Raw genomic sequence first — 138,773 nt, forward strand, 5'->3', positions numbered from 1 at the left:
GACATTGTATAAAATTTAGCATTAAAAACAAAGGAACATTGCTTTAGACAAGTTTGAGTAAGGAAAACTAAATCCTCAATTTCCTTAGAAGTAAAATGAAATTCAGACAGTCTACTCTGAAGGCATAACAATGAACCCTCGACCGGAACGTTCGTAAATAATGAGTTCACATCAAAAGAAGCCATAAAAGAATTATTTGGAACGCAAGTCTGAATTTTTTTGACAAAATCGATAGAGTTTTTTACAGTGAATACATTATGACTCATAAGAGGAGAAAACACAGAGACTAAATATTTTGCAAGTTTATAAGAAGCCGTACCAATATTGGAAACAATCGGCCTGAAAGGAATGCCAGCTTTATGTACCTTAGGTAAAGCATAAAATCTAGCGCAATTAGCAATAGAAGGAATAACAGAGCGTTTAACATTTAATGGAATAGACTGAACAGACTTGACAGCAGAAGAAATAGCCTTTAACTCCTTTTCACTCGGATCCTTAGAGATCTCTAAGTATGGACCAGAAGAAATCAAATCATTAGTTTTGTCAACATAAGATGATTTGTCAAGAACAACAATTTGACCACCCTTGTCAGCTTTGGTAACTACAATATCTGAATTAGAAATTAAATTCTTTACAGTACGACTAACAGTATTAGTAAAGACGGGATTGGAAATTCTAGAATTAAAGTCCACATTAGAAGCAATAAGATGCCTAACGCAATCTTTTTGATTGGATGATAAGGCACTAAATTTAAAAGCTTTCTCAATAGGAGCAATAAGCTTAGAAAAAGAAGGTTTGCTGGCCAGAGCAAAGTTATCATTGCATTTCAGAGCATTAATTTGAGAACTGCTTAAAGGAACACTTGAAATATTAACGACAACATTTTTATTTACCACTGGTAAATTTTCCGAAGGAACAACTTTCGAATTTCTACAAAGTTTAGCTAATTTCTTTTTCAAAACAACTTGATGATTCTCCGAAGAACGAAGGGTTCTAGACCAAGAAGTTCTATCAACATAATCAAAATCAGAAATAGAATTTGAAATAGAGAGATGCAAATCATAGAGCTCACGTTCAATAAACGAGAGGCGTTTCCTAGTTTCTTGGATCGAAGCTCTAAGTAGAGCCAATTTCGACCGAAAAATAACTTTATCAATTTTTACAGACCGTGGTAAGTTACATTTCAAAGAAATAAAATTCGGAATAACTTTCCTGCGCCTACATTCTTGAAGATATTTTAAGTGGTTCAAAAAGCGAAACTTCTTAATACGAAGATTGCAAAACCTATTAATTTGAGACATTCCAAAAACAAAATATCAAAGCACATAAGAACAAATTATTATCAAAAATACAAATCAAATTAAAACAGTAACAAGGCAAAATAAGAAAAATGAAGCAAAATTCAAAAACTACCAGATATAACAAATACAACCAAAAATTCAAGGCAAGAAGAAAGAAAAAAGAAAGTAGAATGCAAACGTACGGCCCGTTTAAGCCAACTAAATAACGAATAAATACCTTTGTGCTGAAAATTCAAAAAATCAGTAATCCAACGTCAGAAAGCACAAATATTTGCAAAATATTGCAGACACGTGTTTCGGTGTTACAAGGAACACCTTTTTCAATGCAAAGAAAAGTGAGCTTCTGGATGAAAAGTCATCCGAGAAAAGCAACACGGTGGAACAGGAGATAGTATAAATATCAAAAACTAGAAATTAAACAAAAACAAAAAAGATAAAATGACACCTGGAGGCAAAATTTATTATATAATTCCATCAGGAAAAAAACCGTTAAGTAATAAATTTTCCAAAAAAACCCATAAACAATGCAAAAAGTCCAAAAATGAAACCACTCTGAATAAATTAGCAATAAATTTGCCAGCGGGAAAAACTATGTGTGAAAGCAATGTATCAAATGGAGAAATGCATTTAAGAACAAAGTGAAGGATAAACATATTGGAATTAACTTACCACGGTCTGTAAAAATTGATAAAGTTATTTTTCAGTCGAAATTGGCTCTACTTAGAGCTTCGATCCAAGAAACTAGGAAACGCCTCTCGTTTATTGAACGTGAGCTCTATGATTTGCATCTCTCTATTTCAAATTCTATTTCTGATTTTGATTATGTTGATAGAACTTCTTGGTCTAGAACCCTTCGTTCTTCGGAGAATCATCAAGTTGTTTTGAAAAAGAAATTAGCTAAACTTTGTAGAAATTCGAAAGTTGTTCCTTCGGAAAATTTACCAGTGGTAAATAAAAATGTTGTCGTTAATATTTCAAGTGTTCCTTTAAGCAGTTCTCAAATTAATGCTCTGAAATGCAATGATAACTTTGCTCTGGCCAGCAAACCTTCTTTTTCTAAGCTTATTGCTCCTATTGAGAAAGCTTTTAAATTTAGTGCCTTATCATCCAATCAAAAAGATTGCGTTAGGCATCTTATTGCTTCTAATGTGGACTTTAATTCTAGAATTTCCAATCCCGTCTTTACTAATACTGTTAGTCGTACTGTAAAGAATTTAATTTCTAATTCAGATATTGTTGTTACCAAAGCTGACAAGGGTGGTCAAATTGTTGTTCTTGACAAATCATCTTATGTTGACAAAACTAATGATTTGATTTCTTCTGGTCCATACTTAGAGATCTCTAAGGATCCGAGTGAAAAGGAGTTAAAGGCTATTTCTTCTGCTGTCAAGTCTGTTCAGTCTATTCCATTAAATGTTAAACGCTCTGTTATTCCTTCTATTGCTAATTGCGCTAGATTTTATGCTTTACCTAAGGTACATAAAGCTGGCATTCCTTTCAGGCCGATTGTTTCCAATATTGGTACGGCTTCTTATAAACTTGCAAAATATTTAGTCTCTGTGTTTTCTCCTCTTATGAGTCATAATGTATTCACTGTAAAAAACTCTATCGATTTTGTCAAAAAAAATTCAGACTTGCGTTCCAAATAATTCTTTTATGGCTTCTTTTGATGTGAACTCATTATTTACGAACGTTCCGGTCGAGGGTTCATTGTTATGCCTTCAGAGTAGACTGTCTGAATTTCATTTTACTTCTAAGGAAATTGAGGATTTAGTTTTCCTTACTCAAACTTGTCTAAAGCAATGTTCCTTTGTTTTTAATGCTAAATTTTATACAATGTCGGATGGTTTGGCAATGGGAAACCCACTTAGCCCCATCCTTAGTGATATTTACATGCATTACTTTGAGCTCAAGTTGTTTCAGAAACTACAGTTTCAATTCTATGTTCGCTATGTTGATGACTGTTTTGTTCTTATGAATCACGATCATCTAAGCATTGATGATGCTTTATCTATTTTAAATTCCATTGATCCTCATATTCAATTCTCTTGTGAAAAAGAACAGAATAATTGCCTTCCATTTCTGGATGTTCTCGTTTCTCGAACTGAGTCCGGTTTTGAAACTACAGTTTATCGCAAACCTTTTGCTGTTTCATTACCCCCACATAGATTATCGTCTCACCCTCCTAATCAAAAATATTCAGCTTTCAACACATTTGTTTATCGTGCAATGAATATTTGCTCTTCACCTGAGCTTCTTAATGCGGAACTCAACTATTTAAGAGCTGTGGCTGTTGATAGAGACTATCCGCCCACCTTAGTTGATTCCATTTATAAAAAACTTTGCAAAAAATCTCAAAATATTGCTCTTAATAGAACTTTTAACACTAAGAATTTAGTTGTTCTGCCTTTCTTCCCTGGTATTAGTTTTCAGGTTGCTAAGATTCTGAAGCGATTCCAATTCCAAGTGGTATTTTCTCCTATTAATAAACTTTCTTTCTCTTCTCTTAAAGATCCTATTCATCCTCTTAATTGCTGTGGGATCTATAAAATTGTTTGCAATTGCGGACTCGGATACATCGGACAGACCCGCCGTTCTTTGAAATTTCGGTTAAAAGAACATCAAAACTATGTGAGGAAACAACAGCTGAATAAATCCAGTATTGCCCAGCTCTGTTGGGAATCAAATCATTCTTTTGACTTTAACTCTTATCAAATTATCCAAAAATGCCCCAATTCGTTGGATCTTGATTTCTGGGAATCTTTCCACATCCTGAGGAACCGTTCTAGTTTAGTCAATGATCTTACTGCAATTCCCTATTTTTCTTCTGTGTGGACTCCTTTGTTAAAATTGGTTTAGTTTTTTTTTTTATTATTTTTTATGTAAACGTCGTACATTTCTTACTTTTATTTTTTTTCATTTTTTGCTTTCTTATTTCGTTTTTTGATCAACTAATTCCAATATGTTTAGCCTTCACTTTGTTCTTAAATGCATTTCTCCATTTGATACATTGCTTTCACACATAGTTTTTCCCGCTGGCAAATTTATTGCTAATTTATTCAGAGTGGTTTCATTTTTGGACTTTTTGCATTGTTTATGGGTTTTTTTGGAAAATTTATTACTTAACGGTTTTTTTCCTGATGGAATTATATAATAAATTTTGCCTCCAGGTGTCATTTTATCTTTTTTGTTTTTGTTTAATTTCTAGTTTTTGATATTTATACTATCTCCTGTTCCACCGTGTTGCTTTTCTCGGATGACTTTTCATCCAGAAGCTCACATTTCTTTGCATTGAAAAAGGTGTTCCTTGTAACACCGAAACACGTGTCTGCAATATTTTGCAAATTTTTGTGCTTTCTGACGTTGGATTACTGATTTTTTGAACTTATTTAATGCTTTTCAAGGTAGATATCAGTGGGACAGTATGCCTAAAATTTAGCCTGAACTTAAATTTATGATTTTGGGGTTTACAGTAATTGATGAAAAGCACGTTCTTGTTTGTTTGAGTTTGCACGCAATTTCAAGTGCTTAAAGAGAATTTATGTCATGCAAGTGTAAAAAACAACTGCTCTCAATTAACTTGTGGGTTCTTCAAAAATGAACTTATCTGCACATCAGTGTGTAAATACAGCAAAGGAAAATGCTATATATCTGTGTAAATTACTTGTATATTCAAACGTTTTAAAATTATCTCCTGTATAATCACTGTACATATCACTTACTCAGATTTGTTGTAGATTTAGTCGTAGTTTTTGCAACAGTGAGTTATATTTCAATAAATAACAATTTTATTAATAATAACAATATTTTTATCTTTATTAACATAGCACTAAACTTCTTATTGCAGTAATTAATAATTTATTCCTCTTACATCGTTTAAAACATAGAACAAACGCTTCAAATCGTCTGAGGAAAAACTTAAAATTTGTTTTAAAGCGCTTAATAATAAATTTTGGTGTTCTATGAACAAAATATCCGTGCCCCCCCCCCCCCCCCCACCCCGCCTTTATTTCGCTAGTGCAAACTTATAAAACTGCAGAATGTGAGTCAAACTTCCAAAACATTGCGAAAAAAGTGTTCTTTTTTGTTTTGCCAAAAATGAAAATTGATTTCGTTTTAACTAATCAAGGTACTGTATACATTCTTGGGTAACAATTAAAATGTTTGTGTCAAATTTTGAAAAAATACTAGTTTTGTTTATGATTTTTTATTTCTAGCTTTATTCTTAGTTTTGTAATCAGTTTTTATCGGTAAATTTTAAAACATATGTTCGGATTTTCTAATGTTTCGGATTTATGGGATTCGGATTATTGGGTTCTACGATAAATGAATTGATTTTCTTTAACATAGTGCTTTAAAATACATAAAAAAACATTTCTCAAACAACTCCTCTAGAAATGTTCAAGAATTTAGTTAGTTAAAGTTTTGTTTAAAAAATCAAAGTTTTTGAAATAATTATTATAATTAGGAGGTTAAGAGATATTTTCATAGTTTTTTGCGCTTTAGTAAGCGTAATAGAGCTCACAAAAGAAGAAAGAGTGGGTGTTTTTCAAAAAATAAAAAATAAAAGTAGTTTTGGATTTTTGACCAAAAATGGCCGCCAGGGGGAGGGTTGGGGGATTTTTAAATGCCTCCCCTTCTAAAAATGTTTATAAGGACATTGTTTACATTCATGCCAAGTTTCATGATTTTTATCACAAAATGCAGTTTCCGGCTCTATTTTTTACCATACTGGAAAACTTCGAAACGACGGAAGTTTGAAAAGTGTTGATTTGGATTGACCAAATTCAAAACAGGGCATTTTCTTTATTTAATGAAACTAGAGGGGCTGCACTCCTTGCTCGCCAACCCCCGATAATTACTGGCAAATGGAAATGCTTGCTGATATGTCCACCAGTATCGGAATTGAATTAGTCCGCATAGAGTAAAATAATCATTTAGTGAGGAAGGACCGGTGACGAAACTAACATTGGGCACGTCATGTCTCTCGGCAAACCTGATTTTATGGTCCTTTAGTTTAAAAAAAAAAATAGATAAATAAATGTGATAGCCTTATAGGGACTGCCGACGCATTCACATATAAGGCAGTGAGAAGAAAAGAGGTGTAAAGTGGACACTTTCAAGTTTTGAGTAAAACGCGTTTAAAGATAACGTCCTAGGTCGACTTTTATTGAGTTTATTTTCCTAAATACTGCTGTACAGCAGCACCTACCAGGGCTACTAGTACTATCTCTTGACCCAAGACAGACACAGAGCAGATGTTCACCTACCATTTGTACTGGTTATCTCCAAATTTTTAATTTTGCCACTTACATCCCTTTGCTTCTCACTGCCTCATATGTGATTTTTTTAATAAAATTATTGTCATGAAAATCATTGCTAATGATAGAAAAATACATAGATTGCCGAAATATGTTTGAAATAGAAAAAAAGGTTAAATATAAAGAGATATTCAAAAAATTGTGATAATATGAATATTCCCCCAGCATAGGGTGTCCTCCCCCCCCCAAAAAAAATGAAAGTCGATTTTGTAAGTCGCACACCCTTAAATTTTTCCTTTTATGTGGAAACAATTGTAAAAAAAAGTTTCATATAATTTGAACGAAGGCAACCCGTGCCGACTTGCATCTGAAAGTGTGAGCCAGCACTTGTGTACTATCCTGAATTAAAAAAAAAAAAAAAAAAAAAAAAAAAAAAAAATTATAAACTCGAAATTTCAAGTTGATAAAACGTTGTACCAAAAGCCTCACATGTACCACAAAAACATTTATTCAAAAAAATATATATATATATATATTTAAGTATCCTGCACTAGGTCTAAAATTTATAATTTTCTTCAAAAAATTGATTTGTTTTAAATAATTTTTTAAAATAATGTAAGGTAAATTTTGAGAAATTATCAAGCTGAAAAATATAAGCAATAAGGTTGGTAATTAGAGTTAAATAGAAGCTTTTGTTCTCATGCGAAATTTAAGTCTCCCGCACAATGCTCAAAAGTATGGATTTTTTTAAGTTTAAGTAAAATTTTCATTTTAAACACATTATTTTTTACTTCCTTTTACAAAAAAGGAAGTATTGTATTCGCGAAAAAAAATTTTACTGAAAATTCGGCCTTAATTTCCATTTAGCTCACCCCCGAATTAATGTTGAGTTTATTTTTCAACCCGACCACACGCGGATAAGTGCCTAGGAATGTATAGGCACCCGAAATATCCACTTTGACATTCCCCGAGTTAATTACAACGATTCTCGTGACGTCCATATGTACGTATGTATGTGCGTCGCATAACTCAAGAAAGGTAAGTCCTAGAAAATCGAAATTTGGTACGTATACTCTTAGTGGGGTTTAATTCTGCATCTCCCCTTTTGGTTGCGTTCGGGTGTTTCTAAAAGGGTCTTTTGCCTCTTTTGGGGGGGGGAAATCATTGTTTATTTCGATGTAAACTCAAGTGGTGTTACAATTTGGCGATATATCGCCAGTCTCTTGATCGCCAAGTTTTGTCGCTAACTTGGCGACAAATTTGGCGATTTTTTTAAAAAAAATCTGTTTTAATTTGGCCACTGTTGGTGATATTTAGAGAGTAAACTATTGGATCATACGTCTGTATGTAAGTATGTATCTGCGTATGTATGTCGCATAACTCAAGAACGTAAGTCCTAGAAAGTTGAAATTTGGTACGTAGACTCCTAGTGGGGTCTAGTTGTGCACCTCCTTTTTTGGTTGCATTCGATTGTTCCAAAAGGGGTCTTTTACACCTTTTTTGGGGGAAAATCAATGTTAATGTCAATGCAAACTCAAGTGGTGTTGTAATTTATGCAAACACTTGGCAATATATCGCCAAGTTTTGTCGCCAACTTGCCAACAACTCTGGCGATTTTTTTTTTTCTTTTTCTTTAAATCTGGTTTCCATTTGGCCATTGTTGGTGATATTTAAAGAGTTAACAATTGAATCACATTAAAATTGCCAATAATGGGGAAATCTTTATATATTAATAGGCAAGCTATTTTCTTTCGGTACCGATTCCTCCTCTGTTTGTGAACCGATTTCCTTCATTCTTTTTTTGTTCAGTAGCTATTGCCGAGTTTTAGTGTCATCAATAAAATTTTTTGAAATCGAACGCTAATTAACGGAGATATTAATAAAAAACGCATTTTCGTCCTAAATGGCTCTTTCTACGCGAACGGATGGTCCAATTTTTTCGAATTTGATATGGTTGGAAAGATCTTTAAAAAATACTCCTAACGAAAAAATTGTCAGGGCGCCCAAGGTCCAATAACCTAAATCCACTAGAAAAAAGTTATAAGCGTTTTTTAGCTAGCGAAACTCAAAAATTTTAATTTTATATCTTTTCCATAGTTGAAATTCATTGTTGAAGCGTGAAACATTAAGTTTTATTTCATTTTTAAACCTTTTTTTCTACACGAAAAATGCATTTTAGTGCTTTGAGCTTGGTATGGTTGGAAAACTCGTGAAAACTACTTCTAAAAACGTTTACCCCCCCCCCCCCCCCCCCCCCGTTTACGGCAAAAAAAAAAAAAAAAAAAAACGAAAATCCTCTAAGATGACTAGAAAATGAACTAGAAGCAATTCGGAACTCCAGCGCTCGAATACGCTACCTTGCGGTGATTTATAAAACTGCGTCTGCACCTAAAACATTGCCACGTTGCGCATCACGTGTGTCTGTTGACGTAAACACAGGCAGTTTGTTCTGAGTATTTATTAACGCAATCGATGTGTCTTAGTTTGCTTTCAGCTACAGAAATTAATTCGTCCCTTAGTAGTATTCTCGAGCTTCTCAAAATAATGTTAGTTTTTCTTATTTCTTTCAAAAAAGTATTAAATGGTGGAAGCGTAAACAAGAAAACTCTGGATTAACAAAATTGGATAACGTTATACCAGGTAAAATTTTTTTATTGTTTTGTATGAATTTGTAAGAATATGGGGTTTTTTTAATCTTAAATTAATTTAACTAATCATATTTTACAGCAGCATTTAGTTGGAATGGACAGTATGCAAAATATTTTCTTGAATATATTATCGTAGAACAAAATGAATAACCGAGAAAGAATTTACTTTATTCCTTTTATTCTCAGCTGAAAGGTTTCGCCAAATTTGTTTAGGGTTATAGTAGTTTTAGTATTGTGCAAGCAAAGTAGCCTTGGCGAGTTTTCGCGTTTTTAGTTAAACCATTTTTAATTTTTATCATGAGTGGAATAAAATGATAGTAAGATTACAGAATTCGATAAGTAAAAAGAAATAATGGTCAATCAACTGAAAAGAAAACTACCACCATATATAAACTGTGAGTACACATTTTATTTATTTTGTTCTGAGTGAATTTGAATAAATATCAGTTTTTCAATTCGATGAAAAAAAAACGAACTTAACAACATTGACTGGACACTTTTCTTTAACCTAATTCCACATAAATGATTTAAATAAAATTTGTTACTACAGTATCCTACTGAAATAGACAGTATGCAAATAAATTTTCTTGAAAATATTTATCGCAGAACAGATTGAAAAATCCAGAAAGAACGTTAAGAATTTGAACAATAAAAAATAAAAGTTCGCCAAAAATCTGTTTATAGTGTTATGGTTTTAAAATTATGTGAAAGAATAATGTATCTTGACAAGATTTCGCATATCAGGTAAATTATTTCCATGACGAATGAATTAAATGCATGATTTCTTTGGATATCCAATCATATAGTCATAGAAATAAATTATATCTAGTGTTAAACGTTACTCTTGACAGTCTGCCACGTATGTGCACTATGTGACAAAAATGTCAACAAATGCTGGAAATGTCACGAAACTGAACTTAATATGTACTAATGTATAGAAAAAACGGTACAAAATGAAAATGCCGTTCGAAGCGAACCAAAAATTTATGAATTCCGAATTCAACATCGTGAAAATGGCTGCTTCAGAACAACTTACTGTGTGTTCTACATTAATTGTTTACTTTCGTAATACTTTTTGGTTTCTAATCTCTTTCTATATGGGTCAGAATATCCACAAGACTTTGAAAAATCTTTTCAAACGAATAAAACGAAAAAATCATACATACGAACAAAAATCACAACACTTTTAGCATTTTCTTCGCTACCACATGCGTTTGTTTTAGTTTTCAATTCCGCCATTAAACAGTGACTGCAGTGCCCCCTATAGTTCGTTGGAGTTGCGAATTAAAAGTTAGTGAAAATTCATTTTTATTTGCTTTTCACGCGACATAGTTAGCGTGAAGAAATTGCTAGATAATATTGGGGTGTTGCCATTCCTTACTTAAGCATAAAGAAATGAAATACTTGCTTTTTTTTTATTTTTGAGGCTTTTTGGGTAACTATGGGCATTAAAAATATTTTCATTTTGATTATGTTTTCGCGATTTTAATATTTAAATAAATCATTTTACGGAGTGAGTGAGGACTTTCAGTTTCGATAAAATTACCTTCTTCTCACAATAATACCTGCATTTGCTATCGCCAGCAACAAATCTCAAGGTGAAACTTTTGATAAAATTGACGTATTATTACGACGTCCAATGCTTTCGCATGGACAATTATGTTGCCGCGAGTAGAATTCGTTCAATTGACTGTTGAAAATTTTTATATTTCTAACGGCAACGGTCATTACTACTTTTACAAAGAATATTGTTTATACAGAAGTTTTACGTATTAAAGGAGTTTTACGGTATCATTTCATTCAGGAAGACTTCCATAATTGTAAAATTGGCGAACTTTACCCATTGGTGTAAAATTTTTGGCACCAAAATGCCAACGCGAGAAATGGAGAAAATGTGACATCAAGCCTTTTATTTTTGGTAAGAAAGTTTATTAAAAACAGTATGACATGTGGCAAAGGGAACAGGAAGCATGGGGAAGTGTGAAACTTTGTGACAAAGGGGAGAGGCGTCAAAAAATTTGAAAAGTGCATTAGTTATTTTCTAAACCGTAAACATTTCACATAAACGATATTTTTTTTTATAAAATTGCACTATTATTGTGGTGGCCAGTGTTTTTAAATAGACAATTCTTAATGTAGCAAGTAACATTCGTTCATTTGTCTGTTTGAAATTTTATATTTCTAATGGAAGAGGTCAAGGCAACTTACTCAATAATATTAAACTTTTTAGGAAAAATATTGTTCATGAAGAAGTTTTACGTATAATCTGAGTTTTGCAGCATCATTTCATTCGGGAAGATTTTGATAATTGGAAAATTGGCGCTCTTCATTTATTGGCGTCAAATTTTTGGCACCAATTGCAGCGCGAGAAATGTTTTTTCTTTGCATACGTATACAAAGAGTAGGGAAATATATATTTGCATACGGTTACCACAAAACAGGGGCTGTCCACGAATGAAGTCCCGCTTTAAGGTGGGGTTCACGAAATAGTAACAGTTTGTGACAAGGGGCAGTTTGTGACAAGGGAGAGGGCTCTTCATCTATTGGCGTCAAATTTTTGACACCAATTGCAGTGCGAGAAATATTTTTTCTTTGCATACGTAAACAAAGAGTAGGGAAATATATATTTTCATACGGTTACCACAAAATAGGGGCTGTCCACGAATGAAGTCCCGCTTTAAGGTGGGGTTCACGAAATAGTAAAAGTTTGTGACTAGGGAGAGGAAAGAAATGATAAGAGGGACACATACAATGAGGAGAATGTGACAACAAGCCTTTTTTTTAATAGGAACGTTTATGAAAAACAGCGTGACATGTGACAAAAGGAAGAAGAGGGGTATGGTGAACTGCGAAACTTTGACAAAGAGGGGACAGGGTCGTTGAAAAGTGTGACATCAGTTATGTACCGCCCTCAACCATAACCAAATCTCAAAGATGACCTTTTTTTTCGAATTGTACTATTATTGCGACGTCCAGGTTTTCGAATGGACAGTTATATGTTGCCATGAGTAGAGTTCGTTCATTTGATACTTAGAAATTTGTATTTCTAATGACGAAAAAGCTACTTACTCAGTAATAGTAGACGTTTTATAAGTAATATTGTTCACACAGAAGTTTTTCGTATAAACTGAGTTTTGATGCTTCATTTCATACGGGAGTATTTCAAAAATAGTATTATTGACGATTTTTATCCATTGGCGTCAAATTTTTTGTTTCCAATGCCAGCACAAAAAAATGTTTTCCTTTGCATACGTAAACAAAGAATAAGGAAGTATCTATTTGCATAGGATTAGCACAAAGCAACATGGTATCCAAAATAAAATCAATCAAATCAAGAATTTGATGACCACACCAATTTCTCTATGGGGCTGTTTTCTTCAGACAAACGTACTACTTTTAGTCACTGAAATTGATAGAATAAACAAAAGAAATAACGTGGAGCCAGAAAAACATTTGTTTTCTCGACAGTTATTTTTTTATTAATGTTTCAAACGTTCGATTTTGGAATTAAAGCGTGATCTTTATGACGTTACAAGTGATGTACTTTGGCGCGCTACTCCATTGCCCTGCTAAATGTTTACGCTTTGCTGTCAACCGCCTTTCCACGCTATGATAATTTGCGCTGTGTGCTAATGGCATCAGTGAGTGGCATTTCATCGCTTTTGATGCCATATGCAGAAGGGTAAAAACTGAATTTCAATCTGCTCACCGATTTAAATAATTGTTAAAAAATATAACATTTTTAAAAATTACTCAAAAAGTGGTTAAAACCCATGTTTCTAAGCTTGCTCTTTCAGAAAAAACACTTTAAAAATTTCGGAAACGACCCCATTACCAAAATATCCCTTTTCGTCCATACATTTTGAGATTAACAGACAAAAAGCAAAATTGGAATAAATTATTACCTTTTGTTATTGTTTGTACGAATAAAAATTGTAAGTTTCCAGATATGCAGTAAACAAGAGTAAAAGTAGAAATAAAAATGTTGGGAATAGTTAAATTCATACAAGATTTCTCAAATATTCATTTATGAATATGGTCGAATTTCGACCACTGGGCGAACACTAGTAACTTTAAATTGGTGTAGTCATTTAATGCACACATCAGCTCGTTTAATTATTCATCTGCAAAAGTTTATTTGAAAGTGTGTTCGCTAATAATTTTTGAACTTGATATTTTGTTTTAAACTATATGTAATTTTTTAAAAGATAAAAGGAAAAAGTCAATTTTCTGAAGAAAATTATGCATTTTAGGCTTTTTGCTGGACACCTATGTTTTTGCGATCCATCCGGAGCATTTTATTAAGGCGAAGTTCCGAGTTTCTAAAAAAAAATAGTAATAATCAATTCTGTCTAATACTAAATAAGTGCTGGTGTACACTTTCAGACGAAAATCGGCACGAATTGCCTCTTTGTTCAAATCATTTGAAACATTTTTTACAATTGTTTTGCCATAAAAGGGAAAATATAAGAAGGTGAGCGACTTTAAAAATCGACTTTCATTTTTTTTGGGGCTCACTTTAATACTGCTACCAGAAGTTCTAAATGTTTTGAGTGTAAAAATCATAAAAGTAAATTAAAACTTTATCAAGAGATGCAGGAGGCATATTGTAAATAAAATGCGGTGGAAAACAGACCTATATTGCAGCAAAGAACCACATCCGTGCAAAATATCAAAAGTTCTTCTTCTGGGGCCGAAGACTTTGTACTTCTAGCAAATAAAAATATTAGGCTGGTCACTGAAAATTTTACTATTGAAAATCTAAACAGACAATGGGTTTTTTTGGAAAACGAAAACTGGGCGAAGGTTTTACCACAATATGTTTATCAATAATTAAAATTAAAAATGAAGGTAGCGACGTAGCCAAAAGGAGAAAAGGCTGCTGCCTGGGCTGTAGAGTCGGAATCCGAAGAGTGGAAGTCGGACTGATTTTGTGGTAAAGGAGTCGGAGTCGATCGAAAGCATGCCGACTCTGACTCCGGGTTTCTTTTTTTTTTTCTTTAATTTTCAACGATTCTCCTTGCATTTTTTTTTAATGACTACCAATTAATTTAATTACATGTATAAAAGCCTACTAATAAGAAAATAACTCATTGTGACAACCAGCTGGTTTGACTGTTTATCGAACTTTCTGTAACAGTTACCTACGCCGTCTACCAGTTTGCCTATTTTCGAACTTTATTTAACTGATAGCAACTGTGAGCAAACAGTTTTGTTGCCTAACATTTTCTAATCACTTTCAAATTAAAATAATAATATATTTTTTACCACGATCTCAGTTATAAAATAGTAAAAGGAATGTATTTATCGCTTGATCAAGTCGGGAAACTTCTGAGGGTGATTGGTAAATTCAAATAAGTGTTGGTACGAAAGCGCAAATCTAAAAGATCCGAAAAAAAAAAATATTTTTTTTTTTTTCATCTAAAGACTCCATATCAGAAAGATTGGTTATCACTGAAAAGTACAAAATAAAATTAGTACATGATTTATTTGTTACAACACTCAGTAATTGCAGTTAATCCTAAAATTTTCATAATAAAATTAATTTTGAAGCTGCCAGTAAAATTAAATTTAAAAATTGAGCCAAGAAATGTAGGTATAGTAAAAGCTATTCGTACAAAGCTGTATACCGTCGCATTTATTGTAAAATTTATTCCAGACGTACATATACCCGACCTCTCTCCACAATATAGTGCAATATTTTTGTTGAAATTTTTAAGATGAAATTCAAGATTTATTATTGAGGATGTTTTTTAGAATTAAAGTATTTCAATTTTAATATACTCTGAAGTTAATTAAAAATTAACTTCAGATGGGTGACACCTCAAGGGAGGTGTCACCTCGAGAGAGGTGTCACCCATCAGATGGGTACCCCCCCCCCGGGAGGGGGGTCGCCCCTCTCAAGAAAAGTTTTTTGATTTAGCAAAAAAAGTTTTTTTTTCCTCTCAAAACTCTTTCTCTCACTCTTCTCTGTGCTTTCAAAAATCGAAAGCACATGATTTGATCTACATCTATTTGTTGAACATTAAAGGGGAGCAAATTAATCCTTTTCATTTTTTAATAGGATTTTTAATGATTCTCACTTTAGAAATCGCAACTATTGGATCATTTGATATTCAAATTGAATTTCTAACTTTGTACGCGTCTTAGGCTTACAATATAATACAACGCGAAAACGTCATAAAAAGGAATTAATATTTCAATCTCTGTGCAGGGGTTTTTCCACTTTTCCATGTGGGGGCATGATTTGAAAAAAATAATATAAATAAATAAAAAAGCGGGAGTCTGAGTTGGAGTCAGACGTTTCAAAACCCTGGAGTCGGAGTTGGCCATTTTTCTTCTGACTCCGCAGCCCTGCTTTTCGCGCCCCCAAAGCTAGCTTGGAAATGAGTTTTTGTATCTTAGGTTTTAAAAGAATTCCGGGGAAATATTCTCGCACCCCATCCTTTGCTCTAACGTCATTAAAGATGGCCTACACATGAGGATTGCAATTTTGAAAAAAACTTCCAGGAAAGTGCTATGAAAAACATATTTAAAAAATATCATAACATAAATGAAATGTGTATACAAGAGGAATAAATGATTAAAGCTGGGTGTATGGTGAAGAAGTTGCCTTGCCAGTAAGCCACAGCCACCTTATTTTCATTTTAGCCATCTGCACACTACCAAAACATTATGGTGCACTGGGTTTTAAGCCTGGTCGTGTTTTTTACTTAGTTATTCATTTTAATTAATTAATTAATTTTTTTTTGAGCTAATGGGGGTACTGCGGTACCCCTGGTGACCCCCGTGCGCACACCACTGATTACAGATTATCACTACAACAGTTATCCTTTATTTTACCTTTCCTTTGCAGTGAGGGCTTTTTCACATTTCTTGTAATCTAAAATAAGCAGTTTTTCAGTCTCAATATTTTTTAAATAAAATGTTTTAAAAAAGAACATCCACAAAATTCGGTAACATGTTGAAAAATATCAGGAAATGAAAAACACAAAAGCATTGCACTACAACACACATGAATCGTATCTGAAGTACATTTATTTTGTTCAACTCATATACAACTGCTTCAGGACAGAAAAAAAAGTGCATCTAAAACATGAGTAAAATGGGTCAAAAATTCCATATAAAGATTATCAATGCATTAAGAACACAATCATTGTAAACAGCAAGTATAAATGCAAAGACAGCCTTGTACATTATATAAAAACAAAAGCATTTCAAAATATGCTGATTATTTATTTTTTTTACTGGGCGGTGGTACAGTTAATAGACGGATTATCACTGGATCGCGCAGAGAGCTTTGCTATTATGAACAGGCACTTCTTATAATCCCTTTATCCATTCCATATTATGAGAAGTTTAATTCTTCTTCAGTTGAGTTTGGTATTACAAAATTCTCACAGCCGAAACCTAGTTAATATATTAGTTCTTAATTATATCAGCCCAAGTGCAGTCGTTTAGGGTAACTTTGAACCACATGGGTTAATTCTGCATCACTTCTTACTCGTAGCTTTATTGCTTGTGTATCGTCGCCTCAGAGCAAGAGTAGAATATCTTACTATTATTTCTGGGACTAGATGTCTTATGGTTGCTCTGAGGCAATGATATGCTACCTTGCGGTGATTTCAGAAATGAGTCAACTCGGTAAAACATTGCAATTCAACGCAGAAAGGACAAATGCCTCGTCAAACAGTCGTAAGTGGGTGGATCTTTGTTTTATCTCTTTCAGCAGACATTGGACAGAGACTGTAGCTCCCATAGACAGTTTGTTTGGGAGGGGGGGTTGCAGGGACAACTGCCCCTCACTTCACTTTCAAAAGTAAAGGAGCCTTGCCCCCCTCACTTTTCAGAGTTAAAAATAAGATTGATTAAAAAATGATTTTTTATAGGGGGGGGGGATTGATTTATTTCACAAAAGTAAAAACTAAAAATTCCGAATAAATGCACATTGCTCATCTTATTTCATAAAAATGTCACTTTTAGATGAAAGGGGAAAGTCTAGGGTGTTGTCCCAATTTTTGAAGCTATATTCCTCATTTTTGGAAATCAGTAATATTAAAAGCCAGCAATATAGCTGAATTTTACAAAAACAAAATCAGCTTCAAAGGTCATGCCCTTTATCTCCTACATGTCTTTTGAACCCCCCCCCCCCCTTCCACATTTTTGGTGCACCACCCGTCTATAGTTGGTAGTGCCTCCTATAGTTCAAATTGCGAATTTCGAATTTGTAACTATCTTCGACTTCAAAAGAAACAGCAAAAATCCCAGTGTTGCATCCTGCTAGGAAGATAATAGTATGTTTTTATTCTCCAAAAAAGGGTGCCAACACTGAACACAGCTGATAGCATAATGCCATAATGCTGAAGTCACTGTTTGGAAGCTAATCTTGAATGCCGGTTTGAAGTAGTTAAAATTGCTCATCCTACATTGTGATATCACATGAAATATCATAGGTTACAGAAATGTTGAGACGCTGTGAAACACAGTGGGAAGTTTTCAAACATTTAGAAATTTTTGTTTTCTTATTCAAAGTTGGATCCATCAAAATAATTGTTTTATCACTTTTCTCTCGCAATTTAAAGTTAGTGACTAAATTATTTTGAGCCTTGTTATTAATTTCTATAAAATAGTTTTTTTTTAATTATTATTGCTTAATTTTTGATAAACTTTAGAAGTTTTTTTTTTCCAGCTTTATGCCAATACATGCAAAAACACTATTAAAATATGAGTGGAGGAGTTAAAAGTAGAGAAATAGTGGATCAAAGTTACCTTGGTTGACTGTAAAATTTAAAGGAAAAAAAGCAAATAAAATAATTATCCAATAAAATAATTTACTAACTATGCCCTAAAATATAAACTAATTTATCAATATACTTATGCAAACCAAAACGAAACTAAAACAACAAAAAATGAATTAAAAAAAATCTTCTAGTTTCAGCAAATCTTCAGTACTAGAATCTATCAAAAACAGCGGGTTAAATGTACTAGAAGCTTAATTATTTGATGTCTTGAGGTATTTTTTTCAGGAAGTTTGGATTTTTCACTCTAATTTAAATAATTTCCTTTGATAAGTTAAGCAGAAATGAAATAAAGTACATTATATTTTTAAACAAAAAAAAAAGTTATTGTTACTGAATTTTCAATAATATGTATTATTCACATCAATAAAAATTTCACAAGCTCATATTCCTTAGGCAAATAAGTAAATTTTAAACGTACAAAACCACCATCGCAGCAATCATAAATTTCTTATGGATCATCAAATTTAAACACAAATTTTCAATACATAATAATAAGAGACTTGTCATGATTAAATATGCAGCTATGTTCAAGGGGGGGGGAGGGGAAGGTTACTTCAGAGGGGAAAAATTGTTTTTTCTTTATAGTAAGAAATATTTTTTTTCCATCAAGATAATTTTTTTGCACAGCTTCCTTTTTAGTTCATACTTTCACTAACTCACAAAATGGTTAGTAGCAAAAAATATGTGTGCAAAACTTTAAAATACGATATTCAAAATGTTCTACAGTTTAAAAATGCTGGTAAAAGAAATAAAATGTAACTATTGATCCTTTTGAACCTGAATTAAAAACTTTGTCTGCTCATTAATGCTAGAAATGTGCAAAATTATGTTCTTTTTAAGAAAATTCATGGGAACAAATCATTATTAGATGATTTACATATTCCCTATTGAAATATCATGATTTGAGATTTACAAATTTAATAAATGTCAGAAAATATCTTTTCATACAAGTTTATAAACACTTTAAATGATCAAAAATTGGTATCAAAAAGTTGCATTTCTGCCACAGTAAAACCAAAATGCCTTCTTAAAAAGTTTGAAAAAAAAAAAAAAAATCTATTTCTATTAATCATTTCACTGTCATTAAAATTTACTATGCTGAAACTGATATTTACGTGATATTTACAAAAGTTGCCAGTGTAGGAAAATAGATACATATTTCCAGTGTATTACACAAACAAAAAGTACTGTTAGGAAAATTAACATAGAAAAAATATTTTTTAAAGTGATGGCAACAGTTTAAAATTACATGCCAGGATATATAAATATTACCATTAATCATTCCACTCATTATCATACACAGCTACAGTAGGGTGGTTCAAAAATACGAGCAAAAAAAAGTTTCTCCCAGATAACAGGACACCCCTCAATATTTTTACACTTGTGGATAGTAATATATTTGAAGACTTTTAGTTTCCTCTTTCAATTGAAAGAGGGTTCTTAACCCTCTTCCCCAAACTTCATAAGTATAGGGAGGGGGGTTAAAAAAATACTAGCACTGAAAAAACAATACTACATATTATAATATACACTAGTAATATGCACATACATTGCAATAAAATAATGATTTAGAAAAAAACCGCTGGGGAAATTAAATGTTTCTAAATTTTTGGCATTTTCTATGCTACGGCTAATGTTAAATGAAGGGGTCATTGAGTACCCTCTTAAAATTTGAGTATGAAGCTAAAACTTTTACAGCATAATACTATTAGGGAGCAGGGTTGCCAGACGTCCCGGATTTCAAGGGACAGTCTCGTGTTTTGAAAAATTGTCCCGCGTAACTTCCATACGGGAAGGCTAAAGTCCCATATTCTAGCTAATAACAATATTTAACAAAAACGAAACATTATTTTAAGGGAAAAAATAAAGTAAAACAAAAAATGAAATATAAAGAGCAATAAGAAAATCACGTGGCAGCAAACACAAAAATTGTTTTAATTTGGTTTTTGTTTTGATAGCAGACTATGAGGAGCTGAATGATTGCTTCCTCTTTGCTCATTGACTAATGTTGGAAATATATCGTCAATCTCAATGAAAACAATTTTTATACTTTGATCGGGGACATTTTGTAAGATTTAATGCTTTATTACGAATACGATTGAATATTTCAGATTTATTATGAAGAGACGTTCTACATTAGAAAGCACCCATTAAAAATACACCATATCTAGTAATTGCCCTCAACCTCAAAAATATCACCCCCCCTCCCCCTTCACTCCTAGAAGCCTGTCCCGTATTTACTTTTCTTAAATCTGGCAGCCCTGTTAATAAGTCTAAAAAAAATAGGGGACGTCCTGGACTCTAGCTGAAAAAAAAAGATTTTTCGAACCACCTTCAGCTACAGTGCTCTATAGGCAAATAAGATTCGTTCCATGGCTTAAATGCTTTAATTTTTCATCACACACAAACTTTCACACCTAAGTTGCTTTGCAGATATAAGATTATATCTTTAGATACTGTCATACATGTGCAAAAGTTAAGTACTAATACTACACATATCTATCTATTGTGGCTACATTACAGCTGAACACACATGCAGACCTTTGGACATTCATTTTTAGAGTTATTTTTATACAAAAAACATTCCAGCACAGAAACATTGATGATATGCCAGCAGGAATAATTATGGAACACAGTTGATCTCTTGATTACATGAATAGAACTATCCCTTCAACACCTCTCTCTTTCTTTTCCAATTTGACAAAGTTATAAAATTTAATTTGCAAAAAACAACACACAATTGAACTAAATATTTTAATGATAAAATAATCTTTGGTTAATTTGGTATGACTTAATCAGTAAATATTTACACAGACATTTACAAAATTAAAAAAAAAGCGTTAAATTTTTATTTTTCAAAACAATTTTAATATTTTAACACAAATATGATGAAAAGCAGTAAAAAATATTTACAATACTTAAGAGAATATGTACACTAAAAATAAAAACTCCTTAAAATGTAAATTGATTTTTTTTTAAATAAAAAAGTTTTTTTTTTTTACAAATTATGACAGCAAAATTAATTTAGTTGATTGTTTTATCTAAACCAATAATGTAGCGATTGATAACTAATATAACTCACACATAAAATCACATATTGTAGTGCTTAAAGCTGAATTATTACTACTTTTTGTTTGATACAAAAACAATGTTTCATTTTAAAACCATTTTAAAATTATCACTTTTTATATTTTGTGAATAGAGGCAAAAGACATACAAATGCACAGAGTTAAATTTTTTATCAAAAAACTTTTCTGTTAGAGAATAAAAAAGTATAAAATATGTAATACAACAAATGTATTTAAAAATATTTTTTAATAATTTTTATGAAACATTTTATCTTCTCCAGATTATGTTTTATAAAAGTTATGCCTAAAAAATCTCTTAAATTCCTGTTTAAAAAAATTAAAATCATAGTACTAAAATAAAAAGCTCTGCGGGGCCGGATTTGGAAGTGTGGAGGCCCCGGGCAAACGAAGGAATGGAGGCCCCTAATCAGGGTTCGAAAAGATCATCATATTTTCGAAAATATCTGATACTTTGATATACAGTAGAAGACCATTATAACGCCGACCTATATAACACAATTCTCTATAAACCCTACCACTTTCCAGAAGTAAACAATAGGTTTTGAAGTTTAAAACATACCTCTGTTTTGTTACGCAAACATAAAAATTGTTATTTTGAAACAGTTTTTCATCTTTCCATCTTAATCCAAAGCTTTTAAATGGAAATTAGTACCCCCCTTACAGTAAACAGAAAAAACCAGATGGCTCTTGCAAATGCAGCTGTTATGCAAACCAAGAAGCTAGCAGAAGTGCAGGATAATGCACTTTCTTTTGATTGTGAAACATATTTATTTGTGAATAACTAATTGTAATGTTGGTGCTTTAATACTCATTGCAGATAAAACTCATTCTCAAGTGCTAATACATAGATATATTTTGAATATTATTTTTAAAAGTTTGTGAAATGACCTATATAATGCCAGAACCAGTATAACGCAAAAGCTCTGGTCCCAAGGTGTGCGTTATAATGGTCTTGTACTGTATATCCGAATATATTGATATAAATGTATATATCCGATATTTTCAACCCGTGAAAGCTAGGATATTTTATAAAAATTTTATTGTGGAGGCCCCGGGGCAGTAGCCCCGCCTGCCCTCCCCTAAATCCGGCCCTGAAGCTCTGTGTACTCACTTCACAAAAAGCCTTTGAATGGGCTTTTTCATCAGCAAGTGAACAACATGGTAAACTATATATATATACTTACTCCTTTATTCGATTAAACTTTCCCAGTTCTCAGTCATATTTTGCGTGTGCATATATTCTTACATATTTACCCAAGTCTAAGATCTTAATTATCATATATTTGAACGTAAGAAACCATAAATATCATTATATAAAGTACCAACTTTTTTTTAAAAATTACGCACGTAAAAAATAATGATTTGTACCTGTTGCAGGTTTTATCATACAGTTGCACCCCTAATACCTCCAACTCGTTACTTTTTAAGCACAAAAAATTCTTTTAGAAAGATTTTTTTGTGCTTAATGGAATGAAAATTAAAACTCAAAAGTTTAAAATTCCGGGACTAAGTAGCAAATGTAAATGCAAAAGTGTCTCTCCCAAGCAAACGAATAGAGCAATATATTTAAGGAAGAAAGAAATGAGTTTTTACAAAATGGTCTTTACAGGGAAAATGAATTTAAAACCCATAGAAACAGCAAATACTACAGAATTTATACAAATCTTTATACACCACACTCAAAAGCGAGAACTCATGCTTAAGAAGCAATGAAAAGACAAGGGGGTGGTTTTCAATGACACACACAGCCAATAGTGGAAAACTGAACTATTAAAGTCACAAATAAGATGAAAATGGGGTTATCACAAACTTCCAAGAGAAATGATACTTAAAACAAGTGTAAGGAATTATTTACAGTTACACATTAGTTTTTGCACAATAACTGATGTTTAGCTTTTCTAAGCACTATCACAAGCGTTATGTAGCAAACTAATAAGCTAGTTCAGTTTACCAACTACGTCATTATAATTATGATTTCGGTTTTCGAATAAATAATGAAAATGATACAGGAAAAAATGAAAGCCAATATAAACTATTGAAAAAAAAAAAAAAAAAAAACTCAATAAATATACACATTGATTAGCACATTAGTTCCTATAACACAAAAGAAGAGACAAAAGAGCTTGCATTTTTTTCTGAGCAGTATTTTATTGTACAAAAATTTTGCATCGAATTGCAATGACTCAGATGAGTTGTTCTGAAATTTGCTTAATTCGAGTCGAAAATATAAAACTCTTCATTTAGAAATACGTATACACTTTGAAAAAAAGCATTGTGTGTCAAATTAAAATAGATTAACAGGACCACTGACTTGAGCAATGGAAATTATTTTAATAATTAAAAAATGGCAAAAATTTAAGTGCTTTAAATGATAATAACATGAAAAAAAACATCATAACGAAACTTTTAACTATTTTAATACATAGAGACATTGATTGTTCTCTTAAAAGTATCACACCTTTAAGTTTTAGCTACATACTATACAAAACATTTATTAAAAAACCAAACAGGAACTGATTCCAATTATGTATTTTGATAAAAGTTAAAGAAATAAATACCTAATAAAATGAAAAAAAAAAAAAAAACATTTCTGAAATCAAAATTGAGAATTGATTACCTTCCTCATCAAAAATCTAAATAATTAGAAGTTGTCATTTTACAGATTGCAGAAAAATGCATACTAATAAAGCAAAAATAAATAGGTCTAAATGTGCAATCAATTGCTGAAATATAAGCTCTTTTATTAAAAATTATTCAATAAGCAATCAAACTTCAGAAGTATTATTTTTAAATTAAAATTATTTATCAAAACACTAGGTATTACTTAAAAGATTCAGGATAAAGCTTTCTATTTAAACCACTTACTTTGTTAATATTCAATCTTTTAGGGATATTTAAATGCATTACACTTAAAATGTATTTACACTTAAAGATCCTATGCATTTTCACATATACAAATTCATTTATATCAATCAAATCATAATCATAAAGACACAAGGCTATTTAAAATGACGTTTTATGTATTGCAAAATAATATTAGTTCAGAAAAAAAGCAAGCCTTTTATCAATGAACGTAAAAGATATCATGATACATAAAGGAATTAAATAAGACATGGCTAAATTATAATGTTTACTTTCACCAACTAAGGAAAATGAAAATTTTCTTAACGTCAAAATACTTTACAAATAAAATTAAAATATTCACACACTGTAACAAATATCTTAAAAATATATCCGTTTACAATAAACTTGTAAAAACATAAAACCACAGACTACATGTGGCAGATGAAAACCACGTATAACCGTCACGCTAATCTTGGAGAAGATCTGTCATTGGAAGTCACTCTCCGCAGTCTCGTGCCACGTTTTATCTGGTCCATTAATGACTCACGGCATATTTGCGGCTGCAAGCGATGATATCCAGAATTCCAAGTATGATAGTTCTTATCATTTTTTAGATTCCAAGGAATTCTTTGTTGTTCATCTTGTGTCTCGATTTGACTTTGTCTTTGGTGTTCAGCTAATTTGGCATTAAGAGCAGCGACAAATGATCTTTTTAAAAGCTTTTCGTTATCAGGAAGATCGTTGCCATTTTTCTGTTCATGAGACCTGTCCCAATCTTTTGCACAGTGTAGCAAGTCTCCTTGTGATAGACATTCTTTTAGACGTGGTTTTTGGTGGAATTGCCGATGAACGCTTTGTGATGTCATAGGTTTAGCACAAAAAGAATGACTTGACCTTTCGTTTTTTAACACCTGTCCATACAAGACATTTTCAGCTATGTACCTCTCTTCAAATTTAGGACTTTGCTCACGATTTGCTTCATGTTTGGAAGTATTTCTTGGTGGGACTGCAGGAGCCTCAATTTGATTTTGCTTTTTATTGTTAGGTTTTTGTGGTTGCTGTTGAAGAGCAAAATTTAAGTCGTGTATCAAACGTGCTCTGCTATCCGATACGTCAGTCACAATATTTTCTGAGCTGGACGAAGACTCTCTGTTCACAGCACCATAAATACTTGAACTAGGAGATTTATTCATTTCAACATGCCTGAGAGAATGCCCAAATTTTTCCTGAGGGGAAGGTAAAGCTGATTTACTTTTGAATTCCCGTAAATTTGGAGAATATCTTATTTCTCCTGCACCACTACTAAGAGACTGCGGAGAATTGCTATTTTTACTCAGATTATTTCCCTCACTTAGCTTTGAATGACTCGTTGAAGTAATTGAAGATGATCTTCGTACTGGAGTTGGCGGCTTGGGTCCATTAGATGAGCCAACACGTTGCAACGTGTTTGCTTTACGAGGCAAAAGAAAACCACTTGAAATACCTGTTTTAAAAAGTAAAATCATTTCAAAAATTGTAGCAAAAATAAAAACATTTGTAGAATAGTCCATAAATGTAGTACTTTATCAAAAAATGAAAGAAAAACTGGTTGAGAGTTTTTTTTTAAATAAGATTTTATAACAGCTTATACTTTTTTATTTTTGAAATTTAAAAATTTTGTGGTTTGTGCTGCGCAGTTTGGTTATTTTATTTTAAAAATAGCCATTTTCATTTCTTAAAATCCTCACTATCACATGCAGGGTTGACAAGTTTCTGCCGAGGTGGTTAAAACTACCGGTAGAAACCAATTAAAACCGGCATAGCAAAAACCCCTTTCTGCCACATTTGTGGGAGAAACTGGCAAAAACTCAGAAAATAACGTAAAAGTAATCATTGATACACAATCAAAACTTAGCATGGAAAAATAACGAAATGTTAACTAAAGCACAATTAAATTGCAATACCATTCAAAATCAAATATTACATTGTTTGCACTCTGCAGCTGTCTCTAAAAAAAGGTGGATTAAAAATATAAATGGTATCTTAATTTAATATGCATAGAGGAGAGATTTTAGAATACTCTCACAACAGAAGAACTAGACGGCAATGCCATCAAGGAACAAGCAAGATTCAAGAAACTTTCATAGATTGTACATTTTTAAACTGGTCCACCATGTTATAACTGGGGTAGTTTTAAATACTTGACTGGAAAAAAAGGTTTTGGGAAATAGGGTCAGTTTGTTTTGCAAAACTGATATTGGGTACAAAACCTAGGTTAATGTTGGCAAGTAAAACTCTCGCATTTTCTTCACAAGCACATGATAATTTCAATCCAAAGCTAGATGAAGCCTATAAACTAACAAATGAATCATTAACTGCCTGTTTAAATCTGTAAGTCACTTCTTTTTCCTAAACACCCTTTCTCGTCCTTTGTTATATTAATATAAATGTAGCGAGCATTTGCAATTAAAGTCAAATTACATTTTTTAGCTTATTTAAACAAATATTATTTAGTAATTTGTTCAATTATTAAATACACTTTTTAGTTTTTGCCAGTTTCTGCCGGTTTTTACTGGTTATAACCAGTTTCTGCCACTGGCAGGACAAAAACCAGTTTCTGCCTGCAGAAAGCCAACCCTGATTCACATGCTAAGCTACTTAAAAAAAATTTATTGCAATACAGCTAGAAGAAAAAATATAACTTGTTTAAAATTTTTACAAATCAAATGAAAGTAAGAAACAAATAATAATAAAGAAGTATTTTTTTTTAATTAAATTTGTCTCATGGTTGTATTTAGTTTAAAACTTAATGGAGAAATAGAAATACTATCATTCAGTAGCACAGTCAGAATTAAAGTGATGGGGGTCTTAAGATACCACATTAAGACAGGCAATGTTGATCCCCTCTTCCTCTCTTTTCACTGCATACCTGCTATTATTCAATCAATGGCATTTCTATCTCAATTTATGAGACATTTTAAGACTTCACATGAAAGATTACACATTTGATGGACGCTCTCTCTAGTCACTAACACACACAAGGGGGGGGGAATTATGATTATTTAAATTTATTTATTTAAATTTGATTTATTTTTAGTTTGAACTATTTATTTTATCTTATTTTATTCCAATTTCATTTTATTTATTTAATTATTTTGTGTGTAGGTCTGTGTGTATGTTATGAGAGTAGCACGAAACTTTAATAATAATAATAATAATTTAAAATAAAAAATAATTAAAAAAATAAATAATTAAAAAATATTTAAAAAAATTAATAAAATAAAAAAGAGCTTAAAATAAAAAATAAAAAAGGGCAAAATGTATGAGAAATTTTGGGGGGAAATTTGTGGCATGGGACTTGGGGGGATGGGCACTCCTGAACACACACACATACTGCCACAGAGCTAGTTACAAAGATTAATGCAGTGGTTTGCAATCTGTAGGACACACCTCCCTAAGGAGGCACATAACTTTTGTAAGAGGACATGGAGCTGTTACAAAGATTTTGAACAAAGAAAAAAAAAGGTCCAAAAGGACGATGGAAATAAAAATTTGCAAAACATCATCACTATAGCACTTGGGTTTGAGCAGCCACATTGACAACATCGATTTGACACAATGATCTGAGGATATTCATGCACAAAAACTTTGCTTAAAATCGATAGATTTACCCATTGTATCAATTTCGCAACAATATTTCACAAATGTTGTATTTTGAACATCTATTTTTCTGTAATTTTGTAGGTATGATTTGTTAAACTAAACTATCCATACTCTTGCTACAAGGCAACTAAATATGTTTCCAGTGCATGAAAACTACTTTATATAAAACATGGAGGTTATTTTAACCCATGAAGTGAATTGTAACCCCAGGTTAACATTTACGAAATCAAATTATTTCCAAAATGGGGGGAGGGAGATGGCAGAACATTTTTTGTGTGAAAAAAAGTGTGTGGGAGTTAATAGTTTATAACCAACTGGATTAAAGTAAAATTAAGAAAACAATTTGAAGCACACAGCAGCTAATAAGAGTAATTCAGGGAAATAGATTAATAGTAAGAATATTTTAACCTAAGCAATTTCTCTCTCCCCACACATACTCTTAATTTTATTGTCTGGAATTTACAGCATTCAGATTCACGAATAAAAGTAAAAGAATATTTAAATGCAGCATAACTTTGATTTAACAATTTCTCAATTTAATGATACATTTTACTGGTCCGGTTTTGACTGTATTGAATGTCTATGCTCCTCTATTTAACTACATCCTTGATTTAACGATAACTTTCTCTAGTCAACTATATATAACTTTGACAATTATTAAATCAAGATTATACTGTACATTACATTTATATTTAGTAATGCATATTACATTTATATTTAGTAATGCTTATTACATTTATATTTAGTTTGAAAAGTAACTAACAAAGGAATGAAAATGACATAGAATCTATCAAACAAATAAGTAAGAAAAGCTAGAATAAATATTGGCTGTCATTTAAGAGTTCAAATTCGAAAACAACACAGAAAAAGTATAAAATATAATTATCAACTTTTATAGTTACGAAAGAAAACAACAGGACATTAATTATGCTTTAACAGCTTTTTTTACCTGCTATTGACATTGGTCTCCGTTGATTACCAGTATGATTCATGAGAAATTCTTCATTTGTTAAAGACATCTGCCATTCTAAAATTTGTTCTCCAGAAAAACTTCCTTAAAAAACAATTCAAATGCACATGCAGGTATCATGCAGAACAGAAGAAAACAAAAATAAGGTAAAACTAAACAGTCAAATCATAAAAAATAAAAGGATGTGCAATAAAAAAGAAAAAATGTGAGGCGCAAAATAATAACCACCAAAATAATACAATAGAGTATTAAAATACAAAGTATTAAAATTAAGAAAATATCTTAACAAAATAATAAAAAATTAATTTTGAAACTATATTTAGATACATGAGCTTTCTTTTCTCTCTCATTTTTCTTTGAAAAATTCATGACTACAAGATTTTAAACAGGAGAGAAATGTTTAAAAATAATAATAATATTTTTAATGAAGGTTATAAAAATATCGCAGAAGAATCAATTTTAATTAAAGCTACAGATGAGCTGATGTTGACAACTGACAAACACATTGGTTGAACAAAAACAGTCTAGCTGACAAATTCAAATTTACATATACATACAAGCTGACTTAAAGGGTTATTTTGAACTTGTTGGGTTACGATAAAATCTGTTATTCACAAGGTGTATAAGATGAATTATAAACAATTTTGTACTTAATATCAATATCCCCCACCCCCATTTTTTAATGTTGCTTCTATAAAACCGATGAAATTTTTTTATAAATGGCCTTTTTTATCTAAAAACCCACAGCCCAAACTGTTTCAAGTAATTGTGGCTGTATTGCCTTTATGCATAAAAATCATCGTTACTTAAAAAAAGTTTCCAACTTGATTGCATAAAACTCAGAGTATTGAAGAGTTTTAATATACGCAGAAGAAACACTTAAAATTGCAAAAAAAAGCAACGATAAAATTAAAAATTAAAAAACCCCCAACTGAGTCGCAACTGTAGAATCAAGAGGGGAAATTGAAAACCCTTTTAAAAGCCTTAGATTACTAAAAATCAATGTCAAGTATTTTATTTGTTATTAAATAGAAACTGGCAACAGATAAAAAATTTTGAATCATTGCGTTTTATTTCCTTATTGGCCAACAATGAATTCTTTTATCAATGGCGAGAATAAAGGCTTAGCCGTTATTAAAATCTGCTTTAAATAAACATTATAATTCGAATTCTATGAAACATGGAAGTTCCAAACACATTCTATCCGACACGGGAAAAAATTCTCTTTCTTTTGATATTAAATTTTAAAATTTTTAACTATGTTTTCACTGCAAAAATCGCAAAAAACCTTTTAGAGTTTTTTAATTAATATCTTCATTTATCAATGTCATCCAAAGAAACAACCTAGCTAAGAACACTCTCAATGAACTTTCCTTTCAAACAAATGTTTTTTTTTTTCTTTCAAAATCGGTCCTTCTGTTTATGCGTTAGAGTGCCACAGACAGATACAAAGACACGTCAAACTTATAACCCCTTTTCTTTGTGTGTCGAGGGTTAAAAATATTTATAATTATACAAAAAAAATTTTAAACTACAAGATTCATGACATAACAAAGCTGACGAATGAAATGAAACATGCTATACTAATTACGAATGTGAATGCTCCATTTTTGATATGAAAGAAAGTTAAGAAGCTGTGTAAATAATTGCTACATACCAAATTAAAAAAAATTATGACATGAAAAGCATAGGAATATAATTCAAAAGCAAAATCTTCAAACCTCTTGATCTTGGTAACGTTTCACTAGTTCCTACTGCTGGTCGACAGTGCTTTGGAATTGCAGGAGCAACTTCAGTTTCGGATATTGATCCATCTATTCTAGACCATCTCGTTTGCAAACGAAGTCCTTCATTTAGTACTGCAGCAAATTCCTTTCGGTTTTTAACCTTAATTTAAAAAAAAGCATAATCATCAAAAGAATGAAGCTGATGATAACTAATTTAAACTCATTTTTTGTAATTAAAGAATATTCATAGAACATTTTACCATTTAGGGTAATGGCACCAGTAACAGATATGCTTAAGCCATCGCTCTCAGGTTAACTCAACTTTCTCAGCTTTTTGATGTATATAGACTTTTTAAACTATTTTACTCTCATGCAACTACATCTCATCTAGCGTTTGACTGTTTCTGGATCCTCTGAATTAGCTAATCCTATTTTTAATTGCTCAATTTCGAAAAAAAGTCCGACCCCCAATAACAGACACTGATAAATCTGATGATATCCAGTAATAGGATGAGGAAAGGATGAGCGATGGGCAAAATTTTTTATTTCTCTTCAAAATGAGCAAAAGTTCTTTGTTTTTATCACTAAAGCCTCATTAAATTCAATTGAACATGAAACACCAGCTGATCTCATGGTGGTTGTTCATAACCTTCCACCACTGTCTTGTAAATACTAACTGGCTCATGAAATTCACTCTCATGACACTAAATGGTTGCACCGTGTTTGTGGGCCACAGCCTGGGCTGCGCCGTACCTAAATGCCTAAATGCAAGGTGTGTGGCGCACAATGGCAGCAGAGTCACAAAGGCGCCAAGCTCTACTGATCAAAAATGTTCAAAGTGGGGGGGGGGGGGGGGGGAATCTCTGACCAAAAAAACAAAAATTCATAAACTGTAATGGTGGCGGTGAAATTATACTGCTCATTGCCTGTCTAAAAGGAAAAATTACTGCCTTCTTTAGGGAGAACACCCAGACACCTCGTGCACTAACAAGAATGAAGATAGTCGAAAATTCTGTTCTTGGAGCTTCAATTTCAAAAAATATCTGGTCCCCTCCTAATGTTATCCAAAGATTATCTGCAATTGCATTTTTAAAGTTTCAATTTAGAAAAACTTTTGGGGAGAGGGCTTCTGAATCCTCGTTCATTGCTAAAGAATGCCGAAAATAGCATTTTAAAACTACAATTTCAAAAAAAGGGGGGGGGGGGAGATCAGATGAAGGCTATTTTTGCAACAAGGTCAGTTTCAAAGATATGAAAATGTTTTAGTTTCTTTAGAGCTTTCTTGATGGAAAAAATGAAGAAAACATGCAGACAAGAAAAATTATCAATTCATTGATTAAAAAAAAAGGTCAGGTATTTGAAGATTGCCTCATTGACCTCTTTCAGGGCGAGAGGTGAACTGTACATAAAAAATTCAGATATACAGAAGGATTCACAAGAATCTGTTACTAAACTACTTAGGCCCATCATTAGACAATTGCACCCCCACCCCTGGCTTCTAGAAATCACTGTACTTACATGTGGGCATGACTTTAGCTCTTTTTACAATTCATTATGCATTGAGTATATATATCCTTTTGCCCCTTCCTTTCAAAAACTTTGAAATGACTTTTAGTACTCGCTACCTAATATGAAAACATTAAGACTTTGAAAACATGAAGTGATTGATAAGAATAAATAACCAGCATAATCTGATAAACTTCAAGATGAACAACTGTATAATTGTATTTTTCTTGAAGATAACTAACAAAAAACACAATACATAAACATAGTCCCAATAAATTATACATTTCAGAAGAAAAAAATATTCCTTAATCTTCTTATGTAATTCTCAGCTCATAGGGCTTGCGAATGTCTCCCGGAAGTTGAATGGCTAAAACAGATCAAACAGTTACATAGATTCAAATTTTGCATATTTCATGGCTTGGGTATTGTTATTAACTGAGAAATCTTTTTCATTTTAATATAACTATTAATATTTTGTAACGGATTGCTTCCTTTAAATAAACATCAAATTTCAGCAATATTGATTTTGGCAATGTTTGACAAGCTCCTACGCACTTTGCTTTGTGGTTTATAAAAAGAGTACAAATTCTTTTCCACTGAATTTATCCCTTCACCTTTTCACAACAATATTTGCATAATATTACCATCAATGTGAGACATTAAGAGTTCAGATTTTTTTTTTTAAATACAGTCGAGCCTCCATATATCGAACTTCCACATATCAAAATTTTCTATATATCGAAATCCCAGTAAATTTCAATGTTCATTACATAGAGAAATTGTTTCTATATATCGAAAAAATCTCTATATATCGAATTTTTTTTGAGACATTCGTAGATTTTTTTTTCCACTTTAGACTGTTTGTCTCATGAAAAATGAAGGTTAGGGGAAAAAATTATGTTTACTAAAGGTTGCTAAGAAACTCATAAGCAATCTGGATTTGAGGGGTGTGTAGATAGGTCGTTGTTCCGTTCTGAAGTTCTTAGATTCCCTCAGGTTTATTTCAAACCTTAGTGGTAACCAGTAACACTGTAAAATCAGTTTCACGTTATCCTTTTTGTCTGTTGATTATCATTCCTAGTCTTTTTAGCTTCAGTAAAAATCATTCAAGTTAAGTAGATTGATTTTTTACTTTTCTCTCGATTACACTGTCAAAGCGAAAATCCCCTCATGTTGCGAATCAAGTTGAACTGCGGAAGAATCAAGATGTATGAAGGCACAAAAATGTAATTTCTGTTAATTTTTCAGTTATTAACTTTCGTTTAATCCGATGCTCGTATAAATTAGAAATTGGGTTTCATGCACGAAAATTAGCTTCAATTTTTATGTTTTAGGTGATTTGTACGATAAAATAAGATCGTTTCTATATATCGAAATTTCTATATATCGAATTTTTTTCCGGCAATTTGCTACTTCGATATATGGAGGTCCGACTGTAGGTTATTTTTATTTTCCTCCTTTTATTGTAGGGATTCTTTTTTATTCATACATATCTGCATTCTTCCAGGAAGTTTTCAAAACTTCCTTCCTGAAAAGATGTGAATCAAGCATCAAAACCTGCAATGAGCTCCTGTTTTCTGCATTTGAAAAGAGCTTTTTCACAAGACTTGAAAATCATGATCTTTGTGGCAGATCACTTCAATTCAAAAACCGTCTTTTAATATTTGCAATTAATTAGCCATGGAGACACAAACGTTCTATCACAGATTGCCATTCACACCTTCCAACCTGCTATCATCAAGTTACTTTCAGTATCACGTCACATACGATTCAATTTCATAAAAACTGAGTCCTCCATCTTTTCTTTTACATAACCCACAGAATAGCTTGCTCTGCGGCGAAAACAATCCATTCTCAAATTTAAATTATTGATTGAAAAATTAATAGCATCAATATAAATACGGTGATCCCAAAACCTGATACTTTTGACATAAAAATGAATTGAGGAGACTGGGATATTCTGACACCAATAATACCTAATGACCAATAAGATCAATTGTGGTCACACCAGTGGAAGTTACTATACTTTTCAATCTAGTAATACCATCTCTATAATAATTAATTAAAGCTTAATTTCATAACCAAAAAGAGATAAGAAGGAAAAACCACTTCACTGAAAAACCAACAAATATGTGATTGTACAAACCTCTTTATTTTCTGCCCTGCTGGAGCTCAGTTCTTCGTTAGAAGAACACATTGCAGTCAACTCTGAAGTGTTGGCATAGATTGGATGCGGCACAACTAGAAATAAATGAGAGTATAAATAAGATACAGTAGAGTCTCGAAAATACGAGTCTCAAAAATCCGAGGTTCTGCTTAATCCGAGGTGCTTTGTTATTATTTTTAAGGTATAGTTTTAAGAGACAAATACGTTTTTATCTGAAAATTGAAATATTTTGCAATGTAGAACTTTCCTAACAATATACAATAAGGTAATAAAAAGAAATTGAAAGGTTTATGTCAATAACATTTGCCAAGTGACAGGAAATATTTTTTGACTGTTAGAGATGGATTAAGTAAGCCTTGGAGAAAGAAGAAAATTGGTTGATACAAAAAATAACTTGAAATTAAAACATCGTTTTGCTTCAAAGGAGGAACAAACAATTTTTTTTTTTTTTTGAACATCCAATTGCGATTTAAAAGGAAAGTGCAAAACTTGACGCTGTACGAAGCGTATATACGAAATTTTATCCTCCTATGACTAACGTTGTTGTATTTAAAGGGGGAACATAAGTACGCTCACGCATAGAAACAAATGTCACTACAAAACTCATCAAAACTTATTCGAGGACGATCAAAGGGCAGGTTTTTGTTGCCTGCAAATTTACACATAAGAACATGCAGACATCAAAACTCCTTCAGGGTTAATTAAAACATAAATTTATGTTGATATTTGAGTGATAAATATTTAGAGGAGACAACAATATTTCTTTTTCATAGTACAAGGAAGTAAACAGCGCATGTCCTTAGGTAGTCCAAATAATTTTTCCGATAATCCGAGTTTTCAGTAATCCAAGCTAGGGCGAGCTCCAATTACCTCGGATTTTTGAGACTCTACTGTATAACATTGGCAACCACACTCGGACTTGAGCAGTTCAATTACAGGGAACTGAGATTGAGGGAATTATTACGAAAGATAAACATTGTATAATAAGTGGAAATGTAAATTATTTAGGGCAAGTTAGGAACAAACATGAATATATTTAAAACTAAAAGCAATTGTGTTTGTTTTTGAAACCAGAACCAGAAGATAAGGGTTAAATAGATTAACAACTAAAATCTCAATTGCCATTTTAAAAAATAAAACAAACTGCAGTATAACTTGGATTTAACGATACCCGATTTAACGTTTTCCGCAATTTAATGATACACTCCACTGATCCAGATTTGACTGCATTGAATGTCTATGCTCCTCGATTTAACGATATCCCTGATTTAATGGTAACCCTTGACAATTATTAAATCAGAGTTATACTGTATTTTCAATAGTCTTGAACACAAAAAGGACAAATATAAAATAAGTACAGCTTTTCAGTATATATACTAAAAAAAAAAAAAATCTATATACAGTTGATTCACAATTCAACGACTTTCAAGGGACTGAAAAAGTAGTCTTAGGTAGAATGCGTTCTTAAATAGAATGCTTTCAAAACTACAGTAGAGCATACAGGACTGTCAAAAGACATCTTTAAATAGAGAAAGTCGCTAAATAGAGAGTCATTAAACAAAGAACCAACGGAATTTCAATTGAGCTAAAACACATCTTTTAAATTTTTGATTAAGAGGAACACAATTTTGAATTATACTTATCATCTTTTGTAAAAATGGATAATTTTACTTGCAAAAATTTCCTATTTAATCACAAAACCTGAAATTTTGACGTTTTTGCAGCAGGTCATAGCAAAAACTTTAATTTTGCCTATTGTGGCTCTGATTTTTAACTCCTATAAAATGGCATAACCAAGATTGAATGTGTGAAGCATGAATAGAATATTTCATAAGACTTTCTCCTTAAAGTTGGAAATATTTTATAGCTTCTCAGGGAAATGACCCAACATAATCAAAATCCTCCTTTAAGACATAGGTGACAGCCATAGATGGATCTTTCATGATATTTTGTGAAACAAAAAGCAAAGAAGAGGGGAAATAAGAAAATTAAGCAGCAACAAAAAAAAAGTGAAATAGCATCATTCCGTGGAAGTTTCTCATGCTTGAAAAATTTTAACAGTACCAAAACACAAATATTTTTACCTTGATCATATGGAGTTCTGTTAAAATCAGGCAGGCTTTTATTTGGCTCATTAAATAATTTGTCATGTTTTGCTTTGATGGAAGCTGATTTTTCAGGAATGGATGGCTTCGATCTGGAATTGTCATCAATCCTGAAATGAGATTTTAAAATATTTTAAATGCAACATGGAAACTGAATCGGTGATTTTTCTTACAAATTTGTTTTCAAATTTATAATTAATCCATTTGGAGCTACATGTATATATTTTCTTTCGCTGACAATACAAGAGCGTTAATGCTTAAATGAAACTAAATACTAAAAAATTAAAAATTCTTAAAACTCAAATTAATGCATCAAAACATAAATTTGTTCTGTAAGCACCATTTTAGTAATAAGTTTTTTATATAGGCTACTTACTTTTTTCCCCACTAATTTAAAAAAAAATAATAATAAGGATCAAGAATTGTTCCTTTGTACGTAATTAAACACCTTTGAATTTAATTTAAAAAACTCAAAATCTTTGTCAAAGTTTTATACTAAGTAAATGTTAAATAATATTGAATATTGAACCTATATGCAGTAAAATATATTTAGTAAAGGCAAGATTATTAGGACTGACTTGGTTTAGAGCAGTGGTTCTCAAACCTTTTCAACTCGCAGCACCCTTTGAAGATTTAGAATTTTCTCTCGGCACCCTTGTCCATCTCTATTATGTAAACAACTAATAAGTCACTGGTAATCAACAACACTTTGATGCACAAAATTAGCAGAATTGCAGTTTTGAGGTTTTAGGTAACCTAGGGACATATGTATTCAATAATCTGCAAAAATTTGTAGTTGATTACCAGTTACATTTTCGCACAAAGGTATTTATTTATTTCTTAATTAATAAGTTGTTATTTTTAGGGGTTTTTCCCTACACTTGTGCACAGTTGGTGCACATATGTGCAGCATATGCAGCACAGGATCATTTCCTCCTCCCAAATACTCTGGTATAATAATATAAGGACAAAGTGTTAAGGTGAACCAAGGTCCTATCGTACTACAATTTTCTTTTCTAGGTTATCAAATTTCAGGGGGGGGGGAATAAAAACACACAACGGTATTTTTCTTTCTGAATTCATCAACTACCAAATTTAGGTTAACAGTATGCAACTTTTTTCTTCTAGTTAAACTTTAGGAACCATGTAGAAACAAAATTTACCGTAAAATAAGACCAGTTGGTTTTGGCATCACTCTTCTGCAACAAGTTTTGCTACACTGTTGCCTAGTAGTTAAAAATGGCTTGTTGATAACGCTTTATCATCAGATAGACTTTTTGATGATGATGAAGGAGCATCTAGTGAATTTTTGTTACACTATATCAAAAAAATGGAGGATTTCCTTACAGGGTATTTATTTGGCGCACTCGCCTTACATATTATGTATTGATACTATGGATACTTCGCGGCACCCCTCACCACTTCCTGCAAAACCCCATGGTGCCGCAGCACCTAGTTTGAGAACACCTGGTTTATAGTGAATGAATTTATTCATTATTTTATTTTTCACAACAATTTACAATTTTAGGAAGTGCAATTTGATTTTTTCTCTCAATAGCTCTGAAAATGGATCTAAAATTCAAAATTTAAGTCTTACTTTCCTATTACAGTAAATGAAGTGAATAAAACATAGACATGCAACATGCAAAATAGTTAAAGATATACGTAGCTTGTGCTCCTTTGAACAATTTGAACAATGAGTTTCCTATTAATAATAATTTATTTGATTACGAATAATTTAAGGTTCTTGGTAAGCTTTAAAATATATTTGAAAATTACTAATTTCAACTTTTTTTTTTCTATTTTCATTATGGTTAAGCAATGGTAAGCAACTATTTCCGACAAGTTGATCTAATTGGTTTATCGAGTATAAGTTTTGAACAAACAGCACAAATAAATGAGTAAAATAAAATAAAATTAATAATAGTACACACATTGTGCATAAATTGATAACCCCTTCACTTTAAAAGTGGGTTAAACTTCATATTACTTCTTGAAAATATATTTTTAGAAAAAGTTCATTTATGTTTTATACAGAAAATGCCCTGCAAAGAAACATTTAGAATAGGTTGTTACCTTTCGGGTAGAGAAGGGCGGCTGTATACTGGTGTACCAGGTTGACTTCTCCAATTACGATCTTTAAATTTATTTCCAAGTGATTTAAAAGTTCCTACGGAGCAGTAATTATCTCTAAAATCAGTACCTTGATCCAGTGGCAGAAAAGTGTGTACAGTCAGAGCAGGCCTACTGTGATTAGATTTTTCATATGCTGTAAACAAGATTAAAAAAATAAGATCAATAGCACTACAAAAACGTAAAAATCAGAAAGTCAGTAGCGTGCATAGACTTTGTTGCCCCCCCCCCCAAAGAATATTTTTGTAACATTTTAACATAGTGTGTTTTTTTCAAAGCCTGCGCCCTCATACCTCTTGCACCCCTCCCCCCCCCCAAACCAGGAAGGTTGCCAGAGTGCTATGTACGACACTGCAAAAAGTGTAGACACCTTTTTGAAAAAGCAGCAAATCATAAAGTTTCAAAATAGGGGGAGGAGTATTCTCAAATTCTTTCACTAGAGTGATTCAGTTTGTACATGAAATTGGAATTTGTTTTCAAGGAGCATTCAAGGACTTTTTAAGGATAAAATGAGCTTTTCAAGGTTTGGCGAGGATTATTTGAAAGCATGTTTTTTTTTTTTTTTTTTTTTTTTTTTTTACAATGATAAAAACATGAGTGATGATTTAGATACAAGTTCACTATTAAGTTTCAGCATTATTAGATAAACTGTTTTATACTTCACTAAAATAGCTTCAAAATCTACCTTTAATAGTGGGTAGCAAAAGGATGAGACTGACTACCACTGCCTTAAAATAATAAAAGCAGCTTAAAATAATAAAATAAAGACTGATGTTGTACAATTAGTAAATAAAAAAAAAACCAGAATTATTTTCCAAATTTAATTTAAAATTTTGCTGTGATTGCTTTATCAAGAAACATATCATGAAATACATGAAATACAGCGCAAGCTCAGTCAATTTCAGCAGAGGACTGCAGTTTCGTGCTTATTAGCACTCATCAGCATGGCATAGGAGTGACTGAGCTGGAGGTGGGAAACCTCTTAAGGAAGCCAAGAGTGCCAAACAAACTAGTAGCTAACACAGAATTAGCACTGAACAGACGAGTGACCAAAGCAATGGTTCGGTTCAACTCAAAGATTGAAGGCAAGGCAGGTATATTCAGTAAGTTACCACCCTATAGCCAGGGCTAAGGCAGAAATACATGAAACTTCTGCCTTAGCCCTGGCTATAGGGCGGTAACTTACTGAATATATCATGAAATATTTCCCTAATGCTTGTTTGCTTGATATAAACCCAAATTTTTGAGTTCTTGATGTTAAAAGTTTGTCACGTAATACATCATTTTCAATTTTTGACTCAAGAGTGTCAGTACTTGAAGCTGCAGATTTGGCAAATGATCATGCTGATTGCCTTGGTCAGTTATTTTATAGTTTAAATCAAATAAATAAACTGTTAAAATAAAAAACAAAATCAGCAGATTTAAGGCAGTATATGTTGGAAAAGCTCCCAACTTTTTATATAACTGAAAAATTTGTAAAAAAATTGAAATCTCAAACACTTCATGCAAATTTTTGGGCTAAGCACGAGCTCAATGTTGATAATGTTTCTAAAAATAAGTTTTTTCATTAAAGGAGTTATTACAGGGGTGCCCACCTAGAGCGGAGAAGGCAGCAAGGGGGGATGCAACCCACCTTCTTTTTATAGTTAATTTATTTCATTTTCCAATTTAGAAACCAAAACTAGAAATTATAAAAAAAGTAAACGATGTCAAAATTTTCAGAACATAATTGTTTGTTGTACTTTGTATAATTGCTTAAAAACATTATTTAGCATAAGCAATAACTTTTAGTTAAGGTATTCATTGTTTAGATATTAGTAAATAAATTATTTTGCTTAAACAAGACATACTTGTTTTAGAACAAGTGTTTGGGACACTTCAAAATACTTCATTTTAAATAATGTCAGTCTAGTTCATGTCTAAAAATTTTCTTCTAGGAAAGTTGTGTACAAAATTCATCAGAATCTTAAGAAAAACGCAAGTTGTTAGACTTACATCAATTTCCACTTATCTGCTTCAATGTTCTCAAAACAAGCCCTTACAAAATTTATTACTTTCTTCTTTCTTCTTCTTTTTTTTTAAATCTTTTGCTGCCTCAAAAAGTCTCATGTCCCACAAAGTAACACATCCCCCCCTCTCCCCAAGGCTTTAAATTGTTTTTTTTTTTTTTTTTGTCGCCCCCTCCTTCCCACTTGTAAGCCCCAATCGCCGGGGCTGTCTTTGAGATGGAGATGTTTATCCTTTATGCAGAAATCTTTTATAGTTTTTAAAAGAATAAATAGCTATTAAAGGTAAATAATAAACTCACCAGATGATATTGTATGAGGTCTTTGGTATCTATTCAATAAATTAACAGGTTCCTTTTCGGGCATTGCAGGTTCCTGCAAACTTGGCCAAGTTGCAGTCACTGATGGAACAGGAGATGAAGGTGTGCTGTGAGTTGATCCAGATTCTTGAAATGTGGAAAGCTGTGAACCAGTTATATTTCTTTATTAGTTCAGTTTATGTAATACAGTAAAGCTATTTCAGACCGTATCAAAAAAGTGAATTGTTTAACATTAGTTTATTGTTCAACATTTCAAAAAGCGATTTGAGGTATTATATTTTTACTTAACATAAATAAGGAGAAACTGAGGGAAACAAATTATTTTTCACTGAAAAATTTATTTGATTTGCTGCTATTATGAATGAAGCCCAGTGGCTCGGTGGATGGGCTTCGTACTTCCATGCCACTGGTCCAGGTTCTATCATCACTACCTACAAGAAGGCCTCATCAGTGATTACCTTAAATGAGCGATGACGTACTAGAAAACGGCCGAGTCAAATCCTAATTTGGCTCTTTAGCACTGTAAGCATTCGCAAATGCGAGCGCCTATTTCGAATTTAGTTTTGAATTCTTTGCCAATTTTTTTTTAGTAATGCTACTGTACAGCAGAGTTCAGTCTGGATTTTCTAAAACTCTTTTTTATATTTAAACTAGTTATGCAAATATAAAAGCATTTTACTAATATTTCACGGTAATGAAGAATAAAAAAGAAATGAAAATCTTTGGTCTTTAATAATCTATAATAGATATAATTTATAACACAAAAACAGGTAAGAAATTTTATTTTATTTTTCAAGTCATCCATGGCTCGTTCTTTCTCACAAATTGCATTTTTGCAATGAAAGAAATATTTACAGAACTTTAAGGTTTTAGATAATGTTTTACATTTTGCATAAAAGAAATTCTGATCATTAAATTTTTTGTCATCATTTCAATAATTTTAATAGAATGCAGCTACTAACTTCATGAAAATTTGTAAGAATAAAGCTGAAAACTTGTTTAAATTGATTGTGAAAGTTGAAACTTATGTATCCAAGGAGAGTAAACAAGAAGAAAATATTGCATTCACAACTGACATTTTTTTAATATTGCTTTCTGTTTCGCAAAATGTTCATTTGATTACTTTGTGTTGTAGATAGGGAAGTATGATTTACATAATTCCTATGTATCTTTTCATATTTATGCAGAATGCATTTCATATTCAATTATAAATTCTTTTTTAGAATATTTTATTTTGATAGTCATTGCGTTAGTAAGTACGTGAACACTCCTACGATAGTGGATGGGAAAATTTAAAGTATGTCGTTCTTGTTTAAATATGAGTCTATGACAGTTAAAATTTAAATTTTTCATTTATGTTTACTTTGTTATGATATTGATAATTAAGACATTATTTTTCGAATCTAAAAAGACTATTTAAAAATCATACGGATATGATACAATGTATTGAAAATTTTGGTTACTAACTGTAATTTTGCTATTCCCTACATTCTTTCTTATATATTTGCTCAATTTAAAGGAAGAAAGAGCTTTAACATAGAAAATAAACTTTTGATTTCACCTTTGATCAATGTTAATATGTTTGGTGAACTACTGTTCTCAAAATAATAGTTTCAGTATGTTAAGATACATAAAGTAAAGAGATTTTCATTGGGAAATTTCCTCTGAGTCAGCCTCTTTAGGTCACGTGACGAAACCAGTGAAAGGGCTTTCTATGTAGGAGGTAATGGTTCTATCCCTGGGTCGGGCATGGTCGACTCAGCCGTTCATCCTTTCAGTGGGTCGATAAAATAAGTACAAAGCATGCTTGGGAATGGAACCCTGGGGGTTCCATGTTAGGTTGACCACCTATTTGGAATATCTGCTAGCACCCAAAGCCCTTGGTCAGGAAAACTGAGACGGCACAGTAGGCCTTGCCCCCCCATGCGCTGTCGTGCCACTAGGTTTGGTTTTTTGCTATTAGGAATAAAATCAATTTAAAAGTTTCACATTGAGTGAAAAAAAACTTTTATTTTTCCTTTTATTTTCACCAGGGCTCTCAGTAGAGATGACAGGTGCCCATTCGAAAATATCCCATCTCCCTCTCCCTAAAAAATAAAATTAGCTATTAGAGAGATTTCCTTCAGAGCAAAAACAAAGTTTTCCTTTCGTATTTGAAAAGATTTTCTTTGAAACTAAGTCCTTTTTTGATTTTATGAAGACTTTTGTTGACTTTAAAGTTCATATTTGCGTGTTTAAGCTACACAATTGGCTTTAATTGCAACATGACAATCATTTCTTTCCTCTTCACAACCAAAGAGTTATTTTACATAAGTTTTCTTGGTAGATTCCACATAGCTACTCTTAAGATTTGTATTAATTTAAATAACACAAGGAAAATGAATGCTTTCAACAGTTGCAGAAATGACAAGTTTCTTCAGTGCACAAAACATTATGGACAGATTTGACTGTTAGTAGCACTAATCTTGTTTAGATAAAAAGTTTCAAACTTTTTGATCATTAATTATGTTTTATTTTTAACTAATTCAATTCATAGGCTCTTCAACTTGTAACTTCTGTTCTGAACTTCAAGTTAACATTTTTTTTCCTGAATACCCAGTAGGAATTTTTGGAAAAAAAAAATCTAAATGCTAGATCAATTGTGTTTCCATTCATTTAAATGAAGAAAAAAAGCCACATAACATAAGAATAATGTAGTCAGTTAAAAATAATAATAATAATAATATAGGGGTTATAGGTTCAAATCTTTTAAAGCTTTCTGCACAAGAGAGGAGTTACTAACCTGAGAAAAATTCTCTATAGGTGCTGTTGAGCTGTTATTAAATAGTGTATCTTGTGATGTAAAACCAGAATCATGTGATGCAACACTATTTAAATGTTTCCTCCCCAAGGTCTAATGAAGGGTAAATAAATTTTTGTAATCATGCACAAAACAGAAGCAAAATCATAAAAACAAAAAGAGAAAAACAAAACATATGTGCCGTACAAAGAATAGGAACTGAAAATCAAAATAAAAAGTCAAAATCAAAGTCATCTCAGAATTCAATAAATAAATGAAAATACAATTAAAATATTTTTTAATTAAGCTTTTGAAAGAACACAATAGAAGCTCACAGTAAGAAACATAAAAATAATTTTTGGTATTATCAATGAGTAAACATACATAAAAAGATGAATTCAACAGCTCTAAATCTTAGTTCTCCATTAATGAAATATACAAAGTAAATTGTGTTACCCAATTTAAAGTCTGGTTTGCAATGAATAATTCAGTGGATGCATACATCTTGTTTCAACAACAATAAAAAATTATTTATAAGTAAGTGTAAAATACTAATAATCAAATAAGAAAACATTTAGAAAACAAATTTTTGTTTGTTGCATGATACAGTAAAACCTGTAAAGTTGACCACCCTTGTAAGTTGCCCACCTGCCTGTCTAAATTGACCACTATTTTCAGGCACAGAATTAGATCTATATCATATAGTTCAACCTCTATAAGTTGATCACCAATTTAAGTTGATCACTAAAGTAGTGCACTACAAGTGGTCAACTTACACAGGTTTCACTGTAGTTGGAATTCATTAGTTGAAGACCCATAAAGCTTACTAAAATTCTCCCTGCTTCCAATTTTGTCCATAGATTTATTTACCTGGAAATGTGAGAAATGTCTAGATGAGTGAGATTTTAAACTTCCACTGGACGAACTGTTAATGCTACTGATGCTGCATACACTTGACTTTCGAGAACCAAGGGAATGTGGGGAGCCAGGAGGACTCTACAAAATGAAATTGTTGAAGGTGAGAAAGAAGTCACTGAGCAGTTATTGAACAAAATAGAATCACATTAACAAGTGATGTAATCAAAACACATTGATAAAAACTTCTTACATGAAAAAAAAAAGAATGAGTAACAGGAACAAAATTTAAAAATTGCCTTTAAAAACGCAGTGCATCCTCATATAGCCGATGATCCAGTATCTATCCTCATATATTTAATAGCGAATGATCTAGTAACGCTCCTGACGTCATCAACAATAAACTCGCGTCACGGAATGATAATTTGATAATATGTTTCGGTAATGTTTGACATGCAGGGAAAGGCTTTATTGTGGCAAGGCTGAACCTGGATCCAGTAACTTAACCGTTTTACTGGTAAGACAGTAATTTTAGAGGAATGAAGAATCAAAAAAACGGACAACGGTCAACGATGAACGTTATCTACTGAAGTTCAGGGTTAATCCACTGGATTTGGGGATAAAATTTCAACTATCAAAATATCACCAAACCGGCAATTGCTTTGTTCAAAATGTGGAAGCAATTTTCCCCCATCATACCTCGATGGGCGATTTTCCAGTTTATTGATAAAGGAAGCTCTTAGTACAATAAAACAATTTTTGTGCAGGCATATACGCAATAGACAATGTACAACAAAGGATCATTAACATTTTACTTTCAAGTCCATAGAAATCTCAATCAGGCAACGTAATTATCTCAAAATTTGAATGCTTTTCCTTTGTTTTAAGGATTACTGCAGTGTTAATCATGGCACTAGATAGGATTGCACTTTCAATATAAAAAAGAAAGTAACATATTTTAGCATTCAAAACTCAAATGTACGTACTTCACAGGGGTCCCCACCCCCTAAGGGTAAGGGAGCACCCTCTTCAATGTTGTGGAGACCCCCTAAAAGCAAGAGCCTCCTCCCCCCAAAATGAGAATAATACTCCTCAACTCCTGCCCCTCTCCTAAAAATTTCAATGGCGCAGTTTGCGCCATGACCCCCCCCTCTTTGGTGGGCACCCATGGTACTTTGTTTGAATCTACTATTTTAAAAAACATCTAAAGAATCATACTAATTTTTTGATACAAAATTCAGAACTCTTAAAGCTTAACTGAAATGGAAAAAAAAAATAGTATGTTTGGCTATGAGAAAATTCGAAGATCACAACATGAACACAGTGCCTAAAATCTGAGTTTTTGAGAGGAGGGAGCTTCTCTCTGAGCTTTATGCAATAAGAGAATCAATTTTTTTTTTTTTTTTTGAAGCAAAAAAAAAAAAAAAAAAAACATAGAAAAAAAACTTTTTTTTCCTGGCTAATGATTAAAACTGTTTTGTCACTCATTTCTATTTTTACCTATGAAAAGTAACATAACCAGTTTTTATTTTAAACTAAAACGTTTTCAATAAAAAACACACACAAAAAAACAAAGACAACACAATTTATGGGTTTCAAAAAGATTTTTTTTGCAATGAATTCAGTAATAACTCACTCTTGCTGTTCGTATTTATTGATTTTTACAATTTGTCACTTACTAAGTTCGCATATTATACTACATCAATTATTCAGAACAGTAAAATAAATCATTTGAACTATGTATTTCACAATCTAGTATCAATTATTTGAGGTTTCAAAACATTAAAGCACACTTCAAACATGATTTTTGATAAAATTCACAAGATTTAAATAGTCTTTTATCATAACATGACTTAAAAAATAATCCAATGAAGGTGAGTCGATCCTAATGTTGCCTAGCTACAAGTACCTCTGAAATAAATAATATGCAAAGTATTTAATTAAAACCTTCTCAACAAATTAATTGAAATAGATCAAGTTTTAGAAACAAAATAAAGGACTTCTGTAACACTTTCAAAAGCATTTTTCGGTTTATGAAGTTTTAAAATCAGTTTCATAAAAGTTACGAACTCTTAAATTACATCTGAACTCAAAATCTATTTTTAAGTTATGCCACAATTATTCTAATTACAATCCTCTCTCATTAGCTACAATTTGCAAGAAATTTTAAAAATCAATACATTTTCTTAATTTTTAAATTAACAAAACTTTTAGCAGGACAAAACAATAACACAAAAACTAAAGCTAGTTTAAAACATACCACATGAAATGACCATGTATTTTCAGCCTTTTTTACATCAGTTATCACTTGCTCACTAGTTGAAGGTAATACATGCGGGTCACCGGTAATTTTTGATAAAGTATCAATGATTTCTTGTATATGGTTAATTTCATGTAACATTGCAAGCTCAGATTCCTAAAATAAAGAATAAAATTTAAGTCAGGCCAGAAAATGAAATATTTAAATCATATTAAATATAATTCCAGAACTAAGAAAATAAAATATACAAAAGCATTTTCACAAGTTTACACTTTGAGTTCAATGTGTTTCCTGGAAACAAAACAGACAAAAGTAAAAATTAAAAAAATAAATAAATAGTTTAAGAAAGCGAAACTTCGGAAATGGAAACGCAAAACATTGTCCGTTAAAGAAATAGTTATGAAACTTCGCAAAAAACCAAACAAGATTTAATGGTGTGGTTTTTTATTTTAAACTTGCAAACATTTTAACTTACCAGAAATAATTGTATGAGTAACTCACTTTTCTAATTTATAAACATTTTGTTTTGTTTGTTTGTTTATTTTTACCATTTAGCATTAACTAATGTAACTTAATTATTTAACCTTAGTTTTACTTCAAATACTGCATAACAAGCAGATTAGCCCAGATATTGGAAGGAATTATTACTAACCACAACCATGCAAAAAGTACAGCAAAACCTTGTTTATCTGGGACCAAAGGCAATCTGGGTAAACGAAAATCTGGATAATCTGCGTAGTGTCAGTAATAAGTAAAACACATTAGTCAAAAAGCAGACTTATCTTTTATTACACCAAAAAAAAAAAAAAAATCGTAACAAAATTGCATAGGACTGCTACTTGCAAAAACTTTAGCATGTATCTGTATAGTTCAGCTGAAGTGGTGTCGGACTGACACTCCAAACACGCCATGTTGTTGATTACATGACTATAGTTTATTGCACAAACTATGCAGGAGATTTACATTTAATCAAAATAAAGAGCCAATACTTTGCGTATTAATAGTCTATCCAAACTTAGATTTATTATTTAAGTGAGTGTAAAGTTTTTTAACTCAACAAATTCTATTCAGATAAACCGGAGATTTGAATAGATGTGGGCCTGACAAATGAGTTTCTACTATAGTAAAATCATAGAAATCAGTTAAATGACATTTATCCACCCAAGAGAGCAAAAGTCTAACACAAGGTCCAACAATTTATACTAGATCCATTTGAAAAAACTTCAATGTGTGACAATTTGGTAGATATAGAATGACTAATGGCCTAAATATTCACTGCCAAAGTAGCCGAGAAACTACTTGGCTCTTTTAATTGCAGTTTACTTGGACTTACATTAAGGTGTAGTTCAAGGACAGATACAAGGGAGGGGCAATGGAGGCGATCGCCCCCCCCCCCTCTTTGAGGGATTCAACACCAATAATTTTTGAACATTGAAATTTTTAAAAACGAAATTTTACATGATCTTCGATGATTTTTCTGAAGGGGTGGAGAATCCCCCTCCCCTCCCCTGTAAATGTTTCAAAATTTAAAATATATATATATATATATATATATATATATATATATATATATATATATATATATATATATATATATATATATATATATATATATATATAAACACTTGCAGTCCATCTTTGATGATGCTGAAGGAAAAAATGAGCTTGGAATTTAAATTTTTTGAAATTTAAATTCCAAAAAAAAAGCATTTTTACACGATTTTTGATGATTCTAGCAGAATCGAGGATCGAGGTTCCCATCCTCGTGAATGCTCTTCCCACAATTTTTCGATATTGAAGAAATTGAAGTTCAAATAACAAAATTTCAGACGACCTTCGAAGGTATAAAAATATAGGGGGGGGGGAGGAAGAATTTGGGGCTCAACTCCGGAAATATTTCGGAGCTAAAGACCGAAATATTCGCAATCAACATATGTTAAATTCGCAACTCCAGCGCTCGAATACGCTACCTTGCGGATATTTACAAAACTGCCGAAAAAACTAAAACATTGCATTCCACGTGTTCATTTTGGGCAAAACAAACAATTTGTTATGTTTATTTTTATTTTATTTGCATAATTCATCATTTGGAATCGTCATCCGCAACAGCGTAACATCAAAAATATCTGATATAAACTGTGAGTACACATTTTATTTATCTTGTTCTGAGTGAATTTGAATAAATATCAGTTTTTCAATTCGATGAAAAAAAGCGGACTTAACAACATTGACTGGACACTAGGGCTATGCTGAAAAATTCCTCTTTTCCTTAATCTAATTCCACATAAATGATTTAAATAACCTTTCTTACTACAGCATCCAACTGAAATGGACAGTATACAAATAAATTTTCTTGAAAATATTTATCGCAGAACAGATTGAAAAATCCAGAAAGAACATTTAGAATTTGAACAATAAAAAATAAAAGTTTGGAATTTTTATCGCTAAAATATTGCGCCAACTTAACTTTATTGTTCTCCAAAAGCTGTCATAATCAGTGGAAGAGTTTCGCCAAAAATCTGTTTATAGGGTTATGATTTTAAAATTGTGTGAAAGAATAATGCATCTTGCCAAGATTTCGCATATCAGTTAAATCATTTCCATGACGAATGAATTAAATGCATGATGATTTCTTTTGATATCCAATGATATAGTCATAGAAATAAATTATCTAGTGTTAAATGTTACTCTTGACAGTCTGTCACGTATGTGCACTAAGTGACAAAAATGTCAACAAATGCCGAAAATGTCACGAAACTGGACATAATATGTATAGAAAAAAAGGTACAAAATGAAAATGCTGTTCGAAGTGAACCAAAAATTTATGAATTCCGAATTCAAAATCGTGAAAATGGCTGCTACCGAACAACTTACTGTGTGTTCTGCATTAATTTTTTACTTTCGTAATACTTTTTGATTTCTAATCTCTTTCTACATGGGTCAGAATAACCAAAAGACTTTGAAAAATCTTTTCAAATGAATAAAAAACGAAAAATCATACATGCGAACAAAAGTTTGTCATTTCCTAGGTTTAGAAGCAATTTATACGTTACAGTGTGCATTTGTTTTAGTTTTTTCATCCGCCATTAGACAGTGAATGCAGCGCCCCCTATAGTTTGTTGGAGTTGCGAATAGGATAAGTAGTAAAGGGTAAGTTATAAAAGTCAAATCGCCCCTCCCTTGAAAAGTTTCTAGATCCGTCCTTGGTGTCCCATATGGTCAAGTGAAGTTTACTCTCTGGCATCTGGCATGAGCTATGGAATAAACCTACCAACTGTCTTGTGCATACATTGTAATCTTTTGGCTTTATGCTAAAACTGGAAGATATTGAAGGGAAAAAAAGTGGGGTTTCTTGTAAAAAGAAGACATAAATCGAGAGTGTAATCTTCAATAAAAGACAACTAATTTTACTCAAGTAAGAACTTTCACAAGATAGGGGAGACCGGGGATAGTTGGTGAACTTTTTAAACTTAATTTTTTTAAAGGTTGTAAGTAAAGTAGAAAATTTTCTTTTATTGCTTGGATAATCTGTATGGTATCAGCAACAAAGTCATATTTTTGTTTTTACAATACTATGCTTTGTCTATTTTTTACATAATTTTTTTATGAACCTTCGCACAGTTCGCACACTTGCCCCGTCACAGGGTAAGTTGGCGAATTGAGAAAAACTCATAATAGACACAGAAAATTTCACATAAAGCCTGAATGATGCTTTACATAAGGAAGTAAAACTTACCAATGAATGAAATAAAGCGAAATTAGTATTGTAATTGCTTTAAAATTAGTTATGTTAAACCATATAAAAAGTTTAACTGATTTTAGAAGTAAATGCTGAAAAATGCAAACAATTCTATTTTATTTGCCTTCGTTCTTCATTTTTATGTTTTTTTTGGGGTTTACATTCCTTTTTTCTTGGATTCAGAGATTTCTTGTATGTTTTGGGGACATTTTGTGATGAGATTTTCATTTTTCTGCTAATATTCTTTCTTTCTGAAGAGCCTTTTTGACTGGAGTGTTAAAGAGTATTGCTGTAGACCTCTTTCGTTTCCATCCTTTTTTTGATCTGACCCTCTTTAGCTTTAGAATAAGGTCGTTTAAGAACTGGAGTACTGCTCAAAGAGGTATGTGGGTTTAGCAGAGGCATAGCGCTATCTTCAATAAGAAACTTTAAATCTGAATCATTGAATGAAGTAAAAACCGAATCTGCTGTAGGACAGATACATTTTATTATTTTCTTCCAACATGGTTGCTTGCTGGGACAAACAGATTCACTCATAGATCCAGGAGATTGGGAGTCTGGCCGATCAGTGATATAACTTGGCATAAAGTCACAGTCCTGAAAAATGTTTGAATTGCAAGGAAACAGACCAGTTCATTCGAAATCATTTATAATATTTATGGATTTTGCTTCTTGTGGAAAAGCAACTGTTACCACTGTTGGTATGTCGTAAATTGTCATTGGCTTTTCATGATTATTCACCATCCAAGAATCACAGGCGGATTTAACAATTTTCAATGGGCCATGTAGACGCTTATCAAGCGGCAGCAACTTATGGTTACAATGTGGTGGGAAAGAGAGTAGTGTTATTGTTATTTTTAGTAGTGTAGCAGTTTCCTTACAAACATCAAGCCCACCAAATTGACGTGGCAGTCTTAAATGTCTAGTAAGAGAATCAGAGATTTTTCTTTGAACTTCTAGTATTTTTAGCAAAATCCTTTAAGAAATCTGGAAACATTTCAGCTGTCATCTACCCACTAGGGAATGCACCATACATGTAGCATTACACCTGGTGCAGTTTTCCCCGCTGTTGTTTTTCTCTTGTATTTTCTCATTTTCAAAAAGAAGAGCACGTAAGTTGGCAATTGCATAAGCATATCTATAAAAAATGATAAGCTCAAGAATAGTGTAACTAATGCAATTATTTCATTAAATTGACTATTTACAGAATTTAAATTTCAATTCTTTAATGTTTTGACTTTAAAAACTTAACTTGGGGCAAGTATGCAAATTCGCACACTTACCCCGAAAAAAGTTCATCTACTAGCCCCAACTCGCCGTATTGAAATCAAGCTACACTGATTTAAAAATGGTTTCATAAAATAATCTGAATAAAACATCATTTGTTGCGTAGAAGCATAGGCTATTCATTATTTATTAGTTTTGATAAATTACTCTACTATTATATGCATTATAAGAAAATAACTAAGAATAAAAAAAATTACTTAACGCTGTGAAAAAACAACTTTCTCTTGTGCAACACGTTTGGTTCGGCAGATTTCATTGAAAATACACTGACAGTAGCGATGCATCTATGTTGTTACGTGACAGCTCACTCAGAGCTGTCAAACCAAAAACGAGAAAATTATTTAACATTCGCACACTTACCCCTTCGCATGCTAGCCCCAGTCTCCCTTACTTGACCTTCATTGAACAGGAAAATAATAAACAGACAGAAATGTGCATGTTTAGCTCAATGGCTGTTTTTTTATTGGAACATGGAAATCTGTGCACTAATATGAATTCAAAAAATGATTTATTTATGGAAAATTAAATTTATTTTAATTTTTATTCTAGAAAAGTTAAGATGTCTAATCCAGAAAGAGTTCATTGACAACACAGTAATAAATGCGCATAACAGCAAAAAGTAATTAAAAAACTTACTAAAACAGGCTGTAGATATCCAACAAAGAGACAAAAATGACTTCGCTCTTCAATTAAAGCTTTTCTGACCGACTGTTTTTCAATTTCTTCTAGTAAGAGATACTTGTCTGTAACATCTTGAAGTGCATAATCTAAAGTACGCCGAATGTCAATCACACCAACTGAAACATTGAAATAAAAAAAGAGATTGAAAACAAAATTTTAGCACTGTTTTATTTTTGCTGTTTTAGTTAAGTTTTATTTTTGCAGTGTATTTACATAGATTAAATACAAAATGTTGGCAGTCCTTTTTTTGCACTGTAGTCAGATAGATTTAATAGAAATTTTTGTAAATTCTTATTTTTGCACTATGAATTAAACTTTTAATTCATTGCATTTCTGAAGGAAGGGATCATTCAGAAAAAAAAAAAGGTTTGTTGCTCTTTTTATACTGCATTTTACTTTGTTTCAAAGTTCCTAAAAACTTTAGAGAATCTCCCTTAGAATTTCTTTGCTTCGTCAAATTATCACCCTGCTTCATAAATACCCCTCTTTTTTATGTTATGTTCTTAATTTTGCTCAGTTTGAATTTTGTACTGAACTGACAAAGTTTTTTTTAATCACACATAACAATTTTGTGTACTCTATCTTACAAATTGTATACTTATATACCAAGGGGCGTGCATAGGGGGAGAGAAGGGACACCTGTTGTCCTGGGCCCACTCCTGAAGGGGGACAAATATTTTTAAAACTAGGGGTAAAATATAGAGATAAACAATATGGAGGGGGGCCCTGAAAAGTCATTTGTGGTGGGCCCCTAAGTTTCTGTGCAGAACCCTGTATACAGGGTGTTCCGTTTTAACCTGTAAGACCTTCATTTTTGAAATCGTTAGTCCTAGATGTATATTTCCAATTGCAAAAATGTTCAAAATCAGGTGCAGAGATGAGATATTGAAAGTTTGAAGCAAAAATAAAAATCAGCCAAAAAATTAAAAAATTAACTTTTTTTACAGGTCCCAGGTCTCCTAACTAGTACTTAGAGAAATAATCTCCATTGAAAACTTATTACTAACACAAAAAACTTGACATTTGGGAGACAAAAACTCAAGGAGATAGTCTATTTCAAAGCTTAAGGGACCATACAGAAGATTGGAATTTATTGCTCTTTCAGAAGAATGACAGGCCGTCTAAGTAAGAAAAACAAGGTCTTCATATTTTTCATTGATATTCAAAAATAAATGCTAAAGTTATGCTGTGATACGAAAAAACACACTACAAAACCTAAAACAATTTGAAAAACCACTCTATGCACACATATCATTTTATAAATACTTGTTAACTGCTATATTTTCCCCCAAAAGGTGTTACTAACGGTGAGTGAAAAGTGGTCTAAGTCCCAAATCGCTGCGTTTTATATCTTGGTGAAAATTGGTCGTACTAATTTCATTATTTTTCAATGGAGATCTTTCTCTAAACATAAGTTAGGGGAACTGGGGCCCGTATAAAAATATTTTTTTTTTTTTGTTTTTCACTTTAAACTTTCAATATCTTAACTCTGCATCTGATTTTGAACATTTTTGCAATTGAAAGTATACATCTAGGACTAACGGTTGCAAAAATAAAGGTCTTTCAGGTTAAAACGGAACACCCTGTATACAGGTATGTGTGTATAGCTGTAGGTACATACGCTATACAGGGTTAGTTCGATCGAATCTTCCATAAGAAAGGGGGTGATAGAAGAGCCCAAGTGGAGCATAGAACCACCCATTATCGTATCCATTCCTTAACCGTAACCGAGTTATGGTATATTTCAGGAAAATGAGTAAAAAAAAAAAACAAAATACTGAGGGAACTACCGATTTCTGAAATTCTTGTAGGTGCTACACACAAAATAAGTACATATTTGGAAAGCACAGACTAAATCCTACAAAATGACACTTTCCCCATCAAGATAGCCGCAATTTACAGCGAGCTAAAAGCTTTGAAACATTGGACACACTCAGATTTGAAATGTTGCCAATGTTTTCAATCGGCATTTTCAAATACAACCGTATGAGCTACAATAGGGCAAATCTACCAAAAACTAACCCATTTCACTAGCTTTCAGATGATACAACAAATCATATTGGGCTTCCAGTTCAGCAGAAATTCAGGCTTTTGTTTGAAACAGTGTAAAAATCTGCTTTCGTTGAAAAAGGAAAACCAGCAAAACTCGTACGACCAATCCATCGGAGCTACTGTTCAGTCAAAAAATTCCAAACGGTACTTGAAAATGAGCAGGGTTACCACAGTGTTGAAAAATGATTTCCGCTCTCTCCGAAGCAGAAATAGCATCAAGTAAGCTAAGCAAATGATGTTCCATGAACTCTAAATAAGTGCTTCCTGAATTAAAAAACCTAAAAACGCACACAGACCCATCAAATGATGGCCGATTACATCCAGCCAAACATTTAAGCTAAATCGAGTTTGGAACTGCAGGTTAAAAATGGATTTTTTTTTTTCAGCAGACTGATGCCAGTTATGTAAATTTAACATGTCCACTCGAGTGAATAACGACTCATATATTCACAGTATCTTTCTCAAGAAATGTCTCGGGCTAGTAGCCATCTGCAAAATGTTACCTAGAACAGAAATCATTTTCTAACACAATGGAGCCTTGTACATTCTTCAAATGCCGTTCAGGATTTTCTGACTGAACAATATCCCCAATAGGTTGGTTGTACGGGCCCCATGACTTGGCCACCTAGACCACCAGACCTTACTCTAGTGGACTTCTTTGTTTTGGAAATCCTAAAACAAGAAGTTTACAAAACATAAGTTGCCAGTTTGTTGAAATTGAGCAACCGGGCTTGATGAAGCAGCAATGAAACTAAAAATTGTACTTTCACTATCAGCAACGGTTGTTTCTGTGCGTAGAAGGGCAAGAGCGTGTGTCAGATGTGGCAGCGACCAATTTCAGCAGCTATTGTAAATTTTGAAGATTGATCAACTGTACTCATTGATGTTAGTATAACTTTTTTATTGTTGATTTTTCCTCTGTGAAAAGCACGGGAAAGTAATGCACCTTTTATTTCTACTTATTGTTACCTCTTGTGTTTTTTCACTTAATAAAATGTTAAAGTTATTATTTTGATATAAAAAAATATCATTTTCTTAAACAAAGAAAGAAACATGCTAAAGTGAAACAAAAAATTTAAAGCAGAAAAGTGTGATTCTTCGCTGGTTTTCCTTTTTCTACAAATGCAGATTTTTACAGTTTCAAACAAAAGCCCGAATTTCTGTTGAACTGGGAGCCCAATATGATTTGTTGTTGTATCACCTGAAAGCTAGTGAAATGGGTCAGTTTTTGGTAGATTTGCCTGATTGTAGCTCATGCGGTTGTTTTTGAAAATGTCGATTGAAAACCCTGGCACAATTTCAAATCTGAATGTGTCCAATGTTTCAAAACTTTGTTGCTCGCTGTAAAATGTGAATATTTTGATGGGAAAAGTGTCATTTTGTAGGATTTAGTCTGCTTTCTCCAAATATGTACTTGTTTTGTGTGTAGGCTCTACAGGAATTTCACGTTAGTCGTTTTCTCAGAATTTTGTTTTTTTACTCATTTTCCTTATATCTACCATAACTCGGTTACGGTTAAGGATTGGACACGTTAATGGGTGGTTCTATGCTCCACTTGGGCTCTTCTATCACTCCCTTTTGTATGCAGATTCAATCAAATTCACCCTGTATAATGCTTTAATAGTGATTATATACAAAAAAAAAACTATAACCAGGAAGCATATTTTTTAAGTATGCAAATATAAAAGATGTCCATATTTTTCTTTCACAATAGTGTACCAAATAATATAGGGCAATTATGTCCTATTTTTTACAAAAATAGATGTCTTTTACCCTGCATGCATGACACAAAAAACAATGTCAGTTACAATTTTTCTCACTGTATTCATTACTACAAACACATTCAAGCAGATTCATACCTTTTCTGACTTTCTTTTGAAGCCTCAAAGTATCTGAAGATTTCTTCTTCAATTCTTGTTTGGCTCTCTTGTACTCTAAACAAAGATTTAAAGGTAATTCAATAGTTTTGCAGGACTGGCTTATGATAAAAAGCAATACTGTTCATAAACTAACCTTTTGAATGATCTTTATCTAAATTACTTGCAGTTTTCTTCCATTCTTCAAGCTTTTCTTGCAAAGGACTAACTAAAGCCTCTTGCAGTACACTGCATTTGAAAAATGAATATGTTAGGATCAAAAAGTGTAGGTAATGTAAAATAGTTGAAGTTAATTCTTACTACCAAAGCGCATGAATATTTTACACAAAATTGAAGGAGAAATCAATGTAAAGTAATGAGGAAGAATAAAAAACTTTCATGATGTTTAAAATCAGACAATCATATTTTCCTTTTCAAATTAATCACGAAGTTATACAACCGAGGTCTAATTTGCTTTATGCTAGGATTAATTCTGCAAAAATCTTTAGTAAGATTTGCTCAAGAATGCATGCCAAAAGGGGAAAAAATGAATTTGGGATGAAAATTAAGCACATATACATACAAACATAAATGAACTATTAAAAAAATGAAAATTATTTCTCACACGTTTTGTGATTGCAAGCAAGAAAAACCCCTTTTCAACCCCATCGCAAGAGAGGTGTACTAAGATTTTGACCCTAAAGGCAAAAAGAGAGGCGTTAAAAGTTTAACTTTTGTATTTATAAATCAATGTCTGTCTGGTACACAGCAGCTCCTAAACGGATGCTTGATTTTATTTATTTATTTATTTGAAAGGTGATTTCATCTAAAGCAGCTAGGGGCCTGAATTTGATCAAAACAGTTATTACATATCTATAATTCAAGAAAAATCGGGTCTTCTTTTTTCTTTTGAATTTTTAAAGTTTTCTTGCCTGCAGAAAACATGATATATTACTTTTATAACATCGTCCTTTATAATGCAATTCTCTATAAACCGCACAATTTTTCAGAAGTAAACAATAGGTTTTGAAGTTTAAAAACATCTCTCTGCTTTGACTTGCAAACATAAAAATTGTTAGACAATTTAAATTTGAAAGTCTTTCGTCTTTCCATCAAAATTCAAAGCATTTAAATGAAAATTTTAACTCACAGTAAAAAGAAAATTCCAGATGGCTCTTGAAAATGCAGCTGTTATGCAAAGCATGAAGCTAGCAGAAGTGTGAGATACACTCTTGGTACGAAGAATTCACTTTCAAAAAAGAATTACTTTCTTTTGATTGTGAAACATTTATTTGTGACTGATTAATTCAATAATTAGTGCTTTATTACTCATTGTAGATAAAACCCATTCGGAAGTGCAAATAGATAGATATATTCTGAACATTAGTTTCAAAATTTGCGAAATGACCTATAACGCCAAAACCTGTATAACGCAAAAGCTCCGAGTTATAACGGTCTTCTACTGTATTGACAAACTACCCCTAAATTTTATCAAAAAAGGCAATACTTCAAATATAAAATTCTTACCTAAAAATAACTTATCTAAAAATGAAGCACACCAAAAGTTCAGGAAAAAAATTGCTACTAGGGGGAAAAAAAACAGAAAATTCATTTTTTTTTTCCTCTATAAAAAAGAAATCTGCACTAACCTATACTTCCTGTATTAGTTCATTAAAAAAGAAGATTCCAAAACAATACTACATGTGAGAGAGTTGTGAAAAATTGCAGTTGCTAACAATACAATTTTCAAAGAATTTTCCCTACAAGTAATCGGAACGCTTTTAATAACGAACAAACTGAAGACCATTAAATTAGCAATAATATTTCAAACGTTCTGAAGTAATTAAAAAAAAAACATAAACGCACTCACATAAACAATTAAAATAAATTAAGTACAGTATTAAAGTGAACAAAAAAGAAAAAATTACTTTGAAAAAATTTTCAATTTGGCTTCCACACTTCTTTGTCTCAAACACAATCGTGTTAATGCGGATCCAATTTCTTTAGTAGCACCTAGAAAATAAAGAAACAAACATCAAACATTACTCAATAAAACTTAGAACAAATGCAATACATCAGTGACGTACGCGAAAGGGGGATTTGGGGCTTCCCTCCCCACACACACACCCTTTTAGGGTGCGAGTTTATACGAAAAATTTGTACATTATCCAAAGTTAAACTATAATTTTTCTTATTTTTTTATTGCATTAATTAAATATATATATATATTGCCAGGGGGGGGGGGCTCGAAGAACATTTGCCGCGGTCGAAAGCAGCGCCAGGGTGCGGCAAAAAGATTAAAATGTTGATTTATTTTCAATTTCATTGATGTTAAAAATAAAGTTACAAAGACATCATTAACCAAAGATCGACTAAAAAAGGGGTAAGATCTAATTTTCGAAAATTTTACTTGAGCCGATCCTCAAACCTGCCCGCCTACTAACATCACCAAAGATGTTAAGCTAATGGTTTCAGAACTACTTACGAAGTCCACGAACCTCACCTCCATCTAACATCACCAAAAAAAAAAACGTCTAAAATAGCGTTTTTTAAACTATAATTTCGAAAAATAGTCGGATGCGTTTCCCTGAACCCCATACCTTTTCATTCGTTTCGAGGATAGCCAATACTATCGCGTTTTTAAGATTTCAATTTCAAAAATTTCCAGGGGAAAACTATCGAACTCTCTCTGTTCCTAATATTGCTAAAAGTTGATTAAAATACGTTTTTAAAGCTATAATTTTGCAACTTTGGCAGGAAATATCCCTTGTGACTTCATTTTTGAAAAAATTCAGACGGAAGGTCCCCGAACCTCTCTTGTTCTTATCATCGTCAAAGATCATCTAAAAGTGCGTTATTAAAAGCTACATTATTGCGAAATTGCCAGGAATGCTTCCTTAAATCTACTTTTTTCCACAACTATAAGCAAAGATGGTCGACAATTACGCTTTTTAGCAGGGTCTGATTACTGCACAGGCCAACTAGGCCTGGGCCTGGGGCCCCATCTTCCTAAGGGGCCACAAATTACTCAAAATATGCATAACATTACAACTGTGCAAAAAATACATGTATTTTTAAAATAATAATAAAAAATAATGACGTTTTAGTTGGAAATAACTTAGTATTTCCAAGTAATTATTTTTATTAATTCCTTCAGTAACGAATTTACCTTGTCACAATAATGAGGTGACCCGAAGTGGATTCATGAATACACATGATAAATGGTTTATGTAGTTCTGTGATAGACAAAGAGGCTCCCAAAAATGCATTCCGACTGGGCTATAGAGTTTTCAGGGGGCCTCGAAATTAATGTGGGCCTAGGGCTCACTTTCAGTTAGTCGGGCCTTGCTTTTTAGACGTAAATTTCGAAAGATTTTCGAGGGTGGGCCTTCTTTCACTAACATCGCGAAAAAACGTCTAAAATTGCACCCCCCCCCCCTATTATAATTCAGAAAAATGTCCGAGGGAATACTCCCTGACCCCCTATTTCTACTCAAACTTGCACTTACAAGTAGGATCATATAACTGATGAAAAGGTGCAATTAAACTTGTTGCCTTTGTTTCAAAATATATATTAGTAATACTTTTAATTTCGTTTGTTCACAGAAGGTTCATTTAAACTTGGATGACTTTAACATTGAGATCAAATGTAAAGCGCAGCAGAAATTGCATTTGCTCTACCAAAAAAAAAAAAAAAAAAAAAAAAAATCGCCCGAAGTTGGTATTGCATTGGCCACAGTTACAGGCTGTGTGTACCTTGGGAGGCGGGGGAGGGGGGTAAACAAGTTTATTTGTTCGGGGAAAGTTCACCCCCCCCCTTGAGAAATTCCTGCGCAGGTCACTGCAATATATATCATGTAAACAATACTGAACAAGAAAAAAAAAACATAAAGGAGATGGGAGATGGTGACTCATTTACAGAGTTATAAATTTTTCCCAACAAAACTAAAATTCAGCCGAAAGAAAGGACAGATGCTTAAAATCTACTGCGACGGGGGGCAGAGTCCACGTCAGTTGATCCATCGACAACCTAAATGACGAGCTGTACAAATCAGGGACGGATACAGACTGCCAATTTAGGGGGGGGGGGCATGCTTAAGAATGACCCCACCCCCTGGACGAACTAACGGTTTTGGGTACAAAAAATTTCTGAAACTGCTTGAGCGACAATAAAAAGTACCAAATCGTTCAGGAGTACGGCACTTAGTAGAGCATAAAGGTCTCGAATCAATTTCAAAAGCAATGAAAAGAGGCAATTAAAATATCTAGTTTTAAAACTATTTAATGAATTAAAAAGACAACGGAAATCTTTTACACTTCATTCATAAAGTGTTTGAACACAATGGTAACGGATAATATTGTCGACGGTTTAGAGGGGGGAGGGGGGTACGACCCCCATTCTTGTATCCGCCTCTGGTACTAATTCTTCTTCTTTTTCAAAACACACATTTCAAGTAAAGATATTTATTTAAAAAAAACTCGTCCTTTAATAAAGAATAAGAACTCATTTAAACCAGTTTCATTTGGTGTGTGAACTCAAAATAAAAAAAAAGAATAGAACATGGAGGACAAACGCGTCATTAATCATAGATGCCAGGTCGCATCAATTCAGGCAGTAGAAGTAAGAAGACGATGCTGCGTTTTTGAAAACAAAACAATGAATTACAACAAACTCAGTTTAAAATAGAAATGGTGTGAAATTATTTCCATTGTAGCAGTTTCCTGATTGAGTGGAAGTTTGTACTCGGGGATATGCCTTTTAAGGATAGTTAATGCATACGTAAAAGCCAATAATAATTTTAAAAAAAATAATCGAAGGTCAGTTGAACTCAAGGGCAATTCCATGATAAGGTCAACCAGATGATCAAATTTTCAAAATTAAAATTTGTAAACAAATGAGGTGTTATTTTAAAGGTAAAGAGTTGTATATTTTGAAATGCCTGTCTAAAATTTGATCACTTCAGTTATAAATAAGTTACAGCAGGTTAAACCAAGGTCAACATCTTGAGTATTTTCAAACCATATTTGAAGACTCTCGAAGAAATTCTGTTTTTTTCCAAAAAATACATGCTAATATTATGAATTGAGATGAATAACCATTTAAAGATACAGAGTGTTGCTGGTGATGTTGCAAAAATGTGTCAAAATATAATTCCTTTTGATTTGTAAAAGAATTCCTCTGAAGTAGATGTTGAAGTGTTATACGTCCGACACCAAAATAGGCAGTTAATTATGCTGAGCCAATAATTTTAAAGCTACATACATATATTTTTGGGTACAAAGTAAGAATTTCAATCTCTTTGATGTAACCTATTTTCATTTTGTAAGAAGTGAATATTTTTTACTAAAATCTAGGTGTCGGACGTAAAAAAATTTTTACGTCCGACACTGTTACATTCCTTTAAATAACATATGTTTTCAACTGTGTTTCTCCTTTTTATGCCTTTAATTTCAAAGTTAAAGTGAAACATGCATAAAAAACAACTTAGTGAATTTATTGTATATACATTTAGGGTTGATAGGGGTAAGTAGGACCCCTTTTGAGAAAAGATGTGTTGGATGAACGTAATACAGTTGATTAAGATCAATTTTGGCAAATTTGCCAAAACTATAAGTGTAAAAAGAAATTAGAAACACTAAATGACTGCGTCTATGTAAGGCTAAGGAAGAACCATTATCAACATTCAACCCATATAAATCTTGATGGTTTTCTTTCATATTAGTTTCACAAATAACTAAGCACCAGCTTTTGTAGCTGAACTATCAATTCCTACTAAGTTATCATAATTGTCTTGTATTTCACTAATACAAATATTTTATCAAAGTTGCTTTTGATTTTCAAATCCTCACTGTTAGGGGGGGGGGAATTACTTACCCCATAGTGTGGGGACGTCTTATAGCAAAATTTTACGGGGTAAGTGGGGGCTCCTCCTCTAAAACAGTTTTTAATAATATTTTACTCAAAAATTCTGATTGCAGTATGCACTTTAAGTTAAACTGTACATGAATGTTTAATGATCATAAAAAAATAAATGCTAACCGGGAAACACTTCTTTGAAAAATGCTGCTTAAACTCGTTAAAAATATTGTTCAGATTTTTTTTTTTAAACTAAGTTCTCTGACCTAGAAAAAAATTCCACTTAACCCAAATATAAGCAAAACTGATCATTATGATGAACCATGACATGATCAATATAAAAAAGTATAAAAACCATATGGATATTTCAGTTTTTGGGGGGTGACCCACTTCCCCCATTCAACCCTACTTTTGAATTTACTGGGTAAATTTTGTTTCAGTATATGTAACCTACAGTTTACATATTTTTAACTGTAATCATTGTTATGTATCTACATTTAAGAGCAATAGTTTACATCCAATGTGAACAATTTACGTCCGACACCGAAAATTTACGTCCGACACCAAGCTAAAAATATTTTTTTAAATAATTTTATTCCTTATAATATCATTTGAAAACTGTGATATATGCTTCAATCATACATTGTGCCCACGGGACGTGTCTGGTAGTTTGGTAGGTTGACTGTGTCTGGCGGGATGTTTGGCCCATACGATTGGTTTGGCTGCTTACAAAATATTTTGGAATAGTTCCCTGAGTATCATAATATAAAAATTGACTCTTAGAAAATAAGTAAGGTTGCGCCACTGGCAGCCATTAGTGCCCACGGGACGTATCTGGTACAGTGAAACCTCCCTTAACGGACACTCCCGAATAACGGACACCTCTAATTAACGGACATTTTTGCAAGTCCCAGTCCCTCAATATAGGCCATTCCATGTAATTCACTCTGAATAACGGACACTCCGAATAACGGACAGTTATTTCACAAAAAATTTCCCTTGCGATCCTAGCACTTTCGATTTTTTTTCTTTTCACAGAACATCTTAGTAACTGCTTGCCTAAAAAGCTTTTCATCCTCCACAACTGATATTCAACCCCCCCCCCCCCCCCGTCATTTCCTTATCACTGTTTCTTGGAATTAAAAGGGTGGTAATGGTCAGAGGCAGCGATTGGGGCTTCAAAGTTGGGGGTAGAAAAAAAAAGAACTAAAAGACATGGTACTTTTTGCGGGCAGCAAAAAATGAAAAAGAAAAAAAAAGTTATAATTTTGTTACGGCAAGTTTTGAGAGTATTGAAACAGATAAGTGAAAATTGATGTCAGTATAACAATTAACGTACGTTTTTCTTAAGATTTTAATGAATTTTATACACAATAACTATTCAAAAGTTAAGATAAAAAAGAGGAAACTGGGCGCTTTTTCTAACTGGGGCTCTCGGGTGATGCAATTGAGCAGACCGGCGCCGGTAGTAGTCGGCTGTGTCTTATAGGTTAATATTTTTACGCATATTTTACCTATTGGCGCCGTGGTTTCGTTGGGTTGTTTAATTTTTAGATATGAAAATGATTTGCCCATTTTCAAGGTAATATTGCCAATTGTCAATCATGCAATAGTAATACTCGAGATAAAATAAATAAATTAACCATAAAAAGTGTGTGTGGTGGGGGGTTGCTCCGCCGAATCGCCGCCGTTGGTAATGGGATATTCATACACTGAGATGAATTGAGAGGCAAGCGAACTTGCTTTTCATGCAGCAATCGTAGCTTTGCAGTTGCAAACTTTCCTAAAGGCGTGTTGATTTCGTTGATTTTTTTTTTTTTTTTTTTGTGTGACAATATTATTTGAGTTTTAAAATGGCAACTAAAAGAAAGAGACTGACATTGAATGAAAAAATTAAAGTAATAAGTGTGTGCTGTCAGTATACCTTTATTAAGAAAAAACAGATTAATTACACTTGATGTAAAATGTAGTAAACCTTTCGCAATTATTTTGATTGTGTTCTACAAAGGAAACAACAGCCCATTTTGAAAAAGGTAAATTAAGTAGTTCCTCCTAATAGCGGACACCTCCCAATAACGGACAAAACTTCTAGTCCCTTGACTGTCCGCTATTCGGAGGTTTCACTGTAGTTTGGTAAGTTGTTTTAACTGTGTCTGGCGGGATGTTTGGCCCATACGATTGGTCTTGTAGCTTACAAAATGCTTTGGAATAGTTCCCTGAGTATCATAATATAAAAATTGAGACTTAGAAAATAAGTTAGTTTAGCACTGTTTTTGCATACATTCAGTACCCAGTACCTGCAAATTGGCCCGCGGACCAAATTAATAAACAGGCGTATGTTGAAAGTACATGCTAACTCTATTCTGTTCTACACATTTTGTTACTTAGAAAATAAGTTAGGTCTGGCGGCCCAGAGCTCTTGGACTATGAGGTTTGTGAAATCACAAAGAAAATTTTCATAAAAGTTATCTTTTTATTATTTTTTGAGCCAGAAGTTAATGTAATATTACAAACTTGTATTTAGGAAAAACATAGTATTTTCTTTCGTCCAGGATTTTTATTTAAAGCAGGAGCATTTTTATTGCATGTGTGTATATTTGTAACATTTGTCTATCTTGTGGAACACTTAATTTTTCATAACAAAATAGTTAACAGGATTTTAAGTATAAATAAGGTTATAAGGTCTAGCTATTACACCCGTCACAAAAAAAGATGCTTAAGTTACCACAGAAAATGTATTCTTCCAAGGAAAAACATGAAACTTTCCAAAATTCTAATGTTTGTGGGTCTGAACAGGAGTATAATGTTGAAATTTGATCAAATTTTTACTCTCTGGAAAATTTTGGTGTGACGGGTGTGACAACCGTTTGTGATGGGTTTGACAAAATCATTGGGAGAGGTGTGACAGCATTTAAAATAGCTTTTAAAAACTTTCTAAATGACAAAAAAAGATCAAACCATTATTTCTTGACAAATTAGCATTGTAATTAAATAAAATATATAAAAATCTTAGAACATGACAGATTTGAATTATTCGTATTTCAGTAATATTTTTGGTTATCGAGCGAGTTACTTTTACTTATTTCTTGAAACATTTCAAAGGTGTAAAATAGCTTAAAAGGAAGTAAATAATCAGCTGCCCATTTTCGTAACTACTCTGTTTTGTGAAAATGCCTCAGTCAAATTATTTTTATGAGATAAAAAGTAATATTGGAGACTGGGAATTATACAACAAATAAACTTTGCCTAAAATTATGGCACAACCAATTATCACATTTACAAAGTGTGCATGGCTAAAAAATAATACAATTTGCGCCCTTATGGAAGTAAGTTACTGCATCATGAGAATCATGCTGCATGGGACATTTTAAAATGCAAGCATAACTGATCTGAAAACGGAATTTTCTTAACTATGAAAATGGAAAAAATGTTCTGATTGCTGCAGAGCTCAATCAAAAATGATGTATAACAATCACACTAGTGTTTTTTTTTTTTTTTTTTTGATTGCTGCAGAGCTCAATCAAAAATGATGTATAACAATCACACTAGTGTTTTTTTTCCCTAGGACAGGGGATTTCAACTGACATGAGATTAGAAAATTTTCATTATTTTGTATAGAACACAACAGTACTCGTACTTGTGGGAGGCTATACAGTCAACATTGTCAAATTGAGCTAAGTCAAATCAAACTGCTTTTCATTTATTCAATTGTGCAGTGAAGATGGGAAGGATTGAACTGTAAATTGAAGCAAATACTGTGGTCAGAGTGAATATGGTCTGCAAGTTAGAATTTAATGAAGAAACTAAGTTTCGAGAAGGGACAACTTTTGGGAAAGCAGCTCTGAAAATGTTTAAGCTGAACTGACTGCAAAGTTTACATTGCAAAATATACAAGGGGGGACCCCGAAAAAAAAAAAAAACCCCGGATTTTTGCTCTGAAATATTTATTTATCAATTTATTGAAAAAATTTCTTTAGTCTCCTTCAAAGTATTCACCATTAGAAGCAATACGATTGTCAATTATTTTTTTCAACTGTTCGGAGCTCCTCTGGAGCTCTTCAACTAGTGCCATCTGCGAAGCAGTTTTGACAGCATCACCCCATAATCAAAACGCTTCACTTTCAGAATTTTTTTCATCCTCGGGAACAGAAAAAGATCACAGGGGGCTAGGTATGGCGAATACGGGGTACAGGAACAACTAGCCACACCTGAGAGGCCAAGTAGCGGTTAATAGTGAAGGCTGAGTGTGCTGGAGCGTTATCATGGTGAAGGAACCAGTCACCTGATCACACGCACGAGTTCCAACTCACTCCTGTTTCTCCTGAAATTTCGTCAATCGTAAAATGACGGTTCTAGTTTCTTTTTTTTTTTTCTTTTTTTTTTTTTTTTGGCGGGTTTTTTCAACGTTTGCATCATTTCGAGATGTTGAAGGGCGCCCAGAACGAGCATGATCTTCAGCACTCATATCACCACGTTTAAATCGCCCAAACCACTCAAAAATTTGTGTACGGCTCATAGTATCGTTCTTGAAAGCTTATTGAAGCATTGGGTAAGCTATTCCGTAGCCGACTTTTCAAGCAGGAAGCAAAATTTCAAGCGAACTCTTTGTTCTTTTAAATCTGCCATAATGAGTTCGCAGGTGGAATGCGACAGCACTTGAGAACACCAACACTATGACCAGAAGTTATCAACTACACTGATGCCACTTGCACAGCTGTTTTATGAAAATCTTTACTTGAGCCATATAGCTGCAGAACACTCGACTATATCTGGGATCGGCAGCGGGCCATTACTCCGGTTTCTTTTGGGTCCCTCCTCGTAGTTATCACTGCAACTCAAATGGTATATCTTTCTCCCCGTCAGACTATACTAACACCTGAGATAGCTTTTTTTTTTTCTTTTCACTAAACATCCAAGGCAATGTAGTACAAAGGACTACATTATTATTACATTGCATTATATTACTGTTTTACATATTAACTTTAAAAAAGAAAACATAAGTAAAGATCTGCAGGTAATTGGATGATCCTCTTTTTTCTCATTAAAAGGGATATTTAAAAAAAGAAATTGTTTGTAATTACCAAAATAAGCTACACTCGACTTAATTTCGTTAGCAGCCATTAAAGAACAGCAAAATTTCCTTTATTATGAAACGCAAATTTATATTCACTATTGCCAAGTTTGTTATCTATACTGATCACTATTCTTTTAGAAATTGCTCATCCAAGTAGCGGATTTGCACAGTGTCACACCCGTCACAACACGAAAAAAAAATCCTGTTTAGTAGTAAAATTTAAATTCATCTAAATATCATGTATTCAGTTTCATTTGAATGTCTTTTGATAGAAAAAAATGCTATAGTCATGAAACATTAAAATATTTACAGAAATTTCTAGAAATATGAGTGCAGGTGAAAACTTATGTATCGCAAACATCACACCCGTCACAAGATTTAAAAAATTTCTTTAAAATAATTGAAAGGTCCTGCAGTTTTGTTTCAACTCAATTATTCAAGCAAATACATAGTTAAACATGATCAAAATACTTTGTTAGTATTTGTTAACTAATTTAGTGCTCAAAATATTGGTTTAACCAGCAAAAATAGTGTCTGAATGTCACGCCCGCCACAATGGAATTGCCCAAAACATGAAATCGAAGAATCAAAAAAGTAATCACAAATTAATCAGAGTGATTTTGGTGAGGATGGCATGTAATGCCAGTTCCTTTCACAACATCAGTGGGACAAATGCCACTGTTTGTTCCTCTCAAGTTTGGTTTTTTTTTTTTTTTTTTTTGGTATTAGACTGTGACAAACCACATTTCAGGTCACATTTAATGCCCGGCTCCGAATTTTGATTTTATGTATGCTGAAGCTGAAAATGGCAAATTCACGAAAATAAATGAATGAAAACTACACTAAAAACTTCAAAAAAAAAATGGCGATAATGTCGAAAACATTTGAATGTCATTGAAAATTTGAGTAAATAATAGTTTTACTGTTTTACTTTATTATTTTATACATTCACGTCTGCCTAGAAATCCTGGGGTGCGCTTCTAGGTGGAGAACCGCTGTTTTGGATCAATATTTTGAAAAATAGTTGAATATTTGACTAGAAGAGAATTTGTACACTTATTTCTAGATCGTACTTGAATGTCGTGATGTTTTGCTACTATTGCCCAGATATATGTTAAACAATATCATAATTTTTTAATTTTTTTTAAAAGATTCTTTCACTCTTCTTGGTGGTAAAAAGAATGTATTAGGGACCCCGATAAAGTGTCTGCCTCAGGTCCCATGTAGTCATACCATGGGAAAAAAGTGGGGGACACTTACAAATGCGAGCATTGAGTTATTGCAATTAAAAAGAGAAAAGTGGGGAGAGACGCTTGAATAAAGAGGCGTCGGGACGCCATTTGGCCTCTCTCCATTCCCTATCTCGTCCTATTCAGTGGAATAGTCCTGTGGGGGGGGGGGGGGGGATTCTTACATATGGTGAACTTTGAATTATTGTAATTAAGAATACACTGAAATCAAAACGAGGACGGGGTTACAATAAAAATGATGCAGGATGCCAACCTCCAGCGCCCCCTCCCCCTTCCCCTCGACTAAGCCACTGACTTCAATATCACTACTTAGCAACCGTGGACTGATTACTCATAAATGAATAAACAATAAGAATTTCCATGTCACAAGTTCAACAAAACACAGATGAGGATAAGTTTACATTTTTAAAAGAATATTTTAAGAGTTCCAACACCAAACGTTAGAAGTTTATGATGCATAAAACAAAAGCAGAAGAAGGTTTTGCGGGAAGACGTAAGGGCATTAGGTGTAAATGTTCAGAAGCAAAACTGCCCCCAGGTTGTCATCCACCCACAAAAAGTGGTGAAGCCAAGAACCGTAGAAACACAACACGCGAGTTCATCCAAGCACAAATACATGCCCGAATGATAAATGGAAAATGAAACAGAAAGGGAAAGGGAAAAAAATACATCAAAACAAGGTACAAGCATACGCCCATCAGTGTGGGAGGGAAACATCTCCCATCCTAGTAAAGAAAATAATAAAAAACGTTAAAAAAAAAGTTCGATTTTCTTTTTTCCACATAGCAGGTCATCTACCTAATTTGCTCCAGTAGAACAGATAAATCGGATAAATGGCCAGCAGACACTCGTGTAAGCAATGGATGGTTGGGTAACGGGAAATGCATGGGCTAGCCGGAAAACCGAGCTATTTTTAAAGCAGAGGGAGGATTTTTACCGTTTCTTAAGTAAAATCTAGAAGAAAAAAAAAAGGAAAGTAGAACGCGTAACAAAAAGGAGAAAACATATGGGGGAAGTCTTTTAATGGTAAGAAACCTCCTATTCAGGACCTCTTATTGGGGGACAAGAATTTGAAACGACCCTTTTCAACGTGAAACACAATCTAGACTTAAGAAAAAAAGAAGTTTCTTCCTTTTCTTTTTTTTTCCCCCCAGAAAGCTCGTGTTGAGACGTCGATACAGAAACTCGAAATTATTACCTTTGACAAAAGTACCTATTTTTACTTTTCATTACGAATATAAGACCCTGTTAAATTTTTGTCACTCTCCCTCGAAAACATTTTACGCTTGCCAGCTGTGTGATTTGCAACGTTATTTTATTACGATATCATTTCTTTTAATTACTGATTGCTTTGTAATGAGAGTATTAGTGGCGTGTGCCGCTTTCTGTATAAATTTAAAAATGAAATAAACTGAGCCGACTCCCCCCCCCCCCCCTATTTTTCTCCCTTTAGTATTATTTCAATACGTAATTGACTGAGATCCAGGCTTCACAAGATTTCAAAATATTCTCATTGCAGTACCTAAATTGTCACCATTTTCAAGTTCTGGTCGAAGACATTGATTGGGAATTTTGGGAACGGTAATTATTTGACAGAATTTTAAAAACAGCCGTGGAATGAGGAGTAGCCGACACAAGTTGTTTTAGGGATGGTGCTCCAGCGTCATCCTAAATGTATGTAGGGTGTTAAGTAGCCTCACCACAAAGTAGAAAAATAAGAAAGAAAATCAACTTTTCCTTAAAATCTCACACAGATTTCAAATTGGGAATTAATGCGTATTTGAGGCAGACAGAAGCACCAAGATATAAATGAACTATTTTTGAGTAAAACGCGTGCTGAGTACAAACCAGAGGTAGCCCTCCCCCCCCCCCCCGTTGAAAAGTTCTTCTAACTCTCGCTGAATAGCACCCATACATAGGTTTGCCAAACGTCCCGGTTTGAACGGGACAGTATTGGTTTTTAAACAAAATCCCAGTATCCCGGCCGGTTTACTTCATATCTCGGTAAAAGATGAATTTGACTACAAATGACAAAAAAAGTCTTAATAATTGACTGGGAAGGATTATCCAGGACAGGGGTGCCCCCCCCCCCTCCCAACAACACTCCTAAATATCTCGAAGACTCCCCCCGCCCAAAATGAGAAAATCGCCCCTCAAAGCAACCCTCCTAAAAAATATATTAGCGCAGACCCCCTCCCCCAGGTGGGCACTCCTTTCTAGGATAATTACTTTGCCATTTGTAACATTGACTTGAAAAATTAATATCGGATTAGCTTGTGAGGAGTTTTACAAGAAGATTAAAGAAGAGTTTCTAAAAAAAAAGTCCTTGCCAATGAAAGTATGCAAATGTTTTTCAATTTTTTTATTCCTCATTCAAAGTGTTTTTTCTTACTAAATAACTTGTTAATAATGCAAGGACTAAAATTTTTAAATTTATCTGCTTATGTCATTATTTATTACCTATATATAAGGTTCATAATTAGTAACCATTTGCTCACAGAATTGAGAATGAACTGCCCTGTAAAATATTCTAAAAGCCAGCCAGGGGTGTGTGCCCGAATTCTTGCGACGCTGGGGAGGGGGGGGGGGGGGTTCCGATTTCCCGGTTGAACATTTCAGAAATCTGTCAAGTCTACTAATACATCGTTTTAAGTATAGTTGGCTCTCTGTTTAACGACGCTCTATTCAACGACATTCTCTATTTAAAGAAGACTTTTCATGGTCCCAGATAGTACACTATAGTTTTAAAAGCATTCTATTTAAGGACGATTTCTACTTAAGGACGATTTTTTGTGGTCCCTTGAAAGTTGTTAAACAGATAGCCAACTGTACTATCTCTTGTCCTCACAGATCAGAGTTTTTCCTACCATTTGTACTAGTTATCCCCACCTGTTTAATTCTAGCACTGACACCCCCTTTGTTTCTGGGTGCTTCTTTTTTTTTAACTACTAAGACAAAATTAGCGAATAGTATTTATCGGGTTTCATTTATTTCTTATTTTATTTTTTGACTCAATTAGCTGCTATTCATAGAGATAACTATACTTGGGGCAAACCTAACCTGGCAGCTTTGTTAAGGCTAGGCAGATCCTAATCACGACATGAAGAAACTGCCAGGTTAAGTTTGCCCCAGCTACAGACTATTATATTTAGGTAAGCTTCTGCTACATTTTCAAAATTAAAAAATAGTTTTACTTTTTAAAGTGATTTTACTTTTGCACCCGGGAAAAGTACCTGATGTAAAACTAGTTAATAACCCTTTCGTTCACAAGTATTTCTCGCTCATTAAATAAAGTACCTGGACGGCCGAGCCTCGTTCGGCTTTAAAAGAATTATTTTTTGTCAAATTGTGTTTTTTTAAGGTTCAATACTTTTCCAAATATACTTGAGAAGCTTCACGTTAACGAAATACATATTATGTACTCGACCTTCTTATAACACTAAAGTACCAAACAAAGAACATTCTGCATGTAATTAAATCAACATTTTGCTCTAAACTATCTGTTACGTTTGCTTCCACTATACAATTTTCTTGTCAGTAATTAAAATATTTTGACCTTAGTTTTGCTATGGTGAAATCGGTTTTTAACCGAACACTTCCTTTCATACTATGATGCGTTTCACGATTTTATCCCAATCGAGATTTTCGTTTTGAATAAGTACTTTTAGTTTTTACGCCAGAAAATGCTACATACAGCATGATATCCATCAAAACTGATGATTCACAAACCATTCCAACAAATGACAACTGTCTTAACAAAACATAAACGATCTCAAGACATACACTTCTTCGAAATAAAATTTAGATGCGTGATTTAAAAAACATGTTAAACTATTTGAAGTGTAAAAAGAAAATGAATAAATAAATAAAATAAAATAAAATAGGATGGTCAAGCAATAGTTTCACTTAAAAAAGAAAAAAAGCCTTACATCGACTTACATAATGTTTTTGAATTTGTTTTCAGCCAAGTGTGTTTGAAATTAGCCAAAGTGGCCAATATCAGCCAAGCCTGGCAACCCTAAGCAAGTATAAAATTTTAAAGCGAGAAGAGACAAATTTTCATTGTTATGGTTGCAAATCGTCTGCCTGATGCGTCAACTCACAGTTTACTTCAAGGCTTAACTCAATTTGACTTTATATTAAAAAACTGTTTTTTGTAAAAAAATCGCGTTTTTACAGAAAAAAACACTGATGTAGATGAACTTAGAACGCAAAACTACAATTAAATCCAAAATTTCATCCAAATCGTTAGAGCCATTTCCGAGATAAGAAATATATATATACCCACAAGAATTGCTCGTTTAAAGATATAAGATACCTAAAGCAGGGGTGCCCACATATGGGGGGGTGGGGAGCTCATGGCGCAGAGTGCGTCATCAAAATTTTTAGGGGGGTATTTTGAGGGGTATTTTTCATTTGGAGGGGCTCTTGCTTTTTTTTTTTGCAGTGGGGGGGGGGGGGCTTCAGGGGTGCGTCCTTGCTCTCAGGAGGGTACCCTTGACCTAAAGCACACTGTCATGCCGACTAAATTTTGTCAACCAGACCCAGATAAAATAGACGTTTTGCAAAAAAAATTTCCAAATTTTCTGGAGAATTTTTATCTATTTTTTCAACATTTTTTTCTTTTTTTTTTTTTTTTTTCAAAATTTTCGGTGAGAAATATTCGTCGGTTGCCCCCAAATAATGATACAGTGAAACCTGTGTAAGTTGACCACTTGCGGTGCAGTACTTTGGTGGTCAACTTAGACAGGTGGTCAACTTATAAAGGGGGTAATGTTTTTTTTTTTTTTTTTTTTTTTTTTTGTCATTTCTTGCACCATGTATTATTGACACTTACTCTTTCTGTTCAACTCACTTTCATTGTTTAGCATTACTTTGAAAGAATAATTTAAAATGTTATTCAAATATTTTTAGAAATTATTTTCCCAGAATGACGTATAATGTGTCATGCAAATTTAAAATTTCAGTAAATTGATCCAAAAAAAAAGTCTTATTGTTTATGGAAAGTTACTCATTTGATATTAGTAGTTCCTAAAAATTCATAGCTAATCAAAAATTACAAAATTTTTGCTTTATTTTTCTCTATATACATTTATAATCACATGATGATCTACTTTTCAACAAAATAACTCCTTATTGAAGTTTGGTGCACTCATTAGACTAGTTTTGGAAATTCCATATGTGTCCCAGCTAATTTTCTCTGGATTTCTCCCTTTTCAATTCATTTTAATACTTCATACTTTTTATCAATCTCAAGTTCAACTAACTTTCTTTTTGAAGCCATTTTATGTAAAACTTATAACACAAAGAGAAACAAGCTGGACTCTCCTAGTTTATAAAGGCAGCTGAAAATGAAAATCCTATCTCTTAATCCCTTGCACCAGAAATAAGTAACTTAACTCTTTAGCACAATTCCAGTGTTGCCACAAAATAGTGCAAAAGACTTTGTACTTTTCTACTGACACTTGTTTTCATTTAACAGAGAGTACAAAAGGCTATCTCAAATAGAACAACAAATGAAAAACAAGTTTGGAGAATAAAAGGGTTCTTAGTAGTTTTCCCATGTGGTTAAACTCAAAAGAATGTTTAGTTATGCTGCTGTTTCATTTAGGTGGTAAAATGCTGGTTTGGCATCAAAAATATTCTTGGAAAGCTATAAAAAATAAATAAAAAAATAATTCGCTAAATAAAATTCAAAAAAATAAACTAAGTGATCAACTTACAAAGGGTTTTTTACAATACTCCAAACCAAATTTGGTGTTCATTAGTGGTCAAGATAGACAGGTGGTCAAGATAGAGAGGTGGTCAAGTTACAGAGGTTTTCCTTCATTACATAAGATAGGACTAATTCCGTTCCTGACAAAAGCGGTCAACATAGACAGGTGGTCAACTTACCAAGGTGGTCAACTTTACAGGTTTTACTGTACTAAAAAAAACTAGTTAATATAATATTGAAAACAACACGTTGGCTACTCATTGGTACACAACTCGCTTTCAACTTCTTATTTTTGCTGGTTTGCGTCTCAGGAGGAACGCGGCGTTATTATGCGAAAACAATTTCAGAAATTCTTTGAGTTCGCAGACAGTTTTAAATTTAGCTAGATCTACGGCCCCTTTTTTTATGCAACCCCTCCTCCTCTATTAGGGCCCATTCATTAATTACGTAAGGTTGACTTTGGCAATTTCTGACCCCCCCCCCCTCTCCCCCCATGTAAAGGAACGTTCTTCAAAATTAAAATAACGAATCTTACATCACTGGAACCGTTATTAAATTCACTATTATTTTAAAAACCTTTTTGTGTAAAGAAATATTTACTAAAAAGTTGAAATCTAGACTAAATATTTTTTCGACATTTTTTTTTTTTGTATATAATTAAATTGTATTGGATAATTAAATTGTTTTGTATATGATTATTGTATTCGTATTTTTCAATACGATATTAATTGAAAAATAAACATGCCGTACAAAGTATGATTCTTTTATTCTATTTTACACTATTCATTCTTTGCAATACAAATAAAAAACGGCTCCTCCTAATACGTTTTTTACCTTCCAAACGCAAATGAAATATGACCCCTGCCAAAACTCTTGACCGCGCTGCTTCTGATATAAATATCGACTCGGAAAATATTACGTAAAAATGGGTTTTACTCCCCCCTCCCACCCAGAAACGGTACGCACAGTTTTTTCCAACTCCCCCTCCCCCTCGAGACCAGTGTGTGGATGTTTATATTAATTTTCAAAAAGCTTTTGATAAGGTACCGCATGTTGCTCTTCTCAACAAATTAACTGATAGTATAGGAATAGGAGGAAAAATTTTACTCTGGGTTGGAAATTGGCTGACTGGAAGGAAACAAAGAGTAGTTGTGAAGGGAAATCATTCTAAATGGAGTGATGCTTTAAGCGGGGGGGGGGGGGGATAATTCAGGGTTTAGTTTTAGGGCCTCTCTTGTGTATTATTTTTATGAATGACATCAATGAGAATATTTCTGGAAGCATGAATTGTTTTGCTGATGATGTAAAAGTTATGGGGATTGTAGAAATGAAGAACAGGTAAAACAGCTTCAAGAGGATTTAGATTATGTTACTAAGTGGGCGGATAGCAAGGGGTATGACAGTTAAGGTAGGGAAATGTCAAGTGCTACACTTAGGTGATGGAAATAAGCGTACGAGATATCGTTTACAAGGTTCAATCATTAGTCAGACAGAAAATGTTATTGATCTGGGTATCTTAATAAATAAAGACTTCAAGTTTGGTCAACAGTGCAGCATTGCAAGTAACAAAGCCAACAGAATGCTTGGGTTTATCAATAGATCTATTTCAAACAAATCTAAGAAGGTTCTTCTGCCTTTATATAGGAGTTTAGTAAGACCCCATTTGGAGTATGATGTGCAGTTTTGGTCGCCTTATTTGAGGAAAGATATTTGTATATTCGAGAGGGTTCAAAGAAGGGTAACTAGACTAGTGAGGGGACTTTCAGATTTAGATTATAATACCAGACTTAATAGGCTTTAATATGTATAGCCTGGAGCAAAGGCAGATCAGACGGGACATGATTCAGTTGTTTAAATTTATAAAAATGAATGATGTTAATGGATTAAATTTTTGCACTGAAAGCAGGACGAGGGGTCATTGTTTTAAGCTATTAAAATCTCAGGCTAATCTGGAAATAAGGAAAAACTACTACTTTAGTAGGGTTGTGGGCACTTGGAACAGCTTACCGGAAGAGGTGGTAATGAGCAAGGGGGTGGATAGCTTCAAGAGCCATTGATCTTTTTTGAGGACTAATAAATTGACTAGGACTAGCCTATCTAGGCCAAGATCCTGTTTCTGGTCATCACATTTGTATTTGTAATTAATGAATGGCCTCTTATAATTCATGTGACACTCTTCGCAACATTGAAATAAAAAACTGTTCACCAGTGGCCCGTAAATTAAAACGCAGTAGCGAAACATCAACACTTTTCAATTTTAAGCGTCAAAACGTTCTTTTGTTTCACCTTTACAATTCACTTTCATTCCATAGACTTCGCAGCACGAAAACAATGAAGTTTGTTAATCCCCAAAAAAACGTATGTTTTTCAGAAACAATACTTTCTGCATAGTTTATTACTTAGCGAACACTAATCCTCTGCAGTCAATGCAAAATTCTGCGCGAAGGAACGGGAAAAGGAAAAAAGAAAAATAAATATTATTGCAATTCTCCCAAATAAATTTCTTTTTCGTGACAATATATTCAAGTTAATACGAGCTCAGAACGTATTCATGCATCAACAAAGCCGAATTTTCAATTTTCAATATCCACCACCCTGACTGCGTTTTTTTTTTTTTTTTTTTTTTTTTTTTTTCCTCGCTCGCGTTATTCAGGACCGGTTCAAATAACAATTTCCTTCATTGCAGACTATGGTGGTCAAGGCCTTTTTTTTTAGCATGTGATTTTATGGTCAAAGGAATAATGTAAAAGTGAGACAGGCTATAGGGATGAACCATAAAATATAATGAGCAGGAAATGAAAACCTAGCATGATAGAAAACGTGGAAAAGAAAGAGTGGGGAGCGAAAAAATAAGAAACGACATACAAAAATAGGGCTGCAATTGAGTTCTTTTCCTTTTTTTTTCCTTTGCAAACCCCAAGATTGAGGTCCGAGATCATATAAAAAAGAATTCTTATTCTTTTTTTTTTTTTTTTTTTTTTGCAAAATTGGTATCGTGTTTCGTTGGTAATCATTAATCAAAAAGTGATAAAGTGAAAAATTACGATAACAAATACTAAAATTTATCTCAATAATTATTTCTTCGAACCGATTTCTTGGAAAACGGTGTACAAAATCGCAAACCGCGGAAAAAATATTTTGTCTTGATTTGATACAATTATACAGACGCTACAAGATAAGCAGGGAAAGTAAAACAATATAAAAAGAGAAACAAGATCCCCATTTAGAGCGAAGAAGTTTTTATATATTTATTTATTTATTTGTTTATTTATTGTACCAACGCAACCTTTCTAGAGATTTTAAGCAAAAGCATTTTTGATGGTTTAGCCAAAAACTAGATTTTTATGAAAATATAATGTTTCATTGGCAAAATACTTAATAAATGTTACTTTTCATGGATAAACACAACATTCAAGAATTTTGAACAAAATCCTAAGCGTTTAAGAAGTCTCAATTGAATTCCCTTCCCTTTCTCGTTTAGGAATATAGATACCCTAAAATTGCGCTTTTGAAACTTCAATTCTAAAAATTCCGGGGAAAAGTTTCGACATGAACTAACATATGGGTGCCCCCCCCCCTAGAGCAAAGGCGCAGAACCCCTAAATATCGCAGACCCCTCAAAAAAAGCCCCCAAAAAGAAAAATACCCATCAAAACACCCCCCCCCCATTTAAATGCCACAGTCTGCGCCATGACCGACCCCCCTCAGGTGGGCTCCCATGACGAACATCATCGAAGATCGTGCAAAATTTCATTCTTTGGACCTTTAGTTTTAAAAAATTACTGCAGGCAAGTGCCTGAACCCTATCTGTTCCCTTAATGTCATCAAAGATGGACGATGGATTACACTTGCGTTTTTAGGATTTCAGTCTATAAAAACTGCCGGTTTAAGGTTCATCAACGGAGGGGCGATTGCTCCCTTGCCCCTCCCTTGTATCCATCCTCGAGACAAACAAACGATTTTTTACATTTTTCAATCAAATGTTGAAGTTGGGCTTAAAAAAACAGCAGATATATTTGAAATGTAAATTGACAGTAATTTGCTTCATTTCAGGTTGACGAGCTCATTCTAACCAAACTGTAGTCAAAATGCAGTTCTGATGAAGCATTTCTGGGAAAATCTTTATCCCCTTTGCATAAATACAATACGTTTTGTTTAATTTCTGCCTCAATATCTGGCCCGAATCTGCGTACCCGCAGACCTAACAGGGCGGAAGGAGGGGCGGGGCACTTCCTTCAGGGACCCAACGGCCCAAGAAATTGAAAAAAAAAAAAAAAAAAAAAACTAGCACTAATACTTATTAACGTTGCAAATATACACTGCTGGACTCTGGTGGAGGGGCCTTACAGATTTTGTTGCCAGGGGGTGGGGGGGGGCAAATTTAAAATCCGGAGCCTGATTAATATATTCAGTGTTGAGAGGTCATCGTTCTCAATTGTTTTTACAATTGTTCAACAATTTTTACGGAATTGACAAATGAAACCCGAAAACTAAAATTATTGCTCCCCATAATAGTTGTCCTTGAAATCGAGTTACCGTATTGCTTGTTTTTCCTTTTCTCAAGAAACAGCATTAAAAATTTCAACATCAGAGATACAGTTTGCCTTCATCCCGAACCCCCGTACATGACGGGCCTGGGGAAAAGGTGTGGGTAACAAGAAGTGTGACATCAAACATTTTGATTGAAATAAAAGCTTTTTTTACAGCAATATGTTAGCAAAATGCAGTGTCACGTGTGATAAAGGGAGGGGGTTCACATTATGTTGAAAAAAGTGTGACATCCCATCGACAGCCTTAGACATCTGAAGGTTCGATAAGCATCTTAAATTTTATCATAAAAAGCTTTTCTCATTAAAACTGACTCCACAGCCCTAAAGTATTTAAATAACACACAAATGCACTCATAGTATGTTCAGAAAGGCATGAGAGATAAACGCTTTCTTATATAAGGCAGTGAGAAGCAAAGGGATGTTAAGTGACAAAATTAAAAATTTGGAGATAGCCAGCACAAATGGTAGGTAGGTGAACCCAATGTGTTATTGATCCATACCATAAATTGTTAAAATAACATCTGAAAAGTTGTTTAAATTGATTTACCCATTCATGAATAACGAGTATTAGTCTTTTTAATTTGCATGCGTTCATTTTTCCCGACCAAGGGACAAGTTTTGTTCAAACAGTTCTGATATTCTATTATTTTGAATTTGGGATGTACTAGTAGATGCTGCTGTACAGCATGATTGGGGTACCCCTTGATATCTAAAACAGATGAACCGTGCAAACGGTAGTAGCGGGGACTTCGAGGGTGCCATGCCATGCATATTTAGAAAAAAAAAATCAAACGAAAACTAACCTAATATCTGAACTTTAAACACCATCTACTCAGAATTTTAAATAGTCTACTTACATCCCTTTGCTTCTCACTGCCTAATATTAAAAAAAAAAAAACTGTGTGGTCACGTTTTCAATAGGTTGGGAGCAAAGGAAATAAAATTAACATTTCTTCCTTCCGTAGAAATCGACAGCAGTCAAATTTCACACACAAGAACTTACAGATAAATGTATTTATAAACCTGACCTTGCAAATAATCTAATTCATCATTGTGTGTTGATGTGTCGCTATCGTAACAGCGGAAGTGCTGGATATCTTCTCAGAAAGAAATTTTCTTAACGGTTCAGAAAGGCTCACACATGTAATCATCCGGAAAAGAAAAGGCTGCATATTATTTGCTGTACGTCTGGGGGATGAGGAACGACGCAGTAAAAGCGAAACGAAAACAATCGATTTCAGTTCTCAGTTTCGGTTGCACAACAAGATGCGCGAAGTTTAACTTATTTTTAAATTCGAAAAGTGATAACAACAGAATCAATAGCATCAAATAAATAAACAAATCAACGGTTCTGTCTCCTCTCAAGTGTCAAAGCTGAAATAAAATTTCTGTTCACCCAGTAGTACCCAACCAAGGCTCGTGGGCCACATTCGGCCCTTAGGAATGAGTAAATGAGGGAGCAAGTCCAATCATTGGCTCAGCAAAAGCTAAAGCAAATACCCCAAGTGACGTGACTCAAAAAACGACGAATTGTTGACACGTTTTCTGTGAAACTAGCGAAAGAAACCTGATTTCTTCCAATGCTTTGCCTCAAAACCTATCACGTGACTTCGGGTCTTTGCTTCACAAATAAAAGACTTCACTCCCAAAAAAATATTCAAAAATTGGTTTCTGAAAAACAGATGCATTTCTTAAATAAGCATCAAGTATAGATAAAAACAATCATTGGTTAGTAATTTTCTTTCATTTTCCATATTTCTCTACGTTATTTAGAAAAATAATGAAATATTTTGAAATTTTATTTCCGTTCTGACCCGGTAGGGCAGAAAAATGTTGGGCACCACTTTGGTAACCGAATAGGAGTGACAATTGGAATCTAGAACAAAACCTGGTGTGATCACGTTGATATTCAAATCTGTTTATTATTGTATTGAGTCTAAAAACAAATATATATATATATATATATATATATATATATATATATATATATATATATATATATATATATATATATATATATATATATATATATATATATATATATATATATATTAGTATTTTTAGCTTTTTAACATGATTACAAAAAAGTTGCAGGCAACACTATGTTCCTTCCCCCGGCGAAAAACTTATCCTCAGTTGAATAAAATAAAAATATTTTATGGCAACGGTAATACTGAAAATTTAATAGAAGGAAACCTATCAATTGAACGTTTCATGAAATCAAAACAAGCTCAATCCATTTTTATAAATTTCACATGCAAGATTTAAAAAAAAAAAGAAAAAATTCGTTTTCACGCTCTACCCGCTTAATTTCTTCAAAAAAAAAAATTTTTTTTTTTTGGGGGGGGGAGGGAGACTCATTCAACTGAGTAAACCACGCGTAGTTGTACGTACTTCGGAACTTGGAGTGTAAGGTATTAGCGATTAACTAAAATTTTGAATTTACAGGTATATTTTAAAGAGTATTTAAAAACTACCTTAACTTCTATCAAACTTTTCATTGTACGTAAGAGTTGTGTTGAAAGCATAATAGCTGTCAGTTAATGGTAAAATCTCACGACAATTTTTCATTGAGGTTTTAGATTTCATTGCGTTCCGTGTTTTGGGGTAAACTTTACTTAAATGACAAAAAAAAAGAAAGGAAAAAAAAAAAAAAGAAAACTGAGAAATGTGATAATGAAAGCACTTTCAGGATTCGAGTTGGATAATTTGCAGATGTAAATTTTCTTTCGTGCTCCGCGTCCTGCTGTCCGAGGCAGGTGATGAAATCACGTTCGCAAGATAATTACGAATTGGTCGATTCGATTGTTGTTACTCATTCTTCTTTCCCATTGGCCACTTTTCTATCGTTGTTCTTACTTTTGCATGTTTCCCCTCACATGTTCAGCATACGGTTTCCAATCCCGTGGGATTTCGGAACTGCAAGAAACGAATCCCGCGGGATTGCCTTTTGACTTTAAAAGTTAAATTTTAATGTTGAATCGAAAAGTTGTGTTTTGTAACTCGAATTAGTAGTTTTCTCGAATTCCGTAAAATTGTAGAGCATTACAAATTGTCCCAATTAGCGACTGAGGACTAAGTAATCAACAGGGAACATATCTATTTTCCAAAAATGTTCAGGAGGTGAAAGAAAAGAATTCGTGTAAGCGCAAAATAGTTTTATAACCTATTCTGGGTAAAGAATTCAACACAAGCACAGAGTAAGAAATGTTTGTGTAAAAAAAAAAAAAAAACAAGGAGAGATCGCCATCTTAATTTTGAATATGTGCCCTTTTGAACGAAAACCTGAATGTTGAGAATTCCAATTTCACGAAAACCCTAATGTTAACATTCTCATATTCTTTAACTAAAACTAGTAGATAACCCAAATACATGTCTGCATTTTTCGTTGCTATTTTGCTTTTCAAATTTTGCCCTTTTTTTTTGGCAAGTGACAATGTGTTAAACTTACTAGTTCATCAATATATCTTTCGTCAATAACCAAAAACATATGAGCATTTCTTACATGTTTTGGGAGAAATGAAGGCACCATTGCACCAATCATTGTAAAGCCAGATTGGATTGACACACTGCTAGTTGAACATCAAAACGAAACGAGCTGATGTGTGCATCACATGACTTCCTTTTTACTCCAATTTAATGTCATTTCCCCATTACTGGCAATTTTAATGTCATTCATTAGTTTACTCTCTAAATATCACCAACAGTGGCCAAATTAAAATCAGATTTAAAAACAAAAACTCGCTAAATTTGTCGCCAAGTTGGCGACAAAAGGTAATATATCACCAGTCTTTTGGTCGCCAAGTGTCCGCCAAATTATAACATCACTTGAGTATACATCGAAATTAACAATGATTTCCCCCAAAAAGGGGCAAAGTACCCTTTTAGAAACATCCGAATGCAACCAAAAGGGGAGGTGCACAACTAAACCCCACTAGGAGTCTACGTAACAAATTTCAACTTTCTAGGACATACCGTTCTTGAGTTATGCGACATACATCTGCACATACATACATACATACATACGTACATACGGACGTTACGAGAAAAGTCGTTGTAATTACCTCGGGGAATGTCAAAATGGATGTTTCGGGTGTTTATACGTTCTTAGGCACTTATCCGCGTGTGGTCGGGTTGAAAAAAAAACTCAGCATTAATTTGGGGGTGAGCAAAATGGAAATTAAGGCCGAATTTTGAGTGAAATTTTTTTTTTCTCGAATACAATACTTCCTTTTTTGTAAAAGGAAGTAAAAAGGAAGTATTGTATTCGCGAAAACATTTTCATTCAAAAATCGACCTCAATATCCATTTTGCTCAACACCTAATGAATGTTAAGTTTTTTTTTTTTTTTTTTTTTTTTTCGACTCGACCTGGAAAAGTGCCTAAGAACGTATAGACACGTGAAATATCCATTTCGATGATACCAAAACAGAACAATAAGCAATCGTGATTGCTCAAAAAAAAAAAAAAAAAAAAGGCAAATAAAGCCAATGAGCTCACACTTGTTTTAATAATTTAACCTTGAGTTTACGGTGGTCATTATGATACATATCGTTCAGGGCACTTGAGGAGGTCTGCATCCGCAATCGAATCACCGAAGTCATTCAAAACAGCTTTTAAAGAGCAAGCACTTTTACGAAGACTTTTAACTGAGGAAAAAGCACTTATTTACTTGCCGCAGGATTGAAAAAATATTTCCTAAAATATCAAATTTTAAGGACGCTAGAAAGTGAAATAGTATCACTTTCAGAAACAGTTCCAGTTAATTTCAAAAGCTCCTACAGTGTTGTTAGCAAAATGTCTCAATTGGGGCACTTTAAAAGTTCTTGACGTTACTTATTTATTTATTTATTTTTATTACTATCTTCTGTCTTCAACATATTCATAAATTTTCTTCGAAATACATGTTAAAAAATAAATAAATAAATAAATATGGAAAGGACATAAACGTTCGGTCAGTGAGCACAATGGAACAACGAATTAATATGTTCTACAAAAATATGTCAACAATTTTATCTTCAACAGAAAACTAGAACGTTGAGGTTATCACGAAACTTTCTTCGATATCTTTGTTATGAATACTTGGCTCTTACGCGTAATCGCAACCGCTATATTTTGATAATCGCAAAAGCATAATCCTGAGAGGAGACAAATCTTTTTTTTTTTTTTTGAAAAAAACTTCCAAACACTTTTTTTTTGTAAGGGAGAAGGAGGGAGCTAGAGAGCAGAGGAAGGGACGGGGGTGAAAGTCATGAAAATATTGCTAAGCAAAGAGCGTGTAAACTATTTGAATGCATGTTTGTTTTGAACTTCAAAAAGAAAAAAAAAATCAAATTGCCATACTTTCAAGCATACAAAAATGAAGATAAAAAATGATAATGGCTAAAAATTCATTTTATTCAGAAAAAAAGGCCCGTCAAATGCGTTAAGTGGCTAAAAGTTTACTAGCCACTCTCGATAACCGCCTCGACCTCGCCGTCTAAGGCGGCTCGTGCAACTCGCCTGCGGCGGGTTGGTGTATGTCTTGTTCGGCGGTTTACTTTAAGAGCTTCAACCATTCTTACCGCCGGTGGCAATATAAAAATTAATGGGTAATGCATTAATTTTCGGCACAGCTGGGGGCTTTGTCCCTCGTTAAAGCCCCGGTGGTACAATAATAAATGGACAGCACATTAAATTTCGCCGCGGCATGTCTCTAACGGACCCAATTTCGCTAGAACCACTCCAAGGCCTATACGTCAACTGTTTCTTTTTTTTTCTTTACTTCCTTTTACAAAAAAGGAAGTATTGCATTCGCGAAAAAAATTTCACTCAAAAATTGGCCTTAATTTCCATTTTGCTCACCCCCAAATGAACGTTGTTTTTTTTTTTTTTTTCGACTTGACCACAGGTACATATGTACCTAAGAACGTAGACGCCCGGAATATCCATTTTGAAGTTTCCCGAGTTAATTACAACGAATTTTCTCGTGACGTCTGTATGTACGTATGTATGTCGCATAACTCAAGAACGGTATGTCCTAGAAAATTGAAATTTGGTACATAGACTCCTAGTGGGGGTCTAGTTGTGAACCTCCCCTTTTGGTTGCATTCGGGTGTTTCTAAAGGGGTCTTTTGCACCTTTTTTGCGGGAAATTAATGTTAATTTCGATGCAAACTCAAGTGGTGCTATAATTTAGCGGACACTTGGCGATATATCGCCAGTCCTTTGGTCGCCAAGTTTTGTCGATAAATTTGGCGATTTTTTTAAATCTGTGTTCAATTTGGCTATTGTTGGTGATATTTAGAGAGAACTATTAAATCACATAAAATTGCAATAATGGGGAAATAACATTAAATTGGTGTAAAAGGAAGTCATGTGTTGCCCACATCAGCTCGTTTTCAATATAAAAAGTCACCTGTAACTTGCTGAAGTAATTTTAAATGACTTACACCACTGTCATTCAGCATTTATGATGTTTAAATTAAAAGAAAGTCAAATACACTGACGACTGTTTTGAATGAGTATTGTTTCAACCAGGGGCATGCGCAGGGGAGACAGAAGGGACACCTGCTGGCTTGGGCCCGAAATTTTTTAAATGAGGGGTGAAATTTGTGCAGAGACGCAGGGAAAACAATAAGGAGGGGAGGCCGCAAAAGTCATTAGTGACGGGCGCCAAAATTTCTGTGCACGCCTCTGGCTCCTACTAGCAGAAAAGTCTTATTGCAGGACCAACCAGCGGCGTGGAAACTAACTTTCACGCCACTGTCATTCTCACATTAGTAACAGCTCCTTCGGTCAGAGGGAAATTTTTCGCGTGCTCCAAGTGATGGTTTTTTTTTTTTTTTTGTGTAATTGATACACTTTATGGAAGAAAAACTATAATGAACCAAAATCCTTGCTTAACACAATTCGTAAAATTTTTGACTTACACTGCTGTCATTCTGAACCCGTCCGTGTGAAATTTGTACAGAAGTAGACTGATGAGTTCCTTTAAAGGACGTAGGTGTCACTCGGCTCACCTGACCCAGATGCACTAGAGAGGCAATAGACAAATCAAAAGCGATCGTGAATTCGATGCCTTCCATTCAACTCGTTTCCCCCAGTTCCCAGAAAAACAGGCGGAAAAGAGAATGGCATTCGCAACAAAAAAAAAAAAAAAAAAAAGACCACGATTTGGTCGAATGAGAACAATTTCGATAGCTAGGAAGCAGAGAAAATAATGGTCGGGGCTATCTTTTCAACAGGCAGTATTCAAAAACGGAAAATTTGTCCTCTGATTGCCACTCAATTTTTAAGAACAAAAGAGAATTGAAAGATGGGGAAATTTAAGCTAAACGTAAAATCCCAAAACGACATACGTTTAACCGAACAAAAATATTCCCCCCCTCCCCCCACACTATTAGAAGAAAGACAATGGTTCAACATAGTGAGTGGCGGGTGGTGCCGGCGAGCAACAGCCCGGTGGGGCGCTGTATTTGGGCCGAATTGAATTTTAAATTTTAATATATAAAAATCTTCTGTGCGGACGTTTGTCACCATAAGGCTTTTAAACGGCTGGACCGATTTTGATCAAATTTTTTGTGTGTAAATAAGTTGTGGCAAGTATGGTTTCGAAGCGCGATGGATCGAATCGGAAACGTTTTTGTTAATTAATTAATTAATTTAAACATTGGATGGTTATATCTCCCAAACGATTAATATTTATTTTAACCTATTGTTGAGAGAGAACTCAAATAAATATTTAACCCGTTGCCAAAGGACAATAAGAAAGCCAGCTCTGCTTTTTGTAATGAAATTTCCTCTGTGATATGTCAATTGAGCATAGATAAAACGTAGAGAGAGAGAGAGTGAAGCCTTCATTTCTTGAAAGCACGATTTTAGGACCCGTGATATATTTTAAAGTAAAGTACTGGAAGGTTCACGCAAAACGTGTATTCTGTTGTCGTAGTTGAACCATGTGACCGGATCGGTGATTTAGGTTTTCCTAACCAAATTATCAGCAAGTACCGTACCTAGCAAAATTTGTTTCTCGGCTGAAATTCATCTCAGTTTTGACACCAATGTCAAGAATACTTTAAGGATTACCTAACTAATCAGTACATTATTAAAGAAAAAGACGAAACAAATTTTATTTTCGTCTAGATAAATTACAACAGGGTAGTTCTGTATACAAAAGATCAGTGCAGTGAGAGATCTTTATCTTTGGTGGAAAGAGCAATTAGACAAGTTTTCGTTCAAAAGATCGGACCGCTAATCGGTCGGAGTTGGCTTCGCTCACTGATAGGCTGGATTACAGTAACGTGGTGGCTTGGCGACTTTGGCTAAGAACAATAGAGATGTGTGATCATTTTTTTACATTTTAAAGCTACTGTTAATGTAATGTTTTTTTTTTTTTTTTTTTTTTTTTTTTTTTTTGTTTATTTGACGAAATATTTCAAAATGCAAAGAATTGTTTTTCATTTTAAAAGAGTTTTTAGTCATTTTAGTTGAAGAATGTGTTTATTTTACTTCGGGAAGGGGGAAGAAGGATGAGTGATTTTCGCTTATTCAGAGAACTGTTTTTACCTTTATCATTTTTTTTAAAACGATATCCTTTCTATTGTTTTATTCTTTTTCATATGGGGGATGATGCAGCGGGATTGCCCGTTTGTTTTAGATGGGTAGTTAGTTTTTTACACTGAGGACGCTTTTAATCCTTTCAGTATGGCTGAAGGAACAAGTCATCAAGTACAGGAGAAAAAAGTTACTAAAACAACTGCTCAGTGGCATTAGATAAATCAAGTTGTAATAAATATACGCATTTTGACACCAAGCAGCTTAAATCATTTTCTTTTTACTTATCTTTTTCAAGAAAACGGTTCAAACACTTAGTAGTTCATTGCAATTTTTTAACTTTTCAATTTACAAAGTTTGAACAGAACAACGTCTGTCGGGTCCTCTAGTTGTATAATAAAAATTGCTTTAAAAAAAAATTCTTTAGGCAATTTAAAAAATGCCTCGGAAATATCTGTTTCTTTTTATAACAAAACAAAAAAGCAAAAAAAAAAGGGGGGGGAAAAAACTTTTTTTTCAGCTTTCAAACTATCTTTTTTTTTTCAGCTTCCAAGGTTCAAACCCTGAGGATCTAGGATCTCCTAAAAAAACGCCTCCAATACGGCGGATCAGCTTTGTAGAACGAATTGCCATGTTTAGGCTAAGGTTGTAGAAAATTTAATCACACTGGTAGCTAGAAATTTGTGGGATCTTAAAGAACATTTGGCTGTAAATAAGTTCCAGTTTGCCAAGACTGTAAATGCGTGATGCACAAAATCTAATTAGCTCGACCTCAAAAAAAAAAAAAAAAAAAAAAAAAATCCAAGCAGACGAACTGTAAGTTCCCACAATTTCAGGTTTCTAGTATGACAAAATTTTCTGCAACCTTAGCCTAAACATCGCAATTCGTGTCACAAAGCTGATTCGCCATATTAGAGCACTTTTTTTTTCGGAGTTTCTAGATCCTCAAGATTTGGATTTTGGAAGCAGAAAATTTGCATAAGTTAGTTTCAAAATTATCTCTTCAGCAGTACAAAATTTCCTCTAATTCGGATATGGCCGAGCGGGGACGATTTCAAAAATCTAGTTACATGACATATAATGACTCATTTATAAAAAAGTTGCGTTCGGCACTCAAGTCAAAAACTAGGTTTATTTATTAAACCAATATGATAAACAACTGAGAATAAAATCAGAACTACTGGATCTGACGCTATGGTGTTGTTGCTGGACTATAGCTGAATCTGTTTTGTACGTTTCCAAAAAATGTCTGTGTCTGTATGTTGTGTGTGACCGAATTTTTGTGACTATGTGTATTTAGAATTCCAATTTCTAAAAACTTCCAGGAAAATACTTGGAACTGTAACCCCCGAAAAATGCCCCTTTCCCGTCATTAAAGTTCAAATAAAATTTTGCTTTTAGGGCTTCAATTTCAATAAAACCTTCAGGGCACAACCCCGAACCCCTTTTCACAAAAATATCATCAAAGATCAATTAAAATTGAGTCTCTGAGATTTCGATTTCGAAATATTGCATCGGGAGGTCCCCAAAACTTCTCCTTTAGCCAACATCACCAAATATCGTCTAAAACTGCGTTTTCAAAGCTCCATTTTTGAAAAACTTTAGCCAGTGTATCCCCCCCCCCTCTTCTCCAAAATCATTAAAAATTGTCTTAAATTTCGTTTTCAGAGCATCAATTTCAAAAGAAATCCAGGATGTGCTTCCGAAAACTACTTCCGCTATGATCATCAAAGGTCGTCTAGTTACGATTTTGGAGCTTCAATTTAAAAAAAACTGTGCCTAAACTTTACCAAAAAACCTAAAATCGTGGTTTAAGACTTTACTTATTGGCAAAAGTAAGGGGGAGGGCTAGGGGGACTAAATCCCATTAAAATTTTCAAGCCCAGCCTAGGAGTTTTTGGAAATTTATGAGCATTAAAGAAAACACGTACTTTGAAATAAATTCTTTTTTTTTACGGACACTCTCTATGTTAGTAAAATTGTTCTTCGTAAATTTCTCTCCTCGCTTTCTTCTAGCCTTACAAAAAAAGAAAAAAAAGCTTACAGTTAAGTTTTTAAGATTTAATTTCAAAAAAAAAAAAAAATCCCTGAGGAAAAACGAATCTACTCTTTAAAATACCAAAACTGGACTCAGGGGCTCATCAACTTGATTGTGTTCGATTCACTCATTCTATCTACTAGTAGAATAGTGAGAAACTCCCTACAGGGTAGACAAAGCAAATTTCTAGTTGCGCTATTGGTAGATAGAATCGATCATATTTGATTCGATCGAATTTTGTTAGAGTTGAATGTGTCTTTCAAATTGTGTTTTTAGGGCAATATTGATTGAGAAAATTTTACGAAGGAGAGCCCCCGAATTCCCTCATCTTAAGCCCTCGAAAGAGTCGAAAAACATTTTAGCCCCCCGAAAAAATCACCGGGACAGAACCCTCGAACCCCCTCCCTGAAGTTCATCAAAGATGACATGAACATGCGCTTTTAAGACTCCAAATTGGAAAAAATTTCAGAAATAGCTCAATATCAACAAATATCGCGTTTTTAAGACTCCAATTTCTAAAAATTTTCGCAGAAGACCCTCTGAATCTTTTCTATTCTCTAGTTGCGCCACTGCCCTATCCGCTCCTAAAGAACACCTAAAACGCTTCTAAGTCGTCAGTTTCAAAAACAATGGGGAGAAAAACCTCGACCCTCCCTCTCATAAGTCACTCAAAGAAAGACAAAATAAGCGATTTTATACTATTCCAACAATAAAATTTTCGGGGTAGAACCCTTGAACACTTTACCGAGGCGATGTTGACAAGTGCCGCCCCCTCGTGTATGTATGTTTTTTTTTTTTTAAATCATCGATCATACTCTTACGTACTGCTGCAATTTGAGCGGCAAAAAAAAAAAAAAAAAAAAAAAAAAAAAAAACACGCAAAGGAACAAATTTGCGTTTTTCATTTTTTTGTCTCTTTATATTTTGCCATCTGAAATTTGCCGCCCCTAAAAACTGCCGCCCTAGGCGATGACACAGGTCACCTACCCCAGGGGCCGGGCCTCCCCTTACCCTTCCTCCTAAAATTGGCCTAAAATTGCGTTTTCAGATCTAGTAGTAACTCCCTCCTAAACCAGAATCTGAAACCACTATCTCTTTTTTTCTGTATTTATGCAGTGGCTTTCAAAAGTGTTCGTACATATTGAAATTTTGTACTAAAATCAAAATAACGCGAAAATGAATTCGAATATGAAGTCCAATTTTTTTCACATCATTCCTATGCCATTCTAAATAAAACCCAGTAGTTTTTTTTTTTTTCTTTTTTTACTAAATATTGCCTGAATTAATTTTTGAATTTGTTTCAAAAAACGAAGAGAGAGAAAAATAATACGCCACAAAAGTCATCGTACACTGAAATATTTTCGAATACATTCATGATTAAAATTATCACATGTCTTTTTTCATTATTTTTGCATTGTGTTGACACTTAAAAAGTCATCTGGTTTTAATTTTTTGTTTATTCATTCCCTAATTTTCTGCTGAATATTTTTAAATGGCTGGTATTCGTTTAAAACGACAAACACTCTCGAAATTGGATTTTTTTCCACAGTAGCAGTAAATTGTTTTTAAATATTTCTAAATTAATTAATTTATACCATTCTACAGTAAAGTGCTTGATAAAATGCTTAAAAGAAAATTTAAAAAAAAAAAAAAAAAAAAAAAAAAAAAAAAAAAAAAAAAACAGAAAGCTTACGCGTTCGATCGCAAAATTAATGATAAATAAGCTTGCTTTAACCGTTTTGGAATATCGTCTTACTTACAGATGAAAATAAATTCAACATTTAACATTTTTGGTTAAAATGTTGTATAGTTGTAAATACAAGAAAAAATGAGGAATTTAATCTCAAAAACTTATTTGGATCAGTTGATTAGGACGGTGAAAGTGTTCTTGTGTAAGGGTGCATATCAGCATCAAGACTTGGTAGTTTGGAAATTTTTGATGAAACAATAAATCATGCTGTTTATTTAAATATTTTTGAAAACAATTTTAAATCTCAGCGAAAAATTTGGTTATCGGAAACAACTTTGTTTTTTATCAAGATAACAAAAGAAGCACACGGTTTTCAACGTTTGCGTCTAGAGCCTCGAAAATTTAGAAACTATTCCCTCAATCTCTAGATTTGAACCTTATGTAACATATTTAGAGATATCTGGAGGTTAAATTATGAAAATACGGCTTTGAAACGAAAAGAGAGCTAGAAACAGTAAAACGCGTCAAATGTCAAATGCTCCTTTTCATTTTGTGGGGCACGCTATGGTGATCTCGCCACATATATATTAACGAAAGTAACTGAACGACATTCACTAGCGAGAGAGAACAAAAACTAACTTTATTTTCAAAACATGGACGCCAGCACTAGCAATTCGAATATCATAACAGTTGAAACTCAATATGAAAATGACAAGTAATATATATAAACTAGCATTCCCGTACCCGGCATTGCTCGGGTAATTGAATTAGCAAGGGTTAACAGTGTTTGGGGCACCTAGTTTCGAAAATCCCCTGTAATAATTACTTATTACCTATATTTTTTTCTAATTTTGGGAGGATCCCGGGGCCCCTGAACTCCTTATGTATATGCCCTTGTACTTAACCGATCTTTAACTGTTATTAACGATTCTTTTTAAAGTATTGATTATCTTTGCAAACACAGGCCATCCATATTTTATTATTATACCTATGTTTAAGCAAGAACTTCTTTGTATAACACATTTTTAGGTTGGTTTTTTTTCTGGTGGTAAAATTATTAAGCTGCTTGATGAACAGACTTTGGAGCAAGCTACATAAAATTGGCCGTGGGAAAAAAAAGTCTTCCTTAAATTGATTCCTGCTACTTTTAATGTCTGTCCTTGTGACTTATTAACGGTTATTGCAAAGCAAACTTTTACAGGAAGCTGCACTCTTCTAAATTCAAAAGAATAGTCCGCCTATGATGATGTTCTTAAAAACTTCGTTTCTAGTTTTGAAAAAATGAAAGCAAAAGACAGAAACATTATTATTTGACTTGAGAAAAGCCTCGAAGAATCACGTGAGAAATAAAAACAATATCAAACTTAAAATTCGCTATCGACCAAAAATTGAGATGAAGTACTGAATAATGATTTGAATGGAGGAAAGCCCCTTAAAATAAGGGATTTAAATTTCAATGACAGATTTTAATTTCACAGAAATTAACGGGTTTTAATTAATTTCTCCCGAACTAATTGGTATTTCGAAAAATCCTTTCTTAGTGGATACTTTCGTAATCATGTGGATATGTCTGCCAAATTTCAAGTCTGAGGCTTCAGCCGTATTGGCTCTGCGTTGATATATATGTATATATATGTTATCTCAGACACTGATTTTTATATACAGTAAAACCTGTAAAGTTGACCACCTTTGTAAGTTGACCACCTGTCTATGTTGACCGCTTTTGTCGGGAACGGAATTGGACCTATCTTATATAATGAAGGAAAACCTCTGTAACTTGACCACCTCTCTATCTTGACCACCTGTCTATCTTGACCACTAATGTACACCAAATTTGGTTCGGAGTATTCTAAAAAACCCTTTGTAAGTTGACCACTAGGTTTTTTTTTTTTTTTTTAAACTTAATCAAGCAAATTATTTTCTTTTATTATTATTATTTTTTATAGCTTTCCAAGAACAATTTTGATGCTTTAGACCAGCATTTTACGAACTAAATAAAACAGCATAAAGCTTATGCTGCTCCTAATTCTCCGAACTTGTTTTTCTTTTGTTATTCTATTTGAGATTGCTTTTTGTACTCTCTGTTCAATGAAAATAAAAAACTGGTGTCAGTAGAAAAAAGTACAAAGTCTTTTCTTCCAGTTAGCAATATTTTGAGGCAACACTGGAATTGTGCTAAAGAGAAAAGTTACTTATTTCTGGTGCAAGGGATTAAGAGATAGGATATTTTCTTTTTCAACTGCCTTTATGAACTAGGAGAGTCCAGTTTGTTGCTCTTTGTGTAAAAATTTTACATAAAATGGTTTCAAAAAGAAAGTTAGTTGAACTTGAGATTGATAAAAAGTATGAAATATTAAAATTATATGAAAAAGAAGAAAGTTGGCGAAAATTAGCTGACACGTACGGAATTTCTAAAACTACAATGTCTAATTTAGTAAAAAACGAGGAAAAAAAGCAAAAATATTTGAATAACTTTTTTAATTATTGTTTCAAAGTAATGTTAAACAATAAAAGTGACTTAAACAGAAAGAGTAAGTGGCAATGATTCCAGAAATGAATGCATGGTCCATGGTGCAAGAAAAGACAAAAAAAAAAAAAAAAATCATTACCATTCTTTATAAGTTGACCACCTGTCTAAGTTGACCACCAAAGTACTGCACCGCAAGTGGTCAACTTACACAGGTTTCACTGTATTAAGATTATCGCGGTTACAGTGAGACGCCACATCATTCCCCCACTAGTGAGGTACCGAACGATTAAGAAATTGTTCAAAGAAAACGAGCCGGGCGTCGAACGATACGTCCAGATCTGGAATATGGTGGAGGAAGGTCCTCTGCAAATGTAACTTTCTGAGGAGATTTCGGAGTATGTGACTTTGGTTTCTTGAGAGCTGGCTATTGATTCAACTTGGCGGTGGAAGTTTGTTGTGGCTGTTCGCTTGGCATTGTTTCGGATAGAAAATCATTTTTAATAGTAGAGTTTTCCAAAAAAAAAAAAAAAAAAAACAGGGTTTTACTCTATCTATTGAAACGTTGACTGCCTTTTCATTTATTTTGACTTGGAAAATTTTGTCTGATCTGTTTAGAACTTCAACTGGGCCTTGATATGGAGGTTGAAGACTTCGACGAACACAATCAGTTCTTACAAAGACATGGGCGCATTTTTTTAGATCTGCAAATCGAATGGTTTTTGGCTTGAATGATTTGTGAAAGGTATAGGTCTAAGTTCTTGAATTTTACTTTTTAGAGATTTTACAAATTTAGACTGTATTTCACTGGATGTATTCTCAAAAAAATCATAAGGCAAACGGACATTTTCAACGTAAAGAAGTTCAGCTGGCGTAGAGTTGAAGATTGTATGCCAAGTTGTGCGTAAACCAAGCAGAATGATCGAAAGTGATTTTGTCCAGCTTTGATTTTCATGGCACATAATGGCAGTTTTTAATGTGCGGTGCCAGCGTTCCACCGGGCCATTCGCTTGCGGATGGTAAGCTACTGTGCGTTGCCTTTTGTAACCTATGAGCTTTGATAGTTCCCAAAACAAATTTGATTCGAATTGTCCTTGATCGGTTATGATTATAGACGGAGATTCAAAACGAGCTACCCAAGTTTTTACTAGCGCATCTGCAACTGTTCCGGCTTCTATGTCAGGTATTGGGGTGGAGTATACAGAGTGGATAAATCTTTGGAAAGTCTGAGCTGCATTTCTGAGTCCAAATGTCATGAATGGGAATTCATATAGGCCAAATGGTGTACAGATAGCAGTTTTTTGAATATCCGACTCTTCCATCGGTAACTGATGGCATGCATGATGAAGGCCTAAGGTAGAAAATACTGTGAATCCCTCAAGCTGATGAGTGAAATCATGAAGATAAGGTATGGGGTATCGATCAGCTTGCGTGGCGGCATTAAGAGCACGATAATCGCCGCATGGTCTCCATGAGCCGTCTTTTTTTTACCAGATGCAAGGGGCTGGACCATGAGCTATTTGAAGGGGGACAAATGCCTTGCTCAAGCATATACTCGAATTCAGCCTTTGAAATTTTCAATTTATCGGGAGGTAACCTACGAACTTTGGAAACGACAGGTGGGCCTTTTGTAACTATTGAGTGAGTAACGTTATGTTTTACTTCAACTTGATTTAAACTGGAATTTTTTGTTGTTATGCTTTTGAACTTTTCTAAAAGTGCAAGAATGTCGGAATCGAGATTATTTGAATCAAGTGGAGTCAATGATGAAGATGGTCCTTTCATGATTTTAGATGGTGCGTTAAGTGCAGTTAAGGGATCAATTAATCGTTTCTGCCTTATATCCACCAAAAGACCATAATGCCGCAGGAAGTCTGCTCCAATTAAGGGTCTTGTAACACCCGCGACTACAAATTTCCACTCAAATTTTTTTCTCAGACCAAGATCTAATTTTACTGATTCGGTGCCATAGGTTTTAATTGGCGTTGAATTGGCAGCAAAAAGTTGAAATTCAGAAGGAGTTCGCGAACTTGACTTAGATACAGGAATTACAGAAATGTCGGCACCTGTGTCGATCAAATAATTTCTATGAGTCGATTTATCAAAAAGAGGCGACAATTTCTCCGGCCGTAGTTCTCGGCCTCCTCGAGGGACCTGTCATTTAGTTTTTCGATGGCAAGGAAATATTTTGATTCCGAAATTGGCATGGTTGTTTGCATTTCTCAGGAAAACACTTTGCTCCAAAATGAAAAAGATAAAAACAGTACTTCCCTCCTTCTTTGAAGCGTCTCCGCGATTTACTACGGCGATGACTGCGTTCTCTGCCATAATTGCGACTGTGCAATCTTGGTTGACGAGTAGACATGCTGGCAATTTGCAGCTCTAAAGCAGCAATTTTTTTTTAGCTCATCAACTACTTTATTTTCGCTCACCACCGCTAATTCTTGACGGGAATTCAATTCTACAATCTTGTCAGCCATTGCTGCTAATTTGTCAAGGCTATTGTCCCTCACCACTAAAATGTGTTTCACCGCATCTGGCATTTTGTCCAGCCAAAGCGACCGCAACATCTGATCAGAGAGTTCAATAACCATGGACTTCATTTTTAGTAGCAGCTGCGTGGGCTTCATATCTCCAAGTTCTAGAGCGAGTTACTCGAGATTCGAGAACAAGTTAATAAACGTTTTATACGGAGATTTTTACTTTCATTGAAAGTATTTAGCAGTCTTTCTTTTGCAGCAGAATACTTATTCGAAGTTAAAGAATCTTTTATAATGTCCCGAATAGTGTCCATGTAGCGGGGTTCCAGCTGGGCAACAAGGTAATTAAATTTAGTGTCCTTGCATTTTATGCCGCTGATAGTAAATTGGCCCTCAATTTGACAAAACCACATTTCTGGCCGATCTATCCAAAACGGCGGAATTTTTACTCACTCTGGATGCTTCCACAGTGGTTGGCGCATCGTTGGATCCATCGGTATTTGGCATCGTGTTAATTAAACTTGGTTAATGCAAAATAATTCAATTGGTCCAAAAAAATGTCCGGGAGTCACCAGTTGTGGGGCACGCTATGGTGATCTCGCCACATATATATTAACGAAAGTACCTGAACGACATTCATTAGCGAGAGAGAACAAAAACTAACTTTATTTTCAAAACATGGAGCCAGCACTAACGATTCGAATATCATAACAGTTGCCACACAAAATGAAAACAAAAAGTAATATAAATAAATTATCGCGGTTACAATGATACGCCACAAGTTAAAATCAATACTGTGAAACAATATTTAAAAATGTACACCATTTAAAGCCCATGATTTAATACTGGGATGGTTAGCATAGTATGTCTTATGGATAACTTATAGTTTAGATTCAAGTTTGATGATTATTCTGGAAAAGCTATTAATTTCCTCGATAAAAATTCTATCCGTTCTGAAAATAGTAGTTTTGCTTCCTTCATTAAAGCAATTTTGTACAAAAGTACCTCTCAGATAATTCCCGATCTATGAAGAATAGTACCGAAATATATTTCTACAGTCATTTTGACTCAGCATGAACATATTCAGAACTGAAGGGAGGGGGAGGATTTTTGGTTATAACCAGTACTGAGGGATCGGAGTGAAAAAGACCAATTCTGACAAGCTAGAGCCTTCAACTCCGACTCTTTTAACCCAAAATTAGTCCGACTCTGACTCTGCACGCACTGGAAGAGATACGAACTTGGAACGAAAATGACAGACTCCGACTCTTGCAATTTTAAACCTTCAACTCTCCTATGCCATGAATTCCCCTCCCTTACGTGGTCACCCCTGTCATGTAACATTAATCATCGCCCAAGCATGGAAAAAAAATGATTAGGCAGGAACTCACTTCTTCATTGGAAAGCACTCCATTAAAATAAGGGTGCCAAAGGGGTCCATGCATAGACTGCATAGCTGAATTTTTTTTTTAGGAAGGGGGGAGGGATAATACAAGAATTTTTTTTATCTCATTCTGGGGGGAGGGGCATAGCATTTGAAAGTTAAGCCATTGGCTTTGGAGGGCATCTCAGTATTATATATATACATATATATTTTTTTAATTTTGACAAATAAATACCTTTATTCATGGAGCACATGAGTATTAAATAATAAAGTTTCCTTTTAAACAACATACCTCTAGTACTCGTGGCCATATCAGCAATTTTTTGGAATGAATCCAAAAATGAAGTAGAGGCCAGTATAGTTGATCTGAAACATGAATAAAAGTAAGTTTAGTAATTCCAAAAATAAATTAAAGTAAGGAGAAAAGAAGACTAAAAAATTAAGAGAGAAAAACAAAATAAATATTCTAAAAATTTGGTTTTTATTTTAAAAAGTAAAAAAAAAAAAAAAAACTTAAAACATGGCCAAAAAAAAATACAATGAAAAAAATTTAATTTTCTTCACATTAAAATTTACAAAAAAAAATGGAAAATGCAAACTGCTTACTTTAACTGTGCATGGAATTTGCTTGCCTTTATAAGAAAATCTTCCCATACTGGTGAGCTATTCTAAAAAAATAAAGGAAAAAAGCCAATTATAAAAAAGCATAGCTAATTCTACAAATAAAAAACATTTTAATTAAATCAAGAATTTAGTAATTATTTGAAAATTAAATTTGTAGCAGAAATAGAAAACTAAGCTTCTAATGATAAATACATAGGTTCCCCAAAAATGTTTTGATACCAAAGATTCTCAGCACACAAAACTTCATCTATCCTTAATTGCATTTTTTACTTTCTTCTATATCTAATACTAGCAGAAATACCCGGCGTTGCCTGGGTTAGCAATAATTGTGAGAAACAATCGTTACTTGCATTTGTTTTCTGTTTTAAGTGAAAGAACTTAAAACACACCTTTTTGACGTGGTTTAAAATCTAGTTTCTTCCTTACTCATAAAACTAAAGTAGCAGTAAGTAAAAAGAGCAAAATAGTATTCATTTAGAAACGAAAACACAAAATTTAAGCGTATACAAATGTTAAGAATTTCCGAAATATGAAATTAAACTTCACATTTTTAAAAAGATTTATCAGTTAATACTTATTATTATTATTTTTTTTACATTGAGCCTTACCTTCTCTGTATGTCTATTGAAGAACGAACTGTTTAAAAAAATGTAGCCGCACGCCCGTGATTCCCTTAAACTTGTTTTAGTTATTTTGGAAAATTTTAATTATTGTGGGTTCTTGGTGCGATTTAAAATATTACCGAATTTGCGGAAATCGTTTTGGGATACCTTGGGTAATGCTCCTCCTCCTTACTTTGTAAAACGGTATGTTACTAATTTTTGTTAAATAGATATTGTCGCCATATGCTAAGATACGTTTGGTCACCATAAAATGGCGCTAAACAATTTCATCCGTAATGTTTCCAAAATAAGTAGTAAAATTTGGCGTTGGTTTGAATTTGTGCACAAAGTCACATTAATGGAAGTTTTTGTGCTGTTTGTGGATTTGCCTAATTTAGTTGCTGGATTATTTTACAGTAAAAAAAGTTTTTAAAGATTCTTTGATTGGCGATATTTTGTTTACATTCTGAAAGCTGACAAACATTATTACATAGTCTTTGGCTTCAAAAACCGTGACAGTTGAAAAAACTGCCAAATGCATCCGCTACTGAAATCTTTCTACATAAATTTTGGCGAGGTTTCTGCTGTTAGATTGGATAATGATTAGGTGTCCAATCAGCACAAATAATTATAAAAAAAACCCAGTAATTACAATTGAAGATCCGTTTAAATGGAAAATAATCAGCCAAATCTAGTTATTATTAGCCAATCTTGTGAAAAAAAGTTACTTTAAGATTTGACTTGAGGAAAGCCTCGAACAGTCACACGAAACGCAAAAATATTGAACAGTACAACAATTCTAGCTATCAACTGAGAGTTGAGATGATACACTAAATAATGAATTGGGTTGAGGAGAGCCTTCGAACATGGAACAAAAAAAGCTCATATCTCGTTTTTCATACAACTTAGAACTTTCTAACAGATGCCATCTTCAGCAGAAAAATAAGCGCTTTCGATGGACACATAATTTTAATATGTGCACGTATTTTTTCACCGTCATATTGGGGCATTTATGCGAAAATTTGGAAAAATTAGAATAAAAAAGGAACTATCAATCGGATTTTTTTCGAACTGATCTACAAACCTCCCCAGTACCAAAAAGAACAAACGGTGAAAGTTTCAGCCAAATCTGCCGGGTAGTTTCTGAGATCTTAGGGAACAAATTTACCAAAGTCCACTTTTATATATATAGATATAGAAGAAAATATTACATTCGTGCAAATTTTTGAATTTCAAAGGATTCGAACGTTTTGAGGTGTGCTGAGTCCATTTTGACCATTTTTGGAAAATATCTCTGTGTGTGTGTGTGTATGTGTCCATGTGTGTCACGTCTGTGTGTTACCAGCTTTTTGTGGCTGCTCTACAGCAAAAACTACCGTATGAAATCGAACAAAATTTAGTACACATATCTGCCGCTATGTGAACTTGTGCCCATTGGTTTTTGGCGCGAATTCCTCCAAGGGGAGTGGAGCAATGGGACATTTTTTGAGTTATAAGTGCCTGCTATTCCCCAGGAAGTAACTAGCAGAATCAAACAAAATTTGGTCCATATGCTGCCCTTAACAGGTACATGTGCTGATTAAATTTTGGTGTCACTAGCTCAAACGGAGGTTGAGCTATAGAACGTTTTTTGTCGTCCATTGTGACTGCTGTATCTCAAGAAATAATGAACGGAATCAAACAAAAATTTATCGACAAGTAGCCCTTAGAGTGTATAAGAACTGATTCTATTTTGGCGTCAATAGCTGAAAAGGGGATGGCGCAATTGAACGTTCTTTGTTTTCCATTGTGAGTGCCATATCTCAAGAAATAACGCTACGTTCTGGATGAAATTTGGAATAAATGTGAATCTATATGTAAACAGGCGTTGGTTAAATTTTGGCGCCAATCGCTCCATGGGGGGCTGAGTTTTGTGAGAATAAAAATAGCTTTATAACTGCAACAATAAGAGAAATAAATCGTAATAAACTGTCGTCTGAGTATTTCGCGTGATTTGAATTGTTGGAAAATGACCAGCAAAAATTGCGATGATTTAAACTTTTTAACTGTTGCCAGTTTGTTAACAAATAAATGTTTGTAAATATTTTAAGCAAGGCTTTTAAAATAATTTTCAATTTTCATTCTTCGCTTTGCTTTTGAGATAAATCGGGAATTAGGATGGTCGTCAAGTTTTGGCGTGTGCAATTTTGTTTTTGTTGGGAATTATGTCTCCTCGTCAAGCATGGGGAGGGATCAGAATTGTAAGAAAGATATAGAAGAAAGTTTCGTGATGGCCACAACATACTAGTTTGTATTTCACACAATGCTAATATCACATTTTTTTAACATATAAACGATATTAAACCATTTTTAGTGTAATGTAATGAACACCAAAGTATAAGGTGAATCAAAATTATGAAAAACATCAATATTTCATAAACAAATTCAATTTTGATGTTCCCAACATGAAAGCTTATTTTCTTTTTGAAAGGGAGAAGCAAAGTAGGATAATAGGAAAAGGTGATTAGACTGATGCATGAAAGCACAGTACTGTGACTGTTACTACTAAAAATCATTTTTAAGCCGGGTTTCTTAACCACTTGACTGCAGCTACAATGTATCTATAGTTTGAACTATGTGCTGTGCACAACGGCGGTTATGTACGCACCATACATAGTGTCTTTTCTTCACTAAACACAAAAGAGAATCATATCATTGCAAGGACAATCAAGTTTTCTCATGTCTTCGAGGAAAGTTATGCTTTTTTCCACAAGGGATCATGTGGAAACTTTGAACGGATATATTCATTTTAAAACGGAAGAGCAATAGAACTGATTGTGGTGGACACTTTGAACCAATAAAATACCAGAAATGTTCACTACAAGAAGGAGTGGTAATGTAGATAGAACTGATTATTTGCAAGGATTTTTTTTTTTAAATATTTTCTTGCTTTTTTATGTTTAGAGAGAATGTATGTTTTCCTTCTATCTTTATTCTTTTTTTTAATAAATACCAAGCCAGTATTTGTGTTTTGAATTTTATTTAAGAACAAGGGGCCTAACCTTCCCCACCCCTCCTCCAGCTTCCTTTGCTTTCCAACCCCCATTTGCCACCTGCAGGGGCTCCATGCTGTCGACGCCGGGTGACAATTGAAGATTTGATTGTTTTTTACCCTGGATGTCTTGTGAAGTTTTTATCAATTCATATCTCCAGCTCCTTTAGAGAGGCAGAGGCATAGCAAGGCGTCGGCGAAAGCCCACGGCCTCGCTCTTCCAGGGGCCTTGCATCCCCCTTTGATCCAATTTTTTCTCCAATTGAAGTTTGTTTCCAAAAAAAAAAATTGTATTCAATCATTCTCGAATTATTTTTAAAATAAGGATAAACTTCATCATAAAATTTAAGGTCCCAAATATTTCCCCCCTTCTCTCTTGTTGAAGAAACATGCTTGCCGACTCGCTTATCATTCCAAGGTAAATTAACTAACAGGACCTTAATATACTATTGATGAACTAGGCAGTCTGGATAACAAAGACTGGCCACCTCTGTAGAATGCAGAATGCACAGGACAAGGGGAGACTCAGGGGTGTTAAACTTTTCGGCAGCACAACTTCTGTAGACAGTTAAGATGATATAAGGACTGTCAAATTTGGGCACTGATGATCGTGGGAAATTGGAAAAGAAACGGCTCGAACAAAATTGAGATGCAGGTGTAAAAATAGGAATGATCAAACATAATGATTTATTCAAGCCTCGATGAGTCTTCCAAAGATATTTTTGGAAAAACAGGTGACTGCTTAAGTGTCCCCTTCCCCCTTTTCTTTAAAACTGGTAATTGCAAAAATTGAACACACATGGAAGAGATTCAAATATGGCTGAAAGATAGAGTGTTTGTATTTCTTCTCTAATCACCCGACCTTACTTGCATGCAAGCAACAGCAAACTATCATTTTTACTGATTTAAGAAAAGAAAGAAGTGTGGAAGGGCTTTGTCACTGGACAAAGTACTATAAAGATGGAGCACAAAAGGTATAATTTTTATGTAAGAAGTATTTTAAAAGCAAAATTTACTGCCCCCTCCTCCCTTCTCAGGCTTTTTTTCTTTCTTTAAGTTTTCATCATATTTCTTTTCTCCCACAAAATGATTATTATAAAAAAAATATATTTTTCTTTTGAATGTCACGTCATAGGGGCGAAATTTTTTTTTTAAATATGTCAAAAAAATTTAGTCATTCAATGAAAAAAATAATCTTGATTAGTTAGTGTTTCAAATCTATCACATGTGTTTGTCCGTGATTCACAACCGTCCACAGTTTTGTCAATCAAAATTAAAAAATTTTTGGACTTAAAAAAAACCTGCTTCCTTTCCCCAGTGTTAAAGTTAAGGAAGTAAGAGTCCAGCAAATTGCTACTTCTTCAAGTTTACCATATACAAAGCTTTCACCAAAAGAGTGGTGGGGGAAGGAGTGGAGGTACTACACACAGTGTAGCAGTGCTTCAACTTTTGAAAAAAAAGATGAAATGTCCAATGTTATGCTTTGTATTTCTTTTGACAGAATATCAGTCACACTTAAAACACGGAACAAAAATTTTAAACAGAATATAAATTCAAAGTTCGTTACTAATGTCAGCAAGCCATCTGCTTGACTAGCTATTTTTACATCTGACGAATCATCGGAAATTTTAAGTAGTGTCTGAATTATCTCTTGCAAATTTTCTATCACCACTAAGAGAGCACGATGACAAACTGTCCAACGTGTTTTGGACAAACTACAAAGTCTTCTAAAAACTGAACCTTCACTTTTCTTGCAAATATTTTCAAATATTGCGAACCTTTTTGCAGATGCATTTATTAAGTTATATAATGAATTGACAACGCTAAGAGCATTTCTCAGCTCCTTTATTTCTTCACAGAATCGCATTACTGCCAAATCAAGAAGATGAGCATGACAGTGAGTGTATAGTGCTCTTGGTTCTTCATCCTTGAATTTTGCAGCAACTCCATTAAATTTTCCACTCATATTTGAAGCGCCATCGTATGCCTGTCCACGCAGTTTGCTCGAATCTATCCCTGTCTTCTGCAAATAATTTTTTATAGTACGATGCAAATTTTCTTCCGTCGTCTCTTCAACGTCAACAAATCCCAAAAACCTTTCTTTAACTAAAAAGGAATCTGCTGTTTTCTGTGGATACCTCACGCAAATACTGACTTGCTCTTTTGTGCTACGGTCAGTTGTTTCGTCGCAAATTTTTGAAAAAGCAGACGCAGAATTTACTTCATTAACAATATCGACTACAATCTTGTTTTTTATGATATTTATTATTTCATTCTGAATCTGGCCGCTCTCATATGAATGAATTTTTGAGCTCATCATTTGGATAATGTCCACTCCTTTATCTTTAGCACGAAGCTATAGCAACTCAAGGAAGTTCCCTTTGTTCAGAGAAGACATTGTTTCATCATGACCCCTCAAAGCTAAGCATTGCTTACCCAAAAACAAAATAGTTTCGATAACAAACCTCAAATACGTTCTATTTTGTTGCACTTGCTTTGTATGAGCATAAGACAAATTGTCACATATGGTGTTACCACTAATTTTCTTCTCATTCCAAAAATGCAATGATTTCAAATGCATCTCTGATTTTTCATGCTTTCGGAATTTTTCCAAAGTTTTCTTCCAGTTCGAAACCCCTTTTCTTGTGAAATTATCTTCACCCCGACCTGATTTTTCACAACAAAATAACCTGCAGTAGTAGCAGAAAGCTGCATCTTTCATAATGCTATACTCAAGCCAAGGAAACTCAGAGTACCAAGAGTCTTTAAAACTTCTAGACTTTCCTTGACATTTCTGAATTTTATTAAAATCTTTCGGCTGAAAAGGACCAGTGCTAATATTTGCATATCTTATGCCATTAGCAGGATCACCATTGCTTATTTCGGTATCTCGTTGTTGGCTTTCAAAATCATCAGTAGGCTTTGATTTTTCTTCATCTATGGTAATCAATTCTTCATTACAAGATACATCATCACATAACATATTATTAAATTCTGTTGCTTTTGCAACATCTGCAAGTTCCTCAGTGTTATCTTCATTACTTAGTAATTGGTTCGTTGAAGGCTTAGAATTTTCTTCGATCCTAGCTACGAATTCACCATCATTCTTTGTTTTAATAGAAGACGAACTCTCTGTCACAGAAACTTTTTAGAAAAGAGATAAAACAGTTTTATGTTTCAACATCTTGCAGATGAAGAGATTTAAGTTTTAAAACTCAAGAGCAAGACGAAGTATTCATTTCAGAATTTATTCGATACTGCATGGTAGCTAAATCTTTGGAGAGAAGAGATATTTTCCTTTTCAAGAATCGGAAGAGAATGAGCCTTTCTGCACAAAATGTTCAACTCGGCCGGCTTTTTCTTTCCCCGAGAAACGTCTATTATCCTTTAAAAAGACTCATTTCTGAGAACTCTTTCTGGGAGGTCAATCATGATACTCTAAGTAGTCCCACAGGGACGATTCCCTGCTGTTCTGTCACTTGATGATCTCTTATTCTGTGATGTAGTCACTAACTCCCTGTTGATGGTTCCCAGGTTCCCATAACGGCACTTTACCTGATACACTGTCATTGTGATACAGGTGCCGATTACAATAACTAAAAACAGGCGGTAAATGGTAGGCGGTGGCTTTGGAAGTTTGTCATAGTGTTGGGAGCCTTGTGTTACCAGGCATCTGTAAATGAACATTTTTATTGCAGATATTTAATGGTGGAGCTTAAGATACTGAAGTTCTTTACGAAAATAAACTTTAGAGTTCATCTTCGGAAGAATAAAATTTTTATTAATGAGTCGCATTATGTTCACAAAAATTTTAGATTAGTATTTAGAATGCATTTTAAATTTACATTTTATGATATTTAACCCCCAATGAAACTGTTTGGATGGGGATAGTTATCCTATATAGATAATTTGAAAAAAAAAAAAAAAACAGTGAAAATCAATACCGGATCAAGTCAAGGGATGCCCAGGTCCTTGTAAATTTGGTGTCTCCCTCTCACAAGAAAATTATCACATTTTCAAAGTAGTAATTTCCAAAAATGTGTTGAAATTAAAAAACCTACTGTATGGCTTCCCTAAAATTCTGTTGTCCAGGTTCTTGTTCCTGCAACGTTCCTGTTCCGTGTGTTAATCAGGCCCAGGTTAAAACCTCAAAACAATTTTGTGAAATTCCTAAGACCAATTATGTCAGCTTAACTTAACTTTTTTGAATAAAAAGAAATCTGACACATATATATAGTTTCATTGTGAATTAATTTATCACACGCAATGAACGAAATCAGTGGTACCTTGCATAGTTAAAATAAAAACTAATCCTTTATTTACTGTTATAATTTCAAACACATATGCATAAAAAAATGGTTGTTAAAAAATGGTTATTTTAACATTTTTTCGACTTCAAAAATCTTACTCTGCCTTGAAATAAGCCTCTTTTTCGATAACCAGTGAAGACATGGGGATCGCAAAATAGTCTGTTTTTAACATAATTAATTCAAAACCCCTCACGACTAAAATGGGCGCATTTTTTCATCATGTCATATATCGTGCCATTTCTAGTGTAATTTTTTGTAAAACTTATCGTTTCAGTCGATTTTTTCTTGATCTGCCTCTGCAAGCGGCGCAGAGACGATGAACAGTGAGTGAAGTTATCTTTATTTTGCTTGATTCTTATATGCCGATTTGAAAGCTTGTGTAATTGTAACAACTCCTCCGAGCTCCAAGGCTGGGGCTATAGGAAATTTATACATTATTGCTACCTTACTGGGGAATGTCAGCATAAAATGAAAGTAATAAGTAGCCGCGTAGAAACTCCTGAGATGATTTTCGTTTTAATTTCGGGACAACAGAGGCAACCAATTTTAGTAATAAAAAAATCTGTTCAGCAAGTTGAGGGGCACGTGCCCCCCCCCCCCCCCCGACCCTACGCTTCTGAATCTCACTGTGAAGATGAAAAGTTTGTAAAGTAACTGTGAAGCAAGTTAGACATAATTAAGGAAAGAACAGGGTTGGTATTTAAAAAAAAAAACTACTCTAGTTTAAAGATGGCTTTAAGAAACACTATTTGATTTTTTTAGAGTCACAAAATACATTATACAGTAAAACTTGGGTATAAGTTGACCACTTGCAGTGCACTACTTTAGTGGTCAACTTAGACAGGTGATCGACTTACAAGGGTGGTCAACTTTACAGGTTTTACTGTAAGTGTTTTTTTTTTTTAATAAAATTGCAGAGAAATTAATTAAACGACTAAGCCCAAAACATGGCAATTGAACTTTGACAGGTCTACTCAAGGGCAAATACTCCTTTGAAGGACTCTGCACCAACAATGTTTCGGAATTAAAGACCTAAAGAGGCAATTGTACCTATAGGTAACTTTGGTTACTTTAGGGGAAGAAATGAGGTTCAAAACTCTATACAGAATTTTTTTTTTTTAATTTGAGTTTCAAAAAGGCAATTTTGAACATTCTTTAGTGATGTTAGAAGAAGGAGTTTGTAATTCTTCCCTGGACTTTTTCAAACTAAAAGCCCTAAAGCCACAATCATAGAGATCATCTCAAGAAATTAGGGGAAATAATGGGATTAAAACACTTTTTCTAGCTTTTACACAATTCCCGTTTTAGACAACATTCCGAGATATTAAGGAGAAGGAGTCTTTCTAAACACTCCCCCAAAATTTTTTCAAAGGTGAAGTTTTAAATTGCAGTTAGATTATCTTTGGGGACGTGAAAGGAATAGGACCTATTTCTTTCCTTTTATATCCTCGCACTTTTAAACTGAATGAAAGATAAATCCCCCCCCCCCTTTCCCATTAGTTACATCTCTATATTTTATTTGGTTTTAATTAAAATGCTGCGGGAGCACCTCCGCCTTCATCAGGGCTCGAAAATTATATCGGAAGCCCAACATGCCCGGAGCATGTAAAAATTACGATTGGGCATGAATCTTTTACCCTTAGTACATACCCGGCGGGGCATGTAATTATTACAATTTTTAAATTAAGTACAATAGCCCCTCGTTATATCGCACCTCGTTATAATGCTCATTCGGATATATCGCTCTTTTCTTCTGTCTCCCGAAATATTAAAGCCTAAAATAAGAAAAAAACATTGCTGTAAGTCTGAAAACATTTCCGAAAACATATGGTATTGCACAGAGAAGGTCTCTTTCTTCTCTATTTTGTCAATGAACAAAAGGAAGCAATTCCTCTGAATTCGCTGGAAAAGCAGCAGCAATTCCTGTCATCCAAATGTACATACCCGCACAGTATATTTCAGTTTAAGATGGTCTGTAAACTACTTGACATCTTCTTTTGTATAGATAGATTGCCTTTACAAGGTGTGAGAGACATCAAGCAAGTGTCATAGTAGCCCATGTAGAAGAGAACATACGCCCTTCTTTTAGTACAGAAAAGATTTGTACTTGGTTGCACAAACCAGGATTTGCATCAAAGAAGGGAATAATGTTCTGGACGGCCGTACTAGTTTCTTGGAAACAATCTGGTTTCTTTTACTTTTCACATCCTTTCTACAGCAAGTAAAACGGATTAGAAAACCTACTCGGAATAAGAGGGTATTGGAATGCTCATTCTTATCTCGCGGTAGCTCAGAAAGATCGTCTTCATTCGCCATTTGATGGTTTTAACTTTCTGACGGTGAAAATTTACTTAAATTTCAATAGGTGTGATAGTACCCACATCGAAACCATTAGAAACTAATGTCAAAAAGAACGAATGCCAATTTACTTGTGTATTAGACATAAATATTTTTAATGCCCTCCGTTATATCGTGCTTTCGGATATATCGCTCTTTTTCTTTGTCCCCCGAAAAGCGCGATATAATGCGGGGTTACTGTATTTTTAACTCTAATTATTAATTATGTACTATTTATTTAAACTAATGTTGTATATTGAAATAATTCTTGATTCAGATATAAAACTGTGAAATTAATTTTTTGTGTGATTAATGCTAGACAACAAACTTAAATATTTTTATTATTGTACAATTAAAAAAAACCTAGGCATGTAAAAGTTTATTCGAACATGTACCTTTTAGACAAACTTGCCCGGTAGAACATGCATATAAAGTTTTTAAGATTTTTCTAGTCCTGGTCTTCATAGTTCTGTAACGAATCAGATATGCAGTAAGAGGTAATTAATAAAAATAAATCCCTCACTCCATGAAAATTTTCTGGATCCGCCTTTGAGCTTACTACATGAAAATATTTATTGTGTGAAAATCTCAACTAATTAGCTCACTTTTCTAACACAGGCTTTTTGTGAGCTAATATTGACTTTTCTGAACAACCATGAGTTATAAAAACTAATTTTTCTCAAACGCTGCTGAGGAAATTCACTTACATGATTTTTATGTAACTTTTTAAACATTGTGAAGTAAATTTTAAGTGTAACAAAAAACTGAAAAAGGAACAAAAAATTAGTTTTTTTTTCTTTTTTTGGCTTTTAAACTACGATATTTGAATGTTTTCACTTGTGCATAAAAACTGACAAATCTTCTCTATGTTAAAAAGTAAAATTGCACACATCTCTGTTGAAAGTTGAATTTTTATGGAATAGATCATTAAACTTCCCTCGCCTCCAAAATTGATTTCACACCTGAATGAGAAAATTGATTGATATAAAGTGAAGTAATAGCGACAATTTAAATAGCTTATTGGGTAAAGCTAAATTTTAATATCATTCATACTTTTTCTCAATTGAGAAATGGGCTTAAAAAACGATGAATCTGTCAAAAAAAAAAAAAAAAAAGAAAAAAGTAACAGGTAAAATTCAGAACTTACTTTTAAATCCGATATGATGTGCTGAAATAGGCCTCCTAAGGCACTAAATTCTTTTTCAACTGGTTCCATATCCTAGCAAAAATTTACTACTTAAAGTGTAGCATTCTTCATACTGATATATCCGCTTGTAGAAAGACGGATTAAATTCGTAGACATACTTGTATCACTTATTTATGAGATGACAATGACACAGATAGATCCTTTGAAAGCTGATTGATAGCAATCAAGATCAACATAATTTTAATACTGTATAGCACTCCACTAAAGTTAGGTAAAGCGTGTTCATCTCACCAGCCTCTCCGAGCAGAAACTTATTTCAGAGTTTTACATTATAATTTGAAACGTTACTCGGTCAGAAATCATTTTCAAAAAAGGACGGATACATTCAAAAAAGCACTTCACTGGGTGACGAAAACGTACTCTATCGTAACAAGCATATTCACTATAACTAAATTTAAAGCGGCATAGTTTACTACTTTCGCATGAAGAACGAAAACTGACACACAAACAAACATGACTCACTTCACTTCATCTGTTAAATGATCGATTAGTGAAAAATCGATATGAAGTTTTACTATCGAAAATTAAACTATATTTAATATATTTTGTCAACAAAAATGTATAAATTCAACTCATATAACGTATTATTTTATTACTAAAGAACTCTTACGTTCTGTAGTTAGTTAGGTATTCTTGCTTCTTTTTTTTTTTCCAAAAAGCTGACTTTGAGAGGGCACGAAAATCCTCAAATTTAAAGATTTGTGTTCATATGTATATCAGAAAATTTTCACATGTAATCATTTTTTACTTTCGGGAATATTGCACATTGATTTGCTCTACCTAGGAAGAGGTCCTCAGAAATGTTTTTGGATTCTGAACCTGTTCCAAAAAGTCCCTACCACCCCCTCAAAATATTTTCCTGTTTGGCAAATTCCGACTGACGATGCGGTAAAATGCGGAGCAATTTTATTGAAATATTCTCTTTTTTTTAATCTTGCCTGTGATATGTCTCCTTATGTAGGTATGAATGAGTGCACTTTTTTTTTTTTTTTTTTTGAAATTATTATTTTATAAAACTCGGAGTCTTCAGAGTCTCATTTTGTATATTGAAAATTTTCCCCTTCTCAATAATTCTGGTACGGAGCATCCCTGCACCTGTCTACCCAATCATTTCAAAATTATTCATTATGAGCAAAAGGTTGCAAATACAAATTCAAAGGTTGCGTTCGACGAAACTCACCGGTCGGCCGGTAAGTAACTGCCGACTGGTTACCACAGCGGTTTCTATTCTAAGCAGTTGATTGGTTGATTGGAGCACGTGATCATTAGCTGTCACGTGATTAACTAATCGGTCGCTACCAGTCGTGCTACGTAAGCAAAAAGGATTATCTGGGCCAGGTAGATTGATGCTCGTCAGGGGCGCTGAGAGTCATGCCAAGTCCCACTACTCCCTCCATAAAAACTTGTCAAATTTATACTACACTTTAATACCGAACCGGGCCCCCTCATGGACAAGCCCCTCCAACTAGGTTGACAAAATAGTCTCGCGTTGGCTTGAGTTTATCACCCCCAAGGAACTTCAAAAGCCCTCTTAAAACATTCGATCACCTCACGGCAAGTAACAGCTGCCTACACTATTCCAAAAGCCTACAACATGGTTGAAGTAAAAATTTTTTCCATTTCAAGATTAACTTCGGGAGTTGAAAAGCTTTAAAACAATGACTCTTCGTTTTGCCATCTGGGCAGAATTTTAGCCCATACACGTTTAAAAAAAAAAAAAAACTTATTAAACAACTGTGGATGATCATATTCCCCACATTAACTTGATCACTTTCTCTGGACTAAACGCATGGGCGTATCCAGTGGGGGCAGAGAGGATAGTAATTGCCCTCCCCTAGAAGAGAGTTGTTTATCCCCACATGCTCATCCTTAATGCACCAAAGATAATTTATAATTGTAATTTTAGGACTTTAATTTCAAAAAAATTCTGGCGGGGACTCGCATTACAGCGGCCCTCTGGCATTTTCTTCTAAATATCGCGAATTCTCCCTCAAGAGCAAGGGCCTCCCGCCAAAGAAAAAATATTCCTCAAACCCCCCCCCCCCCCCCTTAAAAATTTTTAATGGCGCAGTCTGCGCCATGACTCTTTTAGGTGATGGGCACCCCTGGGGGAGGAGGTAACTAAAAACCAATACCTTGTTGCGTCTATGTCTGCCCCTCCCTAACGGGAATCCTGGCTACGTCCATGCATTAGGGTGTTCCGAAAAAAATGAAAGTTGGAATCTTGATTTGCAATACCGACCAAAAATTCGTATTGGTAAGTACAAAACAAATATAAAATATTATCCTGTTTGAGCAACTCCTTCCGGGTTCTACCAAGGCTTGAATTTCTCCAAATATAGGAAAAATAGTAAATTTGAAATTTTTGTGAAAATTAATATTTTTTCCTAATTCATACCATTTAAATGCTTCCCTTTGACACTCTTTTCACATATCTTTAAGATTATTTATGTTCTTTAGAGTTTTTAATTCTTACGTAAGCCTTAAAATTTCGCGAAATTAACCGAAAATTGACTTTTTCATAGCTTTTTTTGCACATTGACGTATTTCTTTTTTTTAGTCCAGTGTGGGGAAAGTAAACACTATTTTTATGCAAGTCAAAAAAATCCCAAGGATGGTGTGCAAAAAGTAGTTATTGTGATCATTTGTTTCCCTTACATGTGACAGGGGAATGACAAAAATTAAAGTAAAAATCAATGTCACTTAAAGTAAGGTGGTTAAACTCTATACAAACAAGAGTCAATCCCTCATTGAGGGATTATTACAAAACTAGATAATCGTCGCCGTCATGGTATGACGGGTGAAAATTTGCTTTTGTATTTGAACGCAGCAATTGCCTGTTTGGCGATACACTGCTCGACATTGAAAATGCATCACCAAGAAGGAGTGTTCAGAAATTTATGAAAATTTCAGCGTAGACACACATTACTGAGTTATGTAAATGATGTAAAATGCGCAGCTCTCCGACGCACGTGAAGTAAGATATAAGGGAAGAAACTTGAAGAATGGGCAATATTCGTGTCGTTATTTCTGACTGGAGAATTATCGAAGAAATTTTGTTTTTGTCTTGGAGGATACGTGTAACACGAGAGAATGCCAGGCCGCCGTCAAAGAACGCACTTCCAGCAGATAGACGATTTTATGAGGGGTATGGTGATCGGACTGAGAAAGGGAGGTTGGTCCGTACGTCAAATCGCAGCTGATACCCACATGAGTGCGAGCATGGTGCATCGCTGTGCCGGAGATGGTTGGAACAACGAAATGTGGCAAGATTGAGGTGCGCAGGGGCGGCCAAAGTGACGTCAGAACGCGTGGATCGACGCATCCACCAACAAGCTGTAGCAGACCCACAAGTCACTTGTTCCTCGATTCTGCAGCAGGTGCAAGGTACCCTGAATGTTCCCGTGTCAACCAAAACCATTTCCCGTCGTTTGGTCCACGTGGTCTGCAATCACGGCGTCCGCTAAGAAGACTGCCATTGACCCCACAACATAGACAGCAACGTTTAGTATGGTGCCAGGAGCGACGTGGATGACAGAATGGCGAAATGTCGTGTTCTCAGATGAATCCCGCTTCTGTTTATCCAGTGCTAGTTGCCGCATATGTGTGGGGCGTCGACGTGGAGACAGATCTAATCCGGCAGTAACTGTGGAACGTCCCACCGCATCACAATGTGGCATAATGGTTTGGGGCGCAATTGCGTGCAATTCCATATCACCTCTAGTTCGTATTCAAGGCACTATGACGGCCCAACGATACTTGGATAATGTGCTGTGGCCGGTGACAATCCCTTATCTTCAAGGGCTACCTAACGCAATTTTTCAGCAGGATAACGCCCTACCACACAGTGCTCGCATCTGCCAACATGCTCTCCAAGACACAGATGCTTCCCTGGCCACCATACTCTCCTGACCTGTCACCAATCGGACATGTGTGGGATGGGATTGGACGCTGTTTGCAGACTCTGTCCCTGCCTGGTTCAGAAGACAAACTGTGGCAAATGGTTAAAGGGAATGGAGAGCCATCCCTCTGGACACCAATCCGCACCCTTATTGACTCTATGCCTAGACGTGTTTCTTTGTGTATCGCTGTCCGCGGTGGTCCTACATCCTACTGAGCCGACGCCGTTCTCGCTCTGTATTCTGCCTATCATTTTGAAATTAAGATCATTTATTATTCCTTGTTGTCTCTGTCTTTTTTCCAAATTTCATCACTTTCTGACCACTCTTTCTTGGTATTGCATTTTCGATGTCGAGCAGTGTATTATTTTAGTTTAAGTTTTAACCCTAACTCCAGTGGATTAGCCCCTAACTCCAATAGTAGCGGTTATTGTTGACCATTTTTACGTTTTTTCATTTTCTTTAAATAGAGTCGCTATATAGGGGCCTTATCCTTAAATGACAGTACGAGTTAAACAGTTCCCCGATCGAGTTCAGCCTTGTCATAATAAAGCTATGTTAAACTCTATTAAATCATATTATCAAATTATCATGCCGTGGAGCGAGTTTCATTGTTGAAACTCACGGGTTACTCGATCATTGGCTATTATTTATATGAAGATTAAATTAATTATCAGAGATAGGATAGTGACAATCATTAAAAATACTTAACAAGATTTTACTTGAGATCACCGAATTATGCAAAAAGAACTTTTAAGATTATTTCTATAATGAGGCCACAATTCAGAGACTAAATTATGGGTAAATACAACTATTACCAGATGTGAGAAACACTCATTCCATTCTTCGACAGGGAAAAGACAAAAAAATCAAAGGACATTTTTTTTTTTCAAAATAGTGCAAACCTTGAAAAGTCTTTATTTTTCTATTTTACAACATTGCATAACAGTTGTTAATAGCTTAAACAGCAACTTATTTACAAATATTTATGGCTTCCTCCTTCCTGAATCTTTAGAGCTAATTTTTTATTTAAGGTGGAGGTAGGGACACACATGGGGAATGACATTTATCATGTAAAAAAAATATTTAAATGTATAATAATAATAGAGAATTTGTTTTAGCTTGGTTTACAAACATAAAAACATGTTGTTAAAGCATTCTAGTGTCAGTTTTATTTCTATACAAGTTAATTTGTTATTTTTGAAGCAAGGACAAGAATTAAGCAGTTTAGAGAAAATGACCCGACACAACTTTCTGTGAAGATAAACCTTGGGTTTTAATTTTTTCCCAAGTAAGGCCCTTTTTTGGCTAATTTTACTGGACTGTATGGACAGTTGAAATATATGTTTTGAGGATCCTCGAGTTAATTGTCAAGAGTTTTATCGTGACATCTGTATGTACATATGTATCTCACATAATTCGAAAACGGTGTGCCGTAGAAGGTTGAAATTTGGTATATGAGCTTTAGTTGTGCACCTTCCCTTTTGTTTGCAATCGTATGTCTCGAAAAGGGTCCGTTTCCATGGGCGGATTTATGGGGAGGGGGGCGAAGGGGGGCAATGCCCTCCCCAGTTTTGGGAGGCCTTTATTCATAGTAACAACACATCTTCCAAAATCTTAAAACAAAAAACATGATTGTTTTATTTTCTTTTTTTAATAATTTAGACGAGAAAATTAAAAGAAGAGCTAATGTCCTTTCCTGATGGGAGGGGGGGGGGGGGGTGCACTGTAACTGGGTTGCTGAAAATGGGTCTATTTTGAAATGAAAACCATTTGTGCAAGTATAGAAATGTAGGCCAAATTAGCTATGCATTCAGCTGCAATACTTAAAGTAATCGACGATTATTTTAACAAATTAGAAGCTAAAAACAAAGGAAAAATACTCCCTTGAAAAGAATTTGATAAGTCCTTGAAACATCTAAGCAAAATGTGCTTCAATTTTATTTCTTGTCAAGTGTATAAATTATAAATTGAGGAAGTAAGGAGCAAAGGGATGCAAGTGGCAAAATTAAAAATTTGGAGATAACCATTGCAAATGGTAAGTGAACCTCTCCTCTATCTTAGGGCAAGAGATAGTACTAGTAGCCCTGGTAGGTGCTGCTGTACAGCATGATTTAAAAAAAAATTGAATTAAAGCCTACCAAGGACGTTATCTTTAAATGCGTTTTACTTAAAACTTGAAAATGTCCACTTACATCCCTTTGCTTCTCACTGCCTCAATTGTTCAAATGGGCTCTTGTTACCTATTTTCTAAATCTATTCACCATTTCTTTTTAAGCATTAACTTACATTACAAAGCACATTTAATGTATATAACTTTTTAAAAATTTTATTTGCTTATTTTTTCCCTAGATTTTTTGTCCATCCAATTACCCCTCATAAGGATTCAAAACGCAGAATTCTATATCCTTTTTACAAAATTTCCACCGGGGGAGAAACACCCGGAACCCCTTAAATTGAGTTTTTCTATATCCCACTTAAAAAGAAGCTCTGTGTCACTCTTGATACCAGTCACCCTCTTAAGATGTTGCTCAAAAAAAAAAAAAAAAAAAAAAAACTGCCCCCCCCCCCCCCAGGAACTGAGTCTTAAATCCGCCTATGTCCGTTACAACATTTCTTAGGACAAACCGATGTTTATTTCAATACAAACAGAAGTGATATCCTTATTTGACGGCCACTTGGCTATAAATCACCAAGTTGGCGACAAATTTCAAGTAAAAATGAAATTTATAATTTTGTGTCAGTTTGGCGATGTTTTGCGAGATTCACATGCAATCCGTGTTAAAATGGACAATTATTAGGGAAATTAATCTGTATGAAGGTATTTTCCTACCGGTTGGCAACAAGCTAGAGGTCAAGGGCGCTCATATAGAGGGGCAAGTGGGAGCTCAAGATCCCATTGGAAATGAGAACTTCCTTGCTTTTAGTGCTTGACTCTTTACAAAAATGTACAAAAGTTTCTTTTCCAGCCATTAATGAACAAGTTATTAAAAATGTAAAATTTTAATATCTTTAATCCGTATTGAAATGGGTTTCCATGGGGAAAATATTCTGCTAAACCATGGGGAAAATTTTTGAGCTCCCCCTTAAAATTTTGCGTATGAGCACCCTCGCTAGAGGTGTAAATATTTTAAGTGGTTTTTGACTCGCTCTAAGTCACTATTATTTGATCAATCCATATAATTTCATGAAATATTTTAGAAAAGTGCTGCTCAACCCGAATCCCCCTTCCCCCCCTCTTTAAAAAATATTCATACACTTTTATGAAAGATGTTTAAAACTACTTTTTTTGCACCCTCTAACCTTGACCTTTGATTTTTTAGAGGTCATCAAAAGTTCTTTTTCGTATAGTATAGCCAACAATGAGACTTAGAGACCTCTACATTTCTGCTCAAACATATTTTAATTGCATTTAATGACTGTTAATTTTACATTTTGGTGTTGAAATACATAAAATAATCGTCTCACATTGCACGATAACAAGAAAATGTTGCCGGTTTGCGGACGACCCCTAACGATTCGTCGCCTAGCCAAGAATTATTAAAAATCAGCTCATGAGATTGCTGATAACTTTTTAAATTTAGAGATATCGAGCTGGAATCTTATTACGTGTTGCAGGATCTACTTGCGCTTTGGATAATGAAAGTTATAAATTGCTATCTTTCGCTCATGCGCAGTGAAAATCCAATTGCTTTAAATGTTTATATTTCATCAAATTTTCAATATTTTAACTTCAAATTTTATTACTGTGTTTCTCTTGTATGCTGTCAAATATTCTGGAAGTTTAGTAACGTTTGACGGAAAACTCTGCGTGCTATGAGCCGAAAACCTTCAGATCAAATTTGTATTTTTAAAAGAAATGCTTATATCTCCGTTCGTATAAGAGATACTTCCATGAAAATATAAAAATAAATTCTACATAGTTTGTTAACTTATTTCTGAAATTTATAGCTTATTCTCAGCTATTTACAATGAAGGATGATCAAAAACATTCTTTTTTTTTTTTTTTTCTCAATTTGTTGCTGGTCTCCTAAATCAGCGGTTCCCAAACGGTGGTTCGAGAACCCCTGGGGGTTCGCGAAAAAAAAATTGTAATGGCGGAGTTTTAACACGCATTTGTTCTGATGAAGTCTCATGATCAAGCGGTTTCAAGAAAATTTTGCTCCTTTTTTATTCATTTGTCTCTCGCCCATTCAGTATTTTCAGCATGAAAATAATTGCATACTTGCTGACATATTTTACATTTTAAGAATTTAGTCTGTCATTGTAAAGCCCTGATTTTAGCGCTTTCATTGAGAATGATAGCCCTGAAGCCATGCTGAAAAAGTTCTACTTATGAATCAATGTCCTCAGATGAAAGAATTTGAAAACGTTCGTTTCCTCTAAAGCTTTTGATCAGAAAGATTGGTTAAACTTGATGAAAACATTTAAAAATTTCATGTAATATATGCGAGTATCTCAAATATTTTGATGTTTAGTTTCTTTGCCATTTGAGTCCGACGAAGAGATATCGCTCTTCTCTTGTGTTGAGTCAAGAATGCATGGAAGTGAGATCACGCTGTTGTTTGTTGCTTTAATTTTCACCCCACATAGACTACAAGTTACTTCGAGCTTTACTGTCGAAAGAGAGAAAGAATGGCTAGCAACCCAAAAAATACTACAGGACGTGTGAAAATTTAATTACTTTATAAAATTTTTGTGGGTGAAAGTTTAGCAGTGTGAGGTTTAAGCAGTAAAAAATAAATAAATAAATAAATAAACGGAATTTAACGATGCAACTTAATTTGCGCTATATGTAAGGAATTTATGAAATTTGTGTTGAAAATTTACCTTGTAGTAAGTGGACTTAAAAATGTTTATTTTGTTAAAAATTACCTTTTGTATAAAAATTAGAGTAAATGCGTATATTAAAAAATAGACGCTTCTACTGTTTTTCAATATTTCCATTTTACTCCGCATTTATAGCATAATTACAAGAAAATTCTTTAGCAATCAAACGATTAGTGCACGCAGTATATCTTGATCAAACAGAGTAAGGCTCGTAGTCCTTTTCAGGAACTTAAACCAGAAATCTTTCTCATTTTAATAGAAGAAAACAGTTCATTTTGTTAATCTGAGACAGTTCCCTGAAAGGTACGAGGACAAATCAAAAAGCCTTTGCGCCTATTTTTTATTCGCCAAAAACATATACATACAGGTATTTATTTGCAAATATACGTAGTGCACTACGTACCATACATTATTTCTCCACATAGTATACAAGGCACGTACACCCACGGCCACAAGGGCGTCCATATGAAGGGCGGAGCAAGTGGGGGCTCAAGTCCCCCCCCCCCCCCACTTTGAAATTATGACTTCCTTGCTTTTAGTACTTTTTTCTTTGCAAAAATGTAAAAACATTTCTTCTTCTGCAATTAATGAATAAGTTATTAAAAATGTCAAATTTTAATAACTCTAATCTGTACTGAAATCGGTTTCTATGGGGAAAATATCCTGCTAAACCATGGGGAAAATATCTGAGCCCCCTTTAAAATTTTGCATTTGGGCGCCCTTGACATAGTCACAACAATGGTTCAGACATTTGTCCCATCGCAGCACTAAATTAGAGATCCCCCTGTTGTAGAATTCTTCCGGCTGCTTGTGGAATCACCGTTGGACCGCGTTCTTAGCTTCTGTCCTACCAGAAACTCCTTCAGTGCATTGAAATCGTAAAAATCACTAGGGACAAGGTCTGGACTGCAGGTGCGTTTCCCTGTGAATTGCTATTCACTTTTATCCATTACTCTATACAAAATCAATAACACTTCGCTGCTCATAAGCTGTGGACGTCTGAAGAACAACCGTCATCTTAAAAGAATGTTAGGAGCTCCGCTCTTCTGAACAAAAAGTAGATACGGTTCAAGGAACGGTCACTTCTGGGAATGAATATGTTCGCTTTGTATTCACAACCATATTTTGGCTGAAAAAAAATAGGCGCAAAGACTTTTGAATTTGCCCTCGTATTTTAAAGATCATTCTTTAATTGACTTATGAGTCTGGCAGGAACAAATTTCCTTTGTTTACATCTGCAAAGTAAGGAAAGCATTTTTATATCAATGAAGACTATTTGTGTAAGGTTGTTTTCTTTGCAGTAAAACTCTATCGGTAAAGAAAACACATTTACAGAATTCATTTAGCCATTCTGCCGTGAAAATTTTTCTTTTCCTTTTTTTCTTTTTGCATTTACGTCGTGTGTTGTACGTTAGTTTTATTATACAAACTTAATTCCAACATTTCTGTTGTTAGTATTGAACCCAACACAGGTTTTGTTCAAATATTTCGAAAACTCATTTCTGCAGATAATGCCGTATACCTGATATTAATGATAATCTTCTTTACTAATAATAAAGCACAAAGTCTCTCTGTCTGGATCTCTGTGACGAGCATAGCGCCTAGACCGTTCGGCCAATTTTCATGAAATTCGGCACAAAGTTAGTTTGTAGCATGGGGGTGTGCACCTCGAAGCGATTTTCTGAAAATTCGATTTTGTTCTTTTATTTCAATTGTAAAAACATTTTCCGGATCAAAATTATCATAAGATGGACGTGTAAGTTACGAAATTATCATGACGTAGAATGGGAGGGCGAATGAACATAGCCAATTGGCGAGAAATTCGTCTTCCATTATTTGTAAATATACAGGCGAACCGAATGACCTTTTAATTTTCAACTACGGGCAAAGCCGTGCGGGTACCACTAGTGGTGAAATAAATCTCCTCATCATTCGAAATGACTCTATATATAACAACTCCTTGGTATGTTATAGAACCGAGAGTGTTAGGGGAGACTGGTTAGGGGCCAGAGGCCATTCATTAATAACGTAAGGGTCCAAAGAGGCGGGGGGTTGAAAAAACCTTTACATATAATTACTTTGGTAGGGGGGGGGGCAAACCTATTCTTACGTAATATTTTCCAAGTCGAAATTTTATATTAGAAATCGCGCGGTCAAGTGAGTTGGCAACGGATCAAGGGATCATATTTCATTAATATTTGGAAGGTAAACGTATTAGGATGAGCTGTTTTCTGCTTATAGTAATCATAAAATCGCTGTGCAGCAGAAAAAAAAAAAACAGAATTTTTTTAAAATGCTTCTCGTCGGTTCTTATTTCAAATGATTCCCCGAATCCAAATACGACCCTCTCCCAATCACGTCTTTTTTTTTTTTTTTTTTTTGAGCAATCACGATTCCTTATTGTTCTCACTTGACCGTCCTTGATGTTACGGTTCCTTTTTCAGCTTGGACCAGGGGCCTCTGCAGCACCACCGCCCGCCGTCCTCCAGGCGCGGCTGTCCCCCGGTCCTGAGCTATCGGTCCTGAGCTATCTGTCCTGGTTGGAGGCGTCCATGTCCTACACACACGCACGCTCACACACATTCAAACACTCGACTTCACACACTCTTACACATACACACACTCATGTCTGCACACAGATACAAACACACATGCCTACATACACTCACACGAACGTCTACACACACACGCGCGTACACAACACTCACTCACACACATGCATACATACACTTACACACACACGCACCTACACAAACACACACATGCGCCTACACAAATACACACGCGCATACACACGCTGGTGATTGCGAAAAACATAATTTGAATTAAAGATGCCAAAAATTCAAATTAATGTATATATATATATATATATATATATATATATATATATATATATATATATATATATATATATATATATATATATATATATATATATATATATATATATATATGTTACGGCCAAAGCCCGAAATTTTCTTCATTTCGGGCTTTGGCCGGCCAATTCGCGAAGTGGTTATGGACGATCGGTCAAAGTACGAAAAAAGAAATGAGGAGCAGACTGTTTTACACAATTTAAAAAATGAAGTATTTTGAAATGAGTACTTCGATGTACTATTTTTTTCTAAAGTACACTTGCTTCAAAAACGAGTTCAAATATATGTGATACCTCTTTGTTGAAAAGCTTGAAATGCATAAAAATATCTCGTGTTATTCTTTTCGTATTTAAGCCATAATAGATATTATTCAGTGAAAGTACATAATGTAACAACGTGATAGCGTAAAGAAGTACATTTGCGCCCTTCAAGTGAGCGAATTATATCTTAAATAAATGCGTTGTGTAAAGTGTGCGAATGCAAAGGTAAATGAAATTAAGGACGATCGACAGTCTTTTTCTGCTCCGTAGACTTAATTTTAAAGATCCTGGATCACATTGTACCAAAAAATATCGCTTCAAAAAATTTTAAATTATTTTGGAAAGCCTCCATAATAAGGTCTCATTAAAACAAATAAAAAGCGAAAATAGTTGTGTTATTAATATTATTTAAGGACATTTCTTTAATGCCGCTTTTTGTCAAACTTTCCCTACAACATGTCCTTATTAATACTTTATACATAAATGTCATTATATTTATTTTAATTTTCTCTTAGCATTGTTTTTTCCTTTATAAAACAGTCGAAATTTTGTTGAATCAATATTTCGGAAGAGAAAGCAATCTAGAAAATTAAGCATATTTTCCTTACATTTAGGAAAGGTTGTTCTTACTGTCATAGTATTTATTTTAATTCTTTTTTTTTTTTTCGAACGTTTTCACGCATGTTTTACTGCATTTATTTTAAGGCTGAATTGATTGCGTGTATTTTAGTTGGTTTTCTCTTCGTCTTGCTGTATTTGCAATGCGAAGTTTTAATTCAAAACTTTTTCTTCTTGAGGATGCGGAATTCATTTATATAATTTACGTTGCGTATATTTGAGCTAAATTCTTTTTTCTTCTACGGGGGATGGATAAGCGAGATTTTCCTTTGGTTCTAGATACAATGTGTTTTTATTTACCTTCTCTGCGAGGAAGGCTAGAGAGCGGGATTATCCTTTAAACGCTTTTGTAAGAAAGGTTATATCGCTAATCGACCGGAGTTCGCTTCGCTCGCAAATCGATTGGATAACGAAGCGTGGTAACTTGGCGAGTTTGGAGAAAAAACTACATTCTATTAATTATTTTACATTTTAAAGCAACTTTTTATGTACTTTAATGTCTTTTTCATGTAGCAAAATATTTTACAATTGCAGGTTTTTTTTTTTTTTAATAGATTTTCTTAAAGAGTATACGCATTTCAGTATAAGAAAATGATTATTTTGCATCAGAGATGGGAGGGTGGGGGGATTTTGATTTATTCAAGAACCTTCCTTTAAATTCTTAGCACGGGAATCGTCATGCGGGTACACTGTCAAAAATGAAACGCTCAATTTTGACGATTCGGCAATCCTCGAGCACTATTTCGTTATTTTCTACGATCCTTTCGTCACCGAATCACGTGATATTTGACGAAACCAGAAATCTCAAATTTTTCACGAAATAATTTCGTCCCGATTTCGTCACATTGCAGTGCATTCTGGGAGTTTTCGTTTCAGTCTTGTACTTGCTCGTTAAAATATTTTACGGCAGTTATTCTAAAGGATTCATAAAGAAGGTTAGTATTTATTAAAATTTGTATGTGCAATGTGCCTTCTTTTATGCATTGTTACATTTTTGCTTAGTGTTGTGTTTATTGTTGGATTTAAAACACATTAAAATTGAAAACGACCTGTTCGATTTGGTTTGGGATTCTGTATAAACTAACTTTGAGTCACCTCCACGTTAGGCTTAACTAGCGTTATTTTTTATTTGCAAATGAAAATGTGTGTTTGTTGACATTTGTTCCCGAAAACGTACTTCCTTTATTTCCCCCCGTTAGACAATTGACAAAGATGATCAAAGCATTTTTACGAATTTAAACTTACATAAAAAATTCCACCGTCGCTACAGCAACGCAGATAATAAATACAGCGCCTTGATAAATAGCATAGAACTTTGAAGCTTTTAATTTCAACGTTGAATATGTTTCATGGTTATGTGTTTTCATTCTTCTTCATGAATTTTACTAATATAATTCTGGCGAACGAAGTGTTTTTGTTTAATAATTAAAATTTTTTTTACTCTGCATTTTTTTTTCTTAAACAAATATTCCGCTCCCCCACCCCCCACCCCCTCTCTAAGTATTGGTATTTTTTTCTTCTTCTACTCTACATGTAATATTTTATTCAATACAATAATAATTTATACAGTAGCTCTCTCACAAAAGTGTACGTAACACTTATCATTTTCAATGAAATATTGCTCTACCCATTAGGTAAGATTAATATTTTGAAATGGGTAAACAATAGATCTTTTATAGTTGATTCTTAACAAAACTACATGAAATATTTTAATAGCAAAATGAAATATAATTTTGAAGAAATTAATAATCAGAAAGTATTAAGAACTTTATCTCACAAAAGTGTTCATAAAAATATTTTTTAATAATTGCTTAGCAACCTTTTAAACAAGCCCACAAAAATCGAGGAAAAAAAGCGCTTAATGCAATTAAAAATAAATACAAACTGGCTATCAGCTTACGGTTCGGAAATGATACCTCCCTCCCTTTTTTTTTGTTAGGCTCGTTGACCGGACTTATTAAAGTCGCACCCCATGTTGTTTATGTAATGCCATCCCCTTCTGCAGCTGTCTCTTGTTTATGTTGTATCAATACTTCACTATTTGTTGAGTCAGTTTCTTTTTTTTTTCTTTTGAATGGTTTTACTTGCAAAATAAAACATGAAGTAAAGTAAGTATTAATTTAAAACAAAGCATTTTAAGTTACAAAGAAAATATTAATTTCTATAAAGAACTATATCTTGGTGCTTTGCAGGTAATATTTTCAATATTTTTTCAATTTTTCCCAAATTTAAAATAAGTTATTGAAGGTAACCTTGATTTAAAAAAAAAATTTTGAAAAAAAAAATAGAACCGACTTCAAAATTGCTCTAAAAAGTGAAAAATAATTTTATTCTTTAAACACCATCGATAATACTTTTAAACATAATTTTTGAAGTTGGCGCAAAAACGATCGATAAAATCATTCACAGCCATAACTCAACTACAAGTATAAATTTAACCAGGTCCAGTTTCTTCACTGCCACATACATTACGCATTGATGACAGCACATCTGAGTAACGATATAAATGTTTCGTTCCTAAGTTTGGATGATTTTTTGATAAAAATAAGAACGAAGCATGGTTACAATGGATTTTACTTTTTGTTTTTGCGCCAACTTCAAAAATTATGTTTAAAAGTATTATCGATGGTGTTTAAAGAATAAAATTATTTTTCACTTTTTAGAGCAATTTTGAAGTCGGTTCTATTTTTTTTTTTCAAAATTTTTTTATTTCATTCTTTTTAGTGTAAATGTAGATATTTCAATAAAAGTAAGAAGTTACCTAGTAAGAAGTGCGGCTCTATATCACTGTATTGCTTTAGAAAAGCCTTTATTCAAAATTATCATTACAATTACTATTAATGTTACAGTTATATGGCACCAAACTTTTATAACAATGAGTTTCATATTGTCGCGTAGATGAAAATAGCGAAGACAATGTGAAAGCCAAATGAAGCGAATACTCGTTATTCTCAACTCGAGATCTTTATTCAGAACCACGAATGAACGTTACATCTCCTTATATACAACTTGAAAAAGTGCTGGAACTTTCCAAACTTTAAAAGATACAGAAATTAAAAGAACATTCGAGAAAAACCGGAAACAGTAGAAACGAAATTTTAGTAACATTCACTTTGTCCTATCGGGAATTGAACCCGGGTTGCTCGTGTGGGAGACGAAAATTCTACCACTGAGCCACCGTTATCCTCGGATACGGGGCTCGAAGCGAACTTCACTACAATATGATTTTAATCATTTAATAGGGAAATTTACCGTTTTTTGCCCATAACTTTTTATCTAAAGAAAAAATATGGTCAAACAAAGTAATGGGACCTAAGTTGAGCCATCCTCTATCCATTAAAAAAAGAATCATCAAAATCGGTTCACTAGGTGAGACGCTATGAGTGGACAAACAAAAAAAAAAAAAACATACATACGGTATGAACTGATAACCGCCTCCTTTTTGAAGTCGGTTAAAAAAAGGTAAGTTAGCAGCATGTTTGAAAATAATAACAATTATAAAGCGTTCTTTGTTGTTTATTTTCACATTTAGTACGCTAAATTCTATGTTAATTTGTGTTACCTGATTTGTGATAATTATGAATTTTTCCATTATACATAGTTTCTACAGCTGAAATAAATACAGCATTAATTTTATTGCCATATTTGCTGCCTCAAGGAATTATCAGCAAAATAAAGGGAATTCTCTTCAGAAGCATTTCATAGATGAACTACTAGTAAGTCCAAATTTAAGTTAGAGTAATGGTTTTTGCTGCAGACAAAGTAAAATGTCTATGTAAAATTTCAATTGAAAAATTGAAAGGAAAATAAAAAGTATATGATAAAAACTAGTAAACTTTTCTACACTAGTCACTATTTTCATTACATACCTTTGAATCTCTTACTTGCAATTCTGTCTTAGCGTTGGCCATGGTTGCATTAATGCTTATGGAGCTATCTTAGTAAATCAGTAAAATTCTAATCAATTATGTTATATAAAGGTACCTAATTTCCCTTGAAGTTCCAGACAGGTAAAGATGAAGTATGTACCAAAGTATTTCAAAGTATAAAGTATGTACTGCATGCAATAATACACTTCCTGTATTAAACATAAATTTTGCCAACAAGCATTCTACATAGAAGCAAAATTAATAAGACAAACAATCGATTGAAAAAAGAAAAAGCTTTTTTTCAAGATTATCTAATTTCATTTTCTGTATCTAATTTTCGAACAAAGATATACAAACTTAAAGCTGTACATTTTATTGCACTATTTCTTTAAAATTCATGGTATTAGTTTTAAAAAAATCTTTTTTTTCTGGAATTTTTTATTCGATGCAATGAAGAAGTAAATCCATAGCAATTTTCTCTTGAGCAAATATTGATGTAACTCTGCATAAAAGTAACCTATGTCTTATTCTTCCAGAACCCAATGTCTGCTGAGGAAGTAGCACTTCTATATTCCCAGTAGGACTGGACGATGTAGGAATTTTTACATCGTGATGCATCGCCAAACTTACATCGCGAGTAGTTGAAGCAGTTTGAATTATTCTTCCCGCTATAGGTGGCAAACCCCCGATTAGGGGAGTTTTCCTTGCAAAAATCGAAGCTTTTGTCAGAATTTTCCCAAATTTGGCACGAAAACTACCCTATGGGAATTCACAAATATCAAAGGACAAATGTACCAAACTTGGAATAGATCCTACAAAAACCCACGCGGGGGATTCCCCATGCATAGCGGGACTAAAATGGGGGAACTCTCGAGCATCAAAGGAATTCTGTGCCAAATTGTTAAAAGATTTTATAAAAACTGGTTTTTGAAAAAAAAAAGATCCCAATAGCTGGACGAAAACTCCCCAATGAGAATTCCTGAGCATCAAAGAAGTTCTGTGCCAAATTCAGAAAAGGTCCCACAAAAACTTGCTTTTTATAAGGAGAACCCCAATGGTGTTGACCCCCCCCCCCCCCCCCCCCCATAGAGGAAGGAAAACTAATCTGCTTGAATTCCCGAGCATCAAACGACCTCTGTGCCAAATTTAGAAGAAATCCGACAGAAATTGGTTTTTATAGGAATAACCCCAATGAGGGGTTGCCCCCCCCCCCTCCCATAGAAGAACGAAAATTATCCTGCTTGAATTCCCGAGCATTAAAAGACCTCTGTGTAAAATTTGGAAAAGATTCGACAAAAACGTGGTTTTTATAAGAAGCACCCCCAATGGGATTCCCCCCCCCCCACAATAGAGGGACGATAACTACTTTTTGAATTCCCGAGCATCAAACGACCTCTGTGCCAAATTTAGAAGAAATCCGACAGAACTTGGTTTTTGTAAGGAGAAACCCCTTGGGCGTTGCCCCCCCCCCCCCCCCATGGAGGTACTAAAACCATTGTGTGTGGATTCCCGAGCATCAAAGGACCTCTGTGCCAAATTTGGAAAAATCAGACAAAAACTTGGCTTTTATAAGGAGATCCCCTATGGATCACGAAGCGTTGCAGAGGAGTTGCATTCGAGCTACTTGCTTGAGAGTTTGTCTTCGCGTTGGCAATGCGTGTATTAATGCTTTGAGAGGTTTCTTAGAAAAGCAGGAAGGTTCCGGGTTATTATATTAAACGTGCGTTAGGCTTCTCTGAAGGTGCAAGAATCATAACTGCCTTTAACCAAGAAGACTACTGAATTCTTCAAAAATATTCCAGGTTAATTTCAGGAAGGTTAATGAATTTAAGCGGAAAACAATTTTTTTCTTTATTTTGTTCCCCAAGAAATTTTTAATATCATTAATTCTTGCAAAGATACGTTCGCAACACAAAACTGCAGTGACAATTGCATCGTCAGGCATTGCTGCTACTTTTTTTTAGATGGTAGACGAACAGCACATTCAGCTTTAAAGTTGCCTATTAGATATTCATAGCAAACAAAACGCAATGTGTAACATTAAAGGAAAAAAAAACGTGGAATGGCTGCAGCCTTGCAACAGAGTGAAATTATAATTTGGGATAAGTGTAGTATGGCTCATGAGTAAAAGCATTCACTCGAAGCTCATCATAGGATTGTGCAAGATTCGAACGGCAACGATTAACTTTTAGGCGAAATTGTCTGAATACTGTCTGGAGACTTCCGGCAGACATTAGCAGTTATTCCGATGAAATCAACAGTAGGGAGAAAAGGAGAGTTCACCGACAAGAGGGGGATTGGGGATCATGCATCATGCAATTCGGCTGCGCCTCCCAATCCCCCTCTGACCTTGGGTTGATCCCCCTCTGATCTCATGGCTGCGCCTCCTTGTAATCTTTGTAGAAGATTACGGGGGTATTTTCGCGATTTTTTCCCCCGCGTTTTTGGACTTTGTCGTTTTTAGCCGTGAAAGAAGACTAGGAATAGTTTACGTGCGCTTTTTCTTTTCTTTTTTTTCCCGCGTTTTCGGACTTCGTCACCTTTTTCTCATAATCTTTTACGAGGATATTTTCACTCGTTTTTAGATATTTTCCTGTAAATTTTATTTATTTACGGTCATACTGAACTTAGTCGTTTTTTCTCAAAAACTTTTACGAGGATATATTCACGCGTTTTGATTTATTTTCAAGAATTTTAGAGTTCGAGGATTATTTTACCGTTTTAGTCTTAGACGATTCTAAAGTCTTTTAATCTTTGATTATTTTCTCACATTTTTAGTCTTTCACTATTTTTAATCATTTCAGACTTTGAATATTTTTCACAAGTTAGATTTTTTTTTCATGCATTTTTGGACAAGACATTTTTTTCACATCCATACATTTAGGATTTCGATTTTCTTTTTCTAGTTAGGTCTCAGACTATTTTAAAGCTCTTTTGTATATTTTTAGCAATTTGTAGACTTAGTTTATTTTTTATACCTTTTGATTTTTAATTATTTTTGCATCTTTTATTTATTTACAAGTGTACGCGACTTTATCATTTTTCCAACTTTAACTATTTTCGTTCATTTAGGAGTTCAATTGTATTTTCATACAAATTTACACTTAAAATATTTTTCGAATTTTTATTTTTTTTTTTTCATACATTTCATATTTTATCATTTTCACAACTTAGATTATTTGCATTCCTTTCGAACTTTACAGTTTTTCTTACTAAGTTTATTTTCAATTATTTTCTCACATTTCTAGTCTTTAACTAATTTTAACCATTTCAGACTTAGATCATGTTTTCGCGATTTCGATTTTTTTAGTATATTTTAGAGTTTGATAATTTTCTCGCTTGTTTTAACTTTATCGTTTTTTTTCCCGATATTTTTAAACTTAGAAATTTTTCACAATTAGTGACAGGAATCGAACCCACACATTTTTCGAAACATTATCATACATACCATGTCTTCAATTTTCATCTAACCAAATCAATTTAAAAACTTGCAATCAATTTACCCTTTGTAGTAGTTAAAGCATATCATTAACAAACTTTCATTGAATTTAAAAAATATCTAATATAATTTTTTCCAGTAAGTAAAGCTTTTCACACGTGTTGGAACAAATCATAATTTACAATTTTCATGAATCAGATTCATTTAATGTAAATTACTTAGACTATTTCAGTATTCAAATACTTTCATGATATTTTATTTTCTATCCTATTTTAACGCTTTCAACGTATAAGATTTTCGAGAATCCCCATCTTTAGTTCTTAAAATGTTACTGTTTAGTATTTTTGAACTTCAATTGCATTTTTTCAGCACTTGCAAATTAGTTTTTTTTTTTTTTTTTACATAGTTACAAATTAATTTTAATGCTTTCATTCAATTTGCCAATGGTATTAATTAGTACACATTATTAACTAAATTTCAAAACTTAATTGAACTTACACTACTTCACCAAATGTAACACAAGACGTGTAATTAATTCAGATTTTTTTTTATCACGCATTTTATTATTTTTATTAATAATGTTTTTAGTAACATTGCAGTATTGTTTTTTACTTTATACATATAACTTTTCGCGAGCTAGATTTACATTTTTTGCACATTTTTTAACTCACAAAATTTTTGTACTTTTATACAAATTTATGTCAGTCTATTGAAATATCACAAAAATCATATTCTCTCTCAAACTTTATTACCTGACACATAAAAAATATTTTGACATTTGCTAAGAGAAAGATGAAAATTATGACAGTGAACCTTAAACAAGTTAATGGAATGAAAATAATATACAGTTACATTCACATGCTGAAATTCATATGTAATAATACTGAATTCAATAACTGAGAAAAATCTGAAAGACTTATAAATTCTAATATGAAATGTGAGCATTCTTTCTCAACTAAGTTTTTCTCTCAATTGATAAAAGACACTCACCTGTTCGTAAACCATTTCGATTGATGTGTTACTGAGTGTGTAATAGATTTTAATTTTGTTAACTTAACTTAAATCCAGGCCCGTGCTGGGCCTCCAAAGAGGGCGGTGGAAAGACTAGTTGGGGGGCGCCAATATTTTCAGGTGCATGTTCACATATTTTTTTTAGGGGGAGGGGAGTTTATTCAATTCCAAAAAATATATTTTTGTTTCCTCTTCAAGTACATCTTGCTCCACTAGAGTTGCACTAGTATAAGTACAACTCTAATGCGGAAAAAATTACCTCTTTAGAATGTACTTTTCCTCTGAGTTGCTGCAAACTGCTTGGGCTGAGTAACTGAAAATAGGCATTTTTCCCCGAAAAAAAAAAAAAAAAAAAGAAATGAAAAGCTTCCGAAATCGACATTCACTTCCACCCACAGCGCTGCGTTAATTTTTTGTTTCTTTACCTCACCGTTTTGCAGATAAAATGCATGCATAGATAACTTTTATTGAGAACTTGAACAAAACGCAGTTACACTAAGCAATTACAAAATAAAGCTTTATTACTTTTAAAACAATTATCTGGAATCTCAATTTAGGCTATGCTTTAAAGAACACAGGTATACCATTAAGACTTACAAACTAAGGAGGAATGGCATTATGAGAGTGACAAAGGGCTCCCTTGTAAGTGGGGTATAGAATATCCTGAAATTTTGGGGGTCCGGAAGTGTCTCCCCCGCAGGAAATTTTGAAAAATAGAGATAAAATTCTGCACTTTGAAGCGTTATGAGGGGTAATTGGAATTACAAAAATATGGGATAGAAACCGGCAAACAAAACTTTTTTTAATGTTATGTACTCTTTTGCAAATCAAGATAAAGCTTGACCGCGAAGAGAAGACGACACATCATTTGAAGCAAACACATCATTTGTATCATTTGTAATAGGTTGATTGTTATAATTTTGTAATAGATAGGATCAGTGAGAACGACTCTCACTTTTAGGTGCTTTCTGGTTCATTTTTCCTATTACAAATTATACAAATGATGTGTTTGCTTCAAATGATGTGTCGTCTTCTCTTCGCGGTCAAGCTTTATCTTGATTTGCAAAAGAGTACATAACATTAAAAAAAGTTTTGTTTGCCGGTTTCTATCCCATATTTTTGTAATTCCAATTACCCCTCATAACGCTTCAAAGTGCAGAATTTTATCTCTATTTTTCAAAATTTCCTGCGGGGGAGACACTTCCGGACCCCCAAAATTTCAGGATATTCTATACCCCACTTACAAGGGAGCCCTTTGTCACTCTCATAATGCCATTCCTCCTTAGTTTGTAAGTCTTAATGGTATACCTGTGTTCTTTAAAGCATAGCCTAAATTGAGATTCCAGATAATTGTTTTAAAAGTAATAAAGCTTTATTTTGTAATTGCTTAGTGTAACTGCGTTTTGTTCAAGTTCTCAATAAAAGTTATCTATGCATGCATTTTATCTGCAAAACGGTGAGGTAAAGAAACAAAAAATTAACGCAGCGCTGTGGGTGGAAGTGAATGTCGATTTCGGAAGCTTTTCATTTCTTTTTTTTTTTTTCGGGGAAAAATGCCTATTTTCAGTTACTCAGCCCAAGCAGTTTGCAGCAACTCAGAGGAAAAGTACATTCTAAAGAGGTAATTTTTTCCGCATTAGAGTTGTACTTATACTAGTGCAACTCTAGTGGAGCAAGATGTACTTGAAGAGGAAACAAAAATATATTTTTTGGAATTGAATAAACTCCCCTCCCCCTAAAAAAAATATGTGAACATGCACCTGAAAATATTGGCGCCCCCCAACTAGTCTTTCCACCGCCCTCTTTGGAGGCCCAGCACGGGCCTGGATTTAAGTTAAGTTAACAAAATTAAAATCTATTACACACTCAGTAACACATCAATCGAAATGGTTTACGAACAGGTGAGTGTCTTTTATCAATTGAGAGAAAAACTTAGTTGAGAAAGAATGCTCACATTTCATATTAGAATTTATAAGTCTTTCAGATTTTTCTCAGTTATTGAATTCAGTATTATTACATATGAATTTCAGCATGTGAATGTAACTGTATATTATTTTCATTCCATTAACTTGTTTAAGGTTCACTGTCATAATTTTCATCTTTCTCTTAGCAAATGTCAAAATATTTTTTATGTGTCAGGTAATAAAGTTTGAGAGAGAATATGATTTTTGTGATATTTCAATAGACTGACATAAATTTGTATAAAAGTACAAAAATTTTGTGAGTTAAAAAATGTGCAAAAAATGTAAATCTAGCTCGCGAAAAGTTATATGTATAAAGTAAAAAACAATACTGCAATGTTACTAAAAACATTATTAATAAAAATAATAAAATGCGTGATAAAAAAAAATCTGAATTAATTACACGTCTTGTGTTACATTTGGTGAAGTAGTGTAAGTTCAATTAAGTTTTGAAATTTAGTTAATAATGTGTACTAATTAATACCATTGGCAAATTGAATGAAAGCATTAAAATTAATTTGTAACTATGTAAAAAAAAAAAAAAAAAACTAATTTGCAAGTGCTGAAAAAATGCAATTGAAGTTCAAAAATACTAAACAGTAACATTTTAAGAACTAAAGATGGGGATTCTCGAAAATCTTATACGTTGAAAGCGTTAAAATAGGATAGAAAATAAAATATCATGAAAGTATTTGAATACTGAAATAGTCTAAGTAATTTACATTAAATGAATCTGATTCATGAAAATTGTAAATTATGATTTGTTCCAACACGTGTGAAAAGCTTTACTTACTGGAAAAAATTATATTAGATATTTTTTAAATTCAATGAAAGTTTGTTAATGATATGCTTTAACTACTACAAAGGGTAAATTGATTGCAAGTTTTTAAATTGATTTGGTTAGATGAAAATTGAAGACATGGTATGTATGATAATGTTTCGAAAAATGTGTGGGATCGATTCCTGTCACTAATTGTGAAAAATTTCTAAGTTTAAAAATATCGGGAAAAAAAACGATAAAGTTAAAACAAGCGAGAAAATTATCAAACTCTAAAATATACTAAAAAAATCAAAATCGCGAAAACATGATCTAAGTCTGAAATGGTTAAAATTAGTTAAAGACTAGAAATGTGAGAAAATAATTGAAAATAAACTTAGTAAGAAAAACTGTAAAGTTCGAAAGGAATGCAAATAATCTAAGTTGTGAAAATGATAAAATATGAAATGTATGAAAAAAAAAAAATAAAAATTCGAAAAATATTTTAAGTGTAAATTTGTATGAAAATACAATTGAACTCCTAAATGAACGAAAATAGTTAAAGTTGGAAAAATGATAAAGTCGCGTACACTTGTAAATAAATAAAAGATGCAAAAATAATTAAAAATCAAAAGGTATAAAAAATAAACTAAGTCTACAAATTGCTAAAAATATACAAAAGAGCTTTAAAATAGTCTGAGACCTAACTAGAAAAAGAAAATCGAAATCCTAAATGTATGGATGTGAAAAAAATTTCTTGTCCAAAAATGCATGAAAAAAAAATCTAACTTGTGAAAAATATTCAAAGTCTGAAATGATTAAAAATAGTGAAAGACTAAAAATGTGAGAAAATAATCAAAGATTAAAAGACTTTAGAATCGTCTAAGACTAAAACGGTAAAATAATCCTCGAACTCTAAAATTCTTGAAAATAAATCAAAACGCGTGAATATATCCTCGTAAAAGTTTTTGAGAAAAAACGACTAAGTTCAGTATGACCGTAAATAAATAAAATTTACAGGAAAATATCTAAAAACGCGTGAAAATATCCTCGTAAAAGATTATGAGAAAAAGGTGACGAAGTCCGAAAACGCGGGAAAAAAAGAAAAGAAAAAGCGCACGTAAACTACTCCTAGTCTTCTTTCACGGCTAAAAACGACAAAGTCCAAAAACGCGGGGGAAAAAATCGCGAAAATACCCCCGTAATCTTCTACAAAGATTACAAGGAGGCGCAGCCATGAGATCAGAGGGGGATCAACCCAAGGTCAGAGGGGGATTGGGAGGCGCAGCCGAATTGCATGATGCATGATCCCCAATCCCCCTCTTGTCGGTGAACTCTCCTTTTCTCCCTACTATCAACGCATGTTTAAAACAATCGTTTTTATAGCGTAAAGTCGAGATAATGCGATTGGCCATGAACATGCGAGTATAAACGCAAAATAGTCTAATCACACAAGTATTTTCTAAGCAATTTCTGGGTATTGGAAACTGTGAAATTGAACTGTATCAAAATATACAGTACAACAAATAGCCAGACAATGTCTACACTGCCTTTGAGACGAAAAGTAAACTAATTGAGAGTCTGTTCCCAGATAATTTTTTTTTTTTTTTTAAGTCATAACTGCCTCTGTAATCGCGCTGGTTTTGTAGCAGTTTTGTTTTCGGTAAACATTTCCGAACAGACAGGAATATTTGTGGATCGTCAATTGTCGACTGTCAAATACATATCCTGATGCATGTCGCAAATTGTATTTATTGGTCGCAAAGTCATTGGGAGTTGACACTTTCTAATGCAGGTTTGACATAAGGAGAAACAGTATTCGTCAACTGTTTAAAACAATTTTGACGACATACTATCCAACACAATCATTATTTTTTAAGGAGAAACTACATAACTTTCACCTTTGAAGACGTATTTCATAAAGTTTAACAAACACACAAATGTCCAAATCCAGATTTTACACCAGAGATCAATATGAAGCTTTAGTTTTAACTGAAGGTTTTTGCGTTTCAATTTCACATTTGCCACTTAGTTATTATGATATACCGTCACTTGAGAGTTGGGCCACCGACTTAGTTAACACTGATTTGCAACGTATAACAACAGAGCAATGACGCTGTCTTAGCTACAATTATTGCGAATAATGAGCCATTACTGACGGCTGGAAAAAAAGCTCCCCATTGATGCTGAGTAGTCTAATACATTTGTCGATGAAAACAAAGCAGTAAACATTAAAACTGAATTTTTAAATTCCCTGGATACACCAGGAATGCGACTACACGATTTCCGGTTGAAAATTGGCTGAACAATTTATTCTTTTTCGCAATTTAAACCCACCTAAATTACGAAACGGTACATGTTTCTTCATCAAAAGTCAACAATTTTGTCGGGAAAGTTTAAAGGAGAAATGTTTGTGTTGCCACGTAATCCATTAATAGCGTCATAATTTTCAAACACATTTGAAAGGCTTCAATTTCTGATTCGTTTAGCTTTTGCAAAGACCATAAATAGATTTCAAGAACAAACAATGTCTTCTTTCGGTTTGGACATGAAACATAAATATTTCTCTTATGGGCAACCATATATCGCCTACTCACACGTGGAAAGTTATCATACTTTTCGTATTAGCAAAAGACTGGTTAAGCAAGAACATTATGCACAACTTAGTGCTTAGACAGTTTTCAGTTTTCAAATAATAGAAACAATAGTTCGAAGTCAATGTTATCTACTTCATTGAAAAAATTAAATTTTTATATGTTTTTAATTTAGTTAGTGTATTTTGTAAAAAAGTTTTTGATTACAAACTATAGAGAAAGCTGAGGTGAATAAAATGTAGTGTAGAATCTAAAAGTGTATGGTGGTTTACCCTTAGTTTCTACATTTGGTATTTTACAATCAGTTTCGATATTTACTATCACTTTCAAGTTATTATTTTTTTTTTTTTTGCAGAAGTCATACTTACAAAATTTACTAAGCGTAAGTATAGTGCTTTCTCCATAGAAAATTTAGTTAGTACTTACTGAATTCAATAAGTACTTTCTTCAGCCTGCACTGTAAAAAAAAAAAAAAAAAAAAAAATTCGAAACGTTACTGAGTAAAAATTTTCGATACTTGCTTGCAGTTCTGGCTAAGCTTTGGCTATGTTTGCATTACTGCTTTTTAGAAGTTTCTTAGTAAATCAGAAAGGTGCTCAGCTTTTTTTTGTATCCCTTTCTAAGTTTACATTAAAGTTCCAGAAACACGACTAACTTCAAACGGGAAGATCTTCGAATTTTTCAAGAGGCTTCCGAGATGATTTCAGGAACGTTATTAACTTTCATCGGAAAACTTTCCGGGTTTTGGCATGACATGTTATTGGCAGAAATTGGCCACATCAGCTGCCCATAATTTTCCAGGAGCATTTAGGAATCCTTTTTACATTGAATCACGCCCATTATCAATCTCGTATATTTTAAAATCGGCTATACTATTTTAAGCTTTAATAAAAATATTTATTTGATTCTATCAAAATAATGAGTAAAAATTTATTTTAATCCAATTTTTTTGCCACAGCAACGCGTGGCTGGGTCAGCTAGTATATATATATATATTAAAAAGACCAGCACAAATAGACAGTTTTCGACTTTAAAGGTCCTTGGGAAATGGATAAATAATGGCCACAGTTGTTGTTCAAGTGACTGTTCTGAAATTCACAGTTGCTTTCTCGGTGAGTGGCGTATTCAGTACGCCGTCCGTGTTCTTAAAGGTTAATATAACCTCACAACCAGGGGCGGATACAGACTATCATTTTAGGGAGGGTGGTCATGCTAAAGAATGACCCCCTCCCCCCGAATGAACCTACGATTTAGCCCGGGTGTCAATAAAAAGCCCGAAATCAGTCTGGAATAGGGCTCCTAATAGGCATAAATGTTTCAAATTAATGTTATAAGCAATAAAAGAAGAAATTTCAGAAATTTACTTTCAAAAATAATTAATAAATTGAAAAGACAACTGAAATTGTTTAGATTTTATTCATACAGTATTTGAATACAATATGGACGGATACTATTGTCGACGGTTTAGGGAGGGGGCGGGGTAATGGCCCCCATGACCCTCCACTTGTATCCGCCACTGCTCACAACACAGTTGTTTTTGCACATTATCGACTAAAACAGGAATAATGACGCTTAAAAGTAGTGCTCTAGGGCCGTGACCCTATAGTTTCAGAAGGCTGACATGTGGCCTACCGTCGACTCCGCAATGAATACGAATTTTGAAGACATGGAGATGATAGACTACAGTGGCGCCGACTCCATGGAGCCTGAGGGGGCCCGAGCCCCCTCAAAAATATTTTTGAGGGCGCAGAGCCCCCCCCCCCCCCAATAAATCAAAAAAAGTATTAATTATATTATGTTTTCGAAACTCATAAATTTATCTTTTATTTTCATTGTTTGAAGATAGTTTACCTTGTAAAATACATTCAGTAATGAGTTAAAACAAATAATTATTACGGTAGTAAGCAGGTTAACTGAAAGCGAGTAGTGTGAATAATGATGATGTTATAGTGCTGCAAGCACACTTAGAATTTGTCCCAGTGCGCGAACTTACGGGTCAGATCTGTTGCCGGTGGGCAGCGCTGCGGCGAGCTCATCTAAGTGTTGCTGATCTGGGAAAAATATATGAGGGTTTGATTAGTATATTAAATGGGAGGCGTGATACTTTTGAATACTTTTGGCAGTTGTATTTAAAAGAAAAATCTTCACAAAATGATGATCCTTCGCTTCTTCGGAATCGACGTATACCAAAGTATGAAAACAACGAAGCCAGTTCACCGCACGCTTTCAAAATCCCAAAGGCACTTTATATTGAGGTTTGTGAAATGGTGCAATCTTGCATTATTGGGCGGTTTACAGCAACTGGACTCACACAGATCATTGCAGTTGAACAAGAGTGCTTGCTTTTATTAAACAGAGGTGAAACAAATTTTCAAAAATCAATTGAGTTTTCAAAAATCATCTAGACATTGAGAGACTGCGTTTAAACTTGAATATGTTAGCCGGTATAACTAATGAAAAAACAACTGGTCTTAAAAAAAAACATGCGTAAATTAAATTACCTTTTTATGAAAATACTGTGCGTGTTTGTATTTATATTTTCCTTTTTTCAAAGCCAAAAAATATGTGTCAGGCTTGTCGAGTTTTTGGGGTTCTAATGTTGATTATCTGACTAAAATGCTTTAAAAAAACTTTACAACTCACTATTTTTCATCTCAAATTTAGAAAATTTCCCCCTGGTCTCCCCCCCCCCCCCCCATTTTTTTAAAAGTCGGCGTCTCTGGGAATGCTTATTCATTCAAGTCAAGTGTCCTTCCTACCTTATAGTATCAATGCTTAGCTACGGCACTGCACGGCTCCCCATAAAATAGAACAAAAAAATCTCTTACTAAGACAAGTAATATGATTTAAAAGTTGAACCAGAAAATTTGTAAACCAATTTTTTAGATTCTTTTACTTCGAAAACGCAGTGTCACATACTGTTAATTTGTTAAAATTATACCTACCAGAAAATATGGCATTTTCAAGGTACAAAAATCTGACCTTTATTTGGGGTGGGGGACCTCCAAGGGATTACATAACACCCTAAACACCCGGTGATGTCCGCCCCCCCCCCCCCCCAATAATTTTTGCAAGTCGGCGCCCCTGATAGATTACTTTTATAATGAATGACACGACCTAAAAAAGTTCCATGCAAAGTTTACCAGACATTCAAACTTTTGTTAGTTTAAGCACGACCTTGATTTTTCACAACTATGTTGGATATTTAGAAGTTTTCGAAAGCTTTTCAATAAGTTCGCTGAAAATTCACTTTATACACGACATAATGAACATAATATGTTTCACAAACCTGTTAATTTCTTTCACCTTTTGCAACAAACCAAAGAGAAAATATTTTTACTAGACTTCGGGACGAAACCTGTGTCATGTCAAGTCGTTTACCATATCTTGTACCTACGTGAATTTTCGTAGTTGCCATCGTATAAGTGTCCTTAACAAGAAAATGCAATGTTCCCGCCCTCAAACTTGCACATTTTTT

General features: G+C 33.6%; 1 protein-coding gene across 1 annotated transcript; it reads right to left on the minus strand.

The window, feature by feature from the left end:
• Positions 1 to 24,405: 24,405 nt before the first annotated feature.
• Positions 24,406 to 109,190, minus strand: LOC129223996 (uncharacterized). The gene is made up of 17 exons (XM_054858389.1): positions 109,122 to 109,190; positions 97,677 to 97,738; positions 97,363 to 97,436; positions 57,958 to 58,042; positions 56,187 to 56,278; positions 56,033 to 56,107; positions 52,077 to 52,237; positions 46,415 to 46,570; positions 44,170 to 44,295; positions 43,303 to 43,413; positions 40,503 to 40,662; positions 38,138 to 38,330; positions 36,041 to 36,171; positions 33,936 to 34,030; positions 30,278 to 30,443; positions 28,536 to 28,640; positions 24,406 to 25,427 (listed from the first exon to the last, which is right to left on the minus strand). Exons 1-17 carry the CDS (start codon positions 109,188 to 109,190, stop codon positions 24,406 to 24,408), a joined length of 2,883 nt encoding a protein of 960 aa, XP_054714364.1.
• Positions 109,191 to 138,773: the final 29,583 nt, after the last annotated feature.

Source organism: Uloborus diversus, chromosome 6 (assembly GCF_026930045.1).
Source record: "Uloborus diversus isolate 005 chromosome 6, Udiv.v.3.1, whole genome shotgun sequence".
NCBI classification, from domain to species: Eukaryota; Metazoa; Arthropoda; class Arachnida; order Araneae; family Uloboridae; genus Uloborus; species Uloborus diversus.

Excerpts from the sequence above, each read along its gene's own strand:
- LOC129223996 (XM_054858389.1), bottom strand. The coding sequence starts at position 109,190 with ATGGAACCAGTTGAAAAAGAATTTAGTGCCTTAGGAGGCCTATTTCAG. Across the intron at positions 58,043-97,362 it reads TATGGCCACGAGTACTAGAG|GTGCTACTAAAGAAATTGGA; the intron begins GTATGTTGTTTA and ends TTTATTTTCTAG. Across the intron at positions 56,279-57,957 it reads AAATTGAAAATTTTTTCAAA|TGTACTGCAAGAGGCTTTAG; the intron begins GTAATTTTTTCT and ends TTTCAAATGCAG.